This window comes from Lichtheimia ornata (genome assembly GCF_029851405.1).
Source record: "Lichtheimia ornata isolate CBS 291.66 chromosome Unknown scaffold00011, whole genome shotgun sequence".
NCBI lineage: Eukaryota > Fungi > Mucoromycota > Mucoromycetes > Mucorales > Lichtheimiaceae > Lichtheimia > Lichtheimia ornata.
In genome coordinates, this window is record NW_026695331.1 from 1 (window position 1) to 138,807 (window position 138,807).

At 43.7% G+C, this 138,807-nt stretch overlaps 39 protein-coding genes across 39 annotated transcripts; 23 read left to right on the plus strand and 16 right to left on the minus strand.

Moving 5' to 3' along the window:
* Positions 1-5,212: 5,212 nt before the first annotated feature.
* O0I10_003347 (uncharacterized protein) lies at positions 5,213-9,150 on the plus strand (the record flags this gene model as incomplete). The annotated part of the gene is made up of 21 exons (XM_058483418.1): positions 5,213-5,252; positions 5,336-5,478; positions 5,537-5,645; positions 5,712-5,728; positions 5,787-6,198; positions 6,254-6,276; positions 6,336-6,467; positions 6,526-6,543; positions 6,605-6,637; positions 6,688-6,756; positions 6,813-6,929; positions 6,998-7,076; positions 7,129-7,265; positions 7,324-7,539; positions 7,602-7,739; positions 7,801-7,835; positions 7,890-8,089; positions 8,149-8,224; positions 8,282-8,681; positions 8,743-8,934; positions 9,028-9,150. The coding sequence occupies 21 exons, from the start codon at positions 5,213-5,215 to the stop codon at positions 9,148-9,150; spliced, it is 2,709 nt and encodes a 902-aa protein (XP_058345617.1).
* Positions 9,151-9,674: 524 nt separating this feature from the next.
* On the minus strand, positions 9,675-11,200 carry O0I10_003348 (uncharacterized protein; the record flags this gene model as incomplete). Its single annotated transcript, XM_058483419.1, has 3 exons — positions 9,675-10,621; positions 10,694-10,997; positions 11,078-11,200. 3 exons carry the CDS (start codon positions 11,198-11,200, stop codon positions 9,675-9,677), a joined length of 1,374 nt encoding a protein of 457 aa, XP_058345618.1.
* Positions 11,201-13,013: 1,813 nt separating this feature from the next.
* On the plus strand, positions 13,014-14,309 carry O0I10_003349 (uncharacterized protein; the record flags this gene model as incomplete). Its single annotated transcript, XM_058483420.1, has 5 exons — positions 13,014-13,056; positions 13,124-13,278; positions 13,327-13,687; positions 13,752-13,771; positions 13,839-14,309. The coding sequence occupies 5 exons, from the start codon at positions 13,014-13,016 to the stop codon at positions 14,307-14,309; spliced, it is 1,050 nt and encodes a 349-aa protein (XP_058345619.1).
* A 163-nt stretch (positions 14,310-14,472) lies between these two features.
* On the minus strand, positions 14,473-16,912 carry O0I10_003350 (uncharacterized protein; the record flags this gene model as incomplete). Its single annotated transcript, XM_058483421.1, has 7 exons — positions 14,473-14,561; positions 14,621-15,002; positions 15,062-15,826; positions 15,884-16,192; positions 16,253-16,487; positions 16,549-16,643; positions 16,703-16,912. 7 exons carry the CDS (start codon positions 16,910-16,912, stop codon positions 14,473-14,475), a joined length of 2,085 nt encoding a protein of 694 aa, XP_058345620.1.
* Positions 16,913-18,013: 1,101 nt separating this feature from the next.
* Positions 18,014-20,349, plus strand: O0I10_003351 (uncharacterized protein; the record flags this gene model as incomplete). Its single annotated transcript, XM_058483422.1, has 2 exons — positions 18,014-18,395; positions 18,464-20,349. The coding sequence occupies 2 exons, from the start codon at positions 18,014-18,016 to the stop codon at positions 20,347-20,349; spliced, it is 2,268 nt and encodes a 755-aa protein (XP_058345621.1).
* A 1,158-nt stretch (positions 20,350-21,507) lies between these two features.
* O0I10_003352 (uncharacterized protein) lies at positions 21,508-22,115 on the plus strand (the record flags this gene model as incomplete). The annotated part of the gene is made up of 2 exons (XM_058483423.1): positions 21,508-21,752; positions 21,842-22,115. The coding sequence occupies 2 exons, from the start codon at positions 21,508-21,510 to the stop codon at positions 22,113-22,115; spliced, it is 519 nt and encodes a 172-aa protein (XP_058345622.1).
* Positions 22,116-23,502: 1,387 nt separating this feature from the next.
* Positions 23,503-25,858, plus strand: O0I10_003353 (uncharacterized protein; the record flags this gene model as incomplete). The annotated part of the gene is made up of 12 exons (XM_058483424.1): positions 23,503-23,718; positions 23,804-23,994; positions 24,073-24,194; positions 24,253-24,352; positions 24,412-24,505; positions 24,572-24,629; positions 24,683-24,771; positions 24,836-24,929; positions 24,996-25,129; positions 25,187-25,553; positions 25,634-25,782; positions 25,841-25,858. 12 exons carry the CDS (start codon positions 23,503-23,505, stop codon positions 25,856-25,858), a joined length of 1,632 nt encoding a protein of 543 aa, XP_058345623.1.
* A 1,401-nt stretch (positions 25,859-27,259) lies between these two features.
* On the plus strand, positions 27,260-31,106 carry O0I10_003354 (uncharacterized protein; the record flags this gene model as incomplete). The annotated part of the gene is made up of 5 exons (XM_058483425.1): positions 27,260-27,881; positions 27,987-29,123; positions 29,182-29,414; positions 29,481-29,906; positions 29,976-31,106. 5 exons carry the CDS (start codon positions 27,260-27,262, stop codon positions 31,104-31,106), a joined length of 3,549 nt encoding a protein of 1,182 aa, XP_058345624.1.
* A 1,265-nt stretch (positions 31,107-32,371) lies between these two features.
* Positions 32,372-32,794, plus strand: O0I10_003355 (uncharacterized protein; the record flags this gene model as incomplete). Its single annotated transcript, XM_058483426.1, has 1 exon — positions 32,372-32,794. The coding sequence occupies one exon, from the start codon at positions 32,372-32,374 to the stop codon at positions 32,792-32,794; it is 423 nt and encodes a 140-aa protein (XP_058345625.1).
* Positions 32,795-34,194: 1,400 nt separating this feature from the next.
* O0I10_003356 (uncharacterized protein) lies at positions 34,195-35,187 on the plus strand (the record flags this gene model as incomplete). The annotated part of the gene is made up of 9 exons (XM_058483427.1): positions 34,195-34,247; positions 34,317-34,339; positions 34,403-34,463; positions 34,519-34,567; positions 34,635-34,657; positions 34,741-34,797; positions 34,861-34,952; positions 35,034-35,073; positions 35,151-35,187. The coding sequence occupies 9 exons, from the start codon at positions 34,195-34,197 to the stop codon at positions 35,185-35,187; spliced, it is 435 nt and encodes a 144-aa protein (XP_058345626.1).
* Positions 35,188-35,765: 578 nt separating this feature from the next.
* O0I10_003357 (uncharacterized protein) lies at positions 35,766-36,269 on the plus strand (the record flags this gene model as incomplete). The annotated part of the gene is made up of 3 exons (XM_058483428.1): positions 35,766-35,783; positions 35,853-36,043; positions 36,107-36,269. 3 exons carry the CDS (start codon positions 35,766-35,768, stop codon positions 36,267-36,269), a joined length of 372 nt encoding a protein of 123 aa, XP_058345627.1.
* A 2,672-nt stretch (positions 36,270-38,941) lies between these two features.
* Positions 38,942-40,238, minus strand: O0I10_003358 (uncharacterized protein; the record flags this gene model as incomplete). Its single annotated transcript, XM_058483429.1, has 5 exons — positions 38,942-39,516; positions 39,587-39,683; positions 39,744-39,893; positions 39,953-40,029; positions 40,100-40,238. The coding sequence occupies 5 exons, from the start codon at positions 40,236-40,238 to the stop codon at positions 38,942-38,944; spliced, it is 1,038 nt and encodes a 345-aa protein (XP_058345628.1).
* Positions 40,239-46,887: 6,649 nt separating this feature from the next.
* Positions 46,888-48,253, plus strand: O0I10_003359 (uncharacterized protein; the record flags this gene model as incomplete). The annotated part of the gene is made up of 3 exons (XM_058483430.1): positions 46,888-46,926; positions 46,985-47,804; positions 47,865-48,253. The coding sequence occupies 3 exons, from the start codon at positions 46,888-46,890 to the stop codon at positions 48,251-48,253; spliced, it is 1,248 nt and encodes a 415-aa protein (XP_058345629.1).
* Positions 48,254-48,974: 721 nt separating this feature from the next.
* On the plus strand, positions 48,975-51,167 carry O0I10_003360 (uncharacterized protein; the record flags this gene model as incomplete). Its single annotated transcript, XM_058483431.1, has 3 exons — positions 48,975-49,035; positions 49,101-49,769; positions 49,837-51,167. The coding sequence occupies 3 exons, from the start codon at positions 48,975-48,977 to the stop codon at positions 51,165-51,167; spliced, it is 2,061 nt and encodes a 686-aa protein (XP_058345630.1).
* Positions 51,168-51,993: 826 nt separating this feature from the next.
* Positions 51,994-53,136, minus strand: O0I10_003361 (uncharacterized protein; the record flags this gene model as incomplete). The annotated part of the gene is made up of 6 exons (XM_058483432.1): positions 51,994-52,011; positions 52,068-52,260; positions 52,325-52,479; positions 52,538-52,660; positions 52,719-52,832; positions 52,903-53,136. 6 exons carry the CDS (start codon positions 53,134-53,136, stop codon positions 51,994-51,996), a joined length of 837 nt encoding a protein of 278 aa, XP_058345631.1.
* Positions 53,137-54,836: 1,700 nt separating this feature from the next.
* On the plus strand, positions 54,837-57,296 carry O0I10_003362 (uncharacterized protein; the record flags this gene model as incomplete). Its single annotated transcript, XM_058483433.1, has 8 exons — positions 54,837-55,228; positions 55,283-55,308; positions 55,375-55,764; positions 55,830-56,337; positions 56,400-56,405; positions 56,468-57,086; positions 57,145-57,218; positions 57,275-57,296. The coding sequence occupies 8 exons, from the start codon at positions 54,837-54,839 to the stop codon at positions 57,294-57,296; spliced, it is 2,037 nt and encodes a 678-aa protein (XP_058345632.1).
* Positions 57,297-57,916: 620 nt separating this feature from the next.
* On the plus strand, positions 57,917-58,622 carry O0I10_003363 (40S ribosomal protein S20; the record flags this gene model as incomplete). Its single annotated transcript, XM_058483434.1, has 5 exons — positions 57,917-57,937; positions 58,005-58,039; positions 58,118-58,173; positions 58,294-58,523; positions 58,602-58,622. 5 exons carry the CDS (start codon positions 57,917-57,919, stop codon positions 58,620-58,622), a joined length of 363 nt encoding a protein of 120 aa, XP_058345633.1.
* Positions 58,623-59,174: 552 nt separating this feature from the next.
* O0I10_003364 (uncharacterized protein) lies at positions 59,175-61,150 on the minus strand (the record flags this gene model as incomplete). Its single annotated transcript, XM_058483435.1, has 6 exons — positions 59,175-59,903; positions 59,967-60,436; positions 60,493-60,706; positions 60,777-60,856; positions 60,924-60,964; positions 61,074-61,150. The coding sequence occupies 6 exons, from the start codon at positions 61,148-61,150 to the stop codon at positions 59,175-59,177; spliced, it is 1,611 nt and encodes a 536-aa protein (XP_058345634.1).
* Positions 61,151-63,020: 1,870 nt separating this feature from the next.
* O0I10_003365 (AP-2 complex subunit sigma) lies at positions 63,021-63,638 on the minus strand (the record flags this gene model as incomplete). Its single annotated transcript, XM_058483436.1, has 4 exons — positions 63,021-63,122; positions 63,195-63,368; positions 63,426-63,578; positions 63,636-63,638. The coding sequence occupies 4 exons, from the start codon at positions 63,636-63,638 to the stop codon at positions 63,021-63,023; spliced, it is 432 nt and encodes a 143-aa protein (XP_058345635.1).
* Positions 63,639-64,123: 485 nt separating this feature from the next.
* O0I10_003366 (uncharacterized protein) lies at positions 64,124-65,582 on the minus strand (the record flags this gene model as incomplete). Its single annotated transcript, XM_058483437.1, has 2 exons — positions 64,124-64,926; positions 64,997-65,582. 2 exons carry the CDS (start codon positions 65,580-65,582, stop codon positions 64,124-64,126), a joined length of 1,389 nt encoding a protein of 462 aa, XP_058345636.1.
* A 911-nt stretch (positions 65,583-66,493) lies between these two features.
* Positions 66,494-68,865, plus strand: O0I10_003367 (uncharacterized protein; the record flags this gene model as incomplete). The annotated part of the gene is made up of 4 exons (XM_058483438.1): positions 66,494-67,220; positions 67,292-67,416; positions 67,475-68,495; positions 68,567-68,865. 4 exons carry the CDS (start codon positions 66,494-66,496, stop codon positions 68,863-68,865), a joined length of 2,172 nt encoding a protein of 723 aa, XP_058345637.1.
* A 398-nt stretch (positions 68,866-69,263) lies between these two features.
* O0I10_003368 (uncharacterized protein) lies at positions 69,264-70,342 on the plus strand (the record flags this gene model as incomplete). Its single annotated transcript, XM_058483439.1, has 5 exons — positions 69,264-69,389; positions 69,491-69,671; positions 69,728-69,952; positions 70,015-70,223; positions 70,292-70,342. 5 exons carry the CDS (start codon positions 69,264-69,266, stop codon positions 70,340-70,342), a joined length of 792 nt encoding a protein of 263 aa, XP_058345638.1.
* A 381-nt stretch (positions 70,343-70,723) lies between these two features.
* O0I10_003369 (uncharacterized protein) lies at positions 70,724-72,498 on the minus strand (the record flags this gene model as incomplete). Its single annotated transcript, XM_058483440.1, has 5 exons — positions 70,724-70,778; positions 70,892-70,982; positions 71,075-71,238; positions 71,384-72,059; positions 72,288-72,498. The coding sequence occupies 5 exons, from the start codon at positions 72,496-72,498 to the stop codon at positions 70,724-70,726; spliced, it is 1,197 nt and encodes a 398-aa protein (XP_058345639.1).
* Positions 72,499-73,327: 829 nt separating this feature from the next.
* O0I10_003370 (uncharacterized protein) lies at positions 73,328-74,748 on the plus strand (the record flags this gene model as incomplete). Its single annotated transcript, XM_058483441.1, has 2 exons — positions 73,328-74,192; positions 74,306-74,748. 2 exons carry the CDS (start codon positions 73,328-73,330, stop codon positions 74,746-74,748), a joined length of 1,308 nt encoding a protein of 435 aa, XP_058345640.1.
* Positions 74,749-80,035: 5,287 nt separating this feature from the next.
* On the minus strand, positions 80,036-81,097 carry O0I10_003371 (uncharacterized protein; the record flags this gene model as incomplete). The annotated part of the gene is made up of 6 exons (XM_058483442.1): positions 80,036-80,146; positions 80,204-80,327; positions 80,409-80,475; positions 80,543-80,550; positions 80,622-80,807; positions 80,868-81,097. The coding sequence occupies 6 exons, from the start codon at positions 81,095-81,097 to the stop codon at positions 80,036-80,038; spliced, it is 726 nt and encodes a 241-aa protein (XP_058345641.1).
* Positions 81,098-82,822: 1,725 nt separating this feature from the next.
* On the minus strand, positions 82,823-84,441 carry O0I10_003372 (methionine aminopeptidase, type I; the record flags this gene model as incomplete). Its single annotated transcript, XM_058483443.1, has 10 exons — positions 82,823-82,925; positions 82,982-83,069; positions 83,126-83,269; positions 83,322-83,510; positions 83,575-83,588; positions 83,649-83,733; positions 83,815-83,881; positions 83,946-84,157; positions 84,214-84,247; positions 84,304-84,441. The coding sequence occupies 10 exons, from the start codon at positions 84,439-84,441 to the stop codon at positions 82,823-82,825; spliced, it is 1,074 nt and encodes a 357-aa protein (XP_058345642.1).
* Positions 84,442-84,598: 157 nt separating this feature from the next.
* On the minus strand, positions 84,599-85,818 carry O0I10_003373 (uncharacterized protein; the record flags this gene model as incomplete). Its single annotated transcript, XM_058483444.1, has 2 exons — positions 84,599-85,698; positions 85,764-85,818. The coding sequence occupies 2 exons, from the start codon at positions 85,816-85,818 to the stop codon at positions 84,599-84,601; spliced, it is 1,155 nt and encodes a 384-aa protein (XP_058345643.1).
* Positions 85,819-92,285: 6,467 nt separating this feature from the next.
* On the plus strand, positions 92,286-93,505 carry O0I10_003374 (uncharacterized protein; the record flags this gene model as incomplete). Its single annotated transcript, XM_058483445.1, has 5 exons — positions 92,286-92,451; positions 92,515-92,591; positions 92,652-92,801; positions 92,863-92,959; positions 93,030-93,505. The coding sequence occupies 5 exons, from the start codon at positions 92,286-92,288 to the stop codon at positions 93,503-93,505; spliced, it is 966 nt and encodes a 321-aa protein (XP_058345644.1).
* A 2,510-nt stretch (positions 93,506-96,015) lies between these two features.
* O0I10_003375 (uncharacterized protein) lies at positions 96,016-96,568 on the plus strand (the record flags this gene model as incomplete). Its single annotated transcript, XM_058483446.1, has 2 exons — positions 96,016-96,356; positions 96,442-96,568. 2 exons carry the CDS (start codon positions 96,016-96,018, stop codon positions 96,566-96,568), a joined length of 468 nt encoding a protein of 155 aa, XP_058345645.1.
* Positions 96,569-96,732: 164 nt separating this feature from the next.
* O0I10_003376 (uncharacterized protein) lies at positions 96,733-100,514 on the minus strand (the record flags this gene model as incomplete). Its single annotated transcript, XM_058483447.1, has 11 exons — positions 96,733-96,897; positions 96,959-97,055; positions 97,126-97,400; positions 97,466-97,761; positions 97,820-97,975; positions 98,037-99,147; positions 99,213-99,356; positions 99,415-99,474; positions 99,547-99,873; positions 99,933-100,298; positions 100,362-100,514. The coding sequence occupies 11 exons, from the start codon at positions 100,512-100,514 to the stop codon at positions 96,733-96,735; spliced, it is 3,150 nt and encodes a 1,049-aa protein (XP_058345646.1).
* Positions 100,515-103,370: 2,856 nt separating this feature from the next.
* On the plus strand, positions 103,371-104,944 carry O0I10_003377 (uncharacterized protein; the record flags this gene model as incomplete). The annotated part of the gene is made up of 4 exons (XM_058483448.1): positions 103,371-103,712; positions 103,774-104,252; positions 104,313-104,400; positions 104,462-104,944. 4 exons carry the CDS (start codon positions 103,371-103,373, stop codon positions 104,942-104,944), a joined length of 1,392 nt encoding a protein of 463 aa, XP_058345647.1.
* A 420-nt stretch (positions 104,945-105,364) lies between these two features.
* Positions 105,365-118,080, plus strand: O0I10_003378 (uncharacterized protein; the record flags this gene model as incomplete). Its single annotated transcript, XM_058483449.1, has 13 exons — positions 105,365-105,416; positions 105,517-105,674; positions 105,737-106,027; positions 106,087-106,296; positions 106,356-106,490; positions 106,556-106,684; positions 106,745-106,872; positions 106,939-107,138; positions 107,209-107,430; positions 107,501-115,584; positions 115,644-116,507; positions 116,572-116,880; positions 116,941-118,080. 13 exons carry the CDS (start codon positions 105,365-105,367, stop codon positions 118,078-118,080), a joined length of 11,922 nt encoding a protein of 3,973 aa, XP_058345648.1.
* Positions 118,081-118,916: 836 nt separating this feature from the next.
* O0I10_003379 (uncharacterized protein) lies at positions 118,917-121,973 on the plus strand (the record flags this gene model as incomplete). The annotated part of the gene is made up of 14 exons (XM_058483450.1): positions 118,917-119,248; positions 119,310-119,341; positions 119,406-119,482; positions 119,552-119,814; positions 119,868-120,062; positions 120,130-120,150; positions 120,212-120,261; positions 120,327-120,389; positions 120,464-120,499; positions 120,562-120,877; positions 120,944-121,016; positions 121,084-121,690; positions 121,757-121,891; positions 121,951-121,973. 14 exons carry the CDS (start codon positions 118,917-118,919, stop codon positions 121,971-121,973), a joined length of 2,223 nt encoding a protein of 740 aa, XP_058345649.1.
* Positions 121,974-122,171: 198 nt separating this feature from the next.
* O0I10_003380 (uncharacterized protein) lies at positions 122,172-123,408 on the minus strand (the record flags this gene model as incomplete). Its single annotated transcript, XM_058483451.1, has 6 exons — positions 122,172-122,322; positions 122,402-122,517; positions 122,581-122,758; positions 122,832-122,993; positions 123,045-123,238; positions 123,301-123,408. The coding sequence occupies 6 exons, from the start codon at positions 123,406-123,408 to the stop codon at positions 122,172-122,174; spliced, it is 909 nt and encodes a 302-aa protein (XP_058345650.1).
* An 877-nt stretch (positions 123,409-124,285) lies between these two features.
* O0I10_003381 (uncharacterized protein) lies at positions 124,286-126,388 on the plus strand (the record flags this gene model as incomplete). The annotated part of the gene is made up of 7 exons (XM_058483452.1): positions 124,286-124,349; positions 124,427-124,493; positions 124,582-124,612; positions 124,685-124,966; positions 125,040-125,250; positions 125,321-126,046; positions 126,105-126,388. 7 exons carry the CDS (start codon positions 124,286-124,288, stop codon positions 126,386-126,388), a joined length of 1,665 nt encoding a protein of 554 aa, XP_058345651.1.
* Positions 126,389-126,611: 223 nt separating this feature from the next.
* On the minus strand, positions 126,612-127,558 carry O0I10_003382 (uncharacterized protein; the record flags this gene model as incomplete). Its single annotated transcript, XM_058483453.1, has 5 exons — positions 126,612-126,773; positions 126,844-126,997; positions 127,059-127,329; positions 127,385-127,411; positions 127,480-127,558. 5 exons carry the CDS (start codon positions 127,556-127,558, stop codon positions 126,612-126,614), a joined length of 693 nt encoding a protein of 230 aa, XP_058345652.1.
* Positions 127,559-128,132: 574 nt separating this feature from the next.
* Positions 128,133-129,986, plus strand: O0I10_003383 (uncharacterized protein; the record flags this gene model as incomplete). Its single annotated transcript, XM_058483454.1, has 3 exons — positions 128,133-128,790; positions 128,850-129,360; positions 129,431-129,986. 3 exons carry the CDS (start codon positions 128,133-128,135, stop codon positions 129,984-129,986), a joined length of 1,725 nt encoding a protein of 574 aa, XP_058345653.1.
* Positions 129,987-130,336: 350 nt separating this feature from the next.
* On the minus strand, positions 130,337-131,221 carry O0I10_003384 (uncharacterized protein; the record flags this gene model as incomplete). The annotated part of the gene is made up of 1 exon (XM_058483455.1): positions 130,337-131,221. The coding sequence occupies one exon, from the start codon at positions 131,219-131,221 to the stop codon at positions 130,337-130,339; it is 885 nt and encodes a 294-aa protein (XP_058345654.1).
* A 674-nt stretch (positions 131,222-131,895) lies between these two features.
* O0I10_003385 (uncharacterized protein) lies at positions 131,896-132,195 on the minus strand (the record flags this gene model as incomplete). The annotated part of the gene is made up of 1 exon (XM_058483456.1): positions 131,896-132,195. The coding sequence occupies one exon, from the start codon at positions 132,193-132,195 to the stop codon at positions 131,896-131,898; it is 300 nt and encodes a 99-aa protein (XP_058345655.1).
* Positions 132,196-138,807: the final 6,612 nt, after the last annotated feature.

Sequence of the window (138,807 nt, forward strand, 5' to 3'; positions counted from 1 at the left end):
GCTTGATCGTGAAACTGGCACACAAGGTGCAGTTGGCCAAGCCGAGCACATTGCTCTATTCAAAACCCCACGTTTCATTGTAAAGTTCGGAGATACAGACACCTTTATGTTTGTAAGCGTGATGCTATATGAGAAGTGGTCTTTGTTCATTGCCAAATAGCTAGACCCTGGAGAGCCAAAGTTGCAGAGGATCGTGTTGTGTAACACAGCTACGTTTGCATGAATGAAAGGGTCAATGTATAATTACTTTATAGATCATCTAGGAACAGGCATGTATTGCTAGCTAACGGCCACTTTTATCCAAGTATCATTGTTGCGAGATCCACTGCATGGGAACGATGACCCTGCTCTAGACATTCATTTCCATAATTAAAGTAGGTTGATCCGAGCTGATTTGACTGAGCTGCGGTCAAAGAGAGATTACATCACTCTGGACATAAAGCACGCTCGATGTAGCTCAACCGATGTAACCTTGTGTGAGCGTAACTCAACCAAATCAGCTCGGATCAACCTACTTTAATCATGGAAATGAATGTCTAGAGCAGGAGCATCGTCCACCTACAATAGAATGCACAAAAGTTGGGAATGCACAAAAGTGGCTATTAGCTGCCAATGTATGACAAAAAGTGAGGGTTGCGTACCTTTCATGCATTGTCCCTGAAGTCCTGACTTTTTAGCTGAGTTACCCAAAGAGGTCCTTCTGCATCTTTGGCTCTCCAGAGTCTAGCTACTTGACAATGAACAAAGACCACTTCTCATATAGCATCACGCTTACAAACATAAAGGTGCCTGCATCTCCAAACTTTACAATGAAACGCGGGGTTTTGAATAGAGCAATGGGCTCGTCGGGGTCGAAGGAATCTTGTGTCAAAGTATGAAGTTCATCGTGGGTAATCCCAGATTTCGCAATGTCGCTACCAGCCAAACAGGATCTGGGGGTCGACCTCTTCGACAACGACGACCAAAAAATATTTTTTGGGCTGTTTGCGACATTGAACGTGAAACTTTCACACAAGGTGCTGTTGGCCAAGCCGAGCCCATTGCTCTATTCAAAACCCCACGTTTCATTGTCAAGGTTGGAGATACAGGCACGTTTATGTTTTACCTATGCTGTAAGCGTGATGGAGTTGCTTTTTCCTAGTGGATGGTGTCGGCTGCATTAACGGAAAGATGAAGAGCTGAGTGAAACGGCACGTGGTGGTTACACACATGCGCCCTTGACAGGTTACTGCAAAAATGGATGATGATTGTCTTTTAGAAGATACGTAAACAGCATCCAATAAAGAAAAAGGTATCTATATTATCAATGACAATGGATACATACATGTATGTTACGTTCTTGTATGTTTGATAGGTAGGGAACCACATGCGGGTTGCACAAATCCACGAGTCGATCTGCATAAGTTAGAGCGCACGGACCTGATAGACACCAATCCCGCCAGAGTAAAATGATGCACATCTTGATTACAAGGATCGTGTTCAGTGATCATTCTTATGGAGCTAAGAGTATATGATATTGTTGAGGATACGTATAAACAGTAATAGCTGTAGCAAGCGGGGTGGCATGGAGCCCACGAATTGGAGCGAACAGGAGGAACAAAGAGACCACTCTTCTTCACTTCCACATCACAAAAAAGGTAAGCTTGTCTCCATTTACAAACTACAACGCGCTAATTGCTGGCATTCCCTTACAATGCACAGCGTTCATTGGTGTGAACATGTGGTCAATGGCGACACTTTCCTGCTGCAGACATTCAGCAACAAGTACGCGCGCGATCTGCCCATGACTCAAGCTTCCATTGCAATACAACATGTACGTTCCATCGCTGCATTACTTTATTGTTCAAGTTGCACAATGTGGTTCTAAAGCTCACGTGTAGCTTGCTGTTCTCTCGTTTATACAAGATCCAAAGGGGGCGTCGTGTGTCGTGTGTATGCTTTTCATGCTTGCCATCAAGGAGAGATCCCAACACATTGTTACTTTGGGTATGTCGACATGAAAAGCGAATGCTATCCTTGTTACCTTACATTGCATTTACTGTAGCTTGAATACGTTGGACGATGGTACCTCTGACAGCAACAAGACATTGATATCAGAGCAAGAATGCTGTATGGTTGGCTCAATGGTATGCATGGCATTGGATCTACAAAGCAAACCCTGTTAACTAACGAGCCTTACAATGAAACAGCACCAGCATCTACTGGATGGCATGGATATACGGTTTTATTTGAGGCAAAGATGCTATTGAGAAATACCACAAGGTAAGAGGATCATTGTGGGATTGGTTGGATTCAAGTGGACTTACCAAACACCATACAGTGGCAGAGCCTCTTTCGGCGATACTATTATTATCACGGCTGCACGTCAAGGATGTCATTGTATAGTACTGTGCTCTCCTGGGGAATTTTGGCCCGGAAACAGTGTGACTCAAGATGCGATGGCATGGCCAAATTGAAAAGGCATCCGCTGTGCACACGGCCTCCATCCAAGTACGGCTATTGATTTCCTTGCCTACAGAGAGAAGGTGGATATCTCTTATGATGCCAATTTCAGGATCCAATGAGAGTATGGTACATATGGTGGCATACCTTGGCGCTGCAGGTTGATTATTGTATTGCCTTCGGATGGTGTATTTGGTTGCAATTCCTTGTGATCATCATGGTTCAGGGCGTCGTGTGCCTTCCTTACCGGGTTGTCCACGATGAGAGTTCTCAAGACGTCTTCACATTGCCTCTTTTGGGTATGCTGACAACAAAAGCGTGTGGATTGGGTTTGCTTCTTATCTCACATTGCGTTTATGGTAGGTGAACATGTTGGATGATGGTGCCTCTGGAAGCGACAAGATACGGATCTCAAAGCAAGAATGCTGTATGGTTGGCTCAATGGTATGCGTGGTATTGGATCTACAAAGTGGAACCTGTTAATTAACGAGACTTACAGTGAAACAGCAGCAAGACAATATGGATGACATGGAGATACGGCTTTATTTGAGGCAATGATGCTATTTAGAATACCACAAGGTAAGAGTGATCATTATGATGGGATTGTTTGGATTCAAGTGAACTTACCAAACGCCATACAGTGGCAGAGCCTCTTTCGGCGATACTATTATTATCACGGCTGCACGTCAAGGATGTCATTGTATAGTACTGTGCTCTCCTGGGGAATTTTGGCCCGGAAACAGTGTGACTCAAGATGCGATGGCAAGGCCAATTTGAAAAGGCATCCGCTGTGCACACGGCCTCCATCCAAGTACGGCTATTGATTTCCTTGCCTACAGAGAGAAGGTGGATATCTCTTATGATGCCAATTTCAGGATCCAATGAGAGTATAGTACATATGGTGGCATACCTTGACGCTGCAGGTTGATTATTGTATTGCCTTCGGATGGTGTATTTGGTTGCAATACCTTGTGATCACCATGGCTCAGGTATGTAGGACTCTCGTGCTTTTTGGAGACCTTTGCTGAAACGCCTACCATTATTTAGAGGGACTATTGCAGAGAGCTGCTTGTCTTTTGGTGCTTTGACGTTTACAAGATCACAGCTATGATATTGTTGGATGACTTGGGACAATTGTTTATGGTGCATCTTTTATAGATGAATCATGTCAGCCATGGGGAAGCGTTTATGTCTTTTGGTGGTGTCAACCTTTATTGCATCTCGGGTGGTTGGTTACCAAGCAACGGGCGATTTCTCTGAAAAGTGTCCGCCAATGCAAGTCTCTTGTGAGTGGATTGTATCAGCAACAAGTAACAGCATCCATATCGTTGGTTCCATATCAAGCTTTATCCCATCATCTGGTTTTCTCGTTATCGCCAATTCGGTGGGAATCCTGAAATGAAGGTCTCTTATCGATTGGTCACATCAGCAACAAGGAACAACTTGTATATCTTTGGTATCAGCAAGCTTTCTATCTCTTGGTGGTTCTGGTTATTGGCGATTCCTTTGGTGCGCGGCTGCTATTAAACGCCTCTTGTGGATGGATCATGTCAACAACAAGCAATGAGCGTCCGCGTTGACATCTTTGGTGTTACCAAGGTCATTTATGCATCTCCTCAAGGCATTCATCGTCAAGCTGCATTCGATTTCCAATGAAAAACGATTGCCATTCACATCGCTCTTTAGCCATATGTACGTCACTCCGCAGCTAGGATCTGGTTTGGGCTTTTCGATGCACAATGCTTTCTCGATTTGCATGTGGTCTTGGGCAGCAAGGATTGTCTCGTTGTCTCTCTTTGTAAGGGCTCTTCGGCATCATGTAAGTATGCTTTCTTTGGTGGTATCAATATTACTCAACCTTCTCACTGCATATGCCCATAAAGTATCGTTCCATCGCTTTCAAGCCGAGGGCCACCGTAGCGGGCCTTATCAACAAGCGGACGATTGCAAAGAATCGGCTTGATTTGGATATCAGCAGGATTTCGTGCATATGGCTATCATTGGTAAATAGAGGATGATCCATTTTTTGGCTCCAATCCCAACCAACATCCTCTTTTATTATAGTATGTGGGATATTCATCAAGCTGCATGTCTTCTGGTGCATTGGGATTTCTATGGATGCAGCTGTCATTGGATGCCGACATGTTGACGTGCATATGGCAATCATTGGTAAATGATGATCAATTCGTTTCTACAACGCCTGCCAACCTCCTCTTTTATTACAGTATGTGGGATATTCAGCAAGCTACTTGTCTTCTGGTGCATTGGGATTATCATGGATGAAGCTGTCATTGGTAAATAGTGATCCATTCTTTCTTTCAACGCCTACTAACACCCTCTTTCACGTGGGTTATTCAGCGAGCTACTTGTCTTGTGACCTTTGGATTCTTGATGGATGCAGCTATCATTTGATGTCGACAGGGTTTCATTACATGGCTACCATTGGTAATTGATGATCCATTCGTTTCTACAACGCCTGCTAACCTCCGCTTTTATCATAGCATGTGGGCTATTCAGCAAGCTATTTGTCATGGTAGAACATAAAGGGATGGGTATATTGGAAAAGGTGAGATAGAAAGGATCCATTGCATGTTATGCATAGCGTTGCACATACAAAGATGGCTGAAGATGTAGTGCAAATGGCGAATGGGTTTGATTGGATTAGATTCGCTTTGGCTGGTTACCCAGGGATCATTCTTTCTTTCGCTCCGTGCACACGCCAACCAAGCGATCGTGACACACCCCTTGATCAGCTTTGCATGTCACAAGAATGGACACGTTCATAGACTCTGATAATACGCTCGATACAGGTATGCATTGTCCTTTTATAGTTGTCACTTTTCCATGTCGCCAACACCTCCATTGCTGCATTCGCTCTTCCATCGTTTCAAAGGCAATATCTCCAAAGTGAGTGGTGCCAAACCACTGCACCCGACTCGTTGCGCGCATACCATTTCCCAGGACAACAACTCTGTGCTCTCTCTCGCTTGTAATCAACGCTACTTGTTTAGTGGAAGCCAAAGTTCAAACATCCATGTACGTATTCTTCACCAACAACGCAGCATGACACGGACACCTTATATGCTCTTTGTAGGTATGGCATCTACAAGACTTTTCACTCGTTACTACGCTCCAAGGTCATAGGGGAAGTGTCCTGGCTTTGACAGTATCCAAAGATCAACGTTGGTTGTTTAGTTCTTCAGGTACATTTTTCATCGTGAAACAATGACATCATGCTGATTCACTCTTGTGGGTATGTCTGCATATAGGTGATGGAACCGTACGGGTAAGCATGATAACGTACCTGCATGTATATTACATCCATGGCTGATGTCGGTGAATAGGTATGGGATACCGAGAAACTCGTTTGCACGCATCTCATCCAATCCTGTCATGACGTGGGCGATATCTTTTCCATGGTGTACATTGACTCTTCCAATACGCTCTATTTCGGCAACCAAAACACCAGCATTCAATGGTACGATTTCAGCGATCCACAATCCCAAGGCAAAGCGGGTGAAGTACCGGTGATACCTATGAATCCTCGAAGTTCGACCTACCAAAAATCAAAGTTCTTTGAATCGCCTTCCTATGAAGATTTGGTGGAAGAGGTGGATCGATTTCCTGGTGAAGAGAATGTTATCAAATGCGTGATCCGAGAAAAGAACGTATGCTCCAACGCACACAATGGCTATGTCTATTGTCTTTTGCATGCCGTGGATATTCCCAATGTGGATGGCGAGGTTATTTTTAGCAGTAGGTTAATGTGTGGATGCTGTGGCAAATAGGATGCTAATCATGGGTGATATAGGTTCAGGTGATGGGGATGTCAAGGTATGCAAGCATCGTGATGGCGAATGATGTCATCGTATTGACGGTTATTGATATACTAGATCTGGTCGGTCCAAGAATCAGGATTGCAACTGCTCAACGTCTTGACAGGGGATATCGATAAGGGTGTATTGAGCATGGCTCTTTCAGAGGATGGTTATTTATTTTGTGGTGTACAAGGAGGCGATGTCCAAGTAAGTTATAGGTCTCTTATTGGATGATGCAGGATCAGATGCTCACCATGGATGATAGATCTGGGATCTTGAAACGGTACAACACTCCAACACCATCACCAATGGATTTGTTCGCTGATTTTATTTTCATTACACAGAACCAAATGATTCGGTCGTTGATGGCACATTCAGTAAGTGAGAAAGGATGTCAAATGGGACAACATTCTAATGATTTTTAAAGGATGATGTCCTTGCAGTAGCTCTAAAGGGTCCTCATCTTGTGAGCGCTTCGGCTGACGGCACCATCAAGGTAATGTCTCCAACAAGTCTGAAACTCTACTCATATTAACACAAAGAACAATGTAGATATGGAGCGAAGAATTTGAATTTGTTGAATGCATGGATGACCACAGCGGCATTATTTTATCGATGATTTGTTCGCCAGAATACTTGATCACAGGAAGCAGCGATCACACAATCAAGGTATCATAGGAGAGAGAGAGGGAGCGGTCGATTGAGGGAGTGGTCGCCTTACTCGTGACATTACTTAGTTTTGGGATATGCCATCACCTGCCAACATATACGAGCCTTTTAGACGAAACAGTGTCATGACGGATGTACCTTCCAGTGGTAAGCTCAGCGAACTAGAGGAAATCGTCCACTCGATATTGACATCAAAAAGACACCCTTTTGTATGTTCTTGACAAATGGATTGCTACGCGCACAATTAGTGGTAATCACAAATACAAGGAAGAATGTCGTCGTGGAGCTCGTTTTCTCAAGAATGTGTTACAGCAGCTTGGTGCCACTAGCCGGATGGTTTGTGTCATAGGAAACGATTGTGACAGGTTGCATTTATGCTAACTTTGTATATCAGATCCCTGGTGCTCCTGGTCGCAACCCATTGGTCTATGGTCGCTTTTCAGCACGGCGCTCAAGCAATGTTGGAGTAAAGAAGATCCCCACCGTGTTGGTGTACGGCCATTATGATGTGATCTTTGCCCAAAATGATGATAATCAATGGCTCACGGACCCATTCAAGCTAACGGGACGCGATGGATATCTTTATGGCAGAGGTACCAGTGACAACAAGGTAACACGTGATCCTATATTGGGCGTGTGGGTCATTTTATTAACATGGCATATCGTTTACAGGGCCCTGTGCTTTCTAGTATCTTTGCTGTTTACGAGTTGCTCAAGGAAGGTCTTTTGGATGTCAATGTCATTTTCCTTGTCGAAGGAGAAGAAGAAAGTGGCAGTGTTGGTTTCGTAGATGCTGTAGAGCAACACAAGGCAGGTACAACTCTGAAGGGCAAAAGCATTGTCATCTAACGTATGCATCAAACGCCTATAGGAATTGTTCTCTAATGTTGATATGATCCTCCTGAGGTAAGATTGCTTGCTATATACAAGAGGATGAATGATACTTAAGCAGCTTTTTAGTAACTCGTACTGGTTGGGTGAAGATGTTCCTTGTTTGACATATGGCTTGAGAGGCGTTATCCACGCAAGCATTGAAGTTTCCAACAAGTTGGCTGATTTGCATTCGGGTGTTGAAGGTGGTGCGGTATCCGAGCCACTTATCGATCTCATTCACGTGACCAGCAAGCTTGTGGACAGCGAAAAGAACGTGCTCATTCCAGGTAAAATGATAAACCCCATAATTTGTGAATATCCTTGTATTCAACAAGTATTGTAATAGGTTTTTACGAGAATGTGAGTGCAGTGACTGAAGCAGAAGAAAAGCTGTATGATCCTATCGTGGAATGGCTTCAAACGTAAGTAATTTTCTTCAAGATGTATGTGTGTCTTCTCTTACTGATGACCCGACATAGATCCGAAACGGCACAATCCCATACTCGAATGCAGCATTCCGCAATTACATCACCTACACTTTCGGATCGATCAAGGGCTAGCAACGATTCTAATCATTGTCAACAAGAAAAGTCGCATCCTCACCGCCACCATCGTTCACCATCATCATCGGATACCCCGCCACAGCAAATGGATAAGGATAAGCTCAAAAAGCAATTGATGGCACGATGGCGATACCCGACTTTGTCTGTGCACAAGATTGATGTGTCCTTCAGCAACCCAACCATTATCCCACGTTGCGCCAAGGCCTTTGTCAGCATGCGCGTGGTACCTGATCAGACCATTGCTGATATCAGTTCCAAATTTGAGAGCCATGTGTGTCGCGTGTTTTCGGATCTTCAATCCGATAATGTCATCTCGGTAAGTGAAATGGCTAAAGTACAATGGATGGATGAGGGAGGCTAATAGGATGATTGAATAGGTACGAATTGAGAGCTCGGCTGAGTATTGGCTAGGCAATCCCGAGGGAGCTTATTTCAAGGCTGTGGAACGAGCCATTGAGAAGGAGTGGGATATGAAGCCATTGTATATTCGTGAAGGTGGATCCATCCCAGCTGTTCGATTCCTTGAGAAGTTCTGTAATGCTCCTGCAGTACATTTACCCATGGGCCAGGTAATAAAAGGGAAAGGAGAGGATAATGAGGAGGGGTTTGTGGAAAGGGATGTTGTGATGATCGCTGACGTGCATATCTATCGACCAACCAAGGCATCGGATCAAGCCCATTTGCACAATGAACGGATACGTTTACGCAATCTCAATGCAGGTCGTCGCATTATCAAGACTTTGTTGCAGGATTTGGGTAGAAATGATTTGTTATCGCACCAATAGATTTGTTCAATGAAACCATTATGTGGGAGGAGCGATGCTTTATTGGATCATTTTGAACGCACTGACCATTTTCATGCGTGTCACCATGGAGGGAAATAAAAAAAGGGCCCTTGTCATGCAAACAAATCTGCAAGTAAATGCATGGAATGAGGATGTGCAAATTAACAAAGAAAAGGCGTATGTACCATTTAAGTGATCAAGTCATAAAAAAAGTATCTACCAAAAGAAAGAAAGTGCAAAGAACAAGAAAAGGAGCATAAGGGTCATATGATAAAAAAGTGAACTACGTGAGAGTGGAAATACAAAAGGGTGTTGTGTACAATGAAAAAAGGGACGTTTGCATATATGCATGACTACAATAACTGAGAGCAAGTATAGATAAATGAGGAGGGCCGGTGAAAAGAAAATTCACAGCAGCGAAGCATAGTTGCTGCTGTTGATGGCCAAATGAATGGATGTGTAAAACGAGTGGCAGATGGAACCATGTTGATGCTGTAAGCCATTATTGGGCTGATTGAGTGGTTTCAAGTTGATGCATCATTGTTGTTGTCGTTGTTGTTGTTGTTGTTGTTGAGCTGTTGTTCAAGTTGATAGATACGCTGATCACGTTGCTCAATGTTGGATTTGAGCAATGAAATGTATTCGTATGCATATTTGAGAAGTAACACTTTGGAAAGTGGTTTGCTCTCTTCATCACCTTTGGATGATTCGCCATCATCAACAGGCGGCGCTGGAGGTGTCACGTTCTTTTTCACATAGCCTTCATCGACTTCACGTCGTAAACGATCAAACCACTCTTTGAGCGAATCACGTCGTTTTTGCTCAGCAGCCTTGTGAGCTGTACGACGAATCTCGAGACCACTTTTGATGGTGGATGAAAATGCAATACCCAAAGCAGCAGCCTTGCCTTCCATAAGGTTTTGATAATTGGATCGCGTAGCCAACATACGCTCAGCATCGGCAGGCACAGCAACAGGTCCTGGTCTCATTGTCGGGCTAATAAGAAGAGGTTTAAGAGCACGAGGTGATGATGCATGTTCTTGTTGCTGATTTTGTTGTGCTGGGGCAATACGACGTGATCGTTTATTGCTACCACTTGTTGGTGATGACCTTGTAGATGATGTGGTTGACGAAGTTGTTGGCGGTGCACTACTGACAGGCATCAATGGTGGTGGTACAGCAGCGGGTGTTTGAGGAGTTGATACTGCTGGTGGTACCTGAACTGGCATTGATGGTTCATGTTGTTGCCCATTTGGATGCGACTTGATATTCATCAATGATGATGGTGTCACAGGTTCAATGCAAGGCGATCCTGCTGGTGACAAGGGTACTTTGGCCGATGATGATGATGGTGGTTGTCGTGGTTGTGGTGGACGTGTTGACAGCGGATGATGGTGTTGTTGAGCATGGTGAAATTGCTGCTGTTGTAAATGATGCGTTTGTAGCTGCTGCTGCTGTTGTTGTTGTTGAGCTTTTAAAGGAAAGATAAAGTACGTGTGAGATAAACTAAAGCATGCAACAAGTGTGTGTGTGAAATACTCACGAATAGCTTCCTCTCGAGGGCGCTTTCGCTGTAACTCGGACAAGCGGCGTGTGATCATCATTTTAGCACGTTCCAGTTGTTCGTATTGCTCGTAGATTTGACCAGGTGTCATGTCTCCAGAAGGCTGTGGCATGATGGCAGGTGACGTTAGTGGTGAAAAATCAACATCCTGTTGTTGATGCTGTTGTTGTTGATGATGCTGATATTGTTGGTGAGGATGATGAGGAGCATGAACGCTCTGGTGATGAGGTTGGTAACTCATTGACGGTGTCATGGCAGGTGATATCAGGGGAGTAAAAATATCCTATTGTATCGTTCGTGCAATGTGGATTTGTATATGTAAATTCAGGTTGTTCCAAAAATGCGTGTATGTTTCAAACGTACATCTTCAAGAAAATACTTTTGTTGATCGGGCGGAAGCGATGCCATCAAACTATCCAGGCCTTCTGCAGTGGATGTAGATAGTAAAGTGGTATCCAAGCTGCCGTCATTCATTGAGCGAAGCATCGTATCAAGGGATGATAGATCCATGATTCCCAATCCAACATAAGCAACTATAGCTTAATGCGGTATATGATGCGAGTAGAAAAAGGACGACGTGTCGACCACGAAAAGGAGGGGATGAGAGAAGAAAAAGAGAGAAAGCAAGAAGAAACGATTTAAGAAGTACGAGCTCAACCAGACCGGAAAGGGAGCAGATGGTAGCGAGAAAATGAGTGAGTGGTTGGTTTGTATGATGGGGGGTGAGGATGATGATGATAGTGATGGAGGGGTAATAAAAGAAGATCCTCATCGCCATCCATAGCAAGGGCCCCCAAGTGCACCAATGTGGCTGCCCTGACACACTGCTTGCAGTCAAATCAGTTGCCACAGGCTCACAACGTGGGCATTATATCCTGCAATGAGCGGTTATCCTTTGGGGGTTGCACAAGAGGAATGCCGCATCCCCCATTTTAAAGTCACGGCTCGGTTCACCATCACCTCTTCAAACCTTTGCCAATGACAACACCTGCCCTGTGCTTTTAGCCTTTTTCATTGGTTGTCGTGCTTCGTTTCTCCTGCTAGCCCTCTCCCCTTTCCCCTTTTGACACACACACACACACACTCACACACAGTGCTTCCTTGGACCCTTTTACATACACAAACAATCATCTCGTCGCCGCGTTAATTCCTACATCTTGGCCCGTGACGCAAACCCACATCCCCATCGTTCATATTCTGAGAACATGAGTTGCTCGATATTACATAGTTATCATCTACAAGCTATCAACCCACCCACACACCTTTCATCAGCCAACCAATGCTATGTTAAATGAACATCATTGACAAGAAGACATGCATACATAGATTGTGGATGCAGCACAAAAATGATCCTATTCGCCGACACGATCGCTGCTCACGTGGGAGCCTTGAACACAAGGCACATGAAAAAGACACTTTTAGCCGGAGTGATCGGTATCAACAACACGTTCTTAATGAGACAAATGGTCTTGAAACATTAACTATCCTGATTCCTCCTCCACGTCTATGATGACAATGACAGCTGCCAAAAATGCCAATATGGACAAATAAGTACATGACGGAGAGAGCGATGTTGTCATATATCGACGTATGTAGCACATAGATTTGACAGTGCAATTTCCATCTCCACGTTTACCAAAACCAATCATTGGGGAACGTTTGACATGCTGCATACTCAAAAGGTCGTTTTTTCTTTTCGTCAGCCCTTATCATGCTGTGGATCGTTTTCGTATACAGCATCGTGCATATGATAGCCTTAAAACCGCATGATTGTAGTGCGCATAATGCATGATAATATGGTTATCCTTAATGACCCTCACGTCAGTAGTCATAGTACTACTCACTACTCATGGCAATCCTATTCTCATCGGCACTTTGTTCCGTAAATCCAATCTCAACTTTTCTTTGTGTACCAATACAAGCATCGAAAACCAGTGAGCGCATCCGCCATATGATGGTACCAGAAGAAAATGATGCTCCTGTTATATAATATTGGGTGACTTGGCGGTGTTTCTCACTTTTATGTTTGAATCAAAACGTGCTACAAAAGAGAAAGAAGACCGGACGTATGCTAAATGGCTTACCCCGAGTTGGGGCAACCAGCATGCGGGATCAAGTGCGTGCACAGGACAAGTAAGAGTGATTGGATCACATGCAATATGTCATGCATAAACGACCAAAAGCGTGTCAAGGGTATTCAACCATGATTTCAAAACATGGGTTTTATTATCGCTCGCCATCACAAGAATTTACAATTTCCTAGAATGAAACACCTCTTTTCAAGTATTCAACCGTAACCATGGCAACCGGTACAATTCATGGATGGATTGCTTCAGCTAAAGGTATGAGAGGCGTAGTGATGGCAACATGCATCTCTAATACACCATCCAACAACCTTCCTTGTTATAGACAAGCCCTTGGAATGGGGTGAGCAACCACGAAAAACCTTTGATGACGATACAGTCGAAATGGATATCACGCATTGTGGCATTTGTGCTTCTGATTTATTCACTCTCGATTCTGGATGGGGGAAAACCGATTATCCAACCATCGTAGGACATGAGGTATGTGCGTGTAAGGCATTGGGTGTATGGAATTTGACCTCGATTTAGATTGCTGGCATAGTCACCAAAGTGGGCAACAATGTCAAGAACGTAAAGGTCGGTGATAGAGCTGGTGTTGGGGCCCAGTGCATGTCATGTCTTCAATGCTATGCTTGTCAACATCATGAAGAAAACATTTGCGAGAATGGTGTGATAGGAACATACAATGGCCGTTGGCCTAAAACCAATGAAAGGACATATGGTGGCTATGCAGATGTTTGGAGTGGACATTATAACTTTGTATTCAAGATCCCAGACAGCCTTCCCAACGAAGTTGCTGCCACGTTCTTTTGTGCAGGAATTACTACATACGCACCCATGAAACGCCACGGCATCAATTCAGATTCCACCGTTGGTGTCATCGGTATTGGTAGGTGTTGTTGTCGATCACATACATATGCAAGCCCATGCTAAACATTGATGCATTGATATAGGTGGTTTGGGTCATTATGCGGCAAGTAGAAATGGCATCAATAATATCAATTCATTGTTGTTGTTGCTCATAGTTGAACTTTTTATAGACACAATGGGGCAATGCTATGGGTGCCAAAGTAATCGCATTATCGCACTCAGACCGTAAACGAGGTGATGCCGAAAAACTTGGATGCCATGATTATGTCGTAACCGAGGATGAGACCTCCATGTCAAAAATCAAGAACAAGCTCACGCACATTATTTGTACAAGCTTTGGAACCGAAAATTTCGATTGGGGCAAATACCTTGGATTGCTTAAACCTGGTGGTGTATTCATTATGGTGGCTGTTCCTGATAAGCCCTTCACAAACATTCCACCTGGTGCTTTGGTGGGTCGTCAAATTACGCTTGCCGGGTCAGTGGTTGGTAGCCCTGATACGATCCGGGAAATGCTTGCCTTTGCAGCAGAAAAAGGTGTAAAGCCTTGGATCGAAAAACGCCCCATGAAGCAGTGCCCAGAAACTGTGCAAGCCATGCGCGATGGAAAAGCTCGCTACCGCTTTGTGCTTGAAAATTGAATGGATCGAGATGTCCTTTAAGTATACAAATCATTTGTTTACATAGCACTTTGTAAAGTAAAACGCATTGAGACCTTTTCATTCTTCAAGGATATTGAGTGGTGGTTTATAATTGTTGGTATTCAATGGGAAAAGCTAGCCAAAGTGTCACTCTTGTCTATCTCTAAGCTGATGTCAAAGGCTTGATGTACTTTTCATGGTATGAAGGGACGCCAGTGCTATTGGGCGCCATCAACAAGGTATCAAAGTAGGCTATGTAAAACGAAACATCTCATTAGAGCAATGAAAAGGTGAGGTATAGCAGTACTTACGCTCATAAATGTTGCCGTCATATTTTCCAATTGGGGCCTTAATAATGAAGTCTGGATAACCCCACGCATCCGTCAACCCGATCACTTGTTTTCTTAAGCTCTTGCATTCTTGAAGATAAAGGCGTTCCAATGACTTGAGCTGTGATGCAGTCAAATAGTTTTCCTTGAATGCTTGGTCGCTGTAGGTGATCAGGGTATGGAATCCCCACAGGGCTGTGAGACGACGAAGGATGGCAAGGGGATCATCATTGCGCTTGTTGGCATACTTTGTCACGGCATCCGAGTAAAGGAAAGTAGCACCATGCAATTCTGCTGCTCGCACAGATTCCAATAAAAGATCATTTGAAGACATGTTCTTCTCATCCAAACGAATGCTGTTGAGCTATGTATAAAGAGAACCCAATTAATTGCCATTCATGGATTCCGCATTCAAATACTTACTCGCTTGACCAAAATGGTATGTAAAGCGTCCTCAATCAATCCAAGATCCTCAAAGCACTTTGATACATCTTGCACACCCCATGTCTTACTTTCAAGATACTCCTTGGCATTCTGGATGTAATGAGTGGATGCTTTGAACAAGAGCTGTGGGTGCTTATCATGCTCCAACTTTTGTTGTAATTGCTGAATCAAGATCTTAGCGGTTTGCTGCATCAAGACGACATTATCACCTCCACCCGTAGTTGTCACTCCCCAGTCATCAATGATTTGTCCAATGTTGTTATAAGCCGAGTATGCGTGACCACCACAAGCACGACGACATGTCTCCAAAATATCGGATCCGTACCAACCGGAAATGCCTTTGAGTGCTGCCGATATGGCGTGCATTTCGGACATGTGTTGCATATACACCTTGGGATTCATTTCACCATCAGCTGTGAGCACCTTGAAACGTTCGTCCAAAGTACGTGTAGCTGACTTGACCATGTACATGAATGAAATGGCTGGCACAAGTTTGGCATAATGTGATTGATAATCCATGATTTGTTGATTGTTTTGCTGACGACGTACAACACCATAACGTGTAGCGATAATCACGGCTTGTGTGAGCATCATGACATTGTTGCTGACCAAATAAATACGTTCAGGAATCAAGGTTGCGTACATGATGGCGGGTGAAGGTGCAGGAGTGTAAGTGCCAGTAGCTGGATCGAGATTGACAAAGCGAGACAACATGCGATCACGTGGAATTCGCACGTGAGAAAACTAAATCCATCTAGGTTAGGATACTCCTTGGTGCCTGGCAACTCTCTTTAAGCCTACCTGGATGAAGCCGTTATCCAAGCCTGGACGACCCACTTTATGTCCAATATCACCAGCTCGTACGTTGGGCATCAATTCACCAGTAGTCGTATCACGAAGTTGAACAATAAACCAATTGTGTCCCACGTTCTTGCCACCAACATATGTTTGTGCAATCACCATCGTGTGCGTAGCTGTTTGACCTGCCATGCCAATCCACCATTTTGTTGACGTGATCGTAGGTGAATTAAGAACAAAGGTATCAGTCGCTTGATCATATGTTGAAGTTGTCTCGATATCTCGCAAAGCCGAACTATGTCCAAGCTCAGTCTGTATATAAAAAAATAGAGTTTAGAGTAGCGTTAAGGGGGAATATTAGCACACCCTTACCATGGCAAAGCATCCCAAGATACGATAACTTTCAACAAGCGGCAACCACGTCTTTTGTTGTTCATCGGTTGCAAGCATCAATAACACATTTCGGAAGAGTGTTCTGTGCACTGCGATCCTCATGCCAAAGTTCTCCGAGTACAACAAAAGAGCATTCACCACAGCATCCACGAGGTTGGGGTCCATCTTTGGATCTTGCATGATTTTGACAAGGCGGTATATCTGGCCCATGGTGCTAGTAGATATCTCTCGGTTAAGACATTACCAAATACTATCCACATCACCGAATCACTTACAATTCTCGAGCTTCCGGACGTGTCATTTCCAAATAGTTGCGAGGTGGTTGGACAACAAGTTCGGGATCATTCTTGATTAGCTCGTAAGCTTGTTGCTTTTTTCGATAGATTAGTTGATGATGATGATGATGATGATGATCGATCAATACATTACCATCAATCGGTATTGTTGTTCATCGCCCGCCCAATAATAGGCCAAGTTGTCAATATTGAAATCAGCGGCTGCACGTTCACCGGCCATGTCTTTGGGTGCTTGCAATGACATGGATGATGGTGTCATAGTAAGTTGTTGCTTCAACTGGGCAAGCCTTTCGGCAGCTGCTCGAGCATTGGGTGCCTTGGATTGGTCGATAGGTATCGTCATGAGAACAACAGCGTCAAGAAAAGAGCGTGAACCATCCTCGCTGCATTATAATAGCGGTTTTAGTTTGAACATTATGTCAGCTTGGAAAACTCTATTAAGGTAGGCACGTACCCTTTGTCAAGTAGTAGACTACCCCAAACTTTTGCTTCGACACGTGTTTACAAGAGGGTTGTCACTTTTGAAGCTTGTACATCCTTCGATGGTTGCATAAATGGTCGAACAAGGCGATGGACTTCGCATTGTGCAGGTCGTGTTGGGAGAGCATGTCAACGTCAACAGAATTATCGCGTGATTGGTTGTCAAGATTACAGGGAATCCAGAAGGGACATGGAGACACGAGGAATAGATACGAAAGAGGAAGAGTGAATTGAAAAATGTATCGGGCAGATCGGGTACCATAAATGTGTGTGTGTGCGCCCTCTCTTTGAAATGTGATGATCGCCCGAGTCATACATAAAGGAACAAACCGATAAGAACGATATGGGGAAGTGTGTGAAAGAGTTGTATAGAGTAATTAAAAGGAATGCATGAACACGAGCAATAGTGGTAATAGAATGGATGTGGGGTTGAGTGTTCTTTATTCTCTCTATTACAAATACCAAGCTTGACCAAACCAATGCAACTTCTCCTGATCAACATCTATACACAAGCATGCAGTCGATCTATACCTTTCGCCCCAGCCCCTTATGAAATGAACAAACACACACAAGTGCCGCCAACGTAGTACCACGATGTATGTGGGCGTAATCAGACTGCTGGTGCAGGTGATGGATATGCTTTTGAAGGCTGTATCACCCTGAATGAAAAACGTGGCCTTAAGAGTGTTATTACTCCTATGTTTGATCCATTACAATCCCTCGCAATATATTACAAGTGAGGAATGAGCAAGGTCAATAACGAGAATTCCCGGGACCAATGGATGCAATAAAGGAAAAGTGTATACTTTCGCGTGGTGATACAAGTAGAGAAGGTCGCGACAATCTGGTCTGGGTTCACCCCGATTGGAAAATAATGGTGGGTATGTTTCTCTACATTGATGCTTTTTTCTTTGTTTGCTTCCCTTTCCTTTCCTTTCTCTTTTACTTTCTTTTCTTTGCCGTAATGGGGTTATTGAAATTAAGCAGCATATACAAGTCGCGTAAAAATACTAAAGAATCTACCACCACTACTTCGCCTTCAGTCCCACTGGATCGCTCGGCACCACCAACCAAATTAGAGCCATTGAAGCTATCATTGGACTTTGAATCATCTTCTACTCCTGTGTTCAATACCACTACAACTGCTACTACTACTTCTACTTCCACTTTTGATGCTCCTGCTGTATCATCATCCATTCAACAGCAACCTGCCACAACAACAACCAACATCACCACGACAACAAATGTATCCACGGCAACAGTCCCCGCTGGTACGGGTGGCACATTGTTTGACGACATCCTATCCGAATTGAATAGCCCCAAACCTGCTGCAAACCAGCAATCAGGTAAAGCAAAAATAGCGTTATTATTGTATTTCGTATCGAGAGATTAATTAAACAATGATGGCTGGTAGATGACTTGGGCGGTGACTTATCATTGTATCTTGCCCTGTCACAGCAATTGGAGCAGCCAACATCATCTTCCGCTACGCCATCGTTACCTACGAGCACAAGCACTCCCAAATTAGGCAATGGACCGACCACTACCGCTGCACAAAATGGCAGAAGTAAACCATCGGATCTCTTTGGCTCGGATAGCATTTACAGCAATTATTTAGCCAATTTGCGGCTTGACGATGAATCTCCCTCCATGTTTGCATCCATGATGAATGGTAACAAGTCAACAACAACGTCATCCATGATCAAGTCTCCTTCTGCACCTGTCATTGCACACCACAACGATAAGCCCACTCCTCCTATTGCAGCTCCTGTTACCACCCAAGTGGTGTTGGATTCAGATGTATCCGATTCAGAAGAATCTAACAAAAAAGAATCGAGCGATGAAGAGGATAATGGCAACCCTGTGAATGCAAGAAAAGGAATGCAACCCATTATGGAACGACGTGGTAATGATCATCGATTAATGGTGAAACGTAAAGTGGACAATTGGGCAAATCGAGTGGATCCAGAAGCTGAGCTTGTAGAGCTGAATGAAACGATGATTGAACGCATGAAAGACCGCCATAGACAACAATACAAGGTGGCAGCCATGCGCCAACAACAGCAACAACAGCAACAGCAAATGATGAATGGTTACACAACAATGGCTCCAACACCACCCATAATGCAATCACCCACAGCAGCACCAACTATGATGCCACCAATGATGCCAACTCCTCCTGGCATGGCTCAACTTCCAATGTCACCACCCATGGTTCATCCTGTGCCATCCATGTCGACACCTTTATCTCCTCCAATGATGCCTACTCAATTACCACCACCGGCACCTATGACCCCACCAGTGATGCCTCAACAACCTCAACATTCTACTTGGTCATCAGCTTCATCCGTTACTGAAAAGCCAAATAGCAACCGCCAATCTCGTCGCTCTGAGCCATCTTCTCCAACACTCTCTGCAGCCAACAGCAGCACATCTTCCATAAGCGCTGCACCAGCAAAGCAACCATCATCATCAGTATCATCTTCTGTTTCCATTGCTGCCGAAGATCATAAATCGAAAAAGGGCAAAAAGAAAGCATCTTCATCCAGTAAACGATCACGTGGTGCTGCTGTTAACAACAACAGCAATAACGTTACCAGCACAAGTGACACTGAAAATGAACCTGAGGCTGAGCCAGCACCAGCACCAGCTATTCAAGATGAAGATTTGGATGGTGATGATGAAGACAGTGACCATAGCAGCAGCAAACCCGATCCATCGCTTATGCGGCGTAAGGAGTCTGCCAAAAAGAAAGATCGCCAAATGCGTCATTCTCGTTCAGTGCCAAGTCTCAAAAAGAAAAAGAACAAGGGACGTAGTGCACCCACTTCTCGTCGTGGTAGTCAAGATGGCAGCCCTTCGGTAACCTATCAACAGCAACAGCAACAATACCCACAACAAGGGCTTAAGCATTCTCGAAGCAACCCTGATTTCCAACAACAACAACAGCATTACCAGCACATGTACACGTATTATCAACACCATCCTGAATACCAACAAGAATGGGATAGAATGCAAGCTTATCAACGTGAGCAACAACTCAAGCAGCAATACGCCATGCACTTTTACAATAGCAACAACAACAACAGCCGCCATTCACAGCAGCAACTTCCTTATCATCATCAACAACAACAACAACCACTTGCAGCACCAATCAATCCTCGATCTACCATGATGTCAATGCAAGGTTATCCGATGTTCCCTCCACCTCAAAATACATCTCCTCATCAAACTCCACCCCTCGGCCCTTATTATTATCAACAACAACAACCTCATCCATCCTATTATCCCATGCGCTAATTAACCCGTTTTACCATAAATGGCATTCATTGTAATATCAAACGCATTCCACCCGCATGCTTTACATCAATAAACTTGTTGAATTTCATTATCACATACGCCATGCTATGTAGGCAACTCCGCCTTTTCTCGTTGCCATCCATTTCGCTTAAGAGAGGTTACTTTAGGGTTCATAGCTACAATGATAGGTTAGGCAGGAGAGGGATGACGTGATCATTATTCTGTACGTCGCTGCTGATAAAGAGAAAAATGAGGCGACATGAAGTCATTGGTTGCTCTTTGGAAGTACGTAACAATCAATACATCCTACATACCAATCATCATATAGATTAATATGTTGCTTGTCATGCGCTAGAGCAAGAACGATTCTAGACACCAAAAGTGCCAGGCGTTCTCAACGAGCCAAAACCTGTACAACTTCCCTTTTTGGAGCACCATCAGCTATTTCATTGTCTTTGCGATCAACGAGACACCCCAGCAGAGGTCATATCAACCAAAAGCTACTTTCGACCGAAATGCGCGATTTCTTTCAAGGTTCAAGGTTCAGGATCATTTTTATTCAAGGTATCCTATTGCAAAGAACATGGCTGTTGTGGGTGGTGAACTATCTTGTTGATCATGTCGATAAGGTGTGTTGTATACTATATCTCCTCCCATGGCACCACTATCGCCATTCCATTTTAGATGACACATGTCGATATGCTAGAGGTATTGATTCCATAGGGGATTGACACTCCTATCAACAACTTCAATTATTAGAGCTGCAACCTAGTGGTAGTAGCAAATGCATGTAGCTATGTCACCAATTATAGTGCAGTGGATCTTTGATTGTCTTTGTCAAATAGACGATCATTGTGTAAAGAAAGGGGGGGGGTTAACCATGCTGATAACAACATTGAAATGAGCGTGTAGAGTGGGTAGGTAGCAGTGAGATGGATCAAATAAGAAATGTGCTGCATAAAGAGACGCCTCATTCAGATGACGCTTAAGTACTAGTGTATCTAGGATAAGAATGGAGATCCAATTATCATCCTTCTTCTTCATGCACCTTTAAGTTCACGCTTTACGGCTCACTATCACTCACGACCTATTTGAATATACCTTTGTCTCTACTCTACTTGCTTTGTTTCTGTCATGAATACCAAATCACAATCCACCATGGTTGACATTGCTCTTCGAAAACCCCAACGTTCAAAATCCCTTCAGTTGCATCGCACACCACCACCCCCACCACCTCCTTCACGCTCTAAGAAAAGCCGACCATCATCGGTGCAAGCCAAACCAACCAAGAAAAAGGGCAATGATATGAAACATTCATCATCACCACCACCACCATCAGCATCATCGCAGTATCAACCATCCAAGAAACCTATGATGGTGACAGAAGAGATAAGCAGACAAAGGTAAAAAAAGGGGGATAGATTGGTGGATGAGTGCAATGGGTTTGGGGAGGGACAACGACACCGATTGTGCACTTTGTTATGTTGTATAGACCTGGTATCCAAAGACGACGTCGATCGAATAGTGCTCAACCCAATTATGCTGGGCCAATGTTCAACAACGCGCCCGAACCAAGTTCGCTCCCTTTGCCAGGTTTCATTCGTCCTCGTACAACTTCTTTTAACGACAACTGGCGTCGTCCTTCACCACAACAACAATTCCCATCCAAAATGGTCACTTCACACGATAACGTCGAAACAGATCCAATATTGGCAGAGATCCAACAACGATTGCGCTCGGTACTCAAGCTAGGTGCATCACAATAATAGCTTTCATTCTTATGATCTGGAGTGCTATTATATGCCTTTGTATATACCCCCTTCCTCTCATTATTCCTCTATATGGTACATTAGGAAGCTATACAAGTATATCCCACACCTCCCTGTTTCTTCTCCTTTTTTCCCCTTTTCCCCTTCTTCTTCTTCTTCACGTTGTCCCTTGACATTTATCATCGCCCCCCTTTTCCATATGTCAATACCTTTTCCCGTTTCCTCTCTGAAAGCAGTATCGTTGCATCATTCTACAATGCAATTACTTTGTCTGGTTGTAATGAAAAAAGAGAAACTTATTTTGGAACGACTTGTTGGTCTTGGTTACTACTATATTCCCACAACTTTTTATTCCTTGGCATGTGGGACGCGGCTATCTCGTGATTACATATTGTGTTTCATACGCGTGTCTATAGCTGTTTCGAATAGTACATGTTGTAATAACAGCCTGGCAACGTGATGGCATGGCAACAGAAATACGAGCTCTCTTGTTGGCTGAGCATTCATTCTCGACAATGTACCTGACACACGTGATCATTGCATTTGAGCAGCCATTAGATCGCCTTTTAAATACTATAAGCTAATCCTTGGTTGCTATGATCCAATTTCCTTTGTCATGAATGCAAGAACAGGTGGGTTGGAAACATGCGTGGGATAGGCCATTCATTATCGATTGATCTTGTAAGTCTTTATTGGCACGTTACTACTGGTATCCGAAAAAGTCATGTAGAGAGCCTGTGGACGTCGCCAAAGCGCGAACCTAAAAGAGCCATTAATGATAAGAGCAATGTTGTCAGGGCAAAGGTCATGATGCGTTCACCAATAACTCAATAATAAAGGGTCGTGTTTAGTTGCTTTAACGGATCTTCGGAGGGATGTAAAGAATACATGTCAAGTCTTTCAAGCGTAAATGAGCTCCACACCATTATCCTATAAAAGCTCTTGGCTTTTATTGTTATCTGTGAATATGGATCATATGAATGTAGCCGTAGTGGTAGATGGTGATGATGGTGAGGAAAGTCGTCATTATCAGGGTTGTCGTCATCAGCATCAAATGATGCATCCAATTGTGTTATTACAATGGATCCTCGTATCACTCAATCAGGGTCAAAAAGAGGTGGATGATGGGTGTACTTTTGTTGCATAGCAACATGGATCGTATGAAGACGTTATCTCTTATTGAGTCATTATCAGCAAAAAGTAGATCTTCTCAACTCCGGCAAAAGATTTGTGTGATAGACACACGGTTAACAGCAGGGCGTTTCTTTCCTTCCCATAAACGGCTTGACTCTCCCCCCTTTTACTACCTTGTGCACTACTTTCACCGCACACACCTCTTTCTCACTTGTCCCCCAACATTTTACAACCCCAATCGCTCAACGTGATGCATTCTGTTCGATCCGCTGCTGCACGTCTTCGTATGGGTTCACGCATGGCTGTCACTGCTGCCACAGTCGCGAACAATGTCAAACCCGCTGCTCCTCTTCGAACCGTGGTGGGTCAACCCCTTTTCAACACTGCACGCCTTTACGCCACCAAGTCCGTTCCATACACCGTAGACAAGTTCCCTGGCTACAATCGCAACGAGAACTTTAAAAAGGTAGGGTCCCAATAAAGACATTGGCTGGAGGAGGTATGGGGGTGGTGAAACCCTTCGTTGTATTGACCATGCTCTTTATATATAGTTGACCGAAGAGGATGTCCACTATTTCAAGTCCATTGTTGGCGATAACGGCTTAATCTACAATAACGATGATGACTTGTTTGCCTTCAATACCGATTGGATGAACAAGTTCCGTGGCAAATCACAGCTTGTCTTGAAGCCAAAGAACACACAGCAAGTCTCTGATATCCTAAAGTACTGCAATGAGCAAAAGTAAGTGGTGATGATAACCCCCCCCTTTTTCGGCTTCAAGGATGCATAGTGGAAGAGTTGTTGATGATGCGTGGGAAGACTTGCTGTAGTACCACAAGGTGGCAACACTGGCCTGGTCGGTGGCTCGGTCCCTGTATTCGATGAGATTGTGTTGAGTCTTCAGGGCATGAATCGCATTCGTGGTTTCGATAGCGTGTCGGGTATGTTAGCCATTTGAAATGTGTTGCTATGAAGGGTCTACTCATGGGTGAAATATAGGTATTCTCACTTGTGATGCTGGTTGTGTCCTTGAAGTCTTGGATAATTGGTTGGCCGAAAAGGGTTACATGATGCCTTTGGATTTAGGTGCAAAGGGAAGGTATGGAATTAGGTTTTCCCAACATCGTGTATACCAATGACTAAGTTATGGTTGCATAGTTGTCATATCGGTGGAAATATCGCTACCAACGCTGGTGGTCTCCGTTTGCTTCGTTATGGTTCGTTGCATGGCACTGTGCTTGGTTTGGAGGTGGTAAGTGAGCTGCATTTCAAAAGTGGCCGAATCAGCATTAGATAATCATATTTCCATGGTCCATAGGTCCTTCCTGATGGCACTATCTTGGACAACATGTCAACCTTGCGCAAGGACAACACTGGTATGAGCGATCAATTTACAAGTGGATGGTGTACTTATTATGGATACAATTAGGCTATGATTTGAAGCAGCTGTTTATTGGCTCTGAAGGTACCATTGGTGTCGTTACCGGTGTTTCTATTCTTACTCCCCACCGTTCCAAGGTAAGAGGAGAGGGAAGGACGAGTGATTCAATATCAGTGATGGTAACTTGTAATGAATGGGTAGGCTGTCAACGTGGCATTACTTGGATTGGAGTCCTTTGAGGATGTGCAAAAAGCATTCAAGCAATCCCGTACCGAGTTGTCGGAAATTCTTTCAGGTACGTCTGCTGACGATGGATACTTATGCAAAAGGATAAGCGTGACTAAAGCTGTACATGATGTAGCTTTTGAGTTTTGGGATAACAATGCATTGCAAATGTTTAAGAAGCACGCTACTCCAAAGGCAGTCATGGAAAACGAGTTCCCCTTCTATGTATTGATTGAGACCAGCGGATCTAACAAGGACCACGACGACGAGGTATGCATACATTATTCAAAGACATCATCATGGGATTAATGTATATTGTGTTAATAGAAATTGACTACATACCTCGAGAACATGATGACTGATGGCGTTGCTCAAGATGGTGTGGTTGCCCAAGATGAGACACAAATTCGTAGCTTGTGGAGCTTGCGTGAAGGTTTCACTGAAGCATTGGGCAAGGAACCTGCAGTGTACAAGTATGATATTTCGATGCCTGTTCCAAAGATCTATGAATGTGTGGAGGATATGCGTCAGCATTTGCGAGATGGTGGTGTGTTTGGTCAAGAAGACTCGCCTGTGACGGATGTGGTCGCCTATGGTCACGTGGGTGATGGCAACTTGCATTTGAACATCGCTGCCAAGCGTCTCGATCCAAAGACGGCAAGCTTAATTGAGCCATATCTCTTTGAGTGGGTTTGTAAGTATCAATGTGAAATGGGATGTCGGCGTGAATTACACAGGAGAGGTTTTCATTTATTCACATGATCGTGTTTTTAGCCAAGCACCAAGGCTCCATTAGTGCTGAACATGGTTTGGGCGTTGCCAAGAACGAGTTTTTGGGCTATTCCAAATCACCCGTCATGATTAAGCTTATGAAGACCATGAAGAACATGCTTGATCCTAATGGTATTCTCAATCCTTACAAGGTATGTAAAGATGCTCCATCCTCCGCTATTACCGATACTAACCCTATCCATCCTATAGTACTTGCCTTCTTCATAGATAGATCCTTATTACGTTTCTTTCCCATATCCCCCTTCATCGTTATGGATTCTGTATACATTCACAAAAGAAACGACAATGGATAAACACGTACCATGCATCAGCATTTGTTTTGATTGGATTGTTTGTAACACACAAAGCTCATTGACAAGTCAACAGTAACATGGTATGCTTGTCGAATGCACCACGTGTACCTTTGGACTGGTTTACAAGAAAGGCCCATGTTCACTAGCACGTAAGCTATCGACGCACTATTAAGTTTAGTCATTAATAGGATGATAATCCGATGGGCTTGCAGAAAAGAATCGTACCTGAATTTACCAACATGACCCCCCTGTGGTGATGCTCACACCCATTTCTCTATTACGTATGTGATGATGTTGTAACCAAGCTATATCATGATTTGTGATGCATAGTATGGCGAGCCAATCGAGCCATGAGGAGAATTTGGTCATACTTCATATTAGATCCTGGTAGATTAATTGCATACCTACACACAAAAGGAACATCGCGTGAGATTCAGGATTGTCTCCAGTCTCAGACACTCTCAGTGCAGATGGAGATCAAAGTAAGGGGGTTGTTGATCGGGAGGGAGGGAGGGATCCTTTTGTGTATATGCATGGTAATGTAGTAGCGATGGTGGCGTAAAAGATTCTAGTGTATACAAGTCGTCTATGCGTATGCATAAGCATAGGTGATATAGCAGTGATATATAAAAGGCACACAAGGCATTAACCCGGGTTGGACAGCATTTTATTGTTTGATCTGCGTACAACCAACTCTGTGAAACTTGCCATAGATTTTGTGCACACAGAGTGAAATGATTCTGATAAAAATAGCGTTCCCCATCCCTTACTCATTTTCCATCTTCCCTTTCCAATCCTTTGTTAATATACGAGATACGCTGAGAACAAAAGACGTGATTGAGCACTCTTTTATGTATTGATTACGGTTCCAGCATTAAACAATCGACGACGACAACAACAACAACAAAACAATAACGCACCCTTTTTGCTTTGTCGGTATGTGTATGTGCTCAATGATTCGAGACATTCCACTACCCCCTTTCCTTTATTTACTTACAATACATGATTTATGCTTCCCCTGCTGTTCTTGATATAGATTCCCCGGTGTGTAGCCCCTTCTTACTACCCAACAAGTACTCTCAAAGGTCGCTTGTCTCCCGTCGATCCAATTTTTTATTTCCTTTTCCCAATCTTAACTACGGCAACGGAAGCGACAAGCTAAAGAGAGCGAGTGCAGTTGCTTGTTTAGTTTTCTCTCTTCTTTCACTCAACATTCATCGCTCATAGATCGGTTGACAGCAGCCGTCCATCCACTCTTTTTTCTTCTTGTTCCTATTACTGTATTCTTTTCTTTTACTATTATTACTACAGTGTTATGCCTACAGGCATCCATTATAATCAAGCCATTGGCGGTGGTGGTGGTGGTGGCGGTACCGAATACGGCTATACGACATCAGCAAATATTCCACAGCAACAGCAACAGCAACAACAACCACACTCACAGCCGCAATACTACTATCAACACAATGTTCCAGGGGGAGTAACAACAACACCACCACAACAAACAGGAGTGGGTCGACGCCCTACAGTTCTTGGACGTGCTCCGACTCGTCGTATGGCACCGGGTGCTAATAGTATCGCCAATGCTGGACACAACATACAACGAGGACGTACATTGATTCGGCCTGATCGATACCAGGAACCACCACCATTGTTGACAGGGAAACCTACTTCTGGAGGAGGATGGTTTGATCCCTGGGTATTGTTTTCGCGTATTGTTACCTTTTGGGCGTTTGCTCCCATGTTGGCAGCAATGGGTAAATCCGATAAAGGGATGCAGCAAGCCTGGAGGGAGAAGATGGCCCTTTGTTTCATTATTGCATGCATGGGAGGCTTTGTAGCATTCATTACGATTGGTCTCAGCTCAGTCATGTGTCCACCAGATCAAGCTACCAACAGCGCCAATTATGCATCTTACAACGATACAATCAACAGTGGTAAATACATCATCATCATCATCATTGTTGTTGTAAAGGAGTGGTGGTGTGTGTGGTCATGCTGAATTTTGTACCACTGACAACTCCGTCTTTTATTCTTCAAAGGATCTCTTCTTGGTATTCTTGGTTGGCAATTCAACATTACAAACTCTGAAGTCACCCACAATGTCAACCTATACAACATTGCACGCGTCCCTGGAACAGACATTACCAACTACTTTGAACACGGCTCCAACGCACCCTCATGTCAAAACACAGGCAACCCAATCGCTTCACAATTCAAAGCAGTGACATTCGAACCTTGCAGCGACAACAATGGCAACAATGGATGTCCCTTAGGCAGCATATCAACATCGACTTTTCAAGACCTCAACATCGACAATACAACACGGCTGGTGGGCTATGATTGGGAGCAGCTTGCGAGTTCCAATTTGACCAACTTTTTCGTCCTTGATGGCGTCGTACTCAATATGGATCCATATATCAAAGCCAATCCTCATCCTGTTGCAGGCGATCTTCTTGATACGACGATACGCACCATTCTGAATTCATCGTTTGCCAAAGGAGGTCGTGATGGCACCAAGCAATTCTTCCGTAAAGCCGAATTACGAGCATCCATCAATTGCCTCGTTGACAAGTATCGAGCAGGCCACATTGACAAGACAACCCCTGGATGCTTTGCAGCTTCGCTTGTATTATTTTGTGCATTATCAGTCGTCTTGGCCATTGTCTTTGCTCGATTCTTTATGGCGTTGATCTTTGCATGGTGCTTATCATGGAAAATGTCACGTACACCACCACCCGTAGGCCGTAGTCATCATCAACATGGACCTTCCAAAGTGTTACCGAATCAAACCATGGAGATGTCAGATATCAAGCGAGCACCAAAACGAATGGATTCGAATGCCAGCACCGTTTCGAGTTTCACAAGTGAAGTCGGCAATGATTTGTATACAGTGCTTCTTATCACGTGCTATTCTGAAAACCTCGAAGGCATCAGGGCAACAGTGGAATCATTATCAGGCACCGATTATCCCGATAGACGCAAGTTGCTCTTCCTTATTGCTGACGGCATGATCACTGGCAGTGGCGAGAAAGTATCGACACCCGATGTCTGCTTATCACTCATCACGTTCGACAATCGATACCCTGAGATGCGTAATCCTGAGCCACAACCTTACATTGCTGTTGCGGATGGTGCAAAACAATACAACAGAGCCAAAGTGTATGCAGGCCATTATGGTAAGGATGTACATTGTTTGTTTTTTATCTCATCTGACACATAAACATTGGATGACAGTGTGCAAGGGACACAAGGTGCCGATGATTTTGGTTGTCAAATGTGGCAATCCTGATGAGGAGGGGAAACCCAAAGCTGGCAACAGAGGAAAACGCGATTCACAGCTTGTCTTGATGAACTTTTTCAGCCGTGTCACTTACAATGATCGCATGACGCCTCTCGATTATGATTTATTCCGCAAAGTACATTACTTGATGGGTGTTACGCCTGATTACTTTGAGCTGGTGCTCATGGTAAGTATGATGACAGTGGCAGAGGAGGAAAAGAGGGAAATCTCATCATCATCACGTGATGTATAGGTGGATGCTGATACAAAGGTATATCGATCATCATTGAGATTGCTGGTCAATTGCATGGTGAACGACAATCTTATCATGGGGCTTTGTGGTGAAACCAAGATTGCCAACAAACGAGCTAGCTGGACATCGGCCATCCAAGTTTATGAGTACTTCATCTCGCATCATTTGGCAAAAGGATTCGAATCAGTATTTGGTGGTGTGACATGTTTGCCTGGATGCTTTTGCATGTATCGTTTGAAGGCTCGTAAAGGAGATGGCGATTGGGTACCTATCATCACCAAACCTGAGATTGTCCAAGAATACTCGCAAAATACCGTCAACACGTTACATCAAAAGAACCTGCTTTTACTCGGTGAAGATCGTTTCTTGACAACACTGATGCTCCGCAATTTCCCTTATCGTAAAATGGTATTCACGCCACATGCTGTAAGTATCTATCCCCCCCCCAACAAGTACTTTCTAGAATGAGCTGACACATGTGGAATACATGTCTAGATTTGTAAAACAATCGTTCCCGACGAATTCAAGGTGTTGTTGTCACAACGGCGAAGATGGATCAATTCAACCATTCACAACCTCTTTGAGCTGGTATTGGTGCGAAATTTGTGTGGCACATTTTGCTTTTCAATGCAATTTGTTGTTATGATGGATTTGGTCGGCACGTTGACACTTCCGGTGGCTATCGTTCTCACGCTGGTGTTGATTATATCCATTGCAAGAACGAATATATCCAGTTTCACCACTGCTGTCCCATTGGTGCTACTTATCATCGTGCTCTTCTCTCCAGCATTCCTTATTTTGATCACCACCAAAAAGTGGGTATACCTGGGATGGATGATAGTATATTTATTTGCATTACCGATCTGGAACTTTGTGTTGCCGGTATACTCCTTTTGGCACTTTGACGACTTTTCGTGGGGAGAAACACGCAAGGTTACTGGTGAAGTCAAAGGTGAAGATCATGGCAAAAAAGATGGCGTGTTTGATCCAAGCAAGGTGCCATTGAGACGTTGGGAGGATTATGAACGGCGACGTTTACGTTCTGTGAAACGACGAGAAAAGAAGCTCAAGGAATTGGGACCAGTGCACATGACACATGGGATGATCGACAATGACGACCAACGGCAGCTATTACAACAAAGTGATGAAGAATTGGCATCCAATTACACTGGCTCTGATATGTCATCTATTCACAACAATCCAATGCATTATTTTGATCCATCCAAGGAAGCACCTGTGAAATCTGGAGCTGGGTATTATCCAATGTTTCGACCACAGCAACAAGGTCCGCCAACGCCGTTGCCTAAGCAACCACCTTTGCAACAAACAGCGCCACAACCTGTTGCTGCGCGCCACCCTCCACAGCCACGTCCACCACCCACATCACCAGGAATACCGCAACAGCATCCACAAATGATGCGTTCACCACCATCACATCATCCGCAGCATGCAACATCTCCTCGACCAACACCGCCACCTCATTTAGCGGGGTATCGACCACCACCACAATCGCCACAGCAACAAGCTCAATATAGGCCACCACCACCTCCGCAGCATCAAGGTGCACATCCCGTTCGATCACCACAACCACAACCGCATCCCACCCAATACCGCAGATATCAATAAACAAAAACATTGATTTGTTAAAGATCACTTGTATTCTATTGGTTTCGTTTCTACACTATTCGATTTGCTTGTTAGACATTTTAGAATCACAAGGCTATATGTTTCTCGGATAATGGGTTCTCCGCACATATGGAAAATAAAAAAAGGGCATTATCACCATGGCACATGTCGTCATTATAAGGATTACCAATCGTGTGGGGTGGGGTAAATGAAAAGATTGCGACTTTTATTGTGAAGCATGCGCGAGCCTATCACACTGCAGATAAAAGACGCCACGGAAAGCGCGTGAAAATAAAATGTGGGTTGTCCATTGTCATGATGACACGATTTGTAATATAATGTATACGTGTCCAGAACCCACAATGGATCATGTGGTACAAATCGGGAGGGGATTGTTGAGTCATCCGCAAATGCACATGCCTGTTTTATGCCGCTGTCGTTTTTGCTGCTGCTGCTGTTGAGCCAAGCATCTCTTGGGGTCACAATAACATATGCACACACACAGCCAAGAAGAATCAATTAAGGAACAACGACAAATGCATGAAGCGGGGTAGAAAAAAAAAGATCAGCGGAATGAAATGACGACGTTTGTGGATCGTCGTTAAACGGCATTGCTTGTACGGACCTTGAGTGAGAGGATGGTGGAGAATGCAAAAGAATGGACTCCGTAAAGCATAATGACAAATACAAAGAAAAAGTGGAGAGTGGATCATATGCAGCGGCATGACGAAGATACCCCGCTTTGGGATTAGTCAAGCAGCGGATTCTAGACATACCGCAGCACATCCACGGTCCGACATGGTCCGCAGCAACACAAAGAATGCTTGTTGATACACTTTGCTGCTCCACACCCGACAACACAAGAGATACAAATGCTTTCACCCCCCATTAAAAGCCAAGGCGGACCTGCAAACTGCCAAGGAGCAAAGGTGAAAACAAAACGGTATTGTGAAAAGGCGATGTAATTGTTTGTTTCGTAACCCTTCATTGACACAAATGTTGCCCACCGGATTACTCTTTAAAGTCTGGAAAACAAAAACATAAAGTCCAGATCCGAACAATACAATAACGAAAAGCAAACCCAACAAGTGATCAAAAGTAAAGGGTTGGCGGTGTTGGATTATTCAGCTTATATTTTGGGGGGAGAGAGATCTTGTGCCACCCGGTCAACCCCGACCTTAGACTTATATAAATACCCCTCAATATGCTTGCATAGTATTCCTTATTCTCAAGTCTTCTTTTCTATACCCATTACACATTTTGCTATGCGATCACTTTTTGTCTTTGTTACCAAGCACCAACACATTGATACCAGCAGCATGAAATCACCAAAGTGGCTAAATCGTATTCGTCGACGTTCTTCATCCTCTACAACTTCACACGTCGAACAACAAAACGCAACTACCGAACACACTATCTCTTTTGAAGAGGAAATCCAACAACTTGCACATGCATATGAATTTGCATTGGACGAATTGGCCTATGCCGTTGAATCCCAAGGATCGATTTATTATGACGGTGACCGTGAGACCGCACAAGAAGCATTTGATTCCTGTATCGACCGCTATCTTTACTTGATGGAGCGATTATCCGAAGCTGACTGCGTCAAACTTGATGCTCTTTATCGACGAGAACTTGAAAGCTTAAACACGCGTCTGGCTGAATTGCCACCGATCTCATCGTATTAAGTTTGTCCTCCGCCTTTTGCAAACATCTCTCGCTCCCCCCCTTTAAACATACCCCTTTTTGCTTTTCATTATCCGCCTTGCACATATACACATACACACACTCTCTCTCTTACATTCCTCACGATATCAACACCCCTTTTATGCCGTCATTGTATATATCGATCAAACAACTAGCATAGTCAAATCATTAGTACATATACCAAAAAGTCAACTATAATACAATCTCATCATCATGTATCTCACACACTGAAAAATTTTCTATTTGCCATGCCGTGTTTGATGATTTTGTGTCGCATAGAGAACAAAGAAGGCGGATCAATATTATGACAACCTGAATGTGTATGTTTTGAAAATAACGGTTTTCTAGTATTCCAACGCCACCAACAACTGGGGCCCATCTTGATGGGCAATCTGCACCTTGTGCATTACATACACCACCACCACTACCTGCAGCTGCAACTTTTTGCCCAACGATAGCATCTATCTAAATGATGCTATTTACGTGCATATATAAAGAGGGCTGTGAGAGAAAGAGCACGCTTTTTGGGGGGCTTGGCGACTTGGCGACTAGCCTTGGCTGTTGAAGCAGGTCAAACAAGAATCTGTATTGTAAAACAATGAATGGCGTCAAGGAAAGGAGCATGAGTCTCATGCGTTGGGGGGTTGCCGGAAATCCCCAATCGGAAAGTGTTATGAGTAAAACTCGCTCCATTTGCACCCACATGTGTCAACGTAAAAAAGTGCGGAATCACGGGGGATGACTTTCTTGTTTTGACCAAGTGATACTTGGTTTCCATTTTAGACATGCTTCGTCAGCCATAAGCATGAATAGGAAATAAATTGCCCGAATCTTTTATGGCCGGTCCTTTTTGTCCCCATTTGTGAAATGATGAGCCATCTTTTCCATATCCTTCTTTTTAGATACGTGGCAGTCTAAAAAAAGAGAGAGACTCGAGACTTGGCATCACTCAATAGTATCCGATGGTAAAACGCGGCATCCTTCCTTCTTCCGCCATGAAGGATAATATAGTAGCCGCCACCACATTACGTCCCATCCTGCGTTCATTGACATGTGACGCACAAAAGATCAGCAACATGAAAGAACATACACGTGAAAAAGAAAACAAGAGAACATAAGACAAAGCATGTGTGAATGGGGGAGCAGAAAGCAGATCGCATTATTGGATAGGACCCTGAAAGTAAAAAAGACATCCCGCTGTATACGATCATCCGCTCATCAGCAGTGGATCCACAATGTTTTTTCAAGGTGCTCTTTGCGATGCTTGTATATCAGCCGAGATGTCCATTGGATGAATGACTTACATGCACAAACAAATGATTCTTCCTTTTCAGTGGTAACGTAAACATCAAGAGCTGCTCACTTCTTGTTCACACACATTATGGGCCTATTCGGTGAATTCACTTCGCTCAATTTTTCGCTCTATGGACAATGGTGAGTATGCGTCAACTATAGCAGCATCATACGTAGCATCATAAACAGCTTACCATTGCATCCTATTAGGCTTGGCATTGTAGCCATCATATGTAAGGATCGTATACCAAGCGAGTGTTATCATTTATCTGATCATGGATCATGTGGCATGATAGTATTGATTGTTCTGGGCATCATTGGGTTTATGTCTCATATCGCATTTAGCATCGTTGGATGGTAAGATATCATCAATAAACCACGTACAGCCGTATTGATCCCAAATCATTGTAAGGGTGATTGCATTCATTCTCCTTTTTGTGGAAGTACCACTATGCCTAAAGGTAAGAGAGAGCACTATCATGTGGTGTGTGCAAAAGAACAACTGATTGCTGATACCATCATGTGCAGCTTTGCCCAACGAGCCCAAAGTTGTAAGTATGATAGCTGGTTGCATGCCACAATGATAGAAGAGCGTACTCAAGTCTTACTTTGATGATCCGATTTCATGCAAAAGTGACAGCTTCCTTACCTATTTTGAGAACACCTGGCTACGAGCGTTGATGTATCTCATGTAAGTGCATGTCGGGGAATAATATCGGCGTCATGGATACACTCTTAATGGCTCGCATGATAGCTTTGCGATCGTCATGTTCCTCAGCAACATCATCTCGTCATCAAGTTTGAATGCATGCGCAGTCGTGTTATTACTTGGCGCCATCTGTTATGGTAAGTGGTAGTAGCCGCTGCACTGATATGGAGGAATTCGTTCTTGAAAAGGCGACAAGTTTACTAACAACATATGATCAGCCATTGCTGCGGTCCGAGGACAATCATTTGCAAGCTCTAGGTAAGCCAACTAGGATAACGAATAACCAGTATATTGAATGGGATGATGGTGTTTGTTATTCTACAATTCAAATTTAGGCTGCTTGGGGGTACAGGTGTAAGCAATGTCGTATAATAGTGGAAGCGAGTAACGGTGTGGACAAAACATGATGCTCTATCTATATGAATCATTTCATTGGGATCTATAAACAAAGCTTGAATGGGACGAAGGGATCGCTGTTGTAGGTGTTGTTGTGTCGTCATTCGATCCTTGTTATGTTGTTGGATGTCATTTTACTGCTTCCATCCTCTGAATACATCCTCCCCTTTAGCTTTGAAATGCCGAAAAATGATAAACATGCATTGAAACGGAAGTTGAGCACCATTCTAATTACTCGTACTCGTGCTCAGGATACCTCAGGGGCAGTTGTAATATGATGGATAAATGTTTTATGTGCTTACTTTGATACGCAGATATTCACTATGACACCCCACAACGCTTGAATGTCGAGGGCAGGATCATTTAAAGAAGTATTACATCTTTCTTCTACCCGAACATCACCATGTAAACGCTTTTCAGCAAAGATGGGAATAGATAGCATCCAGCAACCTTTCGACAACCACGTGAGAATTCAAACACCGGATCACCCGCTTATAAAAAAGCTCAGTTGCAGGAACGACGTTTACGAGCTCCTTTTCATCAGCTTAAACGTCATGGAGAAATTCAAAGAGGTAAGATGGCCTTCAATGGTATGGCAATGACGACGATTGGCTGACACCAACACCCAACGATCGTGTTAGAAACTTGCAACCCTCCGAGGTGAGGTGGAGACTGCCAACGCACGCGCCCAAGAGCTCGAGCAAAAGGTGGAACAACTCGAAAGCGAGCATAGCAAAAAGGATGAGAATCTTGAAGAGCTCCAGTCGCGTGCCAAGTTGCTCGAAGAACAGCTTGAGAAAGCAGAAGCAGACCTTAAGGAAGCTAGCGATAAGCAAGTATTGGTATCATTTCATCATGCGGACATTATGCTAACAATCCTTTGACATGATTTTAGTTTCCGCGAAGCTGATTTACGTGCAGAGCAATTGGAAAAGAAGGAAATCAAGCTGAAGCAAGAGGTGAAGGAATGGGAAAAGAAAAACGCTGAGATCGAAGCCAAACACAAGGAAGTCAGAGATGAGCTTGATGAAATGGAAAGCCAACTCGAAGGCGTTTAACGTAATACCGATACCCTGTTCACTTCTTTCTTTCTCTCCATTTACTCCTCTTTTTACCCTTTCGACTACCTGTTAAACCCCCTTTTCGATAAAAAGGAACATGTCCAATCTCAGAAACATTGTTTGAATATCATCGGATGTGATAGGCGCAGTTAACACGGCTTGGCATTGATACATTGTTGTTACATTTTGGAGCTGAAGATGTCACGTTACTTGCACATGTCGTTTCCTATTTGTAGCTGATCATTGATGTATATCATACTTCAGCTCGTAAACCGTATGTCCTGGTTCATACATAACCTCTGCTAGATTTACACTCTCCTATTCAGAATTCGCATAATGAAGCGTGGGATCTTTATGAGAACAAAGTTGATCAGCGTGCACGAGAGCACCCTTGTGTGAGAATTTTAACTGTGAGATGAGCGATCTCAAGCTCATGGGGCGCCTACACTACTTAAATGTTCCCGTACGATTATCATCGGACGCCCCCATTTAATGTTTTCATGATGAAGAATGGAGTCTTTATTAGAACAAGGTTGATCAGCATCTTGTGTGAAAGTTTCACGACCGAAGTGTGCAGTCGCATAATCAAGATTTAACTTACAAAAGTGTTCATGGATTTGTAGGGCAGAGTCTCACCTTTTGATTTCCACTTCTTCCACCTCCACTTTATTTTCCTTCCTCCCATTCTCCACTGTGGGTGCATTCAAGTATACAACTACCGCCTGCAAACGATTGTCCTGCTTCAACCCATCATGTCAACCCTACGATCGTCTTGACCCGATGGCCTTTAGCTGAATGGCAAGTCCATGGCGTGTACACCCCACTACAACACCCGCGTTTCTTGACACTACGCCTTCTCTTGTACACTTCTCTACCACGACCAAACGTAACAACATTCATTGCAGCAATTGCTATTAGCAAGGGTCTTTACTCCATTGTCTCCAACAGCGTTCTTTACTTGCAGCAACCTCCCTTACAGCCTTTGTTACGTGCGACAGCTGATAGCCATTGCATGGAAGCCGCTTTATTTACGTGTAGCAACGTGCTTCAATACAAACGAATTCTTATGGATGTGGATCTGAATGTTGCATCGTTTTGGTACATGGGATGGAAGAATATGGATACACTGACTGGTTTGGTTCCCTTGGCCCATTAACAACGTGATGTCTAGTTTGGATGACACCATATCAGCCGTCAACCATGCCGCAATACAAGCAACCTTTATCTGGATGAGCTGTGATGGAAAGTGACCCACAAAGTGAAGGACCAAGGGCCCATGGGCAAGGAAGCGTATCAGCAGCGATCTCTGGGGCTTCTATCTACCAACATGTTGGATGTAGAATGGTCATGGTGGATAGGTTGAATCTATGCGGTGATGAGAATCATGGTGATTACTTGTCATGTTGTCAGCAGGGACGAAGGATCATATCACTTGGATACGGCTGAGGATGGCGATGGATGGGATGGAATTGACAAACGAAGGTGTTTACAGCCACGCATGATATTGGGATACTTGAGTCAATGTACGCAGCAATCATGGATGAGGGATGTTTATGGCGGCAACAACCAAGAATACAAGACACATTTCCCCCCTATTGCCTCTATGTATGTGATTCACCGCCCTTAGTATCTTATTCAATTTGCAATGCTCTCCCTTTATCATAAACATCCACCCAACAATATGCTATTCTTCGACTTCCATTGAGTGAAAAGTGGGTTCAACACATTATTTAGAAGGGGATTGTATTATTAGCTTGTATTGTGCAAGATGTTGATCACTTGGTAGATGTCTGGATTGAGGGAGTGAGGAGAGACAATTGATGGGCGAAAAGGCCGATCGAGCCATATGTATCATCGTACAAAGATTTCTAGTTCACATGCGGGTAGACGAAAGTATGGTAAATCTTCGAATGCTTGTGCCGAGAGCGATAATGGCCAACGATGATACTGCTTGTCATCTCAAAGAAAGCTTGATTCATTGTAAGTTTGGTTCATTGTGACGTTCAAGAATGAGTGAGTTGTAATAAAATGTAGCACAAAGACATGAACACATTATGATTACCTACGCTATCTTATGCAACCTTATATGTGAATGAACCATTCCATACGGGCTACCATAATAGGCGGACCTCACTATACGCAGGCCAGGGCAAAGGTCAATTATGCATTCTCCACCAATAGGAGGATTGACCTGTTGTGCTGACTTCTTTGCTTTGTTACACAAACACGCCCCTCTACCAGGGTCTAGCTACGTGACAATGAACAAAGGTCTCTTTTCATATACCATCACCCTTACAACATAAAGACATCCATATCTCAAAATCTTACAATCAACCCTGGGGTCTTTAAGAGAACAATGTCGCCACCAGCGAAGGAGTCGTCGTTGAGAAAAATTCAAGAGGTGGTGGCCCCGATCCAATTTGGCTGGTGGCAACATTTGCGAAATCTGGGATTGGCAACAACGATCGTGTAACTTGCACACATGTTTCCTTTGACCCCGACGAGCAACATTGTTCTCATAAAGACCCCAGGGTTGATTGTAAAGTTTTGAGATACAAGTGACTTTAAGTTTAATATATGCTGTATGCGTGATGCTATATGACAAGTGGTCTTTTACAAAAGCGATACATGCTAGGCTCTTTACTATTATTACAAATGACTTTATTTCGCTAGAAGCAATCATTTAACCTTGTACGCAGCTCGCCAATTTCTTGAAGCAGTGCTTTGCATATATCCAAAATATGAGGGTGTTCAGTGGTGTGGAGCCGCTCAATATCGAAAAGAATGCTTCGAATCAACGAGTTGCTTGTTTCACTCGTTTCCGCCTTGTCATAGGGTCGATTCCCTCGTTTCTTCATTGAATGCAGATCCGTCGCTTTCAATCTCTGTAATGCAGTGGTCACTTTTGCGGTCCATACATTGACAGGTTGAATGTTTTTGAAAACGAACATTTTACTGCGCTTCATCATTGGCCTTGAAGATGGTGCGGAATGGTAACCATCATTCGTTTTCGAGTGATTGGGTGGTTGGTGATGTTGCCACGTTGTCATGGTGGGTTTTGTTGCATGATCCTTGTTGTCATTGTTAGATGATCCAGCGGCAAGTGCAGGTCCCAAGGATGTGATTTTGGACGACGATGGTTGTTGTTGTATTACGGTGGAAGAAGGCTGCGGTTGTGTTGGTTGAGGTAGGTTTGTGTGGGATGATAACCCGATCGGCTTCGAATCCATGAAGAATGGTGCACCTATTCCAAAAAAAGAGACAAAAGATCAACAAAGGAAAGTGCAAGGACGTGCACACTGCATATAGTTTACCCTGATTTTCATTGGTTTGCTTGTCTTCAGCGATGGTCCTCTCTGCAGCCTTCAACTTGTGTTCAGCAACTATTAGTTTGCCTTCAGCGGCTTTGAGCTACACATACAAGAACATCAGGATTGCATATTCTCGATATCATCAAATCCACCGGCTCACCTTTCCACGCAATATCGCCTCTCGAGTACGAGCCTCGCATATGGTGTCTTGCACAAAGAGCTGCATATCCCTGACTTGGACTGATTTGGCTTTCAACTCATGCTTCAAATTCTTGTACTTGGCGTAGACACGTTCAAAGCGAGCTTCAACCTGTACATGTGACCACATTTAATGCGCTGTTACCCTCTCGAAAGTAATACAATGAATACCTGTTGTAATTGTTTGGTTTTTTCAGATAATTGTTGATCAAGACGCTGATTTTCTTTGAGAAGCTCTTGCGCAATATCTATTATGTTGTCATGCATGCATTAAGAAGAGGGCAAGTATGTAATCGGGTACATTTATGGATGACTTACCAGCAAATCTACGTGCATCATTTTTCAATTCATGCATGTCATGTTGCCACCTTGTACGAGCATGACAATCGTCTCGACCGCAACAACAGCTGCTATGCGACGAGGGTGAGAGGCGAGTAGGTGTAGATGATTGGTTCATTGTATTTGCGTTTACACGATTGAGATGGTTTGGAACTTGATGAAGTGAGTCGAGTGGGAAGAAGCGTGAAAAAGAAAAGAGACATTTGCAGTATAATAAATAATGATGCGAAACCCGTGATTCGCAAGTAATATTAGGGGAAGCAGCGAGGAGGGGTTACATGACAACATTGACATGGTGATGGGACATTTCAGTGTTCATTGTGGTTCAGCTTCTTCATTGTGGTCAAGGTTCTGATTTCACATTACGCTACTTCTTTGCTGTTCTTGGGCTGATGCATTCCTATATACGCGTATTCCTGTCATTACGCTATACCTGTAACGTATCAACTCATGGAGATCGTTTATCATGTACATTTGATGTTCCTTCAGACAAGGATCACTTTTATCAGGTACTCAGCGGATTTTTGTTTAAAGCCATTTACCTTACGACAAAATCGGTTTACTTTCATTATCCTATGTCTACAAAAGATCAAGCGGATTCATATCCACAGGCACGTTTGGGTTGACACTCGCTTATGATTGTCGCTGAAAGCTGTGTTCCAATTTATCAATGATCAAGTTGTCACCTTCATCAGACGACTCGTGAACGCTAGAAACGGTGATGCATAGTGTGAATCAGATGATGGTTGTTTCAAAAACCGGTATACTCGCACCATTACAACCGTACCAGAAATGATGAATTGCTATTCACCTTGCTCATAGCGAAGTGACCAGGCCTATCTTCAAAAAGGGGTATTGGATTTGCGATGCGTTGTTCATAGAAGTCGAACTCTTTATCCTTTTAAAAGTGATGGTTTTGAGCTCTACATTGTGTAACGTGGCCAATGCGGATGGTCCTACTATGTTTGATGCTTTTGGATTCGCTGGCCATTTCCGGAATACTGATCACACCATGTTTGCTGGCGCAATCTTGAGTTATTAGTAAGAGTGATCTTCTTATCGGAGGGAGCGCGATTGGTACATGTAGTGTGCAAAGTGAAGGATTTTTTGTTGTTAAGGACAACATCGAGCATAGCAGGAAAGAGGATGCATCGGATTGGATTGAGGCGAAAACAGGCTGATGCTTGTTGAGGGCCTTGTACTAAGGCAATGGTTGTTGTTGGATCATCATTATCATGTAAAGTGTACAATGACACACGCTTTTGCTATACGTGAGAACCATTCGCTTTATTTACATGTACCTATTGTCTATAGTGAGGGTGATGATCATGGTGGGTGGATGGTGTGTATAGGGTAATTGAGTGGCCTCAGTGTAATAGCAGTAGGGGATTTAAACTTGGGGGACGGTAGTTCCACGCCTTGAGACAACGCTTCTCTTCTCTTTCTCCCTCCTCTACTTTTACCCCATTCACGACATCACGATCAAGGTAATGTTCTATAAAAAAGTGCTCTTGTTAGCTGTGAGGTATTAATGTAGTTCTGAACATGCATTGTCAGGGAGTGAGTGTGTTCAAGTGCTGAGGAATGAGCGTGCTGGGTGGTTGGTGGTTGCCATGGCGATATCGTTGCTTGCTCTTGTTCGTTGCTGTACCCGCCCTATGCTTGGTGTCAACAGGTACATTCAGAGTCCAATGTTGCAGCCGAACTGGTTCCATTGACGTGTTAGCTTGTATAGAGGGCAAGTTTGGTGTCAAGGCGTTGGCTGGTTTTGTTTGACGTTTTGTTTCGGCTCAACTACACTACTACACCATGGTTTTCGGTTTCCAGTAACCAACAACAAAGAGGTTCTTTGTGTATATGGAAAAGGCAAGTGCAATGAAACAAACAATGAAAAGGGTGTTTATTGTGTGTGTGCTTATAATGAATTGAATAGGTTTCTTTGGTCAGGCAATGCAACTTGGGGCACCATCATCATCTCTTTGGGTTCAAGTCCCAGCCTGTATCAAGTGGCCGCTGCGTCGCTCTCTGCACCAGCCAAGTGTGCTGAGAAAGCTTCTTGGAACGCGCCCAGGGCTCTATAGGCCTGCGTTTGAGTTGATGGGTCGATGACGATGGGTTTTTGGGAGAGCATGGTCACCGTGTTGAGGTAAAAGGGGATTTGCAACAGCTTGTGAATGTGTTTAACCAACACGCGCTCCCTCGTGATAGGCTCGTTCTTTCCCTTGAGGATTTCTTTTCATGGGGTGGGAAATGATTGGAAGGATTGGGGATCATTCTTTCTTTGGAGAGGATGAATGAGAACAACTATGAGCCTGGACGCTACGTAAGTGATGTCCTTCCTCGCCATGGATCGAACTGGCCTTGCGTGATTCGTGCAGTGCTTTCTCAAGAACAAGGAATCGCCCGACGTTTCTCGTATGGCGGTGATTTGGTTTGTGAGTTCCTTCTGATTTGCTTTCTTCCTTAGAGAGGATCGCCTAGCGATATACCAAATCATCATCATTCCCGGCATCAGATGGTCTAACTTGCCTGCTTTCTTATTTGTAGAGACGACGATTACGATGATCACCCCATCTACAACAATGACAATGATGACGACAACGAGATTCAAAAGGAAGCCTGCAAGATCCCATTCTTTTCAACTTGTGTATTTTTGGATGTTTGGTGTGACGGATGAGATTGACGACTGGTGACGAGTACGAGTACGAATATGAATGATGACGGAGGACGACTATGATGATGGTGGTGGCAATGTACAGTACCAAGATACAGTAGCTAGATGAAATAAAGCATTGTTTATTTATTACACGCTTGTTGGAGGTTGCTAGCTTGTGGATTACATACTATTGCTTCGAAGATGGAATAATAAAGGTGGTCCGGTTATCGGTCAAGCAAGAAGTACATGGCTTTTGTTATACAATAAGGAGGAGTGGGAAGTGGGATGAGCTTCAGAAGAGAAAAAGTGAAGCGGTCCCTCCATTGAGTTTCAGGATGAGTGACTCATTCAATATGTATATGTATCTTTTTACATATACAAATTGGTTTATGCAGCTCGACTTTCTTCTACATGCAAATGTGATGCATACCTTGACACACCCTCATTATTGGATACTGTTTACTTACGTACCTTCACAAAAGGCAATCATCATCATCATCATTTGTGTAGCAACCTGTCAAGGACAAGTCTGTGTAACCACCCCACGTGCCGTTTCACTCAGCTCTTCATCTTTCCGTTAATGCAGCCGACACCATCCACTAGGAAAAAGCAACTCCATCACGCTTACAGCATAGGTAAAACATAAAGGCGCCTGTATCTCCAAACTTTACAATGAAACATGTGGTTTTTATTAGAGCAATGGGCTCGGCTTGGCCAACAGCACCTTGTGTGAAAGTTTCACGTTCAATGTCGCAACCAGCCCAAAAAATATTTTTTGGTCGTCGTCGTCGAAGAGGTCGACCCCCAGATCCAGTTTGGCTGGTGGCGACATTGCGAAATCTGGGATCGCCCACGATGAACTTCATACTTTGACACAAGATTCCTTCGACCCCGACGAGCAGGTTGATCTATTAAAGAGCCCACGTTTGATTGTAAAGTTTGGAGATACAGGTACCTTTATGTTTTACATATGCTGTAAGCGTGATGGTATATGAAAGATGGTCTTTGTTCATTGTAAAGTAGTATCACTACAATAGAGCCAAAGATGCAGAAGGCGTGTTTGTGTAACTTGAGTCATTCAGCACAGGCGATGCATGATTCTTGTACACTATTTAGGAAGAGTTCAAAATGCCAGCTAATAACCTAGTCCTCCCATTCTCCATTGTTGCCCAATCCAATGCATACGAACGATTGTCCTGCTCCAGCCCGGCATGCCCATCATTGAACTTTCTTGATCCGATGAGATTTGACTGAAAAATGCTTAAACACAGAAACATCATCTAATATCAGAAGAATCAAATTGGTAAGTTATTTGTAAACTGCCGGCTCATAGCCCATTCCTTCCATTCATCTTTGTTGCCCAATCCAATGCATGTGAACGATTCTTCTGCTCCTGCTCATCCTTCCCATCATTCAAGTTTCTTGATCCGAGACGTTTTGACCGAGTTACACTCAAACAAAGAATTATCATTCTACATCAGCTCAACTCATTTTAATTTCCCCACTTCTTCCACTTTTAGCTTCTTCCCTCTTCCTCCCATTCTCAACTGTTGCCCCATTCAAGTACAATTACCACCTGTGAACGATTGTCCTGCTTCAACCCATCAATGTCGATCCCACAGCTATATTGATCCGAAAGTCTTTGACGAATGGCAAACCCATGGCGTGTGCACCCCACTACAACACACGAGCCTACTCTTGACAATCCACGTTCTCTTGTACACTCCTCTACCACGACCAATCGTAACAGCATTCATTGCAGCAGTTGCTATTAGCAAGGTCCTCACTCCATTCTCAAACAACGCTCACAACCTTGTCACTCTGCTACTCTTGTACACGACTCTGCCACGACCAAACGTAACAGCAATCGCTATTAGTAAAGTCTCTACTGCATTGTGTCAAGCTACTTGCAGCAACATGCCTTACAGCCTTGTTTACGTGCGACAGCATCAAGCCTTTGTATAGAAGCAGCTTTATTTACGTGTAGCGTGGATTATCGTCATCTCTTCATGTCACCACTGACAAAGTTTCTGCATTTGCATGCTAACCAAGGTATAAAGATGATGGGATGTCACAGTGGCAATCTTCTCACGTGTTTATCATGTAGCACAATGTCTCAAGCCATGGATGTTCAGCCTGAATACCGCAATGTTTATTTTGGGTATCAAGGTAACAAGAGGATGGTGTAATGTGTTGTCGAGGAATGGAAGAGGATTCATACTATGTTCATCGCGTAGTGAAGAAGGTGCACTTTGAATGATGCGACCTTATTCAGCGGGTGTTTGGAATGCACGAGGAGGCCATAGCATTGGATCACAGAGTACTCGACAAGATATTGGATGGCAAATGGAATGCTGCTTCGACATTCGATATTTCTACAACGTGTCGCATCACTGTTATGACATGTCGAAGATCATTCATACCGTTGACATCGAGACAAGTGTCACCTTTATTGCCTTTTCAAAATGAGCGCATGGAGATACGACAATTTGGTGGTGTTTATGGATGGTGATGGCAACTACGGTGATTCATTGTCTGATGGCTGCCATGGGTCCATTCAGGAGAACAAGAATGAGGACGACAAGAATGAACATCAGGAACCAATGCGAGACGAGTTTGGAAAAATGGGTTCACAGCAGCAACAATGAACACACAGTGATCAGCAATGGCCTTCAAGCTATCACCTGAAGATATGGATCATATACACCTCATCATTAGACAACACTCGGTGTCATTTCATTCCACTACCCAGCTTTTTATCATTCTCACCAGCAAGACACCAACACCTGCAAAGGAGCAAGCCTGTACTCATGACTTCCTTCCTGCTAACACATGAGATGCAACAAAATCCAGTACCATGGGGTGACTTTAGCAGCTAGCAACGGTACGATTGAAGCATGGCTTGTCAACGAAGTGAGGATCCATTGTTTACAATTTGTCTTCATCACTTGGCGGCGCAGTTACCCATTTTTGGATACGCCCTTATGCAACAGTATGCTTGGATGGATACAGCTACAAGGGATTCGGTTATGGTACTTCCATTCGCCAAGGTAAAAGGATGATTGTGTGGTTTATTGGAAAGAAGAAGTAACACATAACTAAACCATACATTTTTAGCATGGCTGATGTATTTGCACTGATGATGGGATGCAAGGATTATCCACGATTCATACGATGAACGACAGAGATGACTAAGGAAGCACTGCAGGATTGGGCGAGAAGGATATTTGGTGTGCCGCCTAGTAATGCTTGACAACCACTGATATGGAATATCGTTGTGGAAGGCACCTACAAGGAACATGGTTACAGTGTGCGCCAATATTATCAATGGGCGACAACAAGAAGCGACACCGGATGATCCTAGTATTGGATGACACTATTAGAAATAGATGATTCATTAGATAGCATTCAATGTTTTCTTCAATGAATGTTTTTGTGGGATGGAACTTGGAAACTTTACTGCATAGCTTCATTAGCAGTTATCGAATGATGTGAATCAATGGTTGCGTTTAGGATGGTAGTCATGATTTTGCTGTACGATGTTTATTACATGGAAAATGGAACCTATAGGTCATGTCAGTGTATGATTAGCATTTATACCATTGTTACCAACATGTTTGTCATGGGGGTTATGATTATGTCATACAGGACCGTTTATCTGCTGATGTTCATTATAGATGAACATGGTGAAGATTACTCATCAGTCAGTGGCACTTCACGTTAATCTATGAAAGTAATAAAGAAATGTGAATTGTATTGAAGCCTTATCTCGTGTGTCACCTAGTTGTGATACGCCAGATGATAAAATCGGAAGACAGCGGGCATCTCTTCCGAGATTTGATATGCGAGAACCCTTGCCATATAATCGTGCCAATACAATAAATTCGGGTCCTTCATAAATCAATCAGCTAATTGCATCAATATACAGTATATTTCTTGTTGGGTTCATGACAATCGAGATCACTCCTCGGTGTTCACACATAACATAGTAATTTTTTTGGGCTCAGGGGCCTTTATTGACACCTGAGTGTAGCACAACATGCTCTACAAAGACTGAAAATCGCCGCACGCTGCTTTTGAAGATGTGCATCCTTCCTTTTCACTTTTCGGTATGACATACGACACCGATGAATACACCAACCCCTACAAAGTATACACAGCCATAAGATACCCATAGGCTAAAATGATATTCACAAGTTTTATTTTAGATCAATATACAATTAGAGGAGGAGGAGGATGACAGCAACCGTAAAGAGGTTTTCGAAAAAGGACTGGATGCACTCTTAGACGATGAGCATTTTTTGCTGCTCTATGTGCCTAAAGAAGAAGGAGTCAAGATGCAAATCATACGACCGGCCACTAATCTATTCCATCGAAAATGCATGGTCAAAAGGATTAATGAAGCCAAACACATTCCTTCTTTTTACTACGCGCTATCACACCTTTGGGGCCTCTCTGAAGACAACCGGTACCACTGGAATGACATTAAGGAATACGTGGATGATGAAGATGGACAACCTGTCAAACCTGTTTCCATGCGACCTGAAAAACGAGATACATTACTAAGATTACTCAGGGATCATCCTGATAGCTATTGGTGGATTGACGTTTTGTGCGCACGCACCGATACACCCTTGGACATTATGGGCGACATCTATGCTTGTTGTCTTGAATGTATCGCCATGATTGATTGTGAACCGACACTGATACCACAACTTCGTGTCTTGAGGAGTGTCACAAAAAAGGTTGAGGAATTGTATCGCACAGCAGGAGGAAATCCCGTAACACGCAAGCAGATTTATGAAACCAAAGGACCCCAACTACTTGACCTCTTGGACACATTCTTTCAAAGACGATGGTGGCAACGTGTATGGACTTGGCAGGAGATGGCCCTACCTATGGGAGATGTGCGCTTTATGGCTGAGGCAGACACTCACCACCAGCCTCAAACCAACAGCACAATCACTTTGAATGAATTACTTGGGTTCAGTACAATGGTGTGCCTTATGAGGAGTCATGTTGTACACGGTACGTCGTATGGGGTGTAGTTGAATTATTATTAACACACAATGCTAACCAGTGGGTTAGGAGACGTGAGTGCAATGAAATCAGTAGCCCGTACAGTTGACTCAAGTCTCTACGAGATATCCCATGCGAGATCGTCAAACTTACTCCGTATCTCTGGAAGCAAGGATAGATTTGACAGCCTCATTTTCTCATTAATGTCATCCAGCCGACGCTGTTACGATCCTGCTGATTATGTTTATGGTGTGTTAGGGATGATGCAAATCAAGATCCCAAGGAAAACTGATGCGAATGAAGTTTGGATGCATTTGTTGCATGAGCTGGGTAATCATGGTGAGCTTTATATGCTTGGCTTCCGATGCATTGGCCGTGAACACGAAATCGATTTACGTAAAGCTAAAACTATCGGTGAAGTTTATTCCAAATTGTTTCAAGTCTATCATGCTTTTTAAGGTTACTATCTGAAGCAAAAAATACCCTTTATTAAATGACTGTGATCCACCACTGTTACAACTTTTGAAGGTAGCTCCCGTATCATCCTATCCATGACCAAATCCAAGTACTGCCCCTTCTTGCTCATCTTTGTATATGGAATGAGTCGGCTACTTCTTGATCCACATGTCCCTGAGTGCTTGTCCTTTGCCATCATCCCATCCATCTGTTGCCTATCACCATTCTTAAAAGTCATACCTGGTCGCCCTGATAAGATTGGAAAAGACCTTGTCTGCTGTCTGTAAAGGTGTACAATCCAAAAAGTATTCGCCTGCATCTTTTGTTGCCATGTTTTAGCACACGCTCTCAATAAACATATTTGCTGCCTTGCTCATGGGTTACCTTCCACCTTGGCCAATGACGGGTGTTGTTAGTGTTTTGAAGAATGAGGACGACAGTCGACGGTCTTCTTTTACGCCATAAAGGTCGTGTTGCCATCGTCAATTGTAGTGTATGCCCAACTCGATTCGTCGTAAGAGTGGTTGGAAGTGGTGACATGTTGGAATGGAGGGAGTGGAAAGAAGATAAGGCGGTGCCACTCTGCTCTGAACCACCCGCATTAATAGCATCATGCAAACCATCATTGTTGCCACAAGTCCGCTGTCCACCACCTTTCTTCTTTCCCTCCCACTCACTTTCACAATCAACCTCACGAAGCTCCATTTCCTCCCACCTTTGGCAATGAACCCCTCCTCAAGTGACGAATTGGTGCGTGATTGCGACACTATACTGGAGCATGGTGGTAAAGAAATACTTTGATATGTAGAGTGAAAGATCACGTGCTTATTGATATGTCTATTCTATAAGACGATGCATCAACGACCTTTGCTGATATCACCAACGAGATTCGTTCTACTGCCAATCACCTATTGCAGCTCTACAAGAAGCGTTCCCAGATGCACACCTTGCATGCCAAGTTCCAAGCAGCTTTACGTGATGCTCGTACCATGTGCCACCTTGACCCTCAATCTCCACTTGGCTATCTTGCTGTGGGCCATGTTTACCGAGAACAAGGGAAACAGCTAAAGGCTATTGACATTTACACCATTGGAATCAATGCAGCATCCACCGATGATCCTTTGTATCCATCACTCATTCAACAAAAGGATGCAGCCACCTTGCAACTAGAGCAATGCGTTGATTTCATCACCCAACTGCCATTTGAGGTTGTGAGTCGTTACATTGTGCCGATAATAATGCAGCATCAGCCATCATCCACATACAATCAATGGCCTTATCTTCATGTTTCCATGGCTTGGCGAGAACGATTGCTCCGGTCAGCACCGTTGCACTATGAATTGGATCAACCTTTGAACATGTACATGAGAGCAGCAGCTGAGAACCAGTTGGAGCAATTCAAGGATTATGTTGGTACCGTTACATTGTGTCGCTTTCCTGGTGGCAGTAGCAACAATGAAAATGCACAAGTATTTCCATGGGAGGCTGCGACATCACTCACACGATTGAATTTGTATGGTATGTAAGCGTGTACTTGATATGGCCAAAAAGAAAAGATGACTCACTGCACATACACATACTATAGTCGACATTGAGGATCCTCCTGAGGAGCCCAGCAATGTGCTACCCATACTGATGGCTGTTGGTGACAGGTTGACGCACTTGGAATTGAGTATCGGATATCAGCATGATATGGATTCACATACACTGCCTGTTCATCTCGAGTGGATCTTGGAACATGTGCCCCACCTTCGAATGCTATCCATGACTCGCTTCACTGCCAATGAGTGGACTTTAAGCAACACATACCCCAACTTGGTCTCCTTGTGCATTCATGATCCGCCTCATACAATGACGCATGCAGCGGTGATGCATGTCTTGGAACATTGTCCTTCCTTACGAGCTCTCACCTTGTTTCGATGTGAGCAAAGTCAATCATTGCGAGCCATCCATGAACATTGTCCGTTGATCAACTACCTTCGCTATGCCCCTTCACGTGGTCAATATGAAGACGATTATGAGGATTTTGATTCAATCAACATGGACTCCAGCACCACACCAGGATTATCCAAATTGGACCTTGTAGTCGATTATTCAATGTATGAGTTATCAGATGTGGTATCATTATTGCAGCAGCATCACACCACTTTGGAAAACATCAGCATGACGGTGGGTTTGGACATAGCAACAGCCTATGATGGAAGAGAGGATTTGGATATTCCTTTTTCAAACCTCAAATCATTGAGCTTCAATCACTGTGAACAATCATCATCCATGTATCATTGGATCATACATAATGCTCCCAATATCACAACTCTCGACCTTGCCGTGTCCAGCTTTGCCATTCCCTCCACTACCATGTTCAATCCGGCAACCTATCATCACCTCACCACATTCAGTATGTTTGTTGCCAAGGATGCCCATGTTCAATTCTTGGATCGCCTCATTTCACATCATATCGATCTTGATCACCAATCATCTCTCAAGCACCTTTCCCTTTTCTTTTCATCCGTCAACACAACATCACCAGCATCCATTCAGAAAATTGGAGACTTGACACAGCTCGATGCACTTTCAATCAGAGTATTCGACGACAGCTGGATCAACAGCAAGGATGCTTTCAATATCATGCTCGACAAGCTTGCATCACGCGACCATCCATTCTCATCTTTCTCATGGGAGGCACATGCAGACATGTTGACCTATGTATTATACCATCTACAGAGCATGAATCAAATCAGGGACTTGAAGCTGGGCCATGGATTGAATGAATTGAACGTACTGCAAGTTTTAAACTGCAAGCCGACAAAGTCACTCACAATGGAATACATGGATGACATTTCACAACACACCCTCGATATGCTCGATGAACGCTTCAAAAATATCACTCTCAACCTGACAGTAGTCGTAAATTAGCATTTCTCCTCCTTATCAGCTCATTTTGTCAAAAATAAAACTTGTATGCGTGGATGTTCTTTCTAAGCTATAGCTCGATAGCAGTAGTCATTGAAATAAATTACCCCGTGCCCATTGACATTGCTTGAGTATTGTGTTTATTGAAACCTCTGTCGAACGTCTCAAGTGCCAATAGCCATCTCCACAGCGACTCCACTACCCATTATCCAAGAGGTTACCAAGCAACGTCTTCTCAACAACACAATGATGAATCAGCTCGAGGATGATGAGGTTGATGTAGAAGAAACCTATGCTTCGTTCACTGACGGTATACCTTTTCGGTTTGATATGATTTCCAGGACAGTGACGAACGACTATAGATCGCTAGATTACCATCAGAGGTTCCAGTTATGCATTATGGTATATGCTTTAGTAGGTCGCAGCCTAAGATTTCGTGTTCTCTCTCCCATCTTTATTATCCCGTTCCATTCTTTTCATATCCAATACAAAAATCTCATGGATTAAGATCACCCTTGACTATCACCTACTGCTTCTATCCTTCCTTTTGCTTTGAAATGACGAAAAGTGATAAAAATGCATCGAAGCCAAAGTCGAACACCATTTCTAATCATTCCTACACATGCTCAGAATATCTCCAGGGTTGATAGGATATGCTTTGTGTGCTTCAATTAGCCCACAGAACTAGCAATTGAACAAGTATTACACATCTTCCATTTGGTTTGGAGCATGAGAGTCACGCTACTTGCACATATCATTTCCTTACTTGTAATGTGAAAAGGATTTATGTATAACAATGTAATATGGGAAATATATATACAAGGGTTGTTCATTCTACGTCAAAGAACTATAAAAGAACATCTTAGCCCAAGTTGCAATGTCCCCTATCACCCTCTGTTTTACCTCTGTTTGTTCGGTACGCAACCGCTCTTCCTCCATGGCTCTTTCCACACTACGTTCTAACATGGTATCGTCGTAAAGTGCATTTTGTTCCAGAACCTTGCGACATCCTGTCATTGGACACTCGACACGCCCGCGGCTTCTTCTTAATAATCCCATGATTGCATCCCTGCTGAAACTATGTCCACATAATTTGCTGTTTTTGATGTAAGTAAACCAGCAATATGAACCCCTCCCCCTCATGTACAAGTAAAACTCACCTTGTCACAGGATCATCAAGCCAGGTACCGGTCAAAGGACATTTCATAGAGCGTCGGCCCTGAGACACCAGTAAATCGTCATCATCATCAGCAGTTTCAACTTCGCCAGGTGCAACATAGGGAGGCATTGGTTCATCCGTTCCATGGTTTACATCCTGTATTTCGACAACCATTAGTAGTCCAACCCATGATGAATGCCAATAATAAACTTACCCAAATAGCTTGACGGAAGTCCTCGAACTTTCTGTTAGTGTAATACTTCTTTTTGGCAGACATGGCACGATATTTGGCTTGTTCACGTTGTAGGGATTGATTGTAGGCAGCCACTGGATCATTCTATTCCACCCCCCATCCTTATTAGACACACATTCATCATATCGTATGATCCACTTACAATCGCCTCGCCTCGATGAATACGGTTGGCTAATTGTTGAAAGATCATCTTTTGTGTCGCAAGCTCATGCTCGGCGTCAATGCAAACAGTAACACTCTCTAACAGCTTTTGTGCCTATCAAAGTTGCAATAGTCCAACATGAGCCACGTTTCTTGATAGCCCTCAATCCCTCCACGAGTGTCACCTCTTCAGATTCACCAAGTTGTTCCAAGTCGATGGCGATATCTGCTGCTTGTTGATAGCCTTTTTGGACGTGGTTGAGCACTGAGTCATTGTCGTTCGTGAAACCAGCAAATCGAGCAGCGTCAAATGTTGTCAACTTGTATTGTTGGAGCTGATCTTGTATAGATTGAGCTGTCTGGTCGACATCGAGATCGTCGTCTTCAGCGTTATTGAGATTCCTTGAAGCAACTGCCATTGTGGGAAGGGGACAAAGTAGTGGTGGAACGAGTGATCGCGCGCTTCTCTCCGCGTCCCAAAAATTCGCGTCCTTACCCAGCAACACGTACCCAGCGGATTCAGGATGTCAACTTTTAACTTTTGATCATGCATAGTTGTGGAACTGAAGAGACGACGTTCTTTATTGCACTACATTTGATAAATGAAATGATAGGAGGTAGCCACTGTATGCATTGTATTCATTACATAAAGAACAACAACATACAAAGAGGCAACGTGATTCGGTCAAATGGAAACAGGAGAGCATAGCACTTCACTGTCCCAAAGTTTTTCTTTTCGCTGCTTGGTAGTAAATAAGAACGATTGCTTTCTATAATCGTGCATGTCATTCACAAATCTCTCTCGGTGAGCCAACTTTAGATAGTGCTTCGATGGTTGTCGTTGTTCGTTTGGGTCTTCAGCTGCAGTCGGGATGAGCTCAATAAAGGGTGATAGTAAGGTTTGCAAAGGTGAATCATTGGCATCCATCTTATGATTCGACAACGTCGACTTTGATTCCACAAAGGTGAATCGGCTATAGATGATGCACCCCTCGATGTAGTAATTTGAATCGATGTATACATGGTATATCACAAGGGGTACTTAACACATGTCACCGAGAAAAGAGTCGCTGCTCAAAGGAATATCAATGGGTAAAGACCATGGAGAATGACAAGCAGCATACGTATATACCACATTGGATCCATTGAGGAGTGTGGCCATGTACAGTATCACAAAGACAACAATGAGCATGCTTGTAATAAGACAATGAAATAAGCCCACATAGATGATGACAAAGATCAATGCATGAGCATTCTTTATGCATGGAAGCCCACATTATCATCAACAATGAGACTTTAGATTGTGTATGCGGTAGACGAACAAGGGATGGGGCGATAATGTTGGGTGACAAGATGCTTTGCTTTTATGTGCTTGGGTGTGGGAATCGTTGTCCACGCAAGAAAAGGAGGTCATGAATGATTGAAACTGATAAAGTGATCAAGTATCTTACTTAAGTCGGAGGAGAAGCTGCAGCATAAACAGCTTATGTATGTACATACAACATTTGCCGCACAAAAAGGAGGCCACTACTTTAACGATAACGTCATTCAAGGTTTCCACCCGGCAATGCTTGCCATCACACCTCCGCATATACAACACGACTATTCCTTGCTTTCCATCTGCAAAGCTTTCTTGCTGATCGATGATTTCTGATAATGATTGCAATCGCATGTGATTTTTAATTGTCAAAAATGAACGCTCGGACCATCCAAATATAGTTTATTGGCAGCTGCAGATGCTCTGCAATAGCAGTAACAAGTGCGCCGTGTTGCGCATCATCTTTCAAGTAGTACATCATCTCATGTTTGTTTTATTCAAGCAGCTTCTCTTTTATTTGATAATGTGGAATGACTAAGGAGATGGAAGCATGAATGATGATATTACAATAGCGTGTTGAATTAATGACCGTGGGATGCATCATGAAGGTGAACAAGTCCATTGCTAATTGCATTATCTGCTGACATGTGATTTTTTTGAAGCGGCAGGTCAAAATGACATCTGCGAGTTGTAGGTGACACACATTCAATCAAACACGCTTCTTTCTTCTCCTCCCTTTCTCTCTCTCTCTCACACACACTCACACACAGACAAAGGCACACTTGACGCCAACCTTCACCAATGACGCAGCGTACCTTTTCCATCAATGTCACTTCCGACAATGTTCCTGGCGAGACACCTGTGCGTCGGTCCATTCTCGCTCCATCAGAGCTCATGAAGATCCCTGCTCAAGGTGTTGAAACTCTTTATGACGTCCTCGACTATGCTGCAACAACCTACAAGGAACGACATGGTTTTGGATATCGTATCCTTGAAAAGACATTCAATGAAGAGAAGGAGATCAAACGTAGCAACGGCAAAGTGGATATCAAGCAATGGACATACTATCAGTTGAGTGGATATCACTATTACAGCTACAACGAGGCTCGAGAGATGACCAAGATACTCGGTGCTGGATTATACAAATTGGGCATGAAAAAGGGTGATCGATTGCATTTGTTTGCTTCTACAAGGTAAGGATGGGATGATGGAATGTCCAAAGGATATGCGACTAACATTGACGACAGTGTCGAGTGGATGATGATGGCACATGGTAAGGAGTGAATATGGATGTTAAGGAGAAGGGAATAGTAGTAATGGGACTAACAGGATGATGTAGCTGCATTTTCCCAGGCAATTTCCATTGTTACAGCTTATGATACACTTGGCGCTGAAGGTCTTCAACATTCAATCAATGAAACAAAGAGCTCTGTGTGTTTCATTAATGGCGATCAGCTGAATGTCTTGGAGGAAATCTTACCTTCTTGTCCTACCATCACGCATATCATTTACCGTGGCGACGGCGACGCTTCCGTGGTGGAGCGTTTACTCTCCAACAAACAAGTTCAACATGTCCTTCCTTTCCAAGAATTGTTGGTTGTCGGCAAGGCCAATCTTGTGGATCCTGTCAAGCCAGCCAGCGAAGATATCTGTTGCATTATGTATACCAGTGGCAGTACCGGCAACCCTAAAGGTGTTGTCTTGACCCATGGCAATGTGGTAGCTGCAAGTAAAGTAACAAAAGGAGGATGGTAAAAACATGATATGGGATGGCTTACCTTTGTTTTATTCAAGTTGCCGGTGTTTGTCGTATGTTGCAGCATCTTGTTGAAGACAATGATACCATGATGGCTTACCTCCCTTTGGCACATGTCCTTGAATTCCTTGTGGAGAATCTTTGTATCTTTTTGGGTCTTACTCTTGGCTATGGCACTATCAAGACATTGACAGATGCTTCGGTGCGAAACTGCAACGGTGATTTGATGGAGTTTGGTCCCACTATTATGACAGGCGTACCTCAAGTGTGGGAAACCATTCGCAAGACCATTCTTGGCAAAGTGGCTCAGCGAGGTCCACGTATTGAATCCGTATTCCAAGGTGCTTTGAACCTTAAGGAGTATCTTCAGAGCATGGGTTTACCTACCGGCTTTTTGGATCGCATTATCTTCAAGAATGTCAAACAACAACTCGGCGGTCGACTACGTTATGGCTTATCAGGTGGTGCACCACTCTCTTCTGAAACACAACAATTCTTATCCTTATCTTTGGCACCTATCATCTGTGGATACGGCATGACTGAAAGGTACGTTTTCATTGATTTCCTTTTTGGATAGATCAATTAGCTCACTCTCATTTTATTTATAGCTGCGGGTATGTGGAACTTGAGAAGAGGAAAACAGCGGGAAAAGGAGACTAATGGTCGATGGTAATAGTATGTGTGCTGTGATGGCTCCGGAGCAATTTGCTTTAGGCGAAGTGGGTGCACCTGTACCATGCGTTGAGGTGAAGCTGGTTGATGTGCCTGAGCTTGGTTACCTAAGCAGCAACAAGGATCGTCCACAAGGTGAAATTTGGATTCGTGGCCCATCTGTCACTTCCGGTTACTACAACCAAGAGGAACTTACAAAGGAAACCATTACGTCTGATGGCTGGCTCAAGACGGGTGATATCGGTGAATGGAATGCTACTGGTACCATTACTATCATTGATCGCAAAAAGAACCTCGTAAAGTTGAGCAATGGCGAATACATTGCCTTGGAAAAAGCCGAAAGTATCTACAAGACTTGCGTTATTGTGGAGAACATGTGCATGTACGTGGATCCCTTATACCCCAAACCCGTGGGTCTCGTCGTGCCTGTGGAAAAGTCCCTTCGATCGTTGGCAGCCAACAATGGTATCCATGTTGAGGATTGGGAGCAATTATGTGCCGATCGTCGAGTACGTAAACTCGTTCTGGATATGCTGCATACCCAAGCAAAACAATCAGGACTCAAGGGTGCCGAACTTATGCACGACATTTGGCTTTGCAAGGATCTTTGGACAACAGAGATGGTAATGATAAGGGAGATTGGCTTTTGGGATTAGTAGGATACTAACCTTCAGCAACCAGGGCTTGTTGACTCCAGCACAAAAGATCAAGCGAAAGGAAATCAGCGAGACCTATGCCAAAGAATTGAAGGACATGTAAGTGATTCAACTACGCATTGATGGACAAGAGATTTACAGTAATCACATCATAGGATTTCATCACAAAAGCAATGAGCTAGATGCCCTGCATGATCATTTCCCCCTTTAATATCAATTGCGTCGAACTCAATGTATAAGCATTCTCCAATCTACCATTTTAAGTGCATTCATGACTCTTGTGCAGTGATACGATGATAAGGAGGGAATAACTGGGTTTGGGGTATGGTTTATAGGCTCATGGACGAAAGCCAAGTAGAAAGGGATGATGCCTCTTTTTCATTCAACATTGCTTTCATGGGTCACAATAAAGACAACAACGACAACATACAGCTGAATTGCAATCATAAACAACTCTGCCCTGACAAACTTTTATGTTCAACACTTGAGCGACACGTTCATATGAAATCACCTCAATGTGCTTTATGTTAGGCTTTTATTACAATACATAGGAATCTCGTATGTATATGTATAGCTATTGAGAGATCGACAAAAAAGTAGGTTATATGTTAATTGCACGTGGCTGATGACATTTGGTCCGTGCAGCTGGGATCGGAAAAAGGGGTTGATGGAAGATGTGTCGGTGGTGAAAGGGCAAGCAGTGACAAGTGACGTCTGTCAGCTCAGCCGCCCCCGCCGTAACAAAAATTTTCGCGCTGTTGGCAACCGCTTGATCCTTCTTTTTCGCTTTAACAAACATGTCTGCCGCTGCCGCTACTGTGAGTGTCCACTTTTATCATAACTTGAATCGACAAACGCTAACATGTTCTTGTTGATAATCAATAGACTAAGCCCGGATTGGAGGAACAGCCCCAGGTCAAGTAAGTAGCTCTTGTCATGTCGACTCATCAAGTGCCCATTGGGAACAAGCTTTGCTCATGTCATTTGCGCGTTAATAGGATCCACCGCATTCGTATCACCTTGACCTCCCGCAACGTCAAGAACCTCGAGAAGGGTATGTGTTGATTGGATTGGTCTACCTAGGGTTGCCATGGCTTCAAGAAGCGTGTGTGTGTGTGTGTGTGTGTGTCACGATCACCAGATTTGGTATTAACCATGTACCTCGATACAATAGTCTCTGCTGATCTCATCCAACGTGCTAAGGACAAGCAGCTCAAGGTCAAGGGTCCCGTTCGTCTCCCTACCAAGGTCCTCCGCATCACCACCCGTAAGTCTCCCTGTGGTAACGGTTCCGAAACCTTCGACAAGTTCGAGATGAGAATCCACAAGCGTTTGATCGACTTGCACTCCCCCTCTGAGATCGTCAAGCAAATCACTTCCATCTCCATTGAGCCTGGTGTCGAGGTAAGGATATCATTAAACAAGTTGTGAATGTAAAATGATGGGATGGCTGACATGAATCAAAAATTTTTTCTCTTTCAGGTCGAAGTTACCATTGCTTAAATGTCCCCATTCCCCATTCATCATCCGCCTTTAAACGGACAGGGAGAATAAATTGACCTTAAAAGTATTCACTTCATTTTCTTTTACAACGTTGTGTTTCATCTTTGGTTGGGTGATCTAGTTGAATCATTTGGACATGTAATGTTGGATACACAAAAGGATGCTGCAATCGATCCAGGTTTGACACGTATCCATGGAAACCGATATTATAGTCGCCCTAGTGCACTTGATAATGTAGCAGCCACACAACATCAGAAGGAATAAACCTTGTTACTACCTTTGATATCCCTTGGATCTTTTGAAGCTCGCGCACATGCTAGAGGATGTATGCTTGATGTGCATATGATGGTGACTCTTTGTTTTTGTAACAGCTTTTATTATTGTACACGATTTTGATAAGCTTGTATATGTTGTTTGGGGGGGTGAAGACATCATCGCATCCAGTACGATCAAGTTGTATGTAACATAATAAGGTATTAATAAAACGGCGGGTGGAAGAAAAAGGAAGATGGATGGTATGTGTGTGTGAATAGATGGAGTATAAAGGATGGTTTAGGCCTTCTCGTCAAAGTTGGCTTCGATCTTGGTAGATTTACCGCCGGCGGCTGCTTCGACTTCGGCACGCTTTTGTTCGATATCTTCCTTGTGAGCAGCCAAATAAGCATCATAGTCGAGGTTGGTGACAATGATAGGACCATGGAAGATGACTTCCATTTCCTCCAAACTAAGTCCCTTAGGCTCTGGAGCAAAGAGAATGATCCATGCCAACATGATCAAGCCGATAACGCCATAGAGGATATAGGTGCCATATGTGATCTTATCCATGAGAATGGGTGTTACTTGACCAACAAGGATATTGGCACACCACAAAAGAGCTGAGGCAAAGGCAAAACCCTTGGAACGGATACGTAATGGGAAGATTTCGGCAATATAGATCCATGCAACAGGTGCCCAGGTTGTACCATAGAACGCAACGAAGATGAAAATGAAGGCTATAACCGCATTGGCCGCTTCTGGGTGTTCAGACATATTAATCACATGAGAGAGGTCTGCCTCGGACCATTCGACATAGCCACATCCACCATACAAGCCAGCCATGATAAAGAAGCCACAGCACATGCCAACCGAACCAATAATCATGAGTTTGACACGACCAAGCTTGTCGACCAACCACATGCCAGGAATACAAAAGATGACCATGACAATGTAATCGATACCGTTGGCAAGTAAAGATAAGTCACCCTTGAGACCTGCTTGCTTGAACATCAAAGGAGCATAATACTATATCAATTGTGAATGAGAACATGGCATTTTACAAGGGCTGTTATAATCATCGCATCATACCATAATCACGTTGGCACCAGTGAGTTGTTGAAATACTGCAATGGAACATCCAACCCAGAGAACACGACTATTCTTGCGATCCTTGAGCATTTGCCAGTAGTTGTCCACTGCCACGTTGTTTTCAAGCTCAACGTTATCCTTGATTTCTTGTAATTCATGCAACACGTAGGGATGGTTGAGATCGCCTTTGCCATGGATTCTTGCAAGGACTCGGTGTGCTTCATCAATACGGCCTTTTTCTACCAACCAACGTGGTGATCGAGGCAAAATGAAAGGTGCAAGAGCGAGAACAATGGCGGGAGCAATTTGTACAAGGTAAGGAGTACGCCATGACCAATCGCTCAAGAGGTAATTGGTACCAAAGCCTAGCCAACCGGAAACAAGCATACCGGTATCGATCATGAATTGTTGGAAGCCGACCAAACGACCACGAATTTCTTTGGGTGCCAATTCAGCATTATACATAGGTGCTGCAAACATTCGTGTGAGTAAAAAAAATAGGTACGTAGCACTTTGTATTACTTACAAAGGAAAGAGCAGGCACCAACAGAGAGACCCGAAATGAAACGACCCACCAATTGCATGGCAATATGGACTGATGCTGTTTGAAGGACACCACCCACAATAAACAATAATGCAGAAAGTGTAATGCTATCACGACGACCCCATCGATCAGACATCCAACCAGCAATTAAGCATCCAAAAACGGCACCACAGGCCATGAGAGAGTTAAGAGCGCCCTGTGCAACAAGTCGTATTAGATGATGTGGATCTGCATATCTTATTTCGCATTCCGATATAGATGTATACCTTGATGCCGGGAGTCAAGGGTGCAAAGTATTGTTGAAAAGGTTCCATTTCAATCACACTGCTGGTGACACCAAAGTCATCTATGTATGTTGGAAGTTGAGTGAGCCCCATTGTACGTTATGATAATCATCATCAAGATTCGCTTACAGCCGAAAAGGAAACCACCAAGAGCAGCAAAAGCAGTGTTTCTGGAAAAGGAGAAAAAAGTGTGCGTGTGAGCATGTAACGATGACAAGGTGATGAGAAATGGAGAGAAAAGGAAAAATGTGGCCAAGAGAGGCAACAAGGGGTATTTACATGTAAATGATGGCACCTGCTTCCGATTTTATGTTAGGGTCACTAGGCCCTTGTTTGACAGCGATGACTGGAGCCATTGATGGATTTACAAGACAATGTGGAGAAGAGCTTAACCCCAGGTCGCCCGCTTTTTATATTTATGGGATCTTCGGTTTTTCCATTGCTCCGTCCATGAATGATCTTGCCAGAAACAATCATAAATTGTGTTGCATTGCGGGGTGGGATGACGCGCGGGGGTGGTGGTGGAGATGGATACACACACACACCCACACATCGTGATCTTGCCTTGATGGGCGTGTGTATTTTCTTCACACAAGCCGCGGGTTCACATGTGCGCTTCAACGCTCGGATTATTTGACCTCTTTTGGTTTTGCTTTTCCCCATTTGTAGACTCTCAAAGGAATCAGGAAAATATAACCATTTGCTGCTTATAGCGAAAGGAAAAGGGACAAGGCCTTGTCACCACACACACAGAATGTCAACGAGCATGTCTCCTTCCCCCACACAATCAAGTTCATTGGGTTTAATGTGGGGCCCCTCATATCCTTGGAGTCGACGAATGAATGATGAGCGGTGATATATACCAAAGTGGATGATGAGCCTTTGGAACAAGTGGAAAAATTATCGATTGGCTGGTTATTCGCCGTCAACTTTGATTTCGGGAGGCACCCGCTATTGGTGAACGCCAAGAGGGTTACCTATATGACGTCGAAAGTAATTCACTTTCGATTTACACCTTTGCAATGAAAACGTCAAAGCATCCATAAGAGATCATCCTAATACAATGCTACATTGGTTGTTAATGCTACTACATACGCTAAATTCAAAAACACATGCTGACAGATTTAACTTTTTCCCAGTCATTGCTTTGTGCTTGTGCTTTGTGGTCGCACATACATCATCAGATTTGGTTTGTTTTCAGAAACATTCAAATGGAGTAAGGTCAACGCATTACAAGTTGTATTATGTAACCATGTTTCGTGCAACGGTTCTCTCTGTTCCTTGTTAACCAAGCTCACTTTGGGTCACCATGATTGATACGAGGGAAAATTTACCCAATTCGACCTTTGTGCGTTTGACCCGATATATAACATCACCCTTGTGTACAAGGAGCATGGTATTTAATTGGGCACACAAGTGACAAGCATAGCAATGATCGGTAGAAATGAGTGAGCATCAAGCTGAGCGCCATCTTCATTCGTGTGAAAATCCATCATACCATGTCCTTTTTAGAGTTAATGCGCCGGTCGAATCATAGATCAGTGCTCTTTCCATAATACCAACGCGAGAAGGGGCGTATAGATCACAATCGATTCTTTTGCTGAGTGATTTATCCGCTAGGGCCAACGCACGTATGTATTGTCATTCATGGGTAAGGCACTATTGGTATCCTGGATACGAACATGTCGACCTGGCAACCTGCCTGAAAATAGTATGCCATTCTTCTTATCTATGAACCTATGAAAACTCGGCTTGGCTTCACTTTCTGCATAAGGGGATATGTACTGGACGACGAAACATTCGGTATCCAAGGACAGCACCTGTTCCTGAAAATCAAGCAACGGTAGCGATGTTCCATTGAGAGCATTCGATGTTTCCAAAACAAGCGCTTTGTAATCTAAAGGCGTGGCTATGTTCATTCGTTCATCAAGTTTCAGAGAAGGATCATTCGATGACGATGATTGATAAGGTGTGTGTGCTACGCCTAATACGCATGAGCCATGTTGACAAATACAATACACATCCCACTAATCGGATCATCACATCACATTGCCCATGCCTATTAAGTAAAGAGAATTCATCTGCTCAACTTTATATATACAAAAATGATAGAGGGATAGAGAAACAGAGATGAATAACAAAGCGATGGAAAGGATGAAGAGAGGAGATTAGTACGTGAAGGAAGGAAGGAGAGAGAGAGAGAGAGAGAGAGAGGTAGGGTATAGCTTATTCTAATTTATCAAGATGGTCAAGTCGAGTAAGCACAATGTTCTTGCTAGTCTCTTCAATCTCGCCTGCCAAAAATACTTCATCCAGGATGGCATACACCTATCAAATCCTCCAATCAATATCCCATCCTTTGTCCACCACCTGTGCAACCTATTCAAACAGCCTACTTACCTTGTAGAAATTAAAGACCAAATCCAATTCGCAAACGTTACCAAAGAATGCATCCAAAACCTCGACGAAAAAGTGGATTGCTTCGAGATAGGCCAATTCGTTGTCATTGGTATCCACGCATACGCAAAAGAACAAGCCAGCATAACGACGATACACGATCTTGTAGTTACGATACTATCCACCATACCATCTTAGCATGAATATCAATACCATGCCCTCTTTTATCTTTACCTCGATAAAGTTGCTTTGGTGCTTCTGATCTCTCGGTGCAATTAAGCGGTGGACTTCGCCCTTGAGCTTGACCTTCTCGTCATCTTCAAATGGCACATACCACTTTGCTAGTCTTGTTTTGCCCTGACGATTCTGTACGAGGATGAAGCGAATCTATTACCGTGTGCTGATTAGATACTGTATGTGAACCCGTTGTATTCAATGCTGTACCATTGTGGTCGATTGAGAGGAGCGTCAAACGTTGGATGATGGAAATGAGTGGATGGGTGGGTTTTGAGGTGTGTAGGTGGTGGGGTTGTAGAGAGGTTATGTGTATGTTTTAATCAGCGCGGTTCGCCATTTCCTGCGATCCTCGTGGCACCTGACCTTAAACAGTGGATGATCATCAAAGATGTTTGCATAGCATAGATACGAACACCCAACCACCCATTCTTCCATTATAAAAGTATGATTGTTTTTCTGAAAAGTGCTTCATCACATTTATTCATCGTCATTCTCAACTACTACTACTGCTACTAGCTAACAACATGAAGAATAAAAAGGAAAAAAAGTAACACTTACTCAGTTTTTTTAGAGTGGGTTGCCTGCAACCACCGAATATAAAGGAAAAGAAAGGGTTAAAATAGAATGTGTGTGATGTGCACTTACTCAGTTTTTTTGTGTGGGTTATCTGCAACCACGACGCAAGGCGTTGATGTTTAAACAATGGGCCATTTGGGTTGACCACGGAAGCCGGCACGGTTATACAAGGCATCGGCATGGCGTCTTGCTTCGCTTCGAATTTCTTCTTCATTCATCGTCAAGAGCTCGCCCTTTTCGACCACCACACGACCATCGATAACGACCGTTTCAACGTTTTGTCCAATGGCAGCATACACAAGCGTCGAAATTGGGTTGGGGTTGGGGTTGGTGTGAAGTTTGCTTTCAAAATCAAGGACAACAAAGTCAGCCTTCTTGCCAGGTTCCAAGGAGCCAATCTCATGTTCCAAGCCAAGAGCCTTGGCGCCATTGATAGTAGCCATCTCGAGAACGGTTTCGGCAGGCATGGTCACGGGATCACAAGACACGGCCTTGTGGATAAGTGCAGCCAACTTCATTTCTTGAATCAAATCATAGCAATTGTTGCTTGGACCACCATCACAACCAAGACCCACATTGACACCAGCTTCAATCATACGTGGGATGGGAGCCACACCCGAAGCAAGCTTGCTGTTGGAGGAAGGGTTGTGCGACACATGAGTGCCCGTTTCAGCCAACATCTTGATATCGACATCGTCAAGCCAAACCATGTGCACAAGAACGGATTGATCACCAAGTAAACCAACATGTTGAGCGAATTCACAAGGGCGCATGTTATGGTTCTCGCGATAATGGACTTGATCAGCTTGCACTTCGGCACAATGCATGGTGATACGGATACCACGTTCACGCGACAATTGGGTCATTTCCTTGAGCAAATCCACGCTGATACCTGGAGGCGTGCGTGCACCAAACCAAACATCTAATAATCACAAGCCAATATCAGTAAAAGGAGTAGCGAAGGAAGGGATGCATCATGATAATACACTTACGAATACGATCATTGGCCTTGCCATGCCATTTCTCATGCATCTTGAGGACGCCCAACAAGCTCTGTTCACGTGTTTCGATCAAGCCAGGGTGCATGGTAAGTGCATTTTGGGAAGCGTATTTGCCAACGTCCATGACGATCTTGCCGATGCAGCCACGAATTCCGGATTCTTCAACGGCTTTGGCAATGCCATCGAACCCATACCGGTCCGCGCACATTGCTTCAAGGAAGGCTGTCGTACCAGACTTGAGCATTTCTGCAATACAAAGACGAGCGCTTGCATAGGTTTCCTCGTGAGTCATTTGGCCTTGCAACACCCAAATGGTTTCGCACAGCCACTGGATAAGCTCACAGTCATCACCAGAGCCACGGATCAAGCATTGGGCCAAATGCACATGCGTATCCACGAGGCCGGGGATCACCAACTTGTTCTCCAAATCATAGGTAGGTTCATCAGGGAAGGCCTTCTTGAGATCAACGGTCTTGCCCACTTGCTTGATACGGTTGCCTTCCACCATGATAGCACCATCCTTGATGATCTCACGGCGAGCATTCACCGTAGCAATTGTTCCATTGATATAAAGCATCTTGTTGTTGTTTTTTCCAAACGTGTGAAAGAAAAAAAGAAAGGATAATTTTCTTCGAGTGGACTGGTTGGGGGGTTCTTTATATTCTTTCTTGACAACAAGCTCAGCTGCTCCGACTGGGAAAAAGTGATCGGTAATGGGGAAAGCTTATCAGTAAGCTAACAATGTTTGGTTTGGTATGATAAGCTGAGATTGTATGTCGAAACATCCCATCATCATCATGCAATGGGGCCCGTGAATATCCACTTTGAAAGTGTCAACGAAGGTATTTAGCTCTAAAGATGACGCATAAAAGTCAAGTATAGCTGTTAGGATGCGTATCGTCTTGGGAAAGCATGATCCTGCTGATGGGTCAGCGTTAATATCAACGTCTATATGATGGGAAAGATAGCTCCTTGGCAGGAAGAATAGTCTTTAGCACCTCGAGAACGTGTAGTACTAGTACCTTGCCCCATGTCAAATGTACCGTCATTAGGGTGGGAAAGTCATGAGCATATTAGGCTGATCCCACTTTTGTTCAAGGGGGGATACGTTACTCGTCTATGTATTGGTGGATGAGAACAATTCCCATCTCCCTTAAAATGTTGTTGGATATAGACATTGTTGAAAAGATACACACATCCACTTGACGGATCTGGTGACTTTGAGCCAAAAGGGGATACACCCATGATGAAGTAGTACATTTATCGAATGATAGAACCACAAAGAAAGGGAACAATGAAAAAAGGGGTCAAGGAATTGGTATCGTAGTAGCTCAAAGACAATGACTTCTTGGATTACTACCATGCATCAGAAACAAACGACATGAATTTTTATTGGATGTCCATTTTCTCTACTGTGATTCCTATTCGTCTTTTTCTTTTTCGAGAATCTTTGTGCCTGCCCCTCGCTCGTCCCGTTCTTGTTTGCTCATGGAAAGCACTGATCCATGCCGACAGTCGACTGATCCCACAACCCACTCTTCAACAGCAATGTCAACCTCTCATGCCGCCGCCCAGGATCTGTTTGACGTCCCTAGCGAATTCCTAAACGATACCCTGCAGACCGACCCCTTCCCCATTTACCGCATTTCAAGTGATCAGTATGCCTCGCTTTATCAACAATATATCACGACACCCTTGCCGAATGCTTCACAGCTCTTTCCATGGTTGCATGGCGTGGATGGCCATTCATATCAACAAAACTTGTATTTTGGTGTACGACGATGTCTTCCTCCTCGGTATCGAGGCCTGATGGTGGTGCATAGTCAACAACAGCAAGAGGATCATGAGGTTGATATGGATGGTGCTATTGGTGACGAGAATGATAGTGGCATATTCCAAGTACGACGATCACGATTATTACGAGATGCTATCTCAGTCAAGGAATTGGTGGATAGTAGTACAGACACCTTTTATGATTACAAGGACTCCACTGTCAATCTACGCAATTTTCAGATCCAGGCGTTGAGATTTGCAAGTATCAGCGACCTTGTTGTCTATGGACGGGATGCCTTGGAGACGGCAAAGTCATTGGCGAAAGCACAGCTTCATTTGAGGAAAGAACGCATGGCCGACATTGAAAAGGTCAAGAAGAATGCTGGTAAACGAGCCATCAAGGATGCCAATGATCTCATCTACCGGGTACTTGTGATACAAGGTTTGTATTTAGAATGACATCAGGGAGGGGATGTTTCGCATCTATGTTGCTGACATTTATTTGTGATTTAGATCCTGTGGAAGACATTGCACAGAAATACCCATACCTATTCAGTCATCCTTTGAGATTCTGGGAACAAGAGCAGAATGAGATTCGTGCCATGAGTGCAGCATCAGAGATCACAGACCACATTTGGGTAAGTGGGTACTTCCTATACACACACACATACATATGGATATTAACATTACCAATAGGTGGGTCATACACAAGATGCACCTTCCGATGATGGTGATTTGGATGACATGGATGGCAGCAGCAGCACCAATTTTTCGATTTGTATCGAAGCACATGATCTAGCAGACATGCCATCACCCTCCACACTTACTTTGGCACGTGAGACATTGAATGAAGAATATCCCCCTTCGGTCGGAACGATCTTTCTCGATGTATATTCGACATTTATGCCTTCATCGGTGGCATCCTTTGATAAGTTTTACGACAAGCTTATCCACTTGCTTCGATTCATGGATGATCAGGCCGCACGAGAACGGGATATCCTTATTCATTGCTCGGATGGATACAGTGAAACGAGCTTATTGGTACTCTCTTGGATCATGTACAAGCAAAAGCTGCGACTACCAGAGGCATTCTTGTACCTCCAAGAGAAACGAAGCTTTTTCGTTTATGCCGCTGACATGTTGACATTGAAACGAATCGATTCTTATCTCCAATCGGGTGCTGCAACACGTGTCATTCTCACTTCTGATGCTGCGCGTAACAACGGAGTCGACGATGAAGAATACGATGATGATGACGATGATGAAGATGAAGATATGGAGACACCACGCGCTGGTAATCGAACCCTCTTCGATGACACCTATCTCAACGAGGTATCCAACAACAACAACAACAACAACGACAGCGACAAGAGTATGACCATGCTGGACACTGAAAATGTATACGGCACCAATATCATGGAAAATCCATTGATGCCTGTGATCGATCCTCAATCCAAAAGTCGCTTTGATTGGTTCTATTCGCCTCGTTTTGAAGGATCTTTCCCATCACGTATTCTCCCATTCCTGTATCTCGGCAATCTCAATCATGCAACCAACCCAGGTATGCTCAAGGTGCTAGGGATCACACACATTGTCAGCGTTGGTGAACATGCTGGTCTCGATGCATCCGAATTCAAGGTTCATTTTCTCGATAATCTCTATGATGATGGCATTGATTCCATTGAGAGCAGACTCGAAGAAGCTGTCAAGTTTATTGGTAAGTGGATTGTGTGTGGGTGTCTATGTGTAGTAGAAGGGGCCTCTTTGTTGAACATGATTTATATATAGACGAGGCGCGATTACAAAACAGCCATTGTATGATCCATTGTCGAGTTGGCGTGAGCCGTAGTGCAGCAATTACGATTTGCTATATCATGCAGCATCTCAAGTATACCCTTGCACAGGCGTATTTGTTGGTGCGTGCAAGGCGATTGAACGTGATCATCCAACCCAATCTCAAGTTCATGTATGAAATGCTACAATTGGAACAGCGTATGTTTGGTCACAAATCCATTGCTTGGCCTGTGCTCTGTCGAGAGATCCATCTTTTGAATATGGCGTACCATGACAATGACGAGTTTTCATAATAGCGTATCTACTACTCCTCCTCTACTAGTGCATTATCCTCCTACCTTTCATTCTTCATTTATCCTCCTTGGCATCATTCTTTTATTCATCCATTTGCATTGATTGTATTAACTCATAATGAAAACAAAGCTTAAAAAAAAGGAAAAGCATATTTGGTGTATGACAACAATGATCCCGATTATCATGCAAGCATGTCTTTACCATGTGATTCTTTTCAAGCTTTTGGTGTCACACAAAATGTGGATACAAAAACTCCGAGCGGGATAGAAGAGTCAGCTCAAGTCAAATGGCAGCTTTCTGCTTAGCAGCAGTAGGAGAGACACACAGACATTAGCTTTGCTCTCTTGCTCTCTCTTTCTCTCTTTCTCTTTTTCTCTTTTTTATATATAATACACACATGACCTCCTTGGCAGAACTACGCCAACGTCTCCTCCATCGCTACTATGTACTCCACCTAATGTACGGCTGCGGCTACCTCTACGTGTCATTTAAGCGTTTACGGGATCCCAATGTCGAGTTTACAGTAAGTAGCGTCATGGCGCGCGCGCTCTCTCTTTCTCTTCACGCGCTTGACAATGATAACACCATATTCACGTGCCATGATACTAACTCGATTCGCATTAGGATGCTGAACGCAATGCTCACTTGGCACTCTTTGGTTTCTCGGTGTGGAAGGCGCTTATGGCTAATACAGCTGAAGAATTGGCAAGCGTCTTGATACTGTATACCAAGTTCTTTTCATTTTGCATGATTTATTGGAAACATGGCATGGGATACTCGGTACTTTACCTCATTGGTTGGTTCAGTAAGTTGATAAAGTCAAGGGAAAGCACGTTTTAGATACTTACTATGATGAAACAGCATTGTCAACACTCTTTCCTCAGCCATGGTATCAAGGTCCTACCAAGATTACCGAGCTGTCACAAGATGAACTTGTTAACAAGGTCAAAGGCTCCAAGGATAAGAAACCAGCATCCAAGTATTGGGTTGTTATGCTTTATGCAAATTGGTCCCTGGCTTGTCTCAACTTTGAAGCGGTCCTCGCCAAACTTTCTCTAAAGTACTCTGCCGATCATATCAAGTTTGGTAAATCACAACTCACCATCACTACAAAGGCTACCCTACTCACCTACGCCCATTTACCTTAGGCAAATTGGATATCGATGTGTATGGTGATGTCGCAGAGGAATATGGTATCAGCCGTGATCCAGCATCTTTTGATCTCCCAGCATTACTTCTCTTTCGAGATGGCGCTCTCATTCGACGTCTACCAGAGTTGACTGTACCCAACGAATCATCTTCTGCAGCAAGAACAGCCAAAGATACGATTACACGCATTGGATGGAGCAAAAAAGCGGTAAATGCCAAGGATGAAAAGAGAGGATGGAGGTGGAGAAAAACTCATTGTATATGAATGTATCGTAGGCAACGGTGGTTCAAGCATTTCATTTGGATAAGATCCTAGTTGAGAAATAAGACAAGCTTAAATAGAGATAAAGAGCATCTTTTGCATTTCATTGATGATGAATGATGGTTGAAAACGAAACTGAAATAGGAAATGAGGAAAAAAAAGGAGGAGGAGAAGGGAAAAAAGAGAGAGGGGATGATGAAGAAGAGGAAAAGAAAACTGTGTACACGGGCTCTTGTGGCCCTTATGCCACGACGACAGCAACTAGTGGGAAACTCTAGGTACAGCAAGGGAGGAAGGATTACTCGAGATGTTAAAAGGTAAAGATGAAAATAGAGACGCTAGTGCAACGAAAATGAGGATGTATGTGGAGGAAGCGAATGATTGGAGTAGGATGTCTCTGTGTGCGTGTGTGTGTGTATATGTGTGATGACTGCTGGGATATGTACCTAGAAGGTGTACATCTTTTCCATTGCTTGTCGTTGAAGCACATTGTGCTGGAACCTATAAAATGATTGGTGTTAATAGGGATGTGGTCATCAATGAGGGATGATAAAGGGAGTTGTGTATGGGAGGAGGATGACCATGACAAGGGAGGGGATGAGAGAGAAATTTACTTTTTCAAATTGTCGTTCTCCTGTACAAGACGCTCCACCTCCGCCAAGAGCTCAGATTGCATGTTCTTCAAGTGCTGGATTTGCTGAACAGCTATAATAAAACGAATCCAATTAATCATGCATAATAGAGGATGAGGAGGAGGAAATCAATTTTTAGGTTACCCTACTACGACCACTACTTACTTCGAGTGAGCAAAGCTGCCTTGCTCATCTTTTTATTGTTGCAACCAGGCAAATGCTTTCGTAATTCATCAAAGCCATCCTTGATTTGGGCTCGTCGCTTTTGTTCAGATTGGATATGGATTTGTCGACGCAATTCGGCTGATGTAGCACCACCATGGTTTCGCCTAATAATAATACGCCATAGGTGTTGGATCATCATCAATCATCATCATCCCATACATAATAGCTTGCATATTCCGACGATGTCCCTTTCCCCTTATGAACCCAAAATACACACACACACACACACACACACACACACACACTTACTCGTCCAAATCATCATCATCAACATCATCTTCTTCAGAATCTGCTGCTTCATCTCGCTTCTTCTTGCTAACAAGATCCTCTGAAGAGCTATTGTTGGAATGAAGACCAGCTGAACGTTTGCGCTTGTTACGCTTAGCATCCATTTTACGCTCGTATGTCTCTTTTGAGTACTCAAGAAACTCTGTGTGATAAAACTCCATAGGAACAGAGTTGGCTCTGGCAATGGTCTCCTTCACACGTTCAGTCGTCGAATTCGAAAATGTGGTTGTCGATGATGAGGATGATATCAATGGCGTGGCTGTTGGTGGTTGAGGTTGAGGAGGAGGAATGGGCGTATCCAAAGGTTGGACAGAGAGTTGTGAAAAGTTGATCGCAGCTGCAGCAGCCGCTGCTGCTGCTGCTGTGGAACATGTAGAAACTGAGTTATCCATAACAGCTGGTGTTGTTGTGGTTGCTGTAGTGGTAGTGGTGGTTGTAGCAGTAATACCCATATTACTGTTATTGTTGTTGTTGCCAGCTGCGGCTGCAGCAGGTGGCGTTTGAGGCGAAGAGTTGGATGATATCGAATCATCTGGGCTTGTAGGATGATATCCATTCAATCGCATCTGATAGGCCGCAGCAGCTGCCATTGTTGGCATCGGCTGGTAATTCATTTGCATTTGCTGAAAGCCGTAGCCTATATAACAACATGATGAGTTTTTTGCTGCTTGATCATTATTGTATAGGGAGTAGGTGGTAATAGTAGTAGCGCAAAATCAAAATGTGAATGACAAGGATATAACCCACTAGGAGCGGGGATGGATAAATGGATGGGAGAGGAGTCGAGAATAAGAAAGAAGGGATGATGGTAATTATGATGATGCGACAGCTACAACAGCCATTTGCTTTTTGTATGATAGCTTACCCTGATAGAAAGGCTGCTGTTGCTGCTGTTGTTGTTGTTGTTGCTGGGTACCATCATCGAATGCAGCAGTAGCCGAAGGTGAATCCATCTTTTGCTGTTCAACCATTGAATCGAAAGCACCAGTAGACATGATGGGGTCTGGATTTGAATACTCGGCAGGGATGTATTGGTTGGAGCATGAGGTGGTGTTGGATAGAACAATCTCACTCATAGTTGCGTGTATTGTGTGATTTGTCGTGAGAGAAGTAATTTTAGGGTGTTGAAAAAGATGTGCGAGTATTGAAGTCGTGCTTCTTGTTGAGCCGAAAAATATACAAAAACGAGCGTATTGAGTATTGTCAACGAGTGTAGTGGGTGTTTAAGAGCGTTTGCAAGTTGCAACGGCCTTTGAAAGAAAGGAAAGGAGAGGGCTGACTAAAAGTAGTGGTGATGTGTAAGCGACGAGTGAGACGTCGTTGATAATTGTGTTGCGGAGAGAAAGAGTGAGGAAAAGAGAAAGAAAGAAAAGATGGGAAAAGGGGAGGGCGTAAAAGGACACCGAGAAAAGGGCCTAAGCCTATCGTACACATACACACACACTCACACACTTGTGAAAAGGAGGGCAAAAAGATGGGTCTTGTGCAACGGCAGTGTGAATAGTAGTGTTCCAGCAGCATGATCGTGATTGCCACCCCCAAATAACCAAGCCAGTAACTCTCCTTGCAATGTCTCCTTCCCCGCATAACATCATTGAGCCAATCGTGCTGCTGCGGATCATAGCCACGTTGAAGATGCATCATTATCATTGCTGTATGTGGAGTCGACATGTGCCTTTTGCGCAATACAAGATACATTTATATAAAGTGATATTATAAGTTGCATGTATGCGAGTGTATGTGATTGAAGGCGCGTGCGTGCGTGTTTGTGCTCTTGGCTCGACCCCCTTATTGTTGTGGTATTTGGATTTAATCACTCACATTCTGTGTGCCTCTTTCTTTCTCTCTTTCTCTTTCACTTTTCCTTCCCCTTTTCTACACACTTACGCACGTACACGCACACACATGGCAATCAAAAAGCTCTTTAGCAAGATCAACAACCATCGTTCCTCTAAAACGGGTATCACCACCACCCATCATCGCGACAATGAAAAATGCGAAATAGTCCCCAGCCATCCATCTTCACTTACGGATGCTGCATCGACACCGGATATGCGAAACAAGAAAAAAAAGTCATCATCAACCAAGAAATGGCGTAAAAAGTTCTCACTTCCAAGTGGGTCATCATGGACAACATACGCCAATAACAACAACAGCAGCAACACCCCACGACGTAGAAATAGCCTAGTGGCCTTTACTCCATCCGGCTCATTACCCTGTTTCAGAGCAGGATCAACCACTGATCCTACCACAGTGACAACTTCATCAGCTTCGTTTGCTGATCATGACTACAATGACGTTGACGAGTTGCCACTTCCCCAACGGCCTTTTTCATGCTCGACGGTGATCATGCCTGATATCCTGCACGCTTTACGCAGTAACGATAAGGACCCACATGAAGATAATTACAATGAGCATGAAGAACAGCTTATGACAGTGGATGAATCGAGCTCTTTTGCATCACGTTATTGCATTGCGTCGTCAAGCAAGTTTCAGCAGTCATCCATTTGTTCGGCTGTCGGGCAACATGTTGTGTCACCGTCAATGCATGCAGCCCCTTCTTGCTCATCCGCTCCCGCCAGTAGCATCGATAGCAAAACAGCGGCACCAACCACTACTACTAGTACTCCTCCTGAAACTTGCTACAAATCAGTCACCCACAATGAAAAGATCGAATTGACGCCACCTTTCTTACCATCCTCACCACCACCTTCCACCACCGATTTGGCTGCTATCGCCTCTGTGGATCATCATTCATCATCACAACAAGGTAATTGTTTGTTTTATGTACTCAATGTGTGGGAAGCCGTGTGTGAGCCGCCCAAATGCACATCACCTGTTATTCTAACAAAAATTAATACCCGTGTTTCCCACGTATCATAGATGTCTTGGCACCTGGTGGTAGTAAATCATCAGCGATGATTGCAAAGTTGCAAGTAGACAAGACCGTCGCAGAGATGCGATTAGCACAATCAACACGATCGTTACAAGGCGCCATGCAAGAAATCAAGTTCCTAAAGAACCGAATCAAGTACCTCGAGACGCAGGACGTTGAGGCTGAAGATTTATTGCGAATGCATACGCGTGCACAGCTTGGATTGATTGAGTATTTGGAAGGAGAGGATGATTTGGCTATTGCGCTTGAACGATTTAAGCGGCAATTGATGGAAAGCGATGAGGAGCAGAGCAGCCAGCATCAACAACAACAACAACAACAACAAAAGGATAACGGCCCTGTTCCACCATCATCATCATCATCAGCTTCAGCACAACAACAATCTTCTCTCCCCACCAGTAAAGAGGCTGATAGGGATAACCCATATTGACTCTCATCCATTCTCATCACCTTGTAACTTTTTGTGTGTCTTACTATTAATATGCCCATTCATCACCAATTTGTATTCATGCAGCATCATCATCCCACCATATATCATTCACATTCCTTCCTCTCTCATTCCTTCATTTGACTTGTTTCTATGACAACTTGCATACACTATCATAAAAATAACAACTTTTATTTACAGCTTGGTTTGACTTCCGAGATGTTGCCGTATGATGGGAAATTAGCTGCATTGTCGTGGCTTTGGTGTTGTGGTCAGGACGCCAACAAAGATGCATGCATACTTGTAGATAGTACAGGATGATGGAAAAACCAAGACAACGCCTACTTGTAATGCATCCACACAAACATTTACTTTCACCTTCAACACCGACACCCTTATGTATGTACGCCAATCACTTTTCCAGAAGAATGATACTGTTGAAGAAGAGTAGCCGAGTCATCTTACAAACAAGACTTTATTCTCAAACGGTTGTAGTCTTTGGAGTGGTCATTGTCTCTTGGATACATGTATGGGGAATGTAAAAACAAGGAGTGGAGCAAGAAAATGTCACGGATTTGGTATTATTGGCTCTTTCAAGTATTCATTGTCTACATCCAATGCTCGTATGGGGTGACAGATGGTTCGTGTGCCGGATGCCTTATATAGCTCAAAGGAGAATTGGGTGTTGCTGATGAGCTGATGTTGCTGGTGTAAAGAAACGTGGCAAAATACATGCGTTGCTATGGCGTTGTTGCTGACATCCTTGCTCCTCCACAACATCCTTGGATGATAAATGTTAGAATCCTGACCATCTTTCATCTACTAGTATACACCTACCTTTGAACTTGAAGTTGTAGTAAAAAGTGGATCGTTCGCAGTGGTACCAAAAGGGTGATGGATGTCTAATAAATTGGGTCAGGATCCAAGACCTCTTGGTTGATTGGTTGGCGTGTACCTCTATACCAAAGTGATTGTTTCGCCACCTTCAATATGCTTGCAATAGAATGATTCTTGCCTACTGCAGTGCGCTTCGCTTGCTGATCATTGCCTAAATAACCCATATGTATGACAAGGATCAGAATACATACTGCTTCATTATCCTGAACAATGAAGCCCTCACCCTTGTGACGCTGTTTACCTTTGTTTCACTCGTGTCTTCAAGCTGATACCCGTATTATAGTAGCTGTAAAGTTATGATGATTGTGTAAAAGGCTGGCGTGTGTATGTGTGTTTGGGCTGGGTGTGGGTGCTTGAAATCAAAGCCTTGTGTCCAAAAAAGAGCACCGACCTTGGACGCGTCCATTCGAAGGTGAATGAGTCAATCGTGCTGGGAAGCAACATGTCAATGGGCAATGAAAGAAGGAATGCGAGTGATGGAGGAATAACGAATGAGGAAAAGGAAGCAAACGAAAGAAGGGCAAGTGTAACCAGCGCTGCATTAAAGTGCGTGAATCAATTTAGGCTCAGTGATCTCTTATACATACACGCTTTCTTTATGAGACTGATGCCATGCCTATTTACAGGATTCGTATACACAAGATCTTTTCTTCATGTAATAGCAATGACAAATCATGCTTAAAAGAATCATCCTACGAAGTAAAAGTGTGCTTTTTGTAGAGGACCAAAATCTTTCCCAATGTTGTCGACGACACGACGATCCTCGTTCAAAACAATCATCGCGTGGAACCACTAAATAAAAGACCATGATCGCAATAATGATATGTAATGCACGTGTTTTCGATGGGTTGGTGTTATCCAATTCGAATGTAGCATGATTACTTATCAAAGTTGTATCGATTTATCTTCCATGAGATACTACAACAAGGCATGGCATTCAAAGTTACCAGTCGGGTGGGATCGGATATGGATTGCAAGACGATCACAACACGTGGCTATAAGTAATGGAGATATGAAGATGGTGTGTGTATGGAAAGATCCAAGCTTGTTCCAAAAGGAAAGATGGTCTTGATGCACGACGAGTGAATGTTTGAAAATTTTCTATTGCGAAATATCCATAATATGCATAAACAACAAACCTTGGCTATTTTTGTCTAGCAAAGAATTGGATGCGTTTTTAGTTGTAGCGATCGCGTAATACTGTATGCGGCACATCCAAAACAGAAGAGCTGGATAGAGAATGAAATTAAAGCTTAGTCCGCATAACTTTTGTAATAAACAAAGGAATACCTTACATACCTCATCATGCAACTCGCCCTTCAAATCCTCGGATGGCGATCTTATAAGTGGACCCCTTAGCCCCTTGCTCGGCAATTCCATAAATGGCTTGATCCAAAACCCCTATCTCGGATCATCCGATTGGCAACTTACATTTACATCCGCCAAAGCTGTGGTCAATGCCGCCAATCCACCTATCCAACGCATCACTTTTATCCATCAAAGCTTATCGAGTTACCCACGATATTAGAAGGTGGGATAAGAGCGTTATGATAACATCCATGATAGCTGAACACCAATGTGTAACTGGTGGCTGACACCATGATAACATTTGTTTGCATCAATGACTCGCCACGTTTGCGTAAACAATGGCCAAATGGTCTCAGGTCCGAGTAACTTCTTTTCCAACGAGAACACCGTTATCATCGATTATCTATCTCTTTCATTCTTCTTTCTATGGCTATCTTTTACAATCCTATCAAAAAGGTTAACATGGCCCCCTCCTTCTTGTTTCCTTTATGCTCCCTTGCATGATAATGATCAGCCATTAGAAAGAAAAAGCTGTCAGTGTTGATAGTGAAAGATGATGGCGGACCTAGAGAAGTTTAAGAGTGGAGTTGAATGAGCATGCCCACGTGTATCAAACTTGTGGTCATTCCTAATGACAGCTCGTTACCCAACTACAACGTGTGCTCTCCTCCTATGTTTACCTTTTCCTGGCCACATGCATCTTGTTTCTTTGTGTCAGTCTGCATGTAAAGCGAGAGAAATTTACAGTTTTCTACCTCGTGTTCCGACGAGCAAATTCATTCTTTGCTTCTTTGTGTCTCTTTCTCAAAATTGACAGCGTGTGAGCATTATCACCTCATTTTCCCCTTTGTTGTCGTCGTCGTCTCGTCCCTGAATATGTACGCCGCTCACTTGTCATACACAATGAGAATCCTGTTTGTCAAAATTTACGTTTCGGCACTGCCAGAATTGGTTGGCAACACCAAACCACTATATAAACCCACGTATATTTCCCTTTCCCCCACCTCCTCATTAATTTTCATCCGCTTCATTTAATACCTTCATACATCATCCTTTGCATATTACAACAACGCCATGTCACCAAACAACAACACCAAGACGCCAGCTGCCATCTGCTCCGCTCGCCATCACAAGGCCAATGGTACCTGCGCCGTTTGTGGATCGCGTTACCATATGACAAGTGAGTAATATTGCTTGCTATTCGAGTTGTTGTTGACATCGCTGACACATTCAACTTGCAGAGCACTGCCCTGTTCATCCTTGACGAGCAAAAAAGCGCTGCATCGTTACCATTGTCAATGACAAAGCATATCCGACATATACCCCCCACCTCTTTTCAATAGAAAATCCTGCATTCATTCATACACGACGCGATCGATCGGTCAATCAAAAGCATCAGCATCCTCCCCATTCTTTTCTTTCTATAGTATCTCCACCATTATTGTGTCATCCTTCATATCTACTAAACTTGCACTCCATATCATTGTCGTTTTAAAGAGGCGGTTGATGAAACTTGTGATGTTTGTGTCATCTTGGGACCAACCTTCTCCGATGACTCATTGCTATCCTTCCCAATTACACAACAACAACTGCTGGCACGTGGAGCAAAGAGGCTTTCAAAACTACCCTGTCATCATGATGTGGCTGGTTTTCCACCCCTGTTGCCTTTTAGTGTGGTCAATCATGATGATGGATATGTAATCACAAACGTGTGTGTGCCACAATCTAGCTGTAAACGCCAAATATGAATTGTTTATAAGCGCATGCAAATCTTTGCAAACCCAATGTTTTGTTGCTTATCAGATCGGATATCTGATATAGCCTTGACCCGTACAAAAAGTACTGCATGTATCCCTTTGTGCTGGTTCTTTGCTGCCCGATGTGCGTTGGTGCGATACACATACGCAGCACACGCATCGGATTTCATTCCGACCTCCTTTTGATGATCCCGAGCTCATTTGACATTTCGTGTCACCATCGATTTTTACCTTACCTAAAAGTTGCCAACGACATACCTGGCACTAATATCATGCATTCATCATGACCACGAAAAAAGCATACTATCGAGCAAAAGTCAAGTCATTCAACGCATTTTATTTCGGACTAGCTGCTGTGTGGGTATACTAAATGTGGCGACGCAGGGTTTTGTTTGACTTGTGCATGATCCAGCGACAGGTGGTTATGAAACACAATGGATGATTGGCTATGTAGTACTTTGATTCATCATGACAAGTGTGTGCAACATGGTGTGGATGGTTGCACTGCCAAGCCTGCAATACACAATGCCTTATACAGATGACGCTGTTGAAAAGTTGCTCACGTCGCGTAAGCGCTTACTAGATACCCTCCTTGGATGAGAACAATCATTTTCATTGAAAGCACCTCTTGAAAGAGTCACTTGATCCATCTAAGCTTGTCATTTTCATCCTTGGAATACATGATGATGCTCTACGTGTGTAACATCGATCGTTCGCATTCGTTAATATACGTCAATGTTTTACGTGTTCCTTATGGCCAAGACACATGAGCCATAGGCTGTTGAATGTAACGGCGTTTACAAAGATGGAGTACTGATGAGCGTTACACGCATGATTTAATGCATCATCCAGGTACGATGCGTGGCCAACATGTACAGCGTTTTAATATGGGTGTCAAATAGGGCCCTGTAATCATCACCAAGATGCTCTCTCAATCGATTTCTTATGCAAGAAATAGGCATATTGATATGATGGCGATACAAGGGATATATATGTTTTTTGCGTCAGACTCCGGTTGAGGAGGTTAAATGGCCGCATTAGATTGTTGGCGTGACAGCTAGGTTTATGCAGGCAATACATATACATACAATCAAAGTGGATTCATGTGACACCAAGAGATGTATGACATTTATTCTTACTGTACAATGAATGAATGAATGAATGGTCACAATGAAGCTAATAGTATTACTGCGACCCTCCAGTTATACAAAAAGGGGAGAGCTCAAAAGTACGAGGATGATAAAGTGGCCCCGTTTTCAAATCTAAAAGACTAAAACGATAGCGATAATGATGGTGGATGATTGGTAGTAATGGATATACTAGGATGCTTATAGATAAGGCTCCATGCCAAGGCATTCGGCAACGGTGACGAATTTGACCTTGCCCTTGAGTTCATTGATGACCCAGGGAACAAGCTCGTTCACGGTTTGCTCATAGACCTGTGAACAATGAAACATGAGCAATCATTGACGGATGCAACAACAAGCACAATTTACCTCATGCTGCAAAGAAATATGGCCGGTTGCTCCATTCTTCAAGACCTCGTTGTATTCTTTCTTTTCTTCCACCAAATTGTGAGTGGCCCAATCTTGCGAATCGATATCCCACATGATGACACCCCTGGTTGAATACAGGTTAGCTCAAAAGCAAATGATTTTGTGCATAATGAATCCGATGCAAATGGATTTTTTTTTCACTTACCGATAACCAAGGTCTCCAAGGACCTCAAGCGCATTATCATCGTAAGCACCTTCAGGAGGGCGCATGACTAAAAGACGATACAAGGTTAAGAATCCATATTGCCATTTTGAGGTTGTTGTTCCATTCAAACTTACAAGCAGGTCTAAAACAGTAAAGGATGAGGTGAGATGACAAATTTCAATGATGGCATCATTACACGTGTGTATAACATACCTCTTGCCAATAGCATTATAGATCACGTCAGAATTTTTGTTCATTTGTTCCTCAATCTGGCTGCGGCCAAGGCCTTTAATATTCTTGTGCTGATAGGTGTGGCTTCCAATTTGGTGGCCAGCATCGCTCGCTTGCTTAAGAATGTCTTCATATGATTGGCCATTGACCTCATCCGTTTCGACGTTGCTACGTTTAAAGCAAAGTCAGTTTACAGGAAAGGTATGTAAAGAAGTTGCTATTACTTACGCGTAGTTATTGCCGTTGATGAAGAAGGTAGCCTTGACATCGTTATCATCAAGGAGCTTCAGTAATTGTGGCGTGAATTTGTATGGGCCATCATCAAATGTAAGGGCAAAGGTGCCAGATTCCTTGCACTTTGAGTAGACGTTGGCAGGTGCACGCTTAGCAAGCGGCATTGCAGATACGTATGAAGCCAAAGCAGCCAAGGAAACCAATGTCTTGAAGACCAATTGCATTGTGTTGTATGTGTGGTGGATAATAAAAGAAGATGTAAAAAGGTAAAGTGGGAATTAAAGAGAAACCCGGCTGCCTATTTATATTATTTCTTGGAAGCGTCATGTTGCCACCGCTGATGAGAAAGAAAAACAACCGGGCGCAAGCGGCGAGACGATATGGGGGGAGGGAGAAAAGTAAACTCGAGAGGATGATGCTTCTAACCGGAGTTGTGTGTTTTGCCTTTTACAAATCTCGTAAGCCCCTATCACTATATATCCATCTTATTACTACGATGATGAAGAAGCAACACCACCACCCTTTCTTTTCGCACACACCAACTACCCTTATACCAATATTACTTTTCCTTGCTACGCTCACCCCCTTTTCTTTGTACTACAAATGTAAATGCGCGCGTAAAGCAACCTCCTTTTCCCCTTGGAAGTCGACTCCCTGTTTTCCTTTAGAGGAGAACGAGATGACCCCCTTGAAATTGATCAAGCACATTATTGGGCGTCGTGTGTATCATCAACACTTTCATTGAGCTTGTGGCAACACAAAAACTTGTTTACGATTTGAGAACTCCATTTTGCATCAACCGATGTGTGTGTGTGACATGCCACCAAAGCCCAGCAACACATTTCCCAAAAACCAACATGACATGTCTTGATTTGGTTAAACCTGTGTTTTTGGAACATCGTTGTACAGAGTGAGGCGGCATGAACTTGGATCGCCCTTTGAGCTCGGGTTTTCCTGGGATGTGTGTGTGTGGGTGCGTTCCGTTTTGTGCAACCGCTATCGCCTTTTTGCTTTTTCACCATATCGGTAACGCCCCCCTTCATTGCCACAAACAGTCAAAAGTATATCGAAGAGTAGTGGTAGATGGCTAGACCAGGCCATTTTAAATGATCAGCATGTATGCTTTTCCCCTTCATGACCCCTGGTTACTTAAAGAGAGCTCGTGTCGTTCAATTGATGAGACGATGCAGGGCAAAAAATATATCCCGGGTCAAAGATGGTCGCTTCCGAATAGGAAAACTGTATTGTTGTCGGCTGCTGTTATGCCGTGTTGTTTCTGGAATGATAAGAAATTACGGCAAACGAAGACGCATTGTTGCGGCGATATGTCTCACTGAGTACATATAATTAACATTTGCGAATGTGTGTATGTTTAGCGATGGATAAAGCATGGGTGATGGGGTAACCTCTATTTTTGGCGTTTTTGTTTGGATTCCTCTTTACATAGACTTTAACGCATGTCATCTCATGCATCTGTTTCTGATTTTAGTTCTTGCCAAGATGTCATAATATTAGGTTGCACAACGCTATATGCATCTACCACCCAAGTATGAATCTCCAAGGAAATTCAAAGCCCCAACTCATGACGAAAATCCCCGTGAGACGGTTCCCAGCATTGTCTTTTCAAGAGGAGCTTTACCCATTGCATTCTTGAATTGTTGTACTGTAAAGCAAAAAAGAAAGAGGATTGGCTTGGTTTCTCCGAGAAAGGCCGTATATGATGTTGTAGAACGGATTTGCCGTCTTGCCGATAACAGTGACTCGAAAAGCAAATATGCAAGATGTCCATCAACTTTCCAAAGCTCAAGCATGCAAACTTATGTAACATGTCTATAACTTGTTCATCTCCGGACCTTTAACATCAACTTTGTTGCCTAGTCCTTGTTTACCTCCTGAAGAGTATAACCGATAACAGCTGTTTCAATGCCAAATGGTAAACTTGTCATTGTTTATTTTGTAAGGATCTCAACACCATCTTCAGTAACTAGCAAGGTGTGCTCAAATTGTGCTGAAAGCTTGCCATCCTTGGTTGTTGCAGTCCATGCGTCGGGCCTAAGATGTCTCAGTGAATATCAAACACGATGTGCCTTTTGAAAATCAAAGCTTACCAAACCACTTCACGGTGATCACCCTCACAAATCATTGGCTCAATAGTAAAGCAATGGCCAGGCTTCAAAATTCCAACAGCCTTGTTGTCTATGAAGCATCATATGAGTATTGCTATGGCTAGTGGGGAGAGAGGGAACACTTACTGGCATAATGAGGAACATCAGGTGGAGGATGGAAAAGTTGATTGATGCCATGTCCAACAAATGCGCGCACCACAGAGAATCCATTATTGTGTGCATGGTCTTGAATGATCTTGCCAAAGTCTCGGTATCGCATACCAGGTTTGACTATATAAAAAAGTTATTATTTGCCTTTTCCAAATCCTTGTCCAATACTTGCCTGCAGCAATTGCCTTATCCAAACATTCACGAGTACAATCCACCAACTTGCGTGCCGTCTCGCTCACATTACCAACACAGTATGTCTCATTCATATCACCATGGAATCCACCATAGTAGCAGGAGATGTCGATGTTGATAATATCACCATCTTCCAAAGGACGCTGATCCGGAATACCATGACAAATCACTAGTGGGATATGTTATTAGTCCCCTCCCCTATGGTCACCATCCATTCACCATCTTCTTCTTACCCTCGTTGACAGAACTACATGGCTCGGCAATCAGTATACATAACAATCAATGATGATGTGCGTGTGATACTAACGTGCAACATGACTTGGGAAAGTAATAATAGTTCAATGGTGATGGATATGCGCCGCGCTCAATGGTAGCTTCGTGGGCAATGCGATCTAGATATCACGTGACATATCAGCTTACATGCATTTGTCCCAAGCGCACACACATCACACACACTCCCCTGAAAAGCCTACCGATTTCATCTGTGGTGATACCAGGGCGCACAGCTGCAGCTGCAATATCCAAGACCTCACGTGTGATCTAATAGGAGGAGCCTCAGCCACACTGCGTATAGGCCAATGTCATGCTGCGCCTCGCTACATACCTTACAGACTTTCCGCATGCCTTCAATTTCTTCAGCGTTCAATACTTTGATTTGGTTGCTGCGACGATTGGCAATTTCAGAAGTGGGAATACCACCCTCAGCATAATCAGGTCGAGGAATGTGATCTGGAACAGCACGTCGAGGTGATAATGGATATACTGCACGCAACTTTCCTGTATAAGGGAACGTGGTGTATGGATCATATTGTGTGCCTGAAATACATAAACTACATTAGCAAACATTCACTCTATGCAATGAAGAGACCCACCTTGATGCTTCTTGTGTGCTGCCTTGTGAACACCCTAAGATCGACAACATGAGTGGACGAGATCGAGAATGTTGGTTGCACATTGCATACCCAGCTCTTTTTGAAGCAATCCTGAGAACAGAAGGAAGATCCTTCAACAATGTCTTGCTTGACACAAGTGGGGCATCGTAAATGAGCGGGTCGATCGCAGCTGACGGCCGAGCAAGTGGGTTCGGTGGTATCAACCATAGTTAAAGAAGCTGCACCTCCTGAGAAAAATCCGCCATCAAATTTATGCGGCGATGTTGACGCTGCCTGTCATGTGGGACGACAATCAAAAGAAGAATGAATCACACAATGTTTCTTTATTCAATTAAGTTAAACTTTTATGTATGTGAATGATTGATTAGAACAAAGAGTTGAGAATGGCAAAGGATAGTGACACAATCGAGAGACCAGCTGTGATGCGAACAACGTTTGCATTGGAGGTGGAGTTGGAAGCATGAGATCCAGAGCCAGTGCTTGAAGACGACGAACCACCGCTAGCACTAGAAGCTGGTTGCATACGAAGAGTGTTGGAATGACCAAGAGACATGCTACCGCTGCTATGGCTACCTGCTGATCCGGATGCCATGGCTCCTGCACCAGAGGCACTAGGCATACCAGTAGCAGCTGTACCTGATGCTGTTGCTGAAGAAGAAGATTGTTCACTAGAAACAACGGCACGGTTGGCAGCATCCTTGTCCATATCATCCAAATCCTCCTCATCCTCTTCTTCTGTGTCAGCGTTTTTCTTCTTTTGATCGGCTTCGTCGTCCATGTTTTTGTTCTTTTTCTCACTGACTTTTTCCTCTTCTTCCTCTTCCTCCTCATCTTCGTCATCGACGTTCTTGTTCTTGGATGGGCTGGTCTCTTTGTCCTTGTCATCATTGTTCTCCTTGTTCTTGCCCAAAGTGTTATCAACATCGACATCTTCCTCATCTTCTTCCTCATCCTCAGCATCCTTCTTCTTATCCTTGATATCTTCAACGTCATCCTCATCCTCGGCATCCTTTTTCTTGTCCTTGACATCTTCAACTTCGTCGTCATCCTCAGCATCCTTTTTCTTGTCCTTGACATCTTCAACTTCATCCTCATCATCGTCTTCGGCAATAGCAGTGGGTCCAGGTCCATATGCCACCTCGATGTGGGTCACCAACTTGGTCACTGTAACATCATCATCACCACCCACAAGGTCATCATTGTCCTTATCTTCTTGTTCTTGATCCTCATCCTCGTTCATACCGCCTTGTTCTTCCTCTTCATCAACATCGGCATCTTTTTGATTCTTGGCTTTGTCGTCTTGTTCATTCAACTTGCCAGTACCACCAGAAAGGATATCCGAATCATCGTTGTCTTCATCATCGGCCATTGCCTTGACTTGCTGGTGAATGATGTCACGTGCGTGTACTTTGTTACCATGGACATTCAATCCTTTGTCACGGTTATGCAATTCAGCGGCATGGGCTATAAGATAGATTACCAATGTTAGTGACATTATCATCATCATTGTTCCCATTGATCATGCTTACCCATAGTCACTGCCATAGTGGCAGCCAAAAGAACATAAAACTTGGATGTATGCATGATGATTACAACAGAGCGAATAAACACAAATGATTAGGCAATCGGTAACATTTGCAAGGATGCATACCTATTTATATAAGAATGGCTTCCCTGTCTCCAACATAATTTGAATTACAACTCTACGATTGGTTGGCATTTAAAAGATGGATCAATGTAAACAATGGATGAGCCAAGGTAGACAATAGGCCTAGCATGTATCATGATCCGAAATACTAATAAAAGCCATGTCATGGTTTATACGACTTGAGTGAATGGCGGTAGAGGATAAGAAGCATGTAATCTCATACTATAGGAATGAGCATTGTAGCCTGATCCAAGATGTGTTGCTGGTTTACTGATAATCTGGTGGCGAACACGGAGGAATGTGTTGTCACCTTGTTGTGTCTCTCTCCACACGAGCGCTATGTGAATGCATTTTGAATCGTCCTGACAACACCTTGCAGATCGACTGTTGTGGCACATCATTATTCACGCTACAATGTGTAATGGATGACAAGCGACCTGAGTATCTCGCATCGCTCGTAAACTTTTGATTTCTCTTTGAATAGCTGTACTTATTGTCAATGATCATGGAATTCACTTTTGCTCTCAAGATAAACCCACTCTTAGTGTATCAGAATAGGCATACATTTCTTACAAGAACGATAACACTATCACTTTTATCATTGCACCATCTAAGCTTAATCCACAAGCAACAGAAAGAGTGGGATAACCTAGATAAGTCTATGTAGCTACTATATCATGGCCATATGGGACCTTGCATGCTTGCTCCTAATTCTCAACGAGACGAGGGAAATTCATCAAGTAATCATCATCTTGCCAAGAGAAAGATCTATGCCATTGTCGTTGCCGTAATGTTTGTCATCATCACCTTTATAAAAAGATGAAGCAAATATGCAAGAATGCAAAGCCAAATCACCATCGATATCTCACCTTCATAGCGCCTAGGAACCCATATCAGTTGCTACCATCCATCCTCTCCAAAGAATTATGAACAATCAATCCCCCGTCATCCCGATAGAATCACCCATCAAAATACATCACGAGAAGAGTGCGTATTATCGTGCATTGATGATGACCAAAAGGTACAGGCTGGGAGTTGAAACCAAGGAGAGATGATGCCCAAAGTTGCACTACCTGACCAAGAACCTATTCAATTCATTATTAGCACACACGCACAATAAACACACTTTTCATTGTTTGTTTCATTGTACTTGCCTTTTCCATATACACAAAGACCCGTTGTTGTTGGTTACTGGAAACCGAAAACCATGGTGTAGTAGTGTTGAGCCGAAACAAAACGCCAAACCAGCCAACGTCTTGAAACCAAACTTGCCCCCTATATAAGCTAACACGTCAATGGAACCAGTTCCGCTGCAACATTGGACTCTGAATGTACCTGTTGACACCAAGCATAGAGCGAGAATAGCAACGAACAAGAGGAAGCAACGACATTGCCATGGCAACAACCACCCACCCACCACGCTCATTCCTCAGCACTTGGACACGCTCACTCCCTGACAATGCATGTTCAGAACTATGTTAATACCTCACAACCAACAAGAGCACTCTTGTATAATACATTACCTTGATCGGGATGTTGTGAATGGGATAAAAGCAGAGGAGGGAGAAGCGTCGTGGCTCAAGTCGTGGAGCTGCCCTCCCATATTTATCTCCCCACCACTATTACACTGAGGCCACTCAATTACCCCCTCCACACACATACACCATCCACCCATCCTCCTCCTCATGATATACAATACGTACAAGTAAATAAACGAAGCGATCCTCACGTATAGAAAAAGGGTATGTCTCATTTTACACTTTACATGATGATAATGAAGATCCAACAACAACCATTGTTTTACTACCAGGTCAGCTCGAATCAAGAAAGTTCAATGATGAAAATGATGGGCTATAGAAGGACAGTCGTTCACATGCATTGGATTGGGCAACAATGGAGAATGGGAGGACTAGGTTATTAGCTAGCATTTTGAACTCTTCCTAAATAGTGTACAAGGATCATGCATCGCCTGTGCTGAATGACTCAAGTTACACAAACACGCCCTCAGCATCTTTGGCTCTATTGTAGTGATACTACTTTACAATGAACAAAGACCATCTTTCATATACCATCACGCTTACAGCATATGTAAAACATAAAGGCACCTGTATCTCCAAACTTTACAATCAAACGTGGGCTCTTTAATAGATCAACGTGCTCGTCGGGGTCAAAGGAACCTTGTGTCAAAGTATGAAGTTCATCGTGGGCAATCCCAGATTTCGCAATGTCGCTACCAGCCAAACTGGATCCAGGGGTCAACCTCTTCGACGATGACGACCAAAAAATATTTTTTGGGCTGTTTGTGACATTGAACGCGAAACTTTCACATAAGGTGCTGTTGGCCAAGCCGAGCCCATTGCTGTAATAAAAAGCCCACGTTTCATTGTAAAGTTTGGAGATACAGGCACCTTTATGTTTGTAAGCGTGATGCTATAAGAAGAGTGGTCTTTGTCCATTGTCAAGTAGGTGGACTCTGGCAGAGCAAAAGATGCAGAGGGTCGTGTTGTGTAACACAGCTACGTTTGCATGAATGGAAGGGTCAATGTATAATTACTTTATAGATCATCTAGGAACAGGCATGTATTGCTAGCTAACGGCCACTTTTATCCAATCATCATTGCTCCGAGATCCACTGCATGGGAACGATGCCCCTACTCCAGACATTCATTTCCATGATTAAAGTAGGTTGATCCGAGCTGATTTGACTGAGCTGCGGTCAAAGAGAGATTACATCACTCTGGACATAAAGCACGCTCGATGTAGCTCAACCGATGTAATCTTGTGTGAGCGTAACTCAACCAAATCAGCTCGGATCAGCCTACTTTAATCATGGAAATGAATGTCTAGAGCAGGAGCATCGTCCACCTACAATAGAATGCACAAAAGTTGGGAATGCACAAAAGTGGCTATTAGCTGCCAATGTATGACATCAAAGTGAGGGTTGCGTACCTTTCATGCATTGTCCCTGAAGTCCTGACTTTTTAGCTGAGTTACCCAAAGAGGTCCTTCTGCATCTTTGGCTCTGCCAGGGTCCACCTACTTGACAATGAACAAAGACCACTCTTCTTATAGCATCACGCTTACAAACATAAACGTGCCTGTATCTCCAAACTTTACAATGAAACGTGGGGTTTTGAATAGAGCAATGGGCTCGGCTTGGCGAACAGCACCTTGTGTGAAAGTTTCACGATCAAGCTTGCCAATCCCAGATTTCGCAATGTCGCTACCAGCCAAACTGGATCTGGGGGTCGACCTCTTGGACGACGGCGACCAAAAAATATTTTTTGGGCTGTTTGCGACATTGAACGCGAAACTTTCACACAAGGTGCTGTTGGCCAAGCCGAGCCCATTGCTCTAATAAAAACCACATGTTTCATTGTAAAGTTTGGAGATACAGGCGCCTTTATGTTTTAACTATGCTGTAAGCGTGATGGAGTTGCTTTTTCCTAGTGGATGGTGTCGGCTGCATTAACGGAAAGATGAAGAGCTGAGTGAAACGGCACGTGGGGTGGTTACACAGACTTGTCCTTGACAGGTTGCTACACAAATGATGATGATGATGATTGCCTTTTGTGAAGGTACGTAAGTAAACAGTATCCAATAATGAAGGTGTGTCAAGGTATGCATCACATTTGCATGTAGAAGAAAGTCGAGCTGCATAAACCAATTTGTATATGTAAAAAGATACATATACATATTGAATGAGTCACTCATCCTGAAACTCAATGGAGGGACCGCTTCAGTTTTTCTCTTCTGAAGCTCATCCCACTTCCCACTCCTCCTTATTGTATAACAAAAGCCATGTACTTCTTGCTTGACCGATAACCGGACCACCTTTATTATTCCATCTTCGAAGCAATAGTATGTAATCCACAAGCTAGCAACCTCCAACAAGCGTGTAATAAATAAATAATGCTTTATTTCATCTAGCTACTGTATCTTGCTACTGTACATTGCCACCACCATCATCATAGTCGTCCTCCGTCATCATTCATATTCGTACTCGTACTCGGTCACACCAAACATCCAAAAATACACAAGTTGAAAAGAATGGGATCTTGCAGGCTTCCTTTTGAATCTCGTTGTCGTCATCATTGTCATTGTTGTAGATTGTTGTAGATGGGGTGATCATCGTAATCGTCGTCTCTACAAATAAGAAAGCAGGCAAGTTAGACCATATGGTACCGGAATGATGACGATTTGGTATACCGTTAGGCGATCCTCTCCAAGGAAGAAAGCAAATCAGAAGGAATTCACAAACCAAATCACCACCATACGAGCAACGTCGGGCGATCCCTTGTTCTTGAGAAAGCACTGCACGAATCACGCAAGGCCAGTTCGATCCATGGCGAGGAAGGACATCACTTACGTAGCGTCCAGGCTCATAGTTGTTCTCATTCATCCTCTCCAAAGAAAGAATGATCCCCAATCCTTCCAATCATTTCCCACCCCATGAAAAGAAATCCTCAAGGGAAAGAACGAGCCTATCACGAGGGAGCGCGTGTTGGTTAAACACATTCACAAGCTGTTGCAAATCCCCTTTTACCTCAACACGGTGACCATGCTCTTCCAAAAACCCATCGTCATCGACCCATCAACTCAAACGCAGGCCTATAGAGCCCTGGGCGCGTTCCAAGAAGCTTTCTCAGCACACTTGGCTGGTGCAGAGAGTGACGCAGCGGCCACTTGATACAGGCTGGGACTTGAACCCAAAGAGATGATGATGATGCCCCAAGTTGCATTGCCTGACCAAAGAAACCTATTCAATTCATTATACATAAGCACACACACAATAAACACCCTTTTCATTGTTTGTTTCATTGCACTTGCCTTTTCCATATACACAAAGAACCTCTTTGTTGTTGGTTACTGGAAACCGAAAACCATGGTGTAGTAGTGTAGTTGAGCCGAAACAAAACGTCAAACAAAACCAGCCAACGCCTTGACACCAAACTTGCCCTCTATACAAGCTAACACGTCAATGGAACCAGTTCGGCTGCAACATTGGACTCTGAATGTACCTCTTGACACCAAGCATAGGGCGGGTACAGCAACGAACAAGAGCAAGCAACGATATCGCCATGGCAACCACCAACCACCCAGCACGCTCATTCCTCAGCACTTGAACACACTCACTCCCTGACAATGCATGTTCAGAACTACATTAATACCTCACAGCTAACAAGAGCACTTTTTTATAGAACATTACCTTGATCGTGATGTCGTGAATGGGGTAAAAGTAGAGGAGGGAGAAAGAGAAGAGAAGCGTTGTCTCAAGTCGTGGAACTACCGTCCCCCAAGTTTAAATCCCCTACTGCTATTACACTGAGGCCACCCAATTACCCTATACACACCATCCACCCACCATGATCATCACCCTCACTATAGACAATAGGTACATGTAAATAAAGCGAATGGTTCTCACGTATAGCAAAAGCGTGTGTCATTGTACACTTTACATGATAATGATGATCCAACAACAACCATTGCCTTAGTACAAGGCCCTCAACAAGCATCAGCCTGTTTTCGCCTCAATCCGATGCATCCTCTTTCCTGCTATGCTCGATGTTGTCCTTAACAACAAAAAATCCTTCACTTTGCACACTACATGTACCAATCGCGCTCCCTCCGATAAGAAGATCACTCTTACTAGTAACTCAATATTGCACAAGCAAACATGGTGTGGTCAATATTCCGGAAATGGTCAGCGGATCCAAAAGCATCGAACATCATAGTAGGACCATCCGCATTGGCCACGTTACACAATGTGGAGCTCAAAGCCATCACTTTTAAAAGAGTAAAAAGTTCGACTTTCATGAACAACGCATTGCAAATCCAATACCCCTTTTTTGAAATAGGCCTGGCCACATCACTATGAGCAAGATGAGTAGCAATTCATCATTTCTGGTACGGTTGTAATGGTGCGAGTATATCGGATTTGAAACAACCATCATCTGCTGATTCACATTATGCATCACTGTTTCCAGCGTTCACGTGTCGTCTGATGGAAGTGACAACTTGATCATTGATAAATTGGAAGACAGCTTTCAGCGAGTTTAGCTGGCAATCACAAGCGAGTGTCAACCCCAACGTGCCTGTGGATATGAATCCCTTGATCTTTTGTAGACGTAGGATAATGACATATAGGACTGCACAGCCGAAGAATAGCAAAGTAGTGTAAAGTGAGATCGGAACCTTGACTAGCTAGTTACTTTTAATCACATCGAAGAAGCTGAAGTATCCCATCACCACGTCAATGTTGTCATGTAATCACTTGTCGCCGCTTCCCTCAATATTACTTGCGAATCACTGATTTCACATCATGATTTATCATACTACAAATGCCTCTTTTCCTTTTTCTCACTCTTCTTCCCACTCGACTCAATTTATCAAGTTCCAAACCATGTCTCTCGTGTCAAACGCAAATACAATGAACCAATCATCCACACCTACTCCCCTCTCACCCCCATCGCACAGCAACTGTTGTTGCGGTCGAGACAATTGCCATACCCGTCAAAAGTGGCAAGAGGACATGCATGAATTGAAGAATGATGCCCGTACAGTTGCTGGTAAGTCATCCATAAATGTACCCGATTACTTGCCTTCTTGTTAATGCATGCATCACATAATAGACATCGCCCAAGAACTTCTCAAAGAAAATGAGCAACTTGAACAACAATTATCTGAAAGAACCAAACAAGTGCAACAGGTAACTCATTGTATTACTTTCGAGAGGGTAACAGCGCTTTAAACGTGGTCACATGTATAGCTTGAAGCTCGTTTGGAACGTGTCAACGCCATGTACAAGGATGTCAAGCATGATTTGAAAGCCAAATCAAACCAAGTCAGGGACATGCAGCTCTTTGTGCAAGACACCGTGTGCGAAGCTCGTACTCGAGAGGTGATCTTGCGCGGAAAGGTGAGTCGTGTGGATCTGGTGATATCGTGAATATGCGATCCTGATCCTCTTGTATGTGTAGCTCAAAGCGGCTGAAGGCAAGACAATCGTTGCTGAACACAAGTTGAAGGTTGCAGAGAAGATCATGGCTAAAGACAAGCCCACCAATGATAATCAGGGTAAGCAATATGCAGTGTGCACGTCCTTGCGCTTTCCTTTGTTGACTTTTGTTGTCTCTTTTTGGGATAGGTACACCACTCTTGCCGCCTCAACCATCCCACACAAAGCCGCCACAACCATCCCGCAAGAACCTTCCTCCATCAACACAACCGCAACCTTCTTCTTCCAACGTAACCCGACCACCACCACCATCACAACAACAACAACCATCATCATCATCTAAGCCCGCATCCTTGAAACCTACACTTGCCGCCCGACCATCTCCGTTCGTTTTCAAAAACGTCCAACCTGTCAATGTATGGACCACAAAAGTGACCACTACATTACAGAGATTGAAGGCGACGGATCTCCATTCCATGAAGCAACGAGCGGGCCGTCCCTATGACAAGGCGGACACAAGTGCAATAAGCAATTCGTTGATCCAAAGCATACTGTTTGATATTGAGCGGCTCCACACAACTGAACACGCCCCAATATTGGATATATGCAAAGCACTACTTTACGAAATCGGCGAGTTGCGTACAAGGTTGAACGATAGTTTGTAGTAAAATAGCACCATTTGTATTAATATTAAAGAGCCTAACATGGCTTTTGTATAATGATAAACATGCCCGATAGTGTTGCTTGCTTGCGTGTATGATACGTGACAACAATGAATTTTAAGGGGATGCTCATTGAAGTGGTAAATCGTAAGTCGTATCCTCCTATGCCACCATCTGCCTCGAGATTAAAATGATTGTGACCCATGGATACATCGTTGTGATAAGGTTGTTGGTACATAGTAAGATCACAGTTGTCAAGGGATACCAGCCACCCCTTTTCATAACAAAGCTTCAATCATCTGGAGCTGGGTATCTCATTGGCCGATCGTTGACCAAGTTGCTTTTTCTCGAGTATACATAATAGTATGCATTGGGATACTCCGTGTCAATCGCAACACCTTTGCCATTGTTGAGTGTTCAAGAGGAGCTCATACGTATGTGGTATCACTGATTTATGGTACAAAATCAAACTACGTGCATACATGTACATAATTCAGTGGTATAGCCTTTCTAGATACTTGGTGTATATAGCGAGAGAGATCCTTAACAGTGGTATGTCTGGTTTTTGGATAGTAGGCATATGCACGTGATGACGTGCTCAAAACAAAGGATGATTCCAGAGGGCGTAATGGGTACGTTGCAAATGAAAGCTGCTTCCTGATTAGGAGGGAAAAAGGAGGGCAGTGTCATACATTGATCCTTCCAATCCTGCAAATCAATTTTGTTACACAAACACGTCCCTGTTCATCGTTGGCTGTATCAGGGACTAGCTTGACAATGAACAAAGACCATTTGTCATATAGCATCACGCTCACATCATATGGAAAACACAAAGGTTCCTGTATCTCTAAATTTTACAATGAAACGCGAGGTCTTTATGAGAACAAAGTTGCTCGTCGCGGTCAAAGGAATCCTGTGTGTAAGTTTCAGGATACTGTTGACCCGCACAAGCAGCTCTGTTCTATTAAAGAGCCCACGTTTGATTGTAAAGTGTAGAGATACAAGTGCCTTTATGATTTACATAGCTATAAGCGTGATGCTATATGGAAAGTGGTCTTTGTTCATTGTCAAGTAGCTGGTCCCTGACAGAGCCGAAGATGCTGATGGGTGTGTGTAACACAGCTGAGTGGATAGAACTGGAGTGTCAATGCATGATAGAGACACAAACTTTAATTTCCTGTTCTACATGTATTGCCAGCTAATAGCCCATTCCTCCCATTCACCTTTGTTGCCCAAACCAATGCATACAAACGATTCTTCTGCTCCAGCTCATCATTTCCATCATTCAACTTTCTTGATTCGATGGGATTTGACTGAATAACGCTTAAACAAAGAAACGACATCCAAGGCCATCAGCTCAACTCCTTGCAATTCCCACTTCTTCCACTCACCGCTTCTTGCCTCTTGCTCCCATTTTCAACTGTTGGCCCCATTCAAGTATACAACTACCACCTGCGAACGATTGTCCTGCTTCAACCCATCATGTCAATCCTACGGTTGCCATGATCCGATTGTCTTTGACTGAATGGGCAAGTCCATGGCGTGTGCACTCTACTACAACACGCGAATCACTCTACTACAACACACGCTCTTGCACGCTCCTCTGCCACAACCAATCGCAACGGAATTCATTGCAGCAATTGCTATCAGCAAGGTCTTCACGCCGTTGTGTCAAGTTACTTGCAGCAAGTTGTCTTGCAGCCTTGTTTACGTGGACAGCAGATAGCCCATTGTATAGAACCATCTTTATTTACACGTAGCAGCTTGCTTCAATACATACGACTTCTTATGGATATGGATCTTGTTTTGGTACATGGATGGAAGGAATTGGGGTATATACAACGTGTGGAAAAAGAGGGTAACCATTGTCACCTGGATCATTATGGATGCTTGATACTATCATCCTGAACGATTGGTGCATCCAAGTATCGAACTTACACGCTATTCCATGGCAGCAACTATCATCATTCAACTCGCATGTTGTATAGGATAAGTCGTTACCACTTATAAGGACCACTTTACATCCATCCATCCACCTTTACACAATGCACACCCAAAGGATTAAACTTCCCACATCGATGTATCTCTTCCATTGGAGCAATTCATTGTACCCTTCTTCAATCTATCTCTTGTACATGATGTTGATTAAAGGATTGCGTTGCCAACCATTTATAAGTCTCAATAAGACCTTCCCTCTTCCTGAGATGGACCTCTTGTCGTGTGTGGGTACTTGGTTGATTATACTATAGATAGATGTATGGTATTGGCAAATGCAGGATTGTAGAAGTATACTGCGTCCATTTGTGAATGCCGTGATAAAGGAAGAGGAAGAGTTTGATTGATTCATTATGTCTCGATTGTACAACTAACATCCCTCTTTTCGTTGCAACGTAGCTATTTTATTACTATACGGCGGGAGAGGGTGTACGGGGACTGGGATGGTGATGATAACAAAGCAATGAAATACAACAATGGCCTCTCTTCTTATTCCGCCAACTTCTATTATTCTCACCATGGGGGAACATCACCACCGCCACAAGAAACGAAAGCATGAGGATCACCACTCGGAAAGGAAGCGCCATCGTCATTCTGAAAAGAAGCATAAGCGCCATCACTCTCGACACGAGTCCAAATCGTCCACTTCGTCAGCCAATGACCTGGAGGAACTTAAACGGCTTGCCAAGCTATACAACAAAAAAGAGGAAAAGAAACATGACGACGCTTCTACTACAGTATCCAAAACGCACAGTGGTGGAAAACAACGTGCACCTATGATACCACAAACCAAGGAGGATTATGAAAAGCAACGATCCGTTATCCGACATGAATACGATCCAGAGACTGGCAGAATGCGGTGGGATGGGGATAAGGGGATAGCTTATCTATGTATATGATGGTGATGAGCTGATCATGTAAACACCACCTCCCCTTTTATGTAGGTTGGTTCGTGGATCTGGTGAAATCCTTGAAAGTTTGGTTAGCCGTGATCAACATCGACAAATCAACAAGACTGCGACAATGACGGATGGAATGACATTTCAAAAACACGTGAATCGAGGTATGTAGTAAACTTTTTTCTTGGAGAGTGTTTAATCACTAAGCCAGTAATTATGCATATGCGTATATATATATATGTTGTGTGTTGTATGTGCGTGAATAACATAGAATAATTACGAAATGAGATTGCGAAATAAAGCTATAGGATTATGCAATATGTATAAATGAATGTGTTATGCAGAGGATTGGAAAGCAGGTGTCAATGAGAAGACGTAATGATAGTCAGGTTTAAAGGAATGTGTCATGCAACCATGGATCACCGTTGAAGAAGCTCCAATGCCCGATTTGCTGTATAAGATTCGCATATCCGCTCCTTCAAGAACTTGGATCAATTCGCTCTACAAACATCATAGAAATAAGCATTGTATTGCACCACTAGACTTCCTTTATACCACTTACTGTTTCCGCATGTCGTACTTCAATAAAGTTAGGATCAAATCCAATCACGTAAGGATAGCAGAATGCAACAGAACGTGGTGTGCCATGCCATTCGATTCTACATACAATTGATCCCCATTAGCTATACCATCCCTTTATCCATCATCATGTCATTACTGGCATCTTACCTTGGTTGACCATGAATATACCTGCCCTTCATATCAACGAGGAAAGCAAATTCATTGTAGCAGAGGAGATAATTGCTTTGACATCGGAACATGCCAAGGGGTATCAGTTGATCTTGACGCTTTTGCACAAATTGGAAATCCGGATCGTCTAATTCTGGCAGTGGATGGTTCCTCAGCGTATCCAAGCTAATGATCTCAAATCCTCGTTCGCATACAATGGCAAGTCGTTTGTTCAGGATGTGTATTGCCGATGATTCAGCGCCAATATAAAAGTCCTACATAGCGCAAATAAAGACGTCAGTGATCATTGTAACAACCACATAGCCGTGGTAGGACTTACCCTGTATGATTTGAACCAAGATGGCGCCCTGCTCAATAATCCCGTTTTGGTATTCAGGTATTTGCTATTGCGTGAATCTCTCAAATCACCGCATACAGGTTCCAATGCCGTAAACACGCTGTCGACACCCTTTTTCTTTTTGACCACCACAATGACTCGACGATCGCATACTCCAGCTTGGAAGAAAGAGACGCTTTTGGCTAGTTGATAGGATGGTAACTTTTGTCGAGATTTTAGTGATGACGTCGTTGAAGTTGGATCCAATGCATCAAGTGGGTATGCCATCAACACCTTGTCTATTGGGAAAAGTTTAGCATAAGATGATGATGGGAATTGCTGTGTGCACACACATACCTGCCAACACGAGAAAGATGTGATAATCTTGTAGGACTGCCAATTGAGTCACACTGGCAGTGTTCAATACTTTGGTCAAATTGGAGCTGCCCTCTGCACCCATCCATACTCCTTGTTCAGTGCCAATGGCCACCATTTGCTGTCCACGTGCTCCCACTAGAAACGCATAATGTCAATAAGATGGCTGCTATTTTTTCATACCATGCCATTTACTTACCGAATGCAGCGCTGCATGTCACCTTTCCATTGCTAGCAGGGCCACTTGCTGTTGTAAAGGTTGTATCGCTCAAAGTCTTGATATTGAACACCTTGCGCTCAGGGTGTGCCTCCTCAAATGCTGCCTTTGCATCCATGATCTTTGTCTTCCACTCATTTCGGGTTTGGGCATCTGGTACGTGGAATACATAATCGCCTTCCTTATTACCAAGGTGTCGAATGATGAGCGTGGATGATGTGGGTGGCGTTGTAACGGGTGGACTTAGAGGTGCGGTGGAATGGTAGGATGAAGACCATGTTGAGCGGTGACTTGTGTTGGATACACCATTGGCATTCTCACGTACGGTGAGCAGCTCGAGTGGGATAGGGCGTCTCCAAACATAGTGAATGTTGTCTCTTGGTTTGGTGATGAGTAACAAGTGATCAAACAGGTACAAGTGATGCTCTTTGTCTTCCATGTAGATACGACGCTTAACGACACCCGAGTGTAATAATTGACGGCCCTTTTCTCTTAACCTTAGATCCACAAAAGGTGTCCCCGATTTGAACTGCAAATTGTCATCGACTTCGTAAATTGCCAATTTCATGCGTGTCTCCTTTGTCAAATCATCCGTTCGTGTACAAACGCTCCTGATAATCTCGTCGCATCGAATGAGATCATGTCGATCGGGATGATTCTCAGGTGTCTTTTCAAGAATGGCCTTAATCAACAATGGATAACGCTGAAGGCGACTGAGAGGCGTGATCAAAAAGTGACGAAAGGGTAACTTGCGACACTCGGCCTGTTTCTCACGTTCGCGTACAAAGTTCTGAAATAGGATATTGTTGCTCGTCTCTCGTTTGATCAAATACTCAGCGACTGGAACATGCGGACCATAACGGGTATATGCTTTCATGAAACGGTCCACGTAGCGAAGCATGATGTTGCCAATTCGATCCACAAATCCACCTTTTGACCGCACTTGACACAGCGTTTGGTAGTCGTGTAATTCACGAAAGAGGTTCTTGTGCATCACCAATAGTTCTTGGTAATTGCTGAAGACATTATCACAAAAGGCGTCGCGACGTCCCTCATCAATACATTGGGCGGATCGAAGAGTGCGTGCATATATCTAATTTTTTCCATCATGTTAATAACAAGAAAACGACACCTTTGAAAATGGTATTGGATTATTACCTCGTCCAGCAAGCAAAGATCACGCACGTAATTGTCTTCGGTGTAAATCAACTCATAGATGGCTTCTTGTCGTTGAATCTCCTTCTTGGGAGTGTCTTTGATAATAGCTGCGGGGACACTTGCTTGCCATGCCTTTGAAAACGCCTATAATGATATATTGGGTTTAGCATAAATGATGTATACGTAAACATGTCGTACATACCGTATCATGTGAAGAGGCAACGGACGACGACGTAGCTGACTTGGTTCTTTGAACAGGTCGCTGTTTATTAAAAGAAAACGCCAAGAGCTTTGTTAGCTATAATTTGCATCCACCAGATAATAGAAAACTTACTTGTGTGTCAGATTCAATCGACGCTGTACGCTTTACGCGGTTGGGACAAGACAATGAATAACATCCAATAGACCCAGCAGTACACGTCTGAGAATAACACGAGGAAAACGGGGTATAGACGCCGTGTGGATATTGTCCTTCATCCTCATCCAATCCAATCACTGTGTAAATCTCGGATGCATCCGTATAGAGCTTGTTCTTCCTCAAAGACTTTTCAGCATAGCTTGTTGGTGTAATGAGTGGTGGTGAAGTGTGCATCAATGATCTCGCAACCTCCTTGTATTGACCATCCTTCAAGTCAAATGGGACAATTTCTTTCATGATCCGCTATTATTGCACAATGATGATTAGAGTGATGATCCCTTATACCCACAATACTACATTACCATTGCTTCCTCGCCTGTAAAGCAAAGAGGATATTCATCAGAGCAATAAAGGCGGCGGGTGTTGTTGAGTTCTTGGACATGACGCACAAACTCGTTGGCAAGAGTGGAAAAGAGTGCAAAGTTGTTGCTGGATTCGAGTCCTTGTATGGTGGGCACATCACTATTCGTGGATCGTTGACTCGGTAGTCGTTCAACAGGATCATGGTGTTCTTTTTCATGTGGAGGAGAAGGTGGTAGTCTTGTTGTGGCTGTGGTGTTGGTGGAGGTTGCATTCTGAAGAGAAGGTGTTGAACAAACCGCACGCACCGTGTCATTGTCATCGCTGCTTTCATTGTTGTCAGGACGTGCAGCTAAATGGTGAGAGTGCTTTGCTCCATTGTTAATGTCCAATGTTGAGAATCGGGTGGGGGGTGGGTGAAGAGAGCTTACTTCCTGCTGCGACTCGGGTGGGTAGAGGTAGAAGCCAGGGTCGTCGTCGGCGGCGGCACTGCTACTGCTGTTACTGAATTCATTGATCATCATATCCAAATCTTGATATAAAGAATGGACCAAGCTTGGTCGATGCTCATAGTTTTGAGTCATCAATGAAATGTGCTGTGTGCGTGGATGTGTGTGTGAGGAGAAAGAAGGAAACAAAAGAAAAGGGACCAACAAGGGCTTGCTATCATGGAGTTTTTTGGGTTACCAAATAGAGTTGTGTGACCCTGCGGCGCCACACATATAACACACACTTTTCACAGACAGTGCATCAACCGCCAAGGGTTACACGTCCCACCAACACCATCAACTTTTGGGAAACATCCAAGGAGTCGATTCGCAATACTATGCGGACACCCATTTCCGCACCTGTGCATTCATTGCCTTTGCATTTACATTTCAAGATCACACAATGAACCATGCAAGGCAAGATAAGGGATGTGGGGAAGCCTTTTTCAAGTATCCGCAGCACGTGCACTACTGTATAGGAAAAACAATATGCTCAGCCCAAGCGATCGCTTAGCCAAGTATTTTTGTTTTTAAAGTACTCGCTGTGGGCTGGACCATTGTTAATGTAGGACGAGATCCCTCGTCCACCACTCCAATACTACTACTACCCACCTTGATTCATGCATTCACTCTTATGATGGTGATATTAATTGAAAGGTAAAGGGATCACTTGACCTGTTAAAGAAGATCCTCCTATCATGCCATATGCCTGTAAGTTGTTGTTGTTGTAGATCAAATGATGATCCATTGTCGTTTTATATACATACTACTATACCAAGTGATGGGATTGTTGTTTAATTGGACTCAGCAAAGGATGCATGAGATGATGGGGTCTCCCCTTTTCCCAAGGAAATTGAATCCTGCATCATCATGCTGAGTTGTGTATCGACGATGCCCGGAAGTCAGGTGCTAGTAAACAATAAAAATGGGACTTTACTGATGTGAGTATGATGCGATCCATATGTAACATAGGGTGTCACAGGCGTTCAACTACCTGTATCACGGAGGATGGTTGTTATTGGATTTTGGTGATCCCACTATTCAGCTATTATGTGCCATTGACAAAGAGCAATAAAGGCAAGATGATCGGGCTAAGACCTTCCCTTCGTCCCACAATGCCGATTTTTCTTACACAAAGGATGCCATTTATTTATTGTGAAGGGCAACAATGGGATCTTTAAACTTGAAAAGTGCTCTTTTCCTCCTTTTTGACAAGCATCTATAAATTCTTTTGTACTTGTAATCTTTCACGAATGACATGTTTTGCTTGTAGGCCAAAGAGGGTTGATCGCGCTAAAAGAGGCCCTCCTGCCAAAGGTGATACATATCCTCGACACGCAAAATGGAAATTCGTATCATGCAAAGATGAATAAGAAACTTAATGTGTGAGTGACAAAGCCTCAAGTGTGCTGCGTCGTCATTCATTTACCCTCTCTCTTTGTCCATTGCGGCGCATGTACCATATATCAAACATTCAAAACTGTTGCACAACAGGATAATTTGCTCCCTTTCGATCCACAGTTTCCTGATAAGGCTTTTGGTGATGCGAGTGACACGAAAGGAAACTTGTCGTCATGCATGTTGTACATTCTTTGATACCTTACACAAGATGTGTCTCTGCAACCTTGACGTGATGGCAGCAGTGTTGTTGGATGGACGCCGTTACATACACCACCATGCGGGCTGTAGTAAATTTTTCCACCTAATCCATATTGCAGATGCATCTCGAGTGGTACTGTAGCAACCTCAAAAGGAATGTGAGTATGTGGTTCATCCAGCGAGATGATTACGTTTTATCTTATTAAAAGGTCCCTAAATCACAATGGCAATAGTGACAATGAAAGTGTGACGCTAACAATGAAACGCTAAAGACTATACAAGTATGACTACGGGAATAGATCACAAAATAAGAGCATTCACTATGGTACTCTCATCCAATTTTGAAGGAGTGTCAGGAATAATCCAAGTACAACCCAATGGAAAAAAGCGCTGCGTGGAAGTAAAATGGATGCGACACATTTATAGCTGCATGATGGGGTTTGGTTATTTCAGTATGTAGTTACAAAAAGGAGGAAAGACGATACAATGCTTCTTGTAAGGAATGGTAATGAGCTGACAAGTTGATGGCGGCATCTTCACAAAGAGCTTTGGCGTGATTAGTTGCCTATGCGTAAATCAGAATCCAAGGTACGTAAGCAACGTGGCAATATCCATCATCCATCGGCTATCATTTGCTGTACTCGAATTCCACGAAACAAGGTGTTATCGAAAGATGTTTGTGAGAGTGAACGTTTCAGAAAGTGAAGTCGATCGAGCCTTCATCGAGTAATATAAAGATAACAGCTTTCAGTGTATGTTGTATTGACTTGGCAAAAAACCAAGGTGCAAGAGAGATAAGGGATTGGATGAACTAGCTGAGTATACAGGTTGGCTGCTGACCTTGAAATCAGTCACCAGGAACAACGACATACAGACACATGCAGGCCCCGTTTGACGGCAATCAGCAATGGCACCATAGCCGCGCTAATAATGACAGGCTATAGCTAGTAATAATCTTATAGCTGCCATGATACAGACACCCTCCGATGTCGATAAGTAGGTGGTTGCGGTACAAGTCATCCTCAGCCATGTTTTGTTCAATAACAGTAATTTATCCAAGGATACATATTAAACTTGCATATATCACTTTGGGGGAGTAGAAAGGTCAACCATGATTACTTTATTCCATCATTTAGATAGATCTTTTGATATAGCTTGTTGCGTGTTGTGTGGGGGAGATACATTGGAGATAATCGGGTGGTGCACAAGCCAACATATTTTCGGGCTGCACCAAAAGCAAAGATACCCCGGGGAAGCCGTAGTTATGTGTTCCCCTTCTTTCACTTGTTTTCAACCTTCGTTTTCTTGGCTCAATTCCACCGTCTTGCATCGTCAACATTCGTTCCTTTTACCATGTCACTGAGACACCTTTTAAGATCGCAACGAGTATTACAACAACAACGACCATGGGTACGCCCTGCGCCATTCAAACAACAGCTTCTCAAACCAGCTTCATTACGACGACCTTTTCATACAACTCGTCCACAACAAAGCCCACTCATTCCTCTTCCAGCCATGATTATCTCAGCGTTGAAGACCGGCAAACTTGTTAGCCTTGTATCATTCTCCTCCAAGACGTCCTTGACCTTATTACCGCATACATTATATAATCAAAAGACTCGCACCTACATGAAGTTCCTTGCCGGTATTCCCGTGATTGGACTTTCCTTGTTGGTTCTCGTGGGTCTTGATCAGGTACGAAAAATGAGGCATGATTTGCAAAAAGAGTGTGCGATATTCATCTATAGTTGAAAAGGCACCGAATACAGGTCGATTACGGTTGATCTTTTTGACCGAAGCGGAGGAACTTGAGCGTGTACAAATGGAAGTGGATCAGATTGTCGACTCTCAGTTTGGTTTGGTGGCACCACGTGACAATGAATATGTACAATGGCTGCAAACCATTGTCGACAACATCTCCGCCGTTGCCATTGACGACGTCCGAGACCCGGTACGACAATACGACCCCGAACAAAAGAAAAAGTTTGATGTGGATGTGGTGTGTGATGCTTCGACGTTGAATGCAATGTGCGCTGGTGAACGGATCCTGGTCTATGATTTGATGGTCCATTACATGGGATATGATACCAATCGCATGGCCGTGATTCTCTCGCATGAAATAGCACACTCTATTCAACGGCATTTTGTGGAACAACATGGTATGGCCTCGCTCATGTTTATGCTTGGAGATATGACACGTGGCGTGTTTTGGATTGCAACGGAATGGCTTGGACCGTAAGTACAAAAACAAGGTGCTTTTTTTCCTTTGTTGTTGGTTAACAATGGTGGATGTAGATATATCAACCAAAAGATCAATGAAGTCATTTCAACTTTTATTACAATGGAAACACAAACGACCTACAATCGAGTACTGGAAAAAGAGGTAATGATTGGGAGATAAAGGAATAACAATGTAGAGTGACTCAAGATGTTTTATGTCGTAGGCGGATTTAGTGGGCTTGAAGCTTCTTGCCAAAGCAGGTTATGATCCAACAATTGCCATCGAAGTTTGGGAGCACATGGCCAACCTAGACAAGAAGGACATCAAGACAAATACCACCGTTGTGCCATCCGAGCCGAAAAAGTCGTTTGAAAACCTCGATTTGGGCGTGCAGGAATTCTTGTCTCAGTTGCTTGATTCATGGTTTGGATCTACTCATCCACCAAGCGAAGAACGAATTGCATACATGCGACAGCATATGGATGAAGCCGTCGAACTTTATCAACAAGCCCTCCAAGTCAATGGTCATCCCAAAGAATACATATTTGAAAACCAAGTCCAACAAAATGCTTCCAACGATATGAATGAAGGGCAAGAACAGGGTAAGCAATCCAAATCATGGTACAAATCACTCTATGGTATGTTTTGGGGTGGAAGCGATCCTGTCGAGACAACAACACCAGCCCCGGCGGCTGCTCTTCCATAGATAGCATTGATTGATTGCATACATTCCCATTGCTTCTCTTATTCATCTACTTTTTTGTACAATAACATGATGTCAATAATACCTGCATATTTGAAAACGATAATAATCTGTATGATGCGGCTGTCAAGATGTGTTGCACAAGCAAGTAGACGTGGTGATACAAAAGGCTAGAAACACCGATTGGATAAGAGGTGTCGGATCATGTGACCAAAAGTTTCCTATAAACCAGGACAATTTTGTGGCATCCCCCAGATTTGCTGCTGCTCTTGCTCTCTCTCTTCTCTTCTCTCCGCCTGTCTTTTTAAACAGCCTCTTTTCTCTTTCCACCCCCACCCCCATTACTTTTATACACCTCATTTCTCTGCTCAGTATCGTCAAAGCGATCGTTGTACTGTTGAGGCACGACCCCAGTTTCCACCCATGACGACCGACCTGCAAGTATACGCGCATCGTTTAGGCGATCCCAAACTAGGTACCTTGCCTACAACAACGACACACACACACACACACCCCATGTGATCGCGACCTGTCAACGGCACATGCATGGTTTCATTGACAACCCTATTTCTTAGCAATTAACTTACGGGTGACGATCGCCAATGAGCTACGAGATCAAGTCGAAATATTCCAGACGCTCGAGTATCCACGTTTCCTTTCCACGCTTATACCAGTGTTCCTCGATATCTTGCAGAATGGGTCACCTGTTTTTGTAAGCAATTCGCATGAGCAGGTAATATACATGTCTTTTCATGCTATATACGCACGCCCATATTGAATGTTCTCTCTTTAAAGAAACTACGCAACATCATTCTCGAGATCATATATCGATTACCGCAAACCGAGCCTCTCAAGGAATATGCTCCAGACCTGTGCAAGACATTGATGAACCTATTGAGAGTGGAGAATGAAGAGAACGCCGTTGTATGTGTCAAGATCATCATTGACCTCCATCGATCATTTCGCCACATCCTCGAGGATCAAGTTCAACCCTTCCTTGACATTGTACAAGAAATCTATCAAAACATGGAGCAAACTGTAAAGGATGCCTTTGATGCACCAAGTACACCTGCTGGTGCTGTCACAGTAAGTTCTACTTGTGCCCCAATTTATCAACCATGGTATTGATATCCATATCCCACTAGCCTGGCACAACCAATCCTTTACTTGCAGCATCGCCTCGTCCAATGTCCCCAGCAGCTGATACACCAGAAGCACCTTCCAAAGTCCTTCCAAAAGGCATGTTCAGCTTCAAGGTGTTGACTGAATGTCCAATCATTGTCGTCCTGCTCTTTCAATCACATCGACGCTATGCTGGTGAAAACATCATGCGATTTGTACCCCTCATCTTTCAGGTATTACATCAACATTATCAACATCATTGCACGTGCTAATCCACCATCATCACACATAGACTCTGAAACTTGAAGCAAAACCACAACAAGAAGCATCCGCTGCTGCTCAAGCCCGTGGAGATGTCTTTGTGGGTGTGAGCCCCGAGATTAAAAACCGCTCTGTATATAATGATTTTCTCGTGGCACAGGTTAAGGTAATAGGATATGGAAGGATTTGGTTTGAATCATTGCGTACTAAAGTTGGGTTGTTGTTGAATAGACCATGTCTTTCCTGGCGTACATATTGCGAAGCTATACACAATTACTACGACCCTATCAAACCCAGATTCCTGATTTCGTCCTTCGATTATTGAGAGAATGTCCTCCAGAATCATCCGCTACGAGAAAGGTAAAAGGATAATGGGATGATCATCTTGAGATCGATTCAATAACACAATGGATCATTTAGGAATTACTGGTCGCCACACGCCATATCTTGTCAACCGATTTCAGGACATCCTTTGTACCAAAGATTGATTTGCTGTTGAATGAAAAGGTTCTCATTGGCACTGGTGTTACATCACATGATAGCCTAAGGTAAAAAAGAAGGTTGTTTTCTATTGGCCATGCGAGTAGCTTATTCATATTATCGTTGCTATGTAGGCCTCTTGCATACAGCATGCTTGCAGATCTTGTCCACCATATCCGCTCTGAACTTTCCCCATCACAACTGCTAAAGACTGTATACATTTATTCACGCAACCTCCATGACGCCACCCTTGCACCCAGTATCCAAACGATGTGTGGCAAGCTTTTACTCAACCTGATTGATTGTATCATCAAAATTCCCAACAAAGAAGAAGGTACGTGGATGATCTTGAATAATGAAGAAAATGGGACCTTTTATATATTGACATGCGAAAAACTCATTAGGACGAAGGTTGTTGATGCGGATTTTGGATGCATTTGCCAGCAAATTTGCAGCACTCAATATTCAGTTCCCAACGTATCTTCGACAATATAAGCGCAAAAAGCTGAGCGAGGAGGGAGAAGAATCTACTGAGAGCAAGGAATCTGGGGATTTTGATTTTGACAAGGCACGGTCGATCCACACAGCCACCTTCATTCCTGACTCAGTCCATGATGGCATTAAAGGTATAGGCAAAGCACAAGAGAGAAGGATGAGGGAAATGAAGGGTTAACCTTTTTTGTGATGATGCATTAGATGGTCGATTCTTGTTCCGAAATCTTGCTATTGGCTTGAAGCCATTGTTCATTGGACTTCGACATTGCAATCCTCAACCGCCGGCCGGCTTTGAGTCCAATCCACAAGCATATGCACAATTTGCACGACAATTTACACAAGATGATGTTGAGATCTTTTTACGACTTTTCAGAGAAGGATTGATTTGCTTCGAATACTACAACGTGGACAATTATGGATCCGATTGTTCACCACCCAACTATACACAAGACGACGCTGAAAAGAGTGAATCAAGTTTGGGCGCCAATGAGCTATCAACAAAGTTGGGGTCGCAAGCATCGGGAGAGAAAGAGATCCTCGACATGTTTTCCATTGTGTTTACGTTGATCGATCCAGCCGTGTTTCAAGAGATCTTTGCATCACAAGTCGACTTTTTCTTTGAAAGAATGCTCATCAATCCAATGTTGATTCAAATTGCACAATACTTTTTGGTGACGGAGGTTTCTTCACAAGGATTTGCTGGCATCTTGTTCCGTTTCCTCATTGATCGTATCGAGCGTTTGGGTGATGACGATATGCATTACTCGGCGGTGATGCTGCATTTATTCAAACTCGCATTCATGGCTGTCAACTTGTTCCCTGATGCCAACGAATCCATCCTGCAGCCCTACCTTGCCAACCTTGTCATGTCATGCTTCAAGTTATCAGCCAAGGCAAAGGAGCCAGCCAATTATTTCTTGCTTTTACGTGCACTGTTCAAGAGCATCGGTGGTGGTCGATTTGAGCTCTTGTACAAGGAAGTGTCACCCTTGTTGCAAATCCTTTTGGAGAACCTCAACTCGCTTTTGACCTTGGCTCATAAGCCTGAAATGCGTAATCTCTTTGTGGAATTGTGCTTGGCAGTACCTGTACGTCTTAGTACCTTATTGCCCTATCTACCCTATTTGATGCGGCCTTTGGTGATTGCATTGCAAGCCGATCAGGAATTGGTATCACAAGGTCTACGCACCATGGAATTGTGTAACGACAATCTGAATCCCGAGTTCTTGGATCACATTATGGCACCTGTCATGAAGGAGCTTATGGATGCTTTGTGGAGCCATCTCAAACCACTGCCATACAACCACCAACACAGCCATGCTGCTATGAGAATCCTGGGTAAGCTTGGTGGACGTAATCGTCGCATGCTCAAAAGCCCACCCAAGCTTGAATACAATGGTCGCATTGAGAATGGCGTAACTGTTGAAGTGACTTTTGATCCCAACACAACACCTTACACATTGCCCCTGGACAAGTGCTTGGAAGTAGCCGTACGCACATTGGAGCGACCTGACGTCAGCATGTTTTACAAGAAATACGCATATGAATTCTTGAAAGCAAGCATGACGGTGATGCTGCAATTGGATGAAGGACCTGCCAATTTGGCACAATCACTCTATCAACGTGTCAAGGAACAGCTTTTGGTGGATGATAGTAGCAGTAGCAGCAGCAATTCAGGGGAGGATACCGCCATGGCTGAAGAGTCAACAGCTACGGATGAAGGCAAAGGTGATGGCAGCGACATTGGCGAGAACAGCACTGTGGTTGGCAATGCATTGGAAGAGAATGGTATGAAGCCCAAGCGATTATCGGGCAATGGATACACCAAATACTTGTCCAAGCGATTGGCACAGGAAGATGCTCTCCGTACGATCTTTGTTTCCATTATGAAAGCATCCACCATTCCTGCCTTAGCCGATGAGACATGGTCCTTCTTCCAAAACGTGGTACGACACTTCATTTTGTTGCATATTGGCGAGGCGATTGATGCACGTGAAGGTGGCAAGAAGCCATTGTCTGATATGATGGATGAACGACTCTCAGTACAAAACCTCAACACGACTGTACTTGTGGATGCTGTTGTGGAGGTGATTTCATCCGAGGATCCCAAATTGCGTAAACGTGCCGAAGGAGTACTTCAATTATGCTTTGATACGGCTGTGACAGTCTTGGGTGGCAAGGAAAATGTATCACGTCTTCCAATCTTCCGTGTATTTGCATCTCAATTCTGCTCCTGTTGCTACAAGCAAGAATGGTACAAGAAGCGTGGTGGTTGTCTTGGTATTTCCATCATGAGCGCACAATTGGATATGGGCACCAAGTGGATGCGTGAACATGAGCTCGACTTTATTCGGTCCTTGTTGTTTGTCTTGAAAGATGCATCACCTGAAATGGCCAATGTCAACACAGCTGAAGCAACACAAACGTTATCCCATGTTCTCAAGGTCTGCAATCGCCCTGAAGATGATGAGTCACAAGAAGCTCAGCAAAAGTTCCACAACTTGATCTCGTTACTATTGAGTGAATTATCCAATTCCAACAGCGCTGTGCGTGAAACGATCCAATCATCATTCCAACTCTTGGCCGATTTGACTGGCAACGAGGTTACTGAATTGTTGGCACCTGTCAAGGAGCGTTTGGTCGCACCCATTTTTGCCAAACCTTTGCGTGCTTTACCATTCGCCATGCAAATTGGTCACATTGATGCTATCACCTACTGCTTGACACTGCGCCCACCCTTTTTGGATTTCAATGATGAATTGATTCGCTTGCTCCATGAAGCGCTTGCTCTTGCTGATGCGGAAGACCAGGCCCTTGTGAGCCGTAGCTCTCAATACAAGAATGCCACATCATTGATGAATTTGCGAATTGTGTGTATCAAATTGTTGTCAGCTGCCATGGCATGTTCCGATTTCTCCAATCAGCGACAAACACACACACGTGCACGTATCATTCAAGTGTTCTTCAAATCCTTGTATAGCAAGTCACCTGAAGTCGTTGAAGCTGCTCATCGTGGTCTCAAGCAAGTGTTGGCACAGCAACACAAGCTACCAAAGGAATTGCTTCAGCAAGGTTTACGACCCATTCTTACGACATTATCCAATCACAAAACACTCAGCGTGGCAGGTCTCGAGGGATTGGCTCGTCTTTTGGAGCTGTTGACCAATTATTTCAAGGTGGAAATTGGCAAAAAGTTGTTGGATCATTTGAAGCAATGGGCTGAACCCAAGGTGTTGCAAGAAGCAGCTGGAAAATCTCTCAACGAGAACCACGAAGTCAAGATTATTGTCGCCATTCTCAACATTTTCCATTTGTTACCAGCAGCAGCACACATTTTCTTGAATGATTTGGTGACGGTCGTGCTCGAAATGGAAAAGGATCTTCGTCGTACCATCTCTAGTCCCTTCAGGCCCAACTTGATCAAATACTTGAACCGTTATCCAACCGAAGCCATCGCCTATTTTTACGAGCGACTCGATTCACCTCAGCATAGTCGTTTGTTTGTGGATATCTTGGGAACTGAGAATGCTTCACCATTGCGAGATGAAGTTGCAAAGTCACCTACCGAGCTTATCAATCGCACTTTTGGTGTCCAAGACAAAGAGGATAATGCAACCATGCATTATCAAGGTGTGCTTATTGTTCGCCAAATGATCACGTTTGAACCTGAATGGCTGGCCAATCAAAAGGAGGTCCTTGATTGCTTGTTGACATTGTGGCGATCACCTACTCGATTTGAGAGGATGAAACCAGAGCAGCAGGAGAAATTGAAACAAGATCAAGAAGAGAGGCTCAAACAAGATAAGCGAGAAGTGCAGACGACAAGGGAATCCTTGTACTTGGCACAAATCTTTATTGCCTATTTGCGTTCCAATCCAGATGATATCGATGTTATCTTTGATTTGGTGGCATTGTTTGGTCAAGAAACGGTGATGGATCTCTCATTCTTGCGCGCCTTCTTTTTGGAAGATGTGGCCATCAAATACACACCCGAACGCAAGCGCAAGATTTTGGACAAGTTTTTGCAATTATTCTCTGATGCTGGATTCTCGACCTATCTCAAGATGATGGCTTTACGTCACGTGGTCAATCCTTCCTTGTTGGTATCCTTTGTCAACAATGCATACGAAGAGATCCTTGATTCAAAGATGATGGAGCAACTTGATTATAAGCTGTGGGGTCAACTCATGTCGGAGGCCCTTGATGACAACCAATACGCCAAGGATTCTTTGCGCATTGAGCTTTTGCAGTTGACAGCCATGATTGTGCAGTATGCTCCTTCTCTCTTGGCAGACTTACGCAAGGAGGTGATCAAGTTTGGATGGAATTACATTCGACTCGAGGATGCCACCAGCAAACAATCCGCCTATGTTCTCATTGCCCGATTCATTGCTGCGTATGAGACACCAAGCAAGATTGCCATCCAAATCTATCAAGCATTACTTCGAGCTCACTTATCGGAAGCACGTGCTCTTGTCAAACAAGGCTTGGATATCCTTGCGCCAATGTTACCCAATCGTGTACCTTTGCAGCAGAGTGAACGTGTACCAACATGGGTGCGACTTACACGCAAAGTGGTGGTTGAAGATACTCACAGCATTTCACAAATGGTCAATGTGTATCAGCTTCTTGTGCGCCATCCTGATCTCTTTTACGATTATCGTGAACACTTTTTGCCACAAATTGTCAACACGCTACCCAAATTGGGATTGTTCCAGAATGCCACACCAGAGCACAAGCTGTTGACAGTTGAATTATCTGAGCTGATTCTCAAGTGGGAGCGTATTCGCATTGAACGATCCAAGAAGGATGAGGATAAGATGGAAGAGGATGAAGAGCAATCTGGATCTCCAAAGAGGAAGGCTGATGAATCGGATGATCCTACTCGCAAGAAATTGCGTTCTGAAAGTGGTGCAGCTGTATCCACTCCACCCGATGGCAACAGCAAAAAGGGTGCAGCAACAGCCAATGACAGTGGTAGCAAGGAGTATGTGCCTAGTTTGACATTACGAGAGAACCTTATTGGATACTTGGTACGATTGGCATGCACCATCTACAATCCATCCGATATGATCCAACGTCGCTTGGTGCAGCGTGTGCTTGAATTGATGAAGGAATTCTTGAACGAGAACATGTGGTCGGATGTTCATGTCAAGTTTTCACATCTCGAGCGGACTTTGACGGTCAAAGAAATGAGCGAGATTTTGATCCCAAGCGTATGCAGTGCATTGGAGGTGCTCAACATTGATATCGCCCATAAGCCTGTCGAGTGGTTTATTGTCAACATGAATCAGCTCTATCGCCTACTCGAGATGAGCATCAAATCGGATCATGTACGCATTCAAAATGCCCTTCATCCAGTACTTGTGCGTATTTTCCAAGCTATTCATGGCACCACATCCTCTGAAAATGCCGAGCAAGAACAACAGAATCCTGATGTCGCATCCTTTGTCTCGCTTGTCAACTCCACCATCACCGACGGCATGGCGAGTGTGAGCAACAATGGCATGTATGCGGTCCTCAAGTTATTACAGGCTGCCAGCAGTAGCCGTGCCGAGCATTTGGATCAATTTATTCCGGGAATCATCAAGATGTTGCAAAAGTTGACAAAGGAGCACATGATGCCACCACAACATGGTGCAGCAGGCGTCAGCCAAGATTCATCTGGCAACTTGTTGGTGCTTGTTCTTATGTTGCTCAAAAAGAGAATCTCACATCTTGGTGATCAGCGTCGTTGGTTCTTGACATACTCGATTCAGCTCATTGAAAAGTCGCCCGATATCAATCTTTTACGCAACATGCTTGAAATGTTGAGCGAATGGACATTGGATAAGACCGAGACCTTCCCTACGATCAAGGAAAAGGCTGGCATGTTGGTCAAGATGATGAGTGTGGAACATCGCAACGATACTCGGTTGACCGAAGAGTACCTTGATTTGGTGCTTAAGATTTACAGCACACCATCCTTTGCACGATCCGAATTGACCGTACGCTTGGAGAATGCATTCTTGCTTGGTACACGCAGCGACAATCCACAAATCCGCACCCAATTCATGCGTGTATTCGATCGCAGCATTAGCAAGACATTGTATGCCCGATTGAATTACGTGTTGGGTATTCAGAATTGGGAGTTCCTTGCACAATCGTTTTGGTTACATCAGGCATTGGATCTTTTGCTCGGCGTTGTCAAAGCAAGTTCAAAGGTGTCATTGTTGCATACGCTCAAGATCAAGCCTATCAAGATCATTGGCAATCAAGGTGCTGGTGGTGGTGAAGATGAAAAGATGCAAATGGATGTGCCTGATGAATTGAATGACCTGGTGACGAAGCATCAAGAATTCTTGAAGGAAATGCAAGGATACGACGTCAACAATGCCATCTCTGCTTTGCGACAATTACAATACCTTGATGATGATTTGACATTCAACGTGTGGGCGGACTTGTTCCCATTGTGTTGGACCAATTTGAGTGGTACTGAACGACATGATTTGACCAAGGTGTTGATCACTCTGCTGGCCAAGGATTATCATGGAAAGCAAGCTGAGAGACGACCCAATGTGATTCAAGCCTTGCTTGCTGGTATTGCAAAGACACAATCATCCATGAAATTCCCACCCCATCTCATCAAGTTCCTTGGCAAGACACACAATGCATGGCACACATCGATGGAGATTTTGCAGCAATCAAGCCAATTTGGTCGTATCAGTGATGCATCCAAGGACGATCAAAACAATCGTGAACGTACACTTGACGCATTGGGTGATTTGTATTCGGATTTGCATGAAGAGGATATGTTTGATGGTTTATGGCGACGACGCAGCACCTATGTGGAGACGAATGTTGCTGTATCATGTGAACAAAGCGGCATGTGGATGCAAGCACAAAACATGTACGAGAACGCACAGATCAAGGCTCGCAGCGGTGTATTGCCTTTTACGGAATCCGAGTACATGCTATGGGAAGATCATTGGATTTTATGTACACAAAAGCTGCAACAATGGGACATTTTGACGGATCTTGCGAAGCATGATGGCAACATGAATCTTTTGCTTGAATGCTCATGGCGCTTATCGGATTGGACAGCTGAACGGGAATTACTCGAGCAATCATTGCAACAAGTAGCCGACAACCCAACACCTCGACACAAGGTGTTTGAAGCCTTCCTCTCGTTAATCAAGTCGCAAACCAATGAAGACCGTTTGACTGAATTTACTCGCATTTGTGAAGAAGGTGTTCAACTCTCATTACGCAAGTGGCATGCACTTCCACCCATCGTTGCCCAAAGCCATATTCCTCTATTGCAAAGCTTCCAACAATTCCTCGAATTACAAGAAGCTAGCCAGATTTTCAGCAGCCTTTCAACAACGAATGCTCAAAATCTCGATCATAAATCGGGTGACTTGCGTACGATCCTCAGCACATGGCGTGAACGACTTCCGAATATGTGGGATGATATCAATGTGTGGAGCGATCTGGTTGCATGGAGACAACACATTTTCAGTGCCATCAATCGGACTTATTTGCCTTTGATCCCCTTATTGCAACCACAAGGTGGACCTGGTGCAGCAGCCAATGCAAGTACTGGCAATTCTTTCGCATATCGTGGTTATCATGAGACGGCATGGATCATCAATCGCTTTGCACATGTGGCGCGCAAGCATCAATTGTATGACGTGTGTATCAATTATCTCACCAAGATCTATACGTTGCCCAACATTGAGATTCAAGAAGCCTTTTTAAAGTTGCGTGAACAAGCAAAGTGCTACTATCAGAATCCATCGGAATTGACGGCAGGCTTGGATGTGATCAACAATACCAACTTGATGTATTTCACCCACCAGCAAAAGGCCGAGTTTTTCACACTCAAGGGCATGTTTTTGGCACGCTTGAATCATTTCAATGAGGCCAATGAGGCATTCGTGAATGCTGTGCAAATTGATTTATCATTGCCACGTGCATGGGCTGAATGGGGCCGATACAATGATCGACGTTTCAAGGAGAATCCCAAGGACTTGAGTTGGGCCAACAATGCTGTCAGCTGTTATCTTCAAGCGGCTGGTATTTACAAGAATGCCAAGGCACGCAAATACTTGCTTCGAGTACTATGGCTGCTTAGCTTGGATGATCAAACAGGCAACATTTCTTTGGCATTTGACAGCTACAAGGGTGAATGGCCTGTGTGGTATTGGATCACCTTTATTCCTCAGCTGCTTACAGCTTTACAACATCGTGAAGCCAAACATGCTCGTGCCATCTTGATCCGTATCGCAAAACAATATCCACAGGTATGTGATGTGTGCATCTTTTTATTTGGTCGTTATCAGGCATCTAATGTACTTTATAGGCATTGCATTTCCAACTTCGTACTGCCAAGGAAGAATTAGCCAAGCGTGGTACACCAGCAGCGGCAGCGGCAGCGGCAGCAGTTGCAGCTCAAGCTCAAGCACAAGCACAAGCAACACCAAATGCTGGTAATGCATCAGCACCTTCAGCAAGTAATGGAGGTTCTCAACAAGCAGCAGCTGATACCACAACGGATGGCACTCAAGTGAAGGAAGAGCCTAAAACAGCATCTGACAATGCAGCTGATGGAGGTGACAAAGCAAGTTCGCAAGAGCCTGAAACAAGCGAAGGCAACGTTGAAAAGATGGATACGGATGGAAAGGAAGTGACCGAAGGAGATGAATCGACAACGACCGAGAACAAGGCTGAAGATGAGAAGGAGATCAAGACCGAACCAACGACTGAGAATGACAATGCGGCTGATGTTGTGCCCACCGCTGACAACAATGCCAACAACAACAATGAACAAAATGATAGCTCGGCTGATCAATCAGTGCCACAACAACAACAAGCTACACCAACAGTTCAAGTTAACAATGGCACACCCACTCAAGCAGCTGCCACAGCACAAACACCTTCATCTACTACACCTGCTACAGCATCATCAGCAACACCAGCAACACCAGCAACTGCTGCAGCTGCAGGTGCCAACAATACTCCTGGTGCTGGTGCTGGTGCTGGTGTGAATGCTCCTGCTGCCGGTGGTCACCCATTGGATGAAATCATGGCTATGCTCAAGACCGGTTATCCCTTGCTTGCCCTCTCCATGGAAACCATGGTCGATCAAATTCAGCTAAAGTTCAAACCCATGGCTGATGAAGATATGTATCGTTTAGTGGTGGCATTGTACAATGAAGGAGCACAGGTAAGAGATATCATCATGCATCATTCATTGGATATAGGGACTCATTTTGTGTTCTTTTTAATAGCAATTATTGCAACGATTGACGAATCCTGGTGACACGCTCCAATTGACACAGTCAACGCGTACCAACATTATACGATTTGCCGACAGCTTATATCCTGGCCATATGAAGACGGCATTCCACAATGATTTCGCCAAGCCCACTCTCAATCTAGAAGAATACGTTGCAAAGTTGCGATTATGGCGTGACAAGTTTGAAGCCATGTTGGATGCTCGTCCTCGTAAACAAAAGTTGGAAGCCCTATCATTCTATCTTGCCGAATTCCATCATGCTCGCTTTGATGATGTCGAGATTCCTGGTCAATACCTTTTGGTATGTTTGTTTATTCAATGGAGCAGCTGAATCGAGTGCTAACGTTGATTCTCTTTATAGCTCAAGGACAATGCCAATGACTTTTTGCGTATCGATCGATTCATGCCTGAAGTTGAATTTATTCGCAACGTGGGCAATTGCTGTCGACGATTGACTATCCGTGGCCATGATGGTACATTGCATCCTTTCTTGATTCAAAATCCAGCACCTCGTCAATTCCGCCGGGAAGAGCGTTTGATGCAACTTTTCCGCTTATTGAATGGTGTCCTCGAACGTCGTAAAGAAAGCCGTATGCGTAACTTGTCATTCCATCTTCCCGTCATTGTACCTTTGGCACCCAACGTCCGCTTTGTTCAAGATGATCCATCCTATGCAACCTTGCATGATATCTACGAGGATTATTGCGATGAGATGAACATACACAAGGATGACCCCATTGCATACTATGCCGACAAGCTTAAGAAGAATGTGGGAAGTATTGAAGGCAAGGATGTGGTGCAACAAAAGACCGAGCTCTTGAACTTGCGTATGGAAATCAATCAAGAAATCAGCACCAACATGGTCCCCTCCAACATTTTGAGCAAATTCATGCTACGCACCATGGGCTCGTACACGGATTATTACATGTTACGCAAGCAGTTCATTGCACAATACGCCACTGCCACCTTTATGACATACATTTTCAGCGTGGGACAAAGGATGCCATATCGTATTGCCATTTCACGAAGCACGGGTGATGTGTGGATGGTGGAATTTGTACCCAGCTTCAATGCGAATAATGGTACCTTTGGTAATGGTGAAACAGTGCCATTCCGATTCACTCCCAATTTGCAAGAATTCATGACGCCTGTGGGTATCGAAGGACCCTTTACAAGTTGTCTGGTAGCAGCCGCTCGTTCATTGACGGAACCCGAGTTGGAGTTGGATCAATATCTTGGACCTTTTGTACGTGACGAATTGGTTGCATGGCATACAAGCAACAATCGACCCATCGGTGACACACAACAATTGCGTGACCGCATCAATACCAACGTCATGCAAATCGTATCCAAAGCAACCTTCTTATCATGCAAGGCGGATCGTGAAAAGACCATCAACGCCAACAAACCCACCAACCAAAATGTCATTGATCTCATCTCACAAGCAACAAACCCCCAAAAGATGGCTCAGATTGATTGCACATGGATGCCTTGGTTGTAGTATATACATTTTTCTCTCTCTCTTTTTATCATTGATTAAAGATCTTCGTACATACCTATTGGATTTGAGTGTGTGATCATTGTGAAAACAACAACAATGACTTACCTTGCATGTGTTCTATAAATATCTATCAACCATCACAATGAATCCAGCTGACTTTGGGATAACGCTTGACATGTGTAAATAACCAATCCAGGGTCTTACGTACGCGGCTTGGTCTTCGACAACTTCGGGCGCATTGTATAGAGATAAGGCAGCTGACATGTTTTGGGGGAGGCTGTTTTCATATAAATTTGACTTTTTACGTATTGCCAAATTAGGAGTAGGATACCTTTGAAGCATTCTGATCGTCAACATGGATGATGCACATAACTATGCTGACGAGCAAAACCAGGTTTTTTATCCTTTTTGAGCACGATTATGCATCGCTTTTTCGGTCATTTGTATACCCACATGTCAAAGTTTGGAAACGCATCAGCTGAAACGTACATGGCCCGGATAATTTCATATGGCTTTCTACTGTTCCAGATGCCAGGTAAATGATGCTTTCATCATCCGAGTCCTTCGTGATGGCTATTGAACATGTATAAATAGCATGACGTCTCATGTTGATGCTGTGCCACTTTTCATGACTGCACAGCCGTTTATGCAAGATGCATGTCAAGCCTCGGATGGCTAGGTGCAGTTCAAGTGAGTGGAAGAAGTCCTCAAGATAAGTAGATGGATCCCAATTGGACCAATGGATACACGTATGCATTGACCTTTATCATTTTGTATATAAGCTTGAGACGATGGACATCGCCTTTCGCATACACCTTTATTGATTTTCCAAAGTAATGCCTTCTAAAAGCTATCCCGTTACCAGAAGCGGCCCTGTATTCAATGCCAACCGCAGCAGCCATCGATCCACGTTCAGCTGTCCATTACCTACTATGACTGTATGTGAACATGATGATGAAGACAACAACAACATGAAGAGCAGCTGCGGCGTTCAAGTGGAGCATAATGAGCATGCAACCACAACCACCACCAACGCTCTATATGACGATGAGAATGAAACCTTTGGTGATGTTTTAAGCCGCTCTATAAGCGGTTTCCATCGACATCAGCTACGAATGCATAGTTATCGCAGACAGGTCGAAGCATGGGAAAACAGGGCCCAAGATCGGTATGTAAGACGTATGATTATCTACAGCAAAAATACAGTTGTACTAATACTCTGATGGTAGTTCTTCCCAAAATGATCCACAATACAGTGTTGGTAAGACCCTTAAGCGTACGTTTTGGGTAAGCATGGGTGGTGCTAATACGCGTGGATGTTTTAGTGGTACACTTTCGAAAACTGAAAGGTCATCAATCCTTTGCTTTGACTCCAACTCAAGTGAAAGATTTTGCTACCAAGGTAGGCGACGTGGCTCATTTACCAAAACCATCCACTTACACGATAAGGGAACAATGGCATGTTGTATAGTTGCAGCTGACACAGCAAGAGAGGATCCGGTTCAATGGGGTGCATGATACCGATTCCTTAATGGACTACCTGCACAAGACCAAGCGAGACTATTCAATCAAGATCCATCACCACCACATCAAAGATGACTATCCTGATATTGAATCCAAGGCCGATCAAGATATCATAGAGCTTAATGACAACGTTTACATCGAGTTTAGGCTGAGGAGAACGAACATGCTTCCTCGTCCAGCAGTTGAAATGACACGAAGACCCTTCTTCCGGTATGTAATTTTAGCTCAATATAGGATTCTATCTTTAATGCAATCATTACCAGGCACCCTGATCCAGATCTAAGCGCTGACATTGGGCAAGAGAAATCAGCATCATGGTTGGAGCTCTTTTATGATCTCGTTTATGTTGCCTCTTTGACAGAGTTTACGCACGCCCACGTTATCAAAGATTTTGCGACTCTGGGAACGTATACGGAGTGGTTCGTCATTACCTGGTGGGGATGGTTTGCAAGTTCGCTGTGAGTATTTGTGAATCTGTGTTATCACGTGAATCATTCTTCTAATCAACAAACTTTTTGCCTTTAGGTATACTGCTCGCTTTAATACGTATGGTTTGATGCATTTTTGAAAAAACGACAAAGCCGATACTCACAAGATGCCTTCATAGAGATGACGTGGTGCATCACCTGTGGAAGCTAATAGAGATGTGTGCTGTCAGTAAGTACAATACCGGCTTGTTGAATAAGGATGATGGATCATCCAATTAACAATCCCCTTATTAGTTACCATGGCTAGTACCTCGACGTACTTTTTTACTTCATCTTCCTATGTATATGGGTATATTGGTAAGTGACTTTTTTTTGGCACAGTGCACACTCTCTGCATACATCCTTTGACATCCTTGCTGTTACATACATAGCTCTGAAATCTGTACTTGTTATTGAGTATGCCATTGGTAAGGAATAAGGCATCTATACAACCCACGTAATTGCTGACAACAGGATACGTGTTTATTAGTGTTTGTGGTTGCAATCTCTACACGTTCAAGGGCGAGGATTCCACTTGCATTCTATGTCGGCGCCAATATTGCTTCAATCATTTTGTGGGCTTCGTCTATTGCCGTATTGGAAGAAGCAACGCACCGCATTCTTTGGTACACTGGCATCCTTATCGAGATACTGGTCAATGTCATTAGCCGGCGTGACAAGGCGTTATCATGGGCTGCAAGCAATCTCGCCGAACGGCTTGGTTTACTCACTTTGATTGTGTTGGGTGAAAATCTCATCGGCTTGATCGCTTTGGTGGCACTTTCAGGATCAATCATTTGGGTCACGTAAGTAAAACATGGTCAACTTTGTTACGTATGATGGCTAACAAATGCAACAATTGGTGTATTTAGGGTCGCCAACTGGTTTGCAGTTATAATCATCTTTGGCTTTTTCTTTATGTATTTCGAGGACTTTAACAAGAATGTAAGCTTAACTTTATACGATAAGCTCACAGCATCTAATCGAACGATCATTCTTCACATTTATGCAGGTCTTCTTACACAGTAAATTTCACCAGATATGGGTGTATTTGCACTTTCCCCTGCACCTTTGTCAGATAGCTTTTGGGATCGAGCTCATCAACATGCTAAAGCTGTATCGTGCTGAGCTTATTGATGACGGCTATATATCATCAACATCCACAAAAGACACTACCACGGCATCATATGAAGGAGGCAGCACCACCGACACTGCTGAAGCATATAGCCTTGCTCGACGTGCTATCGAATCAATCCCATCTTCCACCCCGTCACATGTCAACAGCAATCCCGTGGCTCTGGATTTTACACAACCAAAGCCATCCCAAACGGCACCAATGTCACTGGCAGGTTACTTCACGCTATTCAAATACGCTGCAAGCATCACCACGTTGGCAACCTTGCAGGGTCTTAGTACCGATAGCCTTTTATCAGCATCACCCATACTTAATCAAGACCAAGGAAGCATGCAAACAATGCATACCTATGATAGACGTGCTCCAGGTGAAAGTGAACATACTCGTGAAGAAATGGTATTCATCTACAAGATCTTCCTTATCATGGGTGGCGCTCTTTTGGTGCTCAATTCACTGATTAAGCTGATCAACACGAGGGTAACAGGTAAGCGAAAAAGGATACGTACCATGCAACACATCTCACCAACACTTTATCATACGTGGTATGTAGATATCTATGGCCGCATCATTATATGCTCTCGGATTGTGAATGCTGCGGTGTTATGGTGCTTGTGTGCATTGCCGTTTTCAGGATTGCATCCACTTATCCTAATTGGTATCACAATGGGATCCATCGTTTTCCAAGGTAAGATAAAGATAGCTTTATTGATAAATGATAACGCATAGCTAACTTTTGTTATCCAGGCATTGTTGATCTCCTCGATTAGAACATGTAGAGTCTAGCAATAGCGCATGTATTATACTACGTAGAGAAGAAATTCAAAGACACCATAAAAGCCGATGATCCAACCCTCAACATCAATCTTTCCAACCATGGCCATCATTACCAAGTGATGCATCGCTTGTCAACATTTTTGAGCAAAAGAAAATCGAAAGAGCTTTTTTTTTTTTTAAAGGTATGTGTTTTATTGTTTTGCCATGCCATTGACCATCCGCACTCCACTGTCGGGGGTCCCTATTGAGCTGTCGGTGCTGCTGTTGAGTGTGATATTGCTGGTAGCTTGAACCAATGCTTGCATAGATGATGGACTGCTTCGAAGGCCATATAGGTATCCTCTAAACATCACTTGTAAGATTTCTCCCTCGATCATGATGCATGGTAGTAACCCTCTTCTCTCCTCCTCCTTCCACTTACAGATATTTTTGGTCATCAATCCGATCATCAAAGAACATTTGCCGCATTTTGAAGAATGTAGTGCATGTAAGTAGACTATCACTGCCAGCTTGATGTTGGGGACCGACTCGTGCAACCTAGGTGATGAATGATCGACGTGAGCCAATCATGGTATCTATATACACGTATACCTTACCCACCTGCAAGTCATCTGCAATATCCTGCAATCCACCCTTTAAATTCTTGCAGCTCCTCATCAGATACTTGATATCGTATATGCATGGAAAGTAGATCCTGAGTATTTCAAAGAATTCGGATTCATCGGCAGGCATGGATGTACATGTGAGCAGCTTCAAGAGATATCCAAAGTCGTAACCACTAGCAACCACACACATGGATCAGCAACAACGCTACACGACGAGCCAGCCATCATCATCCCATGCATTTTTACCTGTGAAAAGAGATCCATTTTACATCATCCAACAACACAAATCCTGAACTGATCAACAGCTCGCCAAATTGTTCCACATCAATCCCATATTCGTCATGCTTTTGAAAGTCGATGCCTGATTTTGTCAATAGCTCGATCGAATCCTGTGCATACATGTCGTCTCTACAAGGGTCTGTTAATACCACATCATGCCTTTACCAAGCCGTACTTTACGCGATATTGAATTTAAAGTTGAACTGCCAAGTGCAAACGTTTCGAGGTAGATTGCCGTGCTCATCAGCAAACGTGACACCAAGCTGAATGATTTTCAAGAGGTCGACGTTGCATCGTAGAGTCTGGTAGTGGTAATCGGAAGACGTACGGAAGGTGCCTATGGGTCGAGCAACAACACCTGGAAACTCTGTATCCTTTGTTGCGTGGCAAGCTGATCAGTATCCAGGCATGGGGTGTGTGTAGTCAAAGTGGTTACCATGGCCAAGTATGGGTAGTCTTCTACTAGATCACGTAGATACGCCATTTCCTCCTCCAGATTGTCTGCCCACACTTCTCGAATATAGTTTGAGTCGTTTGCATGCATTGGGAACGTTGTTACGTGTAAAAGAGTAAAGAAAGGGGTGGTTGGTTGGTGGGGCGTGTGCGTTTGCGGGGTCTTATCACAAGGTTATAGCACGCATTGTGTCAAATGTGTGTGCGTGTATGTGTGCCCCACTCACCAATCATAGACCGTCATACATGTTTATAGCTCATTTGGACTCGCTTGCTCGACAACGATGATAAATCAGGTTGCATTTTGTGAATATCGAAAAAGATAAACGTACATTCTTGTGGGGAAAATAGCCATTAAAGGAGATGTTGCTTTGACCAAGTTGTGCTATGATGGATGATGTATTATCGTGTAGCACCAATCACGATGATGATTCGATAGTGGATGATCTTCAATCGATGGAAGGGGCATGATCTCTTCTGATGGTGGTAGATGTCATGTTTATGGCGATAAAAGTACCTGTTTCAGAAATGTCAATAGGCAACATCATTATCAGCTGTTAACATGATACATGTCTTTATGTAACAAGGTGACATTGTGCCTCGCCATGTTACACTAGAACATTGTATCGGGTTCTACGAGTAGTCTTCAACCGTTCCAAGACATTTGTAGTAATCAAATATGCTTTAAACATGCTTTAATGATGTTATCCATTACTCGGAAAAGATGAAATGACAGATCTATGCTATGGTTTATCTCTAATAATGAATTCTTGTTTGTGAGACGATATTTCATTTCGGTCAATAATCTTGTCCGAAAATGTGTGGTGGATTGTCCATCAAGTTCCGAGAAGCGCTGCTCTGTGAGTGGAAAGTGTCTGCACCGCCCTCTTTCTTTTGCTTTACCTTTTTTTTACCCTCCTCCGTCATCTCATCTCCTCTTTTCCCTTTCTCTCATTATCTCGCTCTTCATGGCAGCTGCAGCACGTCCATTCAACCCCAACGACTATCCTGTGGTTATTGGCATTGACTTTGGTAAAGGCCCTTGATGACTCTCTCGCTCTCTCGCTTGTCGTGTTCTAAATTTAACTCGGCTTTGTTTCCCCATCAAGGTACAACCTTCTCGGGATGCTCGTACGCATTTATTCAAAACGACGAGGTGATTGATATCGTGCGATGGTAAATAGTGGATGGGTGGAGCGATACATACATGTGCCAGGCACCTTATATGCTGACATATTACTACCCCGCGGTTTGTGGATAATAGGCCAAAGCAAAACAACAATGTGTATCCAAAGGTAAAAATAGAGCAAGGACAAAGGGGTTGGATGGATAGCAAAGGTGGGATACTAACATGCGTGGATGAATAGACACCTACATTGAACTTTTATCATGGCAACTCGGATCAAATGACTCAGTGGGGTAACGCAGCACGTCTCGAGATGCAACGTCCTACTGCTCGTAATTCGGTGCTCCTCAAGCAATACAAGCTCTATCTCGATGAAAACATTGCAAAGGATCTTCCTCCTCTTCCAAATGGTTTGACCATTGTCGATGCTATCGCCGACTATCTTCGTGCATTCCATGATCACGTTGTCAATGAACTCAAGAAGGGTTTCGCTCGCAACTATGGCCAACACCAATTCAGATATGTACGTAGGGTTATCCATTGTGAGTTGGGGTTCATGATGAAGGAATGGATTTACTGATGGGGCGTAAGAACAGTGCTTGACCGTGCCTGCCATGTGGTCCGACAAGGCCAAGAGTACGATGCGTGAAGCTGCTATCAAGGCTGGATTGATCAACGAGGATGACCATCGTGATCGATTAACATTGATCTCTGAACCTGAAGCTGCTGCCTTGTACTGTGAGAAAAAGTGCGACCAATTCAACCTTCGTCATGGCGATCGATTCATGATTTGTGATGCTGGTGGTGGTATGTATCTATCTATGCGAGGAGGAGAAGGATCAAAACAAAAAGGGCTCAATGTGGCATTGATTTTCAGGTACCGTGGATTTGATCGTTTTTGAAATTGATGAACATGGTGGTCGCAAGTTGCGTGAATGTACCAAGGGTCATGGTCAATCATGTGGCTCAGTGTTTTTGGATCGACGTATGCGAAAGTTGCTCAAGAAAAAGTTCAAGGAATACTTGTCATCCATTCCAGCATCTGCATTTGAGACCATGATGGATACCTTTGTGGATTTGATCAAGCCCCAATTCGATGGTATCGATGACCAATTCATTTCGTTACCAGCATCCATGAATCTCGATTCGCTCAACAACCCAGCCATTGGTCTTGAGGATGGCACTTTGTGTATCACAGCTGCCGAATTAAAACAAGAGGTGTTTGAACCTGTCATCCGCGAGGTGCTGGCACTCGTCGAGGATCAACTCATCAAGGCTCAATCTTTGCAAGCTGTCTTTTTGGTGGGTGGTTTTGGTTCATCCAATTATTTATTTGAAAGAGTACAACAAGAATTCGCTCCCCGTGTTGGTTTGGTAGCCGTTCCTCCTCGTTGTGAGCTGGCTGTTGTACGTGGTGCTGTTTACTTTGGCCTGAATCCTCACGTCGTCACTACTCGTATCCCTCGTTACTGGTATGGCATTGATACTACTACCACCTTTGAAGAAGGCATCGATCCTCCAAGCTACAAGATCATTCGAGCCGATGGTAGCGTGCGATGTGATAATCGTTTCTCAGTTTATGTACGACGAGGAGAAGCACTGGGTAAGTGGACATGTATATGGGAAAACAAGTTCTAGGTTCTAACACATGGCCCTCTTAGACATTGATAATTGTGTTTCCAAAGACTTTTTCGCTTATTACCCACATCATACCACGTGTACTTTATATGCTGCAGACACTGAAGAACAACCTCGCTACACTACAAGCCCTGGTGTTCGTAAGGTCGCCAACTTTACCATCCCCATGCCAACATTGCCCGGTGTTATGGAAGGAGAAAAGGTGGATCTTTCGATTAAGATGTACTTTGGTGAAGTAGAATTACGAGTAGAGGCGGTCATCCGAGGGAAGACTTACGGCACTACCTGCACATTCGATAGTGATTAAGTAAACCATATTAATAATATTTTCTTTTGTTCGCACCATCACATTGCTTTTACGTCTTTTCAATGGCTTTTTTTATTTGGAGGGAGTTAAACTCTATTTGCTAATGTCAACGAGGATCCATATTCTGTAAAATGAAATCACGTGCTGCAAGCTAGTCCATTGTATCCATTCACCCATCCACAATAGCATCCATGTGTATCAGCTCAAACAATAAACCATTCCTTTATTCCGCACGTTTCTTTTTTGCCTCGAGCATTTCCTTGTATCGTTGAAGTTCCTCCACCTCTTGTTCCAATGACGCACACGCAATCTCCACCTGTAAGTTTTGTGTAATAAGATCCGACCACTTGTTTTCCAAAGAGCGAAGTGATCCACCTGCTTGTGTCTATTCAACGTATCGTGTGTAAGATACCACCATCCATCCATCCTGGGCAAATCATCAATGCATTGCTCACCTGCTCATTTTTACGTTCGCGACTGATCTCCCGAATCTTTTCACGATACTCCTCAGTTTCCTTTTGCAGCATTTTGAGTTGTGATTCAAGTTGATAGTTGTGGACACGCCATGCATTGGCACCATATTTTTGCAACAGCTCCAGATTGAACATACTATCCAACATCATCGACATAAGCATACGTATCGCCTGTATCCCCTTTTTCGATAACTTACCTGCCAGCCTGTGATTCCAATTGAGATTTTGTGTTATCGACAGCCTTTTGCCAGCCTTCAATGTCATCATCGTTGGCAGGGCCCTTAAGCTCATAACGCTCGGTATCCAGGACGTTCAACGGTTGCTTTTGTTTGGCTCGATCCCATTCTTCTTTGAGTGTGGCGTTATCTTGGAACAACTCGACTTGCGTTGGCAATGGACACCGATCGTCTCTCCGTCGCATACGTCGCATTTCTTGATCAAGAAGTCGATCAACGGCTGCTTTCAATTCTGCATACAATACGTTAGGCATTGGAGATATCTATATTCGAAGAATAAAGGCTACCTGGATCATCAACTTCGCGATCGACGTCTATTCCAAGTTGAGAGATGAGTCGTTGTCGTTCATGGGTTGTTTAACAGCGAACGAATTTAGCTTACAAGGCAAGGCATCGACATCGGAATCGGATCGAAGAGCAGATGTAGAAGAGGATACGGCGACGAGTGCGTTATCGGTCATAGTGTTTGTGTGTCTTTGTGAATGTGAGTGGGTGGAAAGGAAGAAGGCGACAAGAATAATTTTGGACTCCAGGTGGAGCCTAGTGAGACCACTCACAAGACGCGCTAGTCGTCAATGCCGTTAATGAGTGGATCATCGTATACCAAGCATTCGCGTATGTAGTACATATCGACGCCATCACACGTGTGCTGTTCATGATAAGCACAGCAATAAAATCACCTTTGTCTATGCACATGATCGAATATGAGAATACTGTGCCATGCTACTGGTCGATTGCTGTATCATCATACAGCATCCGCTCTGCTATTTTCAGAAAGGATACAGTGAAAAGCATGTTTCCCCCTATCCCCATCACATCATCTTTGAAAAGGCCACTAGAAAAGAGGATACTATATACTCGAAAGCAGCTTCATAAGAGCGTAGCAGTAAGCCCCACAATTGGAAATGTTGCTCAGCAACAATCGGGCTCATGTGCCCATTGTTGTCATACACAACCAACGCCAGCAAACGTGTATCCACAATTATAAATCCATTTGCTTTCTTTGTTTCTTTCATTTCCCCAATAATCATATCCATGGTCACATCCCAAGTCTTTTCTTCCTTCAAAGCTCCCTTCACCACTTCAAGCCGGCTACCACGACTACTCCCCAACAACAATGGCAAGGCTGCCAAACAACAACAGCAACAGCAACCTGAAGCACCCCTGCACCAGACATCAAAAGAGGGCAATAACGATAGGACTGAAATGGTAGCCTTAAACATGATATTGCTGGAACCAAAAGAACCGGATGGATACTTGTTGGCAGGGCAATTATACGAAAAACAAGGCCGCCTTTCAGCTGCACGAGTCATGTATGCAGATTCGCTGATACACGTTCCAACAACCAATCCACGTTATGAAGAGCTTCGCCTTGGTCTTAAAAAACTCAACATGCAACTTGGATCTTTTGTTTCTTTGTTTGCATATGATGTCGTATGCATCATTTTCGACCAATTGGCACCTGATGACCTTATCCAATGCACAGGCGTTTGTCAAGCATGGGGCAACTTTATGCTACAATGGCCCGAGTTTTGGGATTCACTAGATGGTGTCATTGATCGTGCAACAGTGGATTCACTTTTGGGTGGCAAGGATGACCGCTTTCATATGCGTGGCACTACCAATGATGTTTTATTCACTTCTATGCTCAAGTTTCTCGTTGCTAGTGGTGCACGTAACATCAAGGAAATGCGTATGTCGTTTGATTTACCGCTAAAACGCATGTCATTTACATCTCATTTCATTCTTTAGATTTTGAGGATATGCTGCTGACAGAGGAACACATTGGCTTGATTGTGAAAGCCGCAAAATCATCTACCTCGGCTGTGGAGCGTATAACTTTCAAGGATGTTCCCCTCGGCAACCCATCACGTGTACTGCTTGATATCGTAGCGCAGTGTCCTCGACTAAGACACTTTTCACACCAAGCGGGGAAAAGGGAGAACGACAGGCAATTGACCTTTGTGCTCCCACTCAAACCTGAAGATCCGCCGTTATTGGAGATCCCATATGATGTTTACATGCTTACTTCTCTTGATCTCCACATGGGTCGTAGCCACTGTGGATTTGGGCCCCAACCTCCTCCAAAGCTGTTCCACAAGTTCATAAAGAGATGCCCCCATCTTGAAAGACTCAGCGTATATGCATATGATCACATCAATCATGGTAAAGTTATACGTGCCGCTGTTGAGCACTGTCCTCGCTTGAAAGATTTGGTAGTGAGGCATTCCGGAACCAAAATACCAAGCAGTGTAGAAAATACGTGAGTAACAATAACATCCAACAACACCTGGTTCTTGACTAATGGTCATGGTCACTTGGTTCATACGTAGACAACAAGATCAACTCGCTGGCTCGGAAACGAAAGGCCTTGAGCGATTCGTATTTTCTTTTATTACCGATTCTAGAATCTCGATCTCTACTTCAGACGTTGCACCAGTGATCAAGAAGCACCATAAGACATTGTCAACTCTCTACCTCCATATTGATAGAAACGTGATTGATACTCGCTTTCTTTTTCTATTGGCTCGCTATGGGATGCCACAGCTACGCGAGCTATACCTATATACTGAAGGCTATTGCCAAAGACGTACACAGTTTACAGATACCCGGAACCCAACATTCGACAAAGCCATTGCTGCTCTTGTCTCTCGTTGTCCACAATTGCGCATCTTGCATATTGTCGAGAGTACATCGTATACATGGTCGTATTACTATGGAAGCGCTATACCAGTAACAAACCATGCGATTTCGGCAATACTCAAGCATTGTCGTTCTCTTGAAGAATTGAAAATCAATACTAAAGGCCGTAATAATATCGACGAAGATGACCTTACCGCAGCAAGAATTGAAGAGCTAAAGAAAATATATGGAAATGGGGCAACATGAAGGATGGTGACCAAGACCATTATCGTTGTATACGCACAAGAGCTCTTATATGTGTAGTACCCCAAAGATAAACCCGTCATTAGAATACTATTTGGTATGATGTGCTTTATTTCCTTTATGTTCTACAGTATTGGCATGAGTAAATGATCCTATCTGCAAATGTTACCATGGCATTGATCCGTATCCATAATGCACGTCGATATTCATTGTTGATATAGTAGTAATGTTTATTTATCACGACGTTGGAATAGAACTATGTATGTACGTTGCACAAGAATGTGTCCTGTGCGTTGTCGAATGAAATGTGATACAAATGAAAGAATACAATAAAATGCTTGCTAATGCTGGTACTATTTGGCTTTGCGTCTCTTATTCTCCATCAATCGTTCTTGGATCTTTTGGAATTCCTCCTCTGAAGGTCCCTCTTCAGCTTCAGCTTGACGTTTGGTTCTCTTTTTGCCGCCTTTGTTGGTTGAAGAAGAAGATGAAGCTTCAGCTGCTCTCGCTGCAATGTTGTCTGCCAATGCGTCAAGTTTAGCCGCTCGTTCCTTGTTGCGTGCCTGAATCAATGCCAATAGTGATTGATCCCCCTCCTCTTTCTTTTCCTTCTTTTGTCGACGTTCCCATTCCTTGAGTTGTCGTTGATGTTGTTTAGCACGTGCACGATGGGCTTTTGCTGTTGTTGTGCTCTTGAATTCTTTGAGGGTTGTTGCATCACCACGATCAATGGCTTTTTGAATGATTTCGGCCAGCCGTTCGCCATCCGTCAGCTCACTGCACTCGACATGGGAGAGAATACGATCCATATTGCCGTTGCATTGTTGATAATAGCGCAACACATCACGTTCTTCCTCATCAGATCCTCGATATCGAGACGCAAATTGTTCAATCGTTTCAGCATTCACAACACCCGTCCATAGCTCCTTAAAGTAATCGGTCCAGCTCTTGTCGCCTGCTAATCCATCGTCGCTCGATATCGTGCCCGTTTTGTCATACAGTGATTTCTTGGCTGGATCGCTCAAAATGCTATAGGCAAGTCCAATGCGTTGAAATTGTAATGTCGCAGCTTGCTTATCTTCATCGGTCGCAGATGGTCGTTGTTTGTCAGGGTGGTACTTCAATGCAAGTTTACGATACTGCGACTTGATGTCGGATGCGGTTGCTGATTCACGATGGAGCGTCAATATTTCATAGAGATCGGCATCGTCTGAAAGAAGGGAAGAAGCTGGAGCCATTTGCAAAGGAAAGAGGAAGAGAAAGGAGCTGACAAGAAGCCTGCTGCTGATGATCATCCCAATATAGAAAGTCAGCCATGTAGATGATGAATGCCCACCCCACACACTCTCATTGTACGCTTATGAATTCAACATGATGATATACTATTAAATCAAGCTAAATATTTATTGGAAGGGTTTATTGCCAAACGAGCCAAATGATCGTGGTCTTGATTTTGCTCTCCATGGATCTTGATGAATTCTTGCTGACAACGCTACTGAGTGCAACAGCAATTACTTCATTAGAGGACGATCGAAGATAGAAGCTACATTCCACATACCATTTTCATTCCTCGTACTCTCGCAACAGAGCGTCGATGCTATTGTAAGCATCTTGCAACTTCTCAAGGTCTCGTTGCGTGCTTCTGATGTTGCTTGAGAGTGAGGTACGAGCATTTCTCAGATCCTCAACCAAGCGGTCGACTTCTCCGTCACTATGCCAAGTTCACTGTAAGCTAGTATTCTCTCCCAATTTTTCCCCGCGATACTTTACTTGCGACGTTTGAGCCGACAATGTCGCGCCCAGCGGCAAAACGATCTGTTTGCCAATGTGCGTTGCACCAACGCGATGACCTACAAGGGAAGACGCGTCTGTTTAATGTATCTCTTGTGTGAATAGATATTGATAATATAACTTACATATTCCACTCTGATGCCATCTTGGAGGGGAGCTCGCACTTGGACATGAGGGAGCCGGACGCATGCATGTCGAAGAATGTAGCAGCTTCGCTCTTCGTGGCAAAGTGCACGTAGCGGTATTCATGTCGTCGCTCCTTCACGGAAATGTAGGCTGTGAATGGTAACCGGGAGCCTTGTCGGTGGCCCGCACAGCGAGTGATCACCGATGCCGGAGCAATTTGCGTCAGAATCTCCTTGATTTCCTGGTCGCTCAAGCCGTGTACGCGGAAGCCTTCGGATTTGAATTGCCTATGCATCTTCAGAACTATCTTATTAATATCTCACAATCACAAGAGCACTCTTTCATAAAACATTAATACCTTGAAGGCGATGCCTTGTCTCTAGTTGTAGAACAACCCATACATCAACCCCATGCTGGCTGTGATCGGCCACCTAATCCAGCTTTGCATATGTGTCTTAGGAGGGAGCTACATCAAAGGGAACGTGAGGATGCGCATCATCAAGCAAGAGATAAGATTTTACCTTGATAGAATAGCCAAATGACAATATTGACAATGGAAGCAGGGTAACAATGAAACGTAAAAGATCATCACATAGGTTCGCAAGGAGTGAACAACTTCGGCTTTGCAGGTGTCAGCAATGAAATAGTGATACGTATGATAGATGAAAGAGATGCCTTCGAGTAAGATGATGGCGACAACATCTTTTATGTGTATGGTGGGGCGTGAGTATTTCGATGACCACAAACAAAGAATGATAAAATGTTTGTTGGGGACCTTGATGGGGCTGATTGATTGATGGGCGCCTCCACAAAGAGTCTTGGCATGATAGGTTGTCGTTGCATGACTCATGATTTGAGATAAACAAGGTGGCAATATCCATCATCATCCTCAAACAACGCCATCCATCTGCTATCACGAATTACTTGCTGTGCTCAAATGAGACACCATGTTGTTCAAGGATGTTTTTACGTGCTCATTTCAGAAAGAAAAGTTGAAAGCCGTTGGCAAACATAGCGCATCACACGCGTAAATGCTTTCTACCACCACTATAGGCCTTATGGGAAGTGATAAAGTGGCATCCAGCTGAAATCCCCAAATTCAGATCTTCCGCTGTGATCACATTGATTCCACTCAATCACTACACATCATCATCTCAATCATCGTGATAGACTCAATAAAACGAATCGTTCTCACGCATAGCAAAAGAAGGCGTCATTTTTCATCATAATGATCCAACAACAACGACAACGACAACGGCAATCATCGCCTTAATGCTAGGTCCCAAGCATTAGTTTTTCCTAACCAAGGCAGCCCCAAACACCCCTTCTTCTTGAGTATGCTCGACGTCATTGATAAATAAAAAGACCCCACTTGATTATGGTCATATCGTATACCGATCACGACCAGCACGAGCGCCAAAAAGAATATAGCTCGTACCATCCTAAAGATTGCAAAGTCAAACATGACTTGGTTGATATTCCAGAAATGATCCGCACATCCGAAAGCATCTATGTATTGACAAATTCACAGGCCTGACGTTTGAGATACGTCGATGGTCACTCTCTGCCTTCACCCAAAAAGCCATCCTGGGGACCTCCTTGCGATATGCATGGTAGCTTTACGTCCCACGCTTCATGGACTTTCACAAAAGATACTTGCACAGAGGGTTCCTTCAGGCATGCAGAGCAACTTTGATTTAAATAAAGACCCAACGCTTGATTGTAAAGTCTTGGGAATCAGGTGCCCTTATGTTTTACCTATGCTGTAAGCGTGATGGACTTTTTCTTCCTAATGGATAATGTATGCAAGATGAAGAACTGATTGAAATGACACGTAGTGGTTATACACAAGCGTCGTTGCCAGCAGGTTGAGGCTTAAATGGATCATGGTTGTCATGGAAATAGGTAAACGGTATCCAATTATGGAAAAGCTAATGACAATGGATTTATAGATAATGACAATGAACCTCTAGCTAATGACAATGAGCCTATATACCTACATTACGTTCTTGTATGTTTGGTAGGGGAGTTATCAGATGTGGTTTCCCTTGAAGACCACAGCATTTCAATGCACGCGCTTGTCGTCGGGGTATAAGTAAAGGGGTATACGCAGCAAGGCGATCATGCAGCTTGACCACTTCTCTTCACGAAAAGGTTTCTTTTGGCATAACGCAGATCCGGAGGTTCCTCACGACAACACAACATTCTCAAAACCATTGATGGTCAAGCACACGATGACCTCTTTAATTCAAGTAACGCGTTACATACAGAAGTCGAGTTAGAGCATGAGATTTATGAACGAGCTTATAGATTTCTGGGAGCACACCAAGTGGCAACAATGGACTCTAGTTGCATTCGACATTGAAGCGTTGCGCCAACAACCGTGATGAGGCTGACAGCAACTTGTCTCGCGGCGTTGAGCAGTTACTCAAGATTCTCAGCCCTGAACATACTTATGTCTCCTACAAAGATCATCTTTCAAGAGGCAGGTGGATTTATCAGCCGTGATTTTCCATCACGTCGACTCGTTACTCCAAGATGCTGGACCACTTCATCAGTTCAATCAATCATGACAACAATACCCACGCCCACCCATATATAATCAAGGCTCTTTGCACCAACACTATCATACGCCCTTTGTTTCTACTTGTATTCATATCATCATCAATGGCCTTTGGTAAGTCTCAAGGATATTCTTTATGTGATCCCCAAAATGAGGATACTCATGCATTCATCTATGTAGCTCGCTTCATTGCTTTATACTGTGTTCCTTCATGGCCCCTTTGGGGTAGGTATAACTATCACTTACATATTAAAAGGATGCCTGGACTGATGAGAAAATTGAGACTTCTTTGTAGGTGACATAAGTACATGCGGGAACTCGTCACCTGGAATGACCCTACGACCACTGGAAGGGCTCTAGATCACAACAATGTTGAGCAGAGTGGCAATAGCGATGAGAATCCACTGTTGAACAAGAGGAAGTGAGACATCAGGGGCTCAAAGGAGGGAGACAAGGTGAACAAGGAGCTCTGCGGGATGGCGACGATGCTGGGGACAACGACAACGGTGGCGATGGACTTTTTGGAACTGCTAAGGACTGCTGTTGCAAGGTTCGCTATACATCATTCCTTGGTAAGCGTAAGCAAGATTCGTGTTTCTTAATGCTAATCTTATTGCACTGAGTAGCACCATGGTTGAGATTACCAGCCAGATCAGCAATTCATCAACAAGATCCGAGGAGAGCAAAATGAAGATATCGATCATTTGACCCCTTGGCAATATGCCCGTTGGAGCAATGGCCTCTTGAAGATGACATCTTATACTGGATGCTACGGTAAATAATAACCATCATTTTGCTTCATTCATGCTAAGTTTACTTCTGACTAACACTTTCTGGTATAGTCGATGCAGCTCATGAATGGACGTCTCGTTACGGTGGGTCACCGGTTGTTCAACAGCATGTGCATGTCTGAAAGTGTGGAAAAGCGCGAGGCGGGGAAAGTACCGGGATGTGATTGTCGTGCGCATAACAGCGGATGGATGATTTTTCGCGGCAAGAAATGCATATTCAAAATGTGAGTTTTTGAATCATCATTTGAAGTGGATCCATTTACTTATCTTTTTTATTGCGTTACTAGCGGAGAGAAAAGCAGCAGTGAGTCAAAGGGAGTGAGACAACAGAATGAAGACATGTTTGGAGAAGGGAAAATGTATGCCACACACAGCGTCATTGGCCGGATAGTCTATATGATCGTGTCCACTCACAAGACAGAAACCTCGGCTTGCGAATGGAAGTCCAACACAGCATCACCGCACGTTGTACGACAACAAGAGAGCAAGAACCTAAGAACGAATGCTTGCAGACTTGAAAAATTGGCACCCTTACCATTCCAGGACGCAAAGAAGGATATCTAAATTACCTATATGGATTGGATCGGTAAGCTTTAATTATGACGGCTGAAGTCCTAGCCCCGGTACCTAATCTTGTTTTTATAGGGCACGGTGGCGTTCTCAATTGTAAGATGGGAAATTATATACCGAGCAAGGAACGTTGGAGATGTGTACATGCCGAGGAATACCCACGATATCAATGGCTTTTCCCTTTCAAGGCGGGTGCTGCTCTTTGTGTAGCCCGTTGTTGTAGTCTCATTATTGTCAAGTGTGTGGTTTTCTTCTTCCCTTATCTCATCCTACCATTGAAGCCATCCCCGTTACATTGCCATCAGCATGTTGAATACCTCCTCCTCCATATCGCATCATCCCATTTTCAATGCATAATAAGAATACTGTAAATGCTGCATACGGATGCCAAACACGGTGATTTGCCATATCATCCAGCCATTGACCATCATTGATTGAAAATTTAGAAGAGTATCGTGCTACTATTGTACTATTGCTTCGAAGATGGAACAATAAAGGTGGTCCGGTTATCAGTCATGCAAGAAGTACATGGCTTTTGTGATACAATAAGGAGGAGTGGGAAGTGGGATGGGCTTGAGAAGAGAAAAAGTGAAGAGATCCCTTCATTGAGTTTCAGGATGAGTGGCCCATTCAATATGTATATGTATCTTTTTACATATGCAAATTGGTTTATGCAGCTCGACTTTCTTCTACATGCAGATGCGATGCATACGTTGACACACCTTCATTATTGGATGTCGTTTAGTTACGTACCTTCACAAAAGGCAATCATCATCATCATCATCATGCATTTGTGCAGCAACCTCTCAAGGACGTGTTTGTGTAACCACCGCGTGCCATTTCACTCAGCTCTTCATCTTTCCGTTAATGCAGCCGACACCATCCACTAGGAGAAAGCAACTCCACCACGCTTACAGCTATGCAAAACATAAAGTTACCTGTATCTCCAAACTTTACAATCAAACGTGGGCTCTTTAATAGATCAACGTGCTCGTCGGGGTCAAAGGAATCTTGTGTCAAAGTATGAAGTTCATCGTGGGCAATCCCAGATTTCGCAATGTCGCTACCAGCCAAACTGGATCTGGGGGTCAACCTCTTCGACGACGACGACCAAAAATATTTTTTGGGCTGTTTGCGACATTGAACGCGAAACTTTCACACAAGGTGCTGTTGGCCAAGCCGAGCCCATTGCGCTAATAAAAACCCCCACGTTTCATTGTAAAGTTTGGAGATACAGGCACCTTTATGTTTGTAAGCGTGATGCTATATGAAGAGTGGTCTTTGTTCATTGTCAAGTAGGTGGACCCTGGCAGATCAAAAGATGCAGAGGGTCGTGTTGTGTAACACAGCTACGTTTGCATGAATGGAAGGGTCAATGTATAATTACTTTATGGATCATCTAGGAACAGGCATGTATTGCTAGCTAACGGCCACTTTTATCCAATCTTCCTTGTTGCGAGATCCACTGCATGGGAACGATGCCCCTGCTCCAGACATTCATTTCCATGATTAAAGTAGGTTGATCCGAGCTGATTTGACTGAGCTGCGGTCAAAGAGAGATTACATCACTCTGGACATAAAGCACGCTCGATGTAGCTCAACCGATGTAATCTTGTGTGAGCGTAACTCAACCAAATCAACTCGGATCAACCTACTTTAATCATGGAAATGAATATCTAGAGCAGGAGCATCGTCCACCTACAATAGAATGCACAAAAGTTGGGAATGCACACAAGTGGCTATTAGCTGCCAATGTATGACATAAAAGTGGGGTTGCGTACCTATCATGCATTGTCCCTGAAGTCCTGACTTTTTAGCTGAGTTACCCAAAGAGGTCCTTCTGCATCTTTGGCTCTCCTGGGTCTAGCTACTTGGCAATGAACAAAGACCACTTCTCATATAGCATCACGCTTACAAACATAAAGGTGCCTGTATCTCCGAACTTTACAATGAAACGTGGGGTTTTGAATAGAGCAATGTGCTCGGCTTGGCCAACTGCACCTTGTGTGCCAGTTTCACGATCAAGCTTGCCAATCCCAGATTTCGCAATGTCGCTACCAGCCAAACTGGATCTGGGGGTCAACCTCTTCGACGACGACGACCAAAAAATATTTTTTGGGCTGTTTGCGACATTGAACGCGAAACTTTCACACAAGGTGCTGTTGGCCAAGCCGAGCCCATTGCTCTATTTAAAACCCCACGTTTCATTGTAAAGTTTGGAGATACAGGCACCTTTATGTTTGTAAGCGTGATGCTATATGAAATGTGGTCTTTGTTCATTGTCGAGTAGCTAGACCCTGGCAGAGCAAAAGATACAGAGGGACGTGTTTGTGTAACACAGCTATCTTGCATGAATGGAAGGATTGATGGATTATACTTTATGGCTATCCACAATAGTCTATATATTGCACGCTATCAGCCATTTCCTCACAATCAGCGTTGTTGCAAAATCCATTGCATGCGAAAGATTCTCCTGCTCCAGCCCATCATTTCCATCATTCAAGTTGCTTGATCCGAGCTGATTTGACTGAGCTACGCCCAAACAGAGAATGTGTCAATTCTTGAAAGACAGACCCTGCGAATGTCTCCGTCTTTCAAACTTTTGGACGCTCTCCTTCCAAATTTTCAAATGAAGCGTGAGGTTTTTATTTGAAAAAAGTGGATCAGCATGCTCAGAGCACCATCCTGACCAATTTTCAAGTTGGAAGTGGGCAACTTCGGGGCGGTGGGCCGTTCACTCTTTATTGCCCGTCATCCACCATTTGGACAGCCCCGCATTTTAAATCTTCACAATGAAGCCTGCGTTTTTTAATTGAATGAAGGTGATCAGCATGTTCCAGCGAACCTTCTGACAAAGTTTCACGTTCGAAATGGGGAATCCCAAGGTAATGTATATTGTTTCGATAAATCATGAATCGGCGCTGTCCTCCATTGTCGATTTACATAGTAAACCCACACGACACCCTCCCATTCCAAATTTTCA